The sequence below is a fragment of the Eulemur rufifrons genome, chromosome 24 (genome assembly GCF_041146395.1).
Source record: "Eulemur rufifrons isolate Redbay chromosome 24, OSU_ERuf_1, whole genome shotgun sequence".
Lineage (NCBI taxonomy): Eukaryota > Metazoa > Chordata > Mammalia > Primates > Lemuridae > Eulemur > Eulemur rufifrons.
Window position 1 is genome coordinate 8,402,423 of NC_091006.1, and position 135,819 is coordinate 8,538,241.

The 135,819-nt window shown below is 55.8% G+C and overlaps 8 protein-coding genes and 1 pseudogene across 21 annotated transcripts; 5 read left to right on the top strand and 4 right to left on the bottom strand.

Annotated features, from left to right (window-relative positions):
• The window catches only part of LOC138374182 (carcinoembryonic antigen-related cell adhesion molecule 1-like), a 9,780-nt pseudogene extending 9,373 nt beyond the window's left edge, over nt 1-407 (top strand).
• Nucleotides 408-15,658: 15,251 nt separating this feature from the next.
• Nucleotides 15,659-17,515, bottom strand: LYPD4 (LY6/PLAUR domain containing 4). 2 transcript variants are annotated; one of them, XM_069457981.1, is made up of 4 exons: nt 17,329-17,515; nt 16,991-17,134; nt 16,202-16,528; nt 15,659-15,931 (listed from the first exon to the last, which is right to left on the bottom strand). In XM_069457981.1, the coding sequence occupies exons 1-4, from the start codon at nt 17,393-17,395 to the stop codon at nt 15,729-15,731; spliced, it is 741 nt and encodes a 246-aa protein (XP_069314082.1). In that variant the 5' UTR covers nt 17,396-17,515; the 3' UTR covers nt 15,659-15,728. The 2 variants fall into 2 exon arrangements, with proteins under 2 accessions (XP_069314082.1, XP_069314083.1); XM_069457982.1 differs by lacking the exon at nt 16,991-17,134 and having other exon boundaries at nt 15,729-15,931; nt 17,290-17,395.
• A 5,590-nt stretch (nt 17,516-23,105) lies between these two features.
• On the top strand, nt 23,106-27,596 carry DMRTC2 (DMRT like family C2). The gene is made up of 8 exons (XM_069457887.1): nt 23,106-23,333; nt 23,422-23,579; nt 23,851-23,927; nt 24,187-24,367; nt 24,498-24,624; nt 26,013-26,073; nt 26,224-26,398; nt 26,891-27,596. Exons 1-8 carry the CDS (start codon nt 23,110-23,112, stop codon nt 27,001-27,003), a joined length of 1,116 nt encoding a protein of 371 aa, XP_069313988.1. The 5' UTR covers nt 23,106-23,109; the 3' UTR covers nt 27,004-27,596.
• Nucleotides 27,597-33,935: 6,339 nt separating this feature from the next.
• RPS19 (ribosomal protein S19) lies at nt 33,936-41,360 on the top strand. The gene is made up of 6 exons (XM_069457405.1): nt 33,936-33,998; nt 34,473-34,543; nt 34,773-34,873; nt 39,585-39,768; nt 40,250-40,304; nt 41,295-41,360. Exons 2-6 carry the CDS (start codon nt 34,473-34,475, stop codon nt 41,319-41,321), a joined length of 438 nt encoding a protein of 145 aa, XP_069313506.1. The 5' UTR covers nt 33,936-33,998; the 3' UTR covers nt 41,322-41,360.
• Nucleotides 41,361-43,852: 2,492 nt separating this feature from the next.
• Nucleotides 43,853-47,247, top strand: CD79A (CD79a molecule). Of its 2 annotated transcripts, none has more exons than XM_069458181.1 (5): nt 43,853-43,931; nt 45,470-45,772; nt 46,019-46,137; nt 46,604-46,672; nt 46,782-47,247. In XM_069458181.1, exons 1-5 carry the CDS (start codon nt 43,853-43,855, stop codon nt 46,893-46,895), a joined length of 684 nt encoding a protein of 227 aa, XP_069314282.1. In that variant the 3' UTR covers nt 46,896-47,247. The 2 variants fall into 2 exon arrangements, with proteins under 2 accessions (XP_069314282.1, XP_069314283.1); XM_069458182.1 differs by having other exon boundaries at nt 45,470-45,658.
• A 1,198-nt stretch (nt 47,248-48,445) lies between these two features.
• Nucleotides 48,446-81,754, top strand: ARHGEF1 (Rho guanine nucleotide exchange factor 1). 9 transcript variants are annotated; one of them, XM_069458172.1, is made up of 30 exons: nt 48,446-49,729; nt 52,714-52,756; nt 52,839-52,922; nt 53,418-53,531; nt 55,817-55,915; nt 56,118-56,160; nt 56,382-56,628; nt 57,028-57,057; nt 57,348-57,447; nt 57,611-57,707; nt 57,786-57,821; nt 58,032-58,169; nt 59,112-59,217; nt 60,318-60,485; nt 60,788-60,933; nt 62,362-62,508; nt 62,840-62,922; nt 63,103-63,228; nt 63,363-63,477; nt 63,589-63,689; nt 63,902-63,979; nt 64,190-64,265; nt 64,348-64,515; nt 64,963-65,050; nt 65,185-65,271; nt 65,612-65,679; nt 65,790-65,876; nt 65,978-66,141; nt 66,218-66,318; nt 81,612-81,735. In XM_069458172.1, the coding sequence occupies exons 2-29, from the start codon at nt 52,733-52,735 to the stop codon at nt 66,299-66,301; spliced, it is 2,904 nt and encodes a 967-aa protein (XP_069314273.1). In that variant the 5' UTR covers nt 48,446-49,729; nt 52,714-52,732; the 3' UTR covers nt 66,302-66,318; nt 81,612-81,735. The 9 variants fall into 9 exon arrangements, with proteins under 9 accessions (XP_069314273.1, XP_069314272.1, XP_069314276.1 ...); XM_069458171.1 differs by lacking the exon at nt 81,612-81,735 and adding an exon at nt 66,557-66,910 and having other exon boundaries at nt 48,446-48,552; XM_069458175.1 differs by lacking the exons at nt 60,318-60,485; nt 81,612-81,735 and adding an exon at nt 66,557-66,910 and having other exon boundaries at nt 48,446-48,552.
• ERFL (ETS repressor factor like) lies at nt 67,179-86,503 on the bottom strand. Its single transcript, XM_069458180.1, has 6 exons — nt 86,106-86,503; nt 72,246-72,325; nt 69,264-69,498; nt 68,693-68,888; nt 68,466-68,583; nt 67,179-68,139 (listed from the first exon to the last, which is right to left on the bottom strand). The coding sequence occupies exons 2-6, from the start codon at nt 72,310-72,312 to the stop codon at nt 67,691-67,693; spliced, it is 1,065 nt and encodes a 354-aa protein (XP_069314281.1). The 5' UTR covers nt 72,313-72,325; nt 86,106-86,503; the 3' UTR covers nt 67,179-67,690.
• Nucleotides 86,504-106,755: 20,252 nt separating this feature from the next.
• Nucleotides 106,756-109,336, bottom strand: RABAC1 (Rab acceptor 1). The gene is made up of 5 exons (XM_069457195.1): nt 109,164-109,336; nt 108,665-108,877; nt 108,321-108,418; nt 107,060-107,161; nt 106,756-106,990 (listed from the first exon to the last, which is right to left on the bottom strand). The coding sequence occupies exons 1-5, from the start codon at nt 109,217-109,219 to the stop codon at nt 106,902-106,904; spliced, it is 558 nt and encodes a 185-aa protein (XP_069313296.1). The 5' UTR covers nt 109,220-109,336; the 3' UTR covers nt 106,756-106,901.
• A 3,843-nt stretch (nt 109,337-113,179) lies between these two features.
• ATP1A3 (ATPase Na+/K+ transporting subunit alpha 3) lies at nt 113,180-131,572 on the bottom strand. 4 transcript variants are annotated; one of them, XM_069458440.1, is made up of 23 exons: nt 130,792-130,865; nt 127,139-127,225; nt 126,979-127,038; nt 126,630-126,833; nt 125,651-125,764; nt 125,400-125,538; nt 124,910-125,023; nt 124,522-124,790; nt 122,906-123,104; nt 122,720-122,829; nt 122,508-122,642; nt 120,664-120,856; nt 120,291-120,466; nt 120,074-120,210; nt 119,236-119,386; nt 118,928-119,096; nt 116,396-116,550; nt 116,158-116,281; nt 115,415-115,560; nt 114,813-114,943; nt 114,290-114,391; nt 113,797-113,888; nt 113,180-113,531 (listed from the first exon to the last, which is right to left on the bottom strand). In XM_069458440.1, exons 1-23 carry the CDS (start codon nt 130,792-130,794, stop codon nt 113,503-113,505), a joined length of 3,039 nt encoding a protein of 1,012 aa, XP_069314541.1. In that variant the 5' UTR covers nt 130,795-130,865; the 3' UTR covers nt 113,180-113,502. The 4 variants fall into 4 exon arrangements, with proteins under 4 accessions (XP_069314541.1, XP_069314540.1, XP_069314539.1 ...); XM_069458439.1 differs by lacking the exon at nt 130,792-130,865 and adding an exon at nt 131,431-131,572 and having other exon boundaries at nt 113,186-113,531; XM_069458438.1 differs by lacking the exon at nt 130,792-130,865 and adding an exon at nt 131,431-131,572 and having other exon boundaries at nt 113,186-113,531; nt 127,139-127,264.
• Between the last annotated feature and the right edge of the window lie 4,247 nt (nt 131,573-135,819).

The following is a 135,819-nucleotide window of genomic DNA, read 5'->3' on the forward strand; positions in this document are numbered from 1 at the left end:
AGCAATCAGGGGTTAGCCTGGGGTAATCTGGGGTCTGAGGGTCAGAGGGGAGGTGCTGCCCTCTCCTTACAGATTGTCACCTGAACAAAGACACCCAACTTTCTGCAGAGGGTCAGGACCATCTCCTGGGTGGTCACTCGCTGGGTGCCCAGCTCACTGGGCAAAGCTAACCTGAGGTCTCTGAGGAAAGAGCATGTCCCCAGGCCCCAGGCCATGCTCAGTCGGTCACCTCCTCTGTCTTCAGAGACAGCGGCTCAGCCCTCCAGCTGCTGAGCCAGCAGCACCACAGTCACAGAAGAGAGGAGCCCCTGGTACTGACCTGCCTCAGAGATGACACTGGAACCTCCAACCCATGGACCTTCAATAAGCACAGTCTGCGGGTCACGGAGGAGATGGAGCTGTCCTGAGACTGCAGTGTGCTCGGCATAGACCCCGACAGGAGGGAGGATGCCAGGGAGTGTCACTGTGAGGTCTCCACCCCCGTCAGTTCCAGCAAAAGTGACCCCCTCAGACTGACTGTGAACTGTGAGTCATCTAAGTCCCCTCCTGTCAGTTCGTAAACTCTTTAAGTTGATTTTTTTTCCTGTAAAGCGATCCTTGTGATGCACTTACTTTGGAGCTGCGGTGAATAATCAATGGGATGAAGGTGGAAAGTCCTTAGAAGATTTGCATTCAGTCAATAAACGCTCAAAACTGTGAACTGACACTGTCATTACTGTTGGCTTAAGGTCCCATTCAACACCAGATCTCACCGCTTGTCCATCTCACTGTGTCATCTCCACAGTGAGGGTGACACCGTGTTCTGTAGGGAGAGGGATACCCTGGGCCAAGACCCAACAAGAGACAGACACTGACAAGGACGTGATCTCTCCCCATAGGATTTCACCATCACCCAGGAAAGATGCTCCCAGGCACCTCTGCTCACAGCAGGCACAAGCGCAGGCTGAACCATGCTAGGGATGAACCCCGAAAGCCTGGACACCTCCACCCTCCATGCCTGCACCAGCCCTGCAATACTCATCCTCCTCAACCTGCACCCTCGGTACCCAGGCTAAAGGGAGTGGCCTGTACCCCAAAGGCCACAGGAGATTCTTGGAAAAACTAATGTCCTGCAGAGAGAATCCACAGAGTATCCATGTGGGGCCTGGCCTTGGTCCTCCCCTCAAATTCCCCAAGGCTCAGGGGCTCTCACTCTGGCATCTCCCTCTCCCCACAGGCTCTGGGAGCTGTGCACCCCTGAGCTGCTCTTCTGCTCTCCCTGACCCCGTGGGGAGCAGCTATACACAGCAAGTACCAAGATGCACAACTCCAGAGGACGCCCTCCCTGGAGTACAACAGCAGGTGCTTATAGGGCTGTCCCCCTGTGGTCCTGGCCGGTGGTGCTGCCCCTCTCTAATGCACAGACCATGGCTCCTCTGACCATTCAGCCATCCTGGTGAGCTCCATCCCCCGCTACACCTGTCCCCAGGGAGCCCTCAGTGTCCCTGACCTGAGCATGGGGATAAGGATCATGCCCCATAGAACCAGCCTATGGGGGCTCATCCAGAGAAAGGACAGGACTGGGGACCCCAGGAGAGGAGCCCCTCACACTGCCACCAGGCAGGTGACTGGTAAGTGAGCACCCAGGGCCCCCTGGGCTGAGCTCTCACTGCTTCCCACAGGCTTCCCCAAAGGGGACCCAGGCATCTGCCCACGTCTGTGAGGTGGGCTCTGGGAAGGCCAGGGGAGGCCAGGTGTTTGTGGTGCTGGGAGGTGGGCACGGAATGTGCTGGGTGTAAAGGGCTGGAGAGAAGCCTGGGGACAGGGCAGGCCCTGGGCCTGAGAATGCACAGGAGCCAGGGCAGGGGCAGTGGGGAGGTCAGGAGGCTGCCCCACCACCGTCGGGGAGAGCGATGGGCCCAGCGGGCTCTCAGGAACTCAGCGTCCTTTGTTCCTGGAGACGAGGCTTGGGGCTCTGCCTGGGGCAGGCGCAGCACCTGCCCATCCTTTGGCACACAGGACTGTGGGGCCCTTCGCTCTCTGATGCATAGCAAGGTTCCTGCTATTCAGAAATGAACGTAGATCCTTTCTCTCAACTGACCTCCTCCTCCTCCTCCTAGAGTCTCAACCAAAAAGTGGGCATCTCAAATCTTAACATCCAATATCCCAACCATGTGAGAAAGGCATAAATGGATTGAAAATACCAAACTGGAACAACTGAGCACAGAGACACTGCTGGTGGGAATAGAGGTTTGTTCAACTATTGGGCAGGAGAATCTAAAATGTGTAGATATCTTAGGAGATGTTCCAGTATATACAATGATATTTATACCCAAGGAAATGAGTTAGGCCCACAAAAGTACAGGTATCAGAATGTCCACATCAGAGTTATTCAGAAAAGCCAAAAACTGTAACCATCCAAATGTCCAATGGGACAGTGGTTGAATCCTGGGGTGTATTCCCACTAGAGGACATTCCACAACACGGGACAGGAATGGATTGCTGCCGCACACAACAGGGGTAGTCTCACATGGACAGAGCGGAAAGAGAGGAGCCGGTGCAGAGGGAAAAACGATGAATGATTTTACTTATACACAGGTCCCAAAGAGGCAAAATGAATCTCTGGTGCTAGAGATCAGAGTGGAGGGGACGTCGGGCTTGCAATGGCTGGGAGGGGGATGAGAGTGTACTTGGTGCAGGCAAAATTCTCTCTCTTGATCTGGGCAGTGGTTTCATGGGCACACACAGATGCAGGAATTACTGCTCTATTCATTTTACTTCATAAAACACAGAGTGTGAAATCTCTTCAGGTTAAAGAAAAAAAACAATATCCACAAAACAGTCAACACATCAGCTCACTCCAATCTTATGCAACTTTTGTGGAGAATAGGAAAAATAAAGAATGCACATTAGCTCAGTTTATGTGGCAGTATAACCTTCATGGCAAAAGCAGAACAGGAAAGAATGAGGATGTCAAATTGCAGGCCCTTCTTGTGAACTGAGAGGACAAGCCCCTAAATAAAATATCACAAAAGGAATCAGGATTGCCCACATTGAGTTTGTCCCCCAGGAATGCAAGGTGGGTTTAGACACTCGAAAAGCAACTGCTGCCTTTACCACATCAAGAGATTAACTAGAAAAAAAACTTACAGTCGTCAGAAGAGAAGCAAAATGATCTGTCATGAAATTCCACTCAAATCCACTCATGATGTGGACGACACAGAAGCCAGGGGCAAACTACGAATTGAGGGCTCCTTCACCTGAGGAAGTGTCTGCACACCTACAGCAAGTGCCAAGCTTCCCAGTGAGTCCCTGAAGCCCCCCACAGTAACCAGCAGTGAGGCAAGGCCACCTGCAGTGCCCACATCAAATCCAACCCACAGGTCTCTACCTCCCACAGGGGCTCTCCTGTGGCCACCCCATGGGGACAGCTCAGAACAGGGGCACAGCCATCTGACACCCAGACCCTGCAGGAGCTGAGGTGAGAGCCCCAGGGGCCCTGGGGAGCAGAACTCTGGCTGAGGCCAGAGCTCCCTGAGGAAACATGGCCAGAGGGAGGGAGCTCTCTAGATAAGGAGAACCAAGCCCCCAGCTCTGACCTCAGACCATACACCGGAGGAGCCGATGCTCTGGACCTTTCCTAGAGGTGCCTCTGAGGGGACCTCAGGTGTGTGACACACAACAGGTTCCCTGAATGCACCAGAGATAAAAGGGCCACCAGGGGACACTCTTCTTGTGACAGATCAGGCCAGAGGGAGGACACCCTGCAGTCCTTCAGCCTCTGCAGGTCACATGGCCATGTCCAGGAAGATGGGGGCAGAGAGGGGAACACACTCCCCTTCCAGTTGATGGAACCCCAAGGTCAGTGGCAAAAGGGTGTGAATGTGTAATTCTTATTTTTTTTTAATTCCCCACCCGGGTGTGGATGTGTAATTCTAACACAGGGAGGCCATGAACAGTCAGGAGGAGTGGTCTAATCTACAACACAAACCATTGTTTAGCATAAGTAGGAGGCCTGCTCCATGAATCCTTGCATTTAAATAAATATTTGTTGAAGGACTCAAATTCCCTTCCTGTGAGATCTCGCATGGGTGCAGGTGCCCATCACTCACACACACACACACACACACACACACCCCACTCTGGGAACCTGGAGGATCACGGACAACACCAGGCAGGTGTCAGGAGCTGAGCACACAGGGCGAATGACCGGGGGATGTAACTCAGAGATCGTGTGAGGGCTGAGATGGGGCTGGGGGCTGGGGAGGGGGAGGCTCAAAGAGGGCAGGGCTGCAGGGAGAGGGCAGCAGGGGGCCGGGTGCTGCCTCCCTGGGAGGAAGGAGCTTCATGCCAACAGAGAGCACACCTCTCTGCCCCAGTGAGGGGATTTGCAGTACAGAGCGTAGCCCCCACGACCAGGCTGACAGTGCGCCTCCATGCCTATCCTGCACCAGGTGTGCAATTTGAAGTCTGTGCCCCAAATGGGTGGGAACTGAGGTTGACAGTGACATCCCAGGAGAACCTACAATGGACAGAAACCTTTCAAAAGAAGATAGACAAATAGCCAACAAGCATATGAAAAAATGCTCAACATCACTAATCATCTGGAAAATGCAAATTAAAACCATAACGAGATATCACCTTTCCACTGTCAGAATGGCTATTACTAAAAGGTCTAAAAACAATAGATGCTGGTGTGGATGCAGAGAGAAAGGAATGCTTATACACTGTTGGTGGGACTGCAAATTAGTACCACCTCCGTGGAAAACAGTATGGAAATTCCTCAAAGAAATAAATATAGACTTACTATTCGACCCAGCAATCCCACTACTGGGTATCTACCCTAAGGAAAAGAAGTAATTTTATCAAAAGGACACATGCACACAAATGCTCACTGCAGCACAATTCACGGTCACAAAGATATGGAATCAACCTAAGTGCCCCTCAGTTCACGAGTAGATTAACAAAATGTGGTATATGTATACTATGGAGTACTACTCAGCCATAAAAAGGAATGAATTAATGTCTTTTTCAGCAATTTGGATGGAACTGGAGACTATTATCCTAAGTATCTTCAGAATAGAAAAACAAACACCACATGGACTCTCTAATAATTTGGAACTAATTGATGAGCACACACGGGCACAGAGAGAAGTAAAAGTCATTGGAAATCAAAAAGGGGGAGGGGGAGGAGGGGAGGGGTAAAAACCTACCTAACAGGTACAATGAACACTATTCAGATGATGGGCTCACTAGCAGCCCTGACTTTAAGCATTATAAAAGCTATCCTTGTAACAAAAACATTTGTACCCTCTTAATAGTTTGAAATTTTTAAAAAAAGAAAATATGGTATATATACACAATGGAACACTATTCAGCCATAACAAAAGAATGAAATCATGTCCTTTAAAGCAACATGGATGGAACTGGAAATTATTATGTTAAGTGAAATTAGCCAGAAACAGAAAGACAAATATCACATGTTCTCACTCATATGTGGAAGCTAAAAATTTGATTACATGGAGGTAGAGTGTAGAATGACAGATACCAGAGATTTTGAAGTGTTTGTAGGGAGAGGGGGATGAAGAGAGGTTGGTCAATGGTCAATGGTCAATCTAACATACAGTTAGATATAAGGAATAAGTTCCAACATTTGATAGCAGAGTACGGTGACTATAGCCAACAACAATGTATAGTATTTTTCAAAAAAGCTAAAAGAGAGGACTTTAAATGCACCCAACACATAAAAATGTTAAATACACAGATCATTGATGAATACCCTGACTTCATCATCACACATTCTATGCCTGTAACAAAATTTCCCATGTACCCCATAAATATTTACAAAGGTAATATATCATAAAAATTAAAAATAAAGAGAAAAAATTTTTAATAAAAATAATAAAAGATCTAAAAAACCATGTCCCTAAACAGTGTCCTCTATGCCAATCATCACAGAACTCACTATCCCTCATCATATGTGCAAGAGCTTCAAGTGTCTCTCAAGTCTTTCACTGGGAGATATCTTAGTCTGTTATTGATTGCAATAACAGACTACAAGAGACTGGGTGATTTATAAAGAAAATAAATTTATTTCTTACAGTTTTGAAGGCTGGAAAGTCCAAGATCAGGTGGCCACCTCAGGTTGGCTTCTGGTGAGCGCCTCATGCTATGTCCCACTGTGGCAAAAGGCATGAAGGGTGAGAGAGGCAAAGGCTGAGAACCAGAATGGCTTTATAACAAACACACACTCATAACTAGTCCACTCCCCTGATAACCAATTAATCCATTAACCCATTGACCCAATAATCCAATAGGTTAATCCACTCATGAGGATAGAACCCTGATGATCCAACACATCTTCAAGGGCCCTTAGCAACATGAGTTTCGAAGCAGACATTCAAACCATACCAGGAAGCAACTTAGCAAATAAAATGAGGATATTTTATCTACTTAAATAAAGTTCCTAAAAATATTTCCAGACCATCAGATTCATCTGGGAGGGGGTAAGGAAAGGTCCCCAAATGAGAACCATGGAAATACATTTTTTAAAATATACACAGATTGGCCGGGCGCGGTGGCTCACGCCTGTAATCCTAGCACTCTGGGAGGCCGAGGCGGGTGGATCGCTCAAGGTCAGGAGTTCGAGACCAGCCTGAGCAAGAGTGAGACCCCGTCTCTACTAAAAATAGAAAAAAATTATATGGACAACTAAAAATATATATATAGAAAAATTAGCCGGGCATAGTGGCGCATGCCTGTAGTCCCAGCTACTCGGGAGGCTGAGGCAGGAGGATCGCTTGAGCCCAGGAGTTTGATGTTGCTGTGAGCTAGGCTGACGCCACGGCACTCACTCTAGCCTGGGCAACAAAGTGAGACTCTGTCTCAAAAAAAAAAAAAAAATATATACACAGATCACCCAGAATAGCAAAAACAATCTTAACAAACAAAAAGAAAATGGGAAGACTCACAGTTTCTTACTTGAAAAATTACTACAAAGCTACAGTAATCAAAACAGTGTGGAACTGCAATAAGGATACACATATACCAATGGATTAGAATTGGGAGTCCAGAAATAAACCCTCATATTTACAGTCAATTGGTCTTTGACAAGGTCTTCTGTAGGAAAATAGTGGTGATGGCTGTTTAACATTGTGAATGTAGTTGATTCTACTTCATTGGACAATTAAAAATGGTTAAGTGGCATCTTTTTATATTTTTTTAACCACAATTTTTTAAAAGTTTTTGGTAAAAAAAAAAAAACCCACCATGTAAGACACATTCATCCCAATCAGAGTCCTCATTATACTCAGGTACGGACTACAGACCCCTCATGACCTTCTGTAAGAGAGATCCAAGGATTTAGGAACATGAGACTGACCAGCCAACTGTAGATGCACAAAGTAAATGTATTTGCAAAGAGACTGAGAGTTAAGCTGGACACACAGACCATAGCACTCCCAGGACATGCACCCTTCCAGTGGATTCTCACTTTATCTGACCCTGCCCACTATTCAGATCTTGTTGTGCGGTTCAGAAAGGGGAGATAATGGTCCTGTCCCCTGGACGCTATGCACAAGGACCTGGGAACCTCCATTAGGGCTCCACACACAGCTGTGACCATCTAAACATTATGAGGAGGACTCTAGCATGGGCTCAGGGACAACGCAAGAGAATCAGCTACTGAAAGGAACCCAGAGCTGGAGAAGCTGGTCGACCAGCCTGAGCTGGGTCCCTGCAGTTCATGCGTCCATCCCACCCTGGAGCAGGACCCCCTGTGATCTGGAAACCCCTAAGACACATCTCCTCCTGGGGCCTCCTCCCTGGTGACACATCAGGGTCCCTCATCCTCAAGCTGTCCAGAAGTGCAGCACCTTGGACAGCACCAATCTCAGCTCCACCCTTGCCCCCTCACAGGGATCAGGGCTCAGAACACATGGCAGAGGCCGGGCGCCGTGGCTCACGCCTGTAATCCTAGCACTTGGGAGGCCGAGGCGGACGGATTGTTTGAGTTCAGGGGTTTGAGACCAGCCTGAGCAAGAGCGAGACCCTGTCTCTACTAAAAATAGAAAGAAATTATCTGGACAACTAAAAATATATATAGAAAAAAATTAGCGGGGCATGGTGGCACATGCCTGTAGTCCCAGCTATTCGGGAGGCTGAGGCAGAAGGAATGCTTAAGCCCAGGAGTTTGAGGTTGCTGTGAGCTAGGCTGACGCCACAGCACTCTAGCCAGGGCAAAAAAGTGAGACCCCACCCCCCCGCCCCCCAAAAAAAGAACACATAGCAGAGGCCAGTGAGGCCAGAGATTGAGAGAGGGCCGTGACCACAGGGGCAGCTGCCTGGAACGGGAACAGTTGAGGGTAAGCGTGGGCAGGAGAGGACACAGGCTCTGTGGGGTGCAGCCCAGCATGGGACTGTGAGTGTGACACCATCTCAACACCTGAGGCCAGGTCCAGGTGAACAGGAGAGGAAGCAGCTCACACTTCCTGTTCTGGCCCCTGGGAAAAAGTGAGAAGTGAAGTTACCTTGTCCCTCCTTTCCCTCTGCTCCTCTGACACTGAACTTCCCCTCCTGCCCCTCACTCTTCCACTCTAAGACCCCCACCCAGCGCTCAGCCCAGACACATCACTGCCTCCCAGGGGTACGCACAGTGTAATCTACTGCATACAAACACAGACAAAGACATTCACAGGAATCTGAGTTTGGGGACATCTCATTGAGAAGGAGGGAAGGGCTAGAATATCTGAAGCAATAGAGATTGGGACTGACAAACCTGGAACCTGATGGAGTTCTGATATAATACAAGCAAGACCCCACGGGAAATGTCTACACATGTATGTTGAACAAAACACTCCACTTGGCCTAGGCTGGAGTGCAGTGGTGTGATCATAGCTCACTATAACCTTGAACTCCTGGGCTCAAGTAATCTTCCCACCTCAGCCTCCTGAGTAAGTAGGCCCACAGGCATGTACCACCACACCAGAATTTTTTTTTAGAAACAGGATCTCGATATGTTGTCCAGGCTGGTCTCAAACTCTTAGCTTCAAGAAATCCTCCCACCTCAGCCTTCCACATTGCTGAAATTACAGGCATGAGTCACCATGCCTGGTCTTGTTTTGGTTATTAGATATGTTTTCTTAGAGATTCTTTGTAATTTACCTGTTGAATTTCTATCTTTTTTTTCTTTTTTCCCTTCTAGGTCACTGCCTCTTTTGGGGCACTAGATGGGGCCTTAAGCCCTGGTTTGCCTTGGTTCTAGTAAACAACCAGAGTGCTGTCCACCAGAATTAAGGAGGTCCCAGAGGGGATATCCCAGTAGTGTGGGAAGGTGTTCATCTCCAGGGGATCTGTGGAAGGAACCTCCTGTAGCATGGTGCTGCTGAACAGCCACTCTGGTTTGGCATCTCCTTTGGCTGAGCTACAGAGTTTCCAGGGCTAGGAGTGGTAGACTTCCCTCCCACTTTTGTCTCACCTGACCCCAAGGATATTTCTCCCCTTGGGCACTCTCTATGATTCCTACGGGTTAAGACAGGGACAGGTATCCTGCCAGGAAACCCAAGATGGTGGGGAGGCTGGTTGTTCACCTCAATCTCACTTTTCCCAGTATAGAAACTGTGAATCAGGGGAAATTTTTCCACATGATTTGTGCCTGGCAGATTTGGGGGAGGGGTGTCACAGATATGGACTTTTTTAATAGGAGGGAAGGGAAATGGCATCTTAAGTGTTTATAAACAAAATTATATGATTTCTGATGTTTAACCCAGTGGGTAGGGGAATGGATATTTATAGACACAGCAAAGTCCATCATGAGTTGATATTTCTGAAGCTGTCGATGAATATATGAGGGTTCGCTATTCTATACCAATGGTATACTATACCATTCTCTCTAGTATAATAAACTCGAGTTCATTTGTATATGTTTGTATGCAAACTCTCTTTGTATATATTTGAAAATTTTTATGTGAAAAGTTTTTTTTAATAAACAGAGAAAAAATACCCAGCCCAGAAATTTTGTCAGTGTGTCCTACAGAACCTTCAAGATAGATCATCTCAATCTTACACAAATTCTTCCATAGAATGGAAAAAGAAGGAATATGCCCCAACTCATTCTGTGAGGTAAGTATAAACTTGACATTGAAACCAGAACCAAAAAAAAGGTACAAAAAAAGGACAATATCAGGCCAATCACACTCATGAACAGAGATGCAAAAAATCCTAAACAAGGTATTAGCAAATCAAATAAGTAATACATCAAAAAGATGATGCACCATGACTAAGTTTTGTTTGTTCCAGGAAAGCAAAGGTGTTTTAACATTAGAAATCTATAAGTGGAAGGGAACATGAGGGAGTTTCTAGGGTGCTAGCAATGTTTTATTTCCTGATCTAGCTGACAGTTACATGGGTGTGTTCAATTTTTGAAAACTCATCAAGTCGTACATTTATGACTTATGCACTGTTCTATATGTAAGTAATATATCAATTTTAAAAGTATTTTAAAGTATACATGACTTACCACATTAACAGAATAAAGGGAAAACTCATAATTATCTCAATAGATGCAGAAAAACCACTTAGTAACATTTGCCACCCATTTTTCTTTAAATATTACACTAGGAATAGAAAGGAACTTACTCTGCTAAAGTACATCAACCCTCCCCAAAAAGAAGAAAAACAACAACAACAACAACAAAAAGAATAAACATCATCCTTAATAGGAAAATGGAAGCATTCCATTTAAAATCAAGAACAACCCAGCCGGGCACAGTGGCTCATGCCTGTAATCCCAGCACTTTGGGAGGCTGAGACAGGAGGATTACTTGAGGCCAGAAGTTCAAGACCAGCCTGGGCAACATAAGAAGACCCCGTTTCTACAAAACAAAATGTAAATTAGCTGAGCATGGTGGTGCACATCTGTGGTCCTAGCTACTCGGGAGGCTGAAGTAGGAGGATCGCTTGAGCCCAAGAGTTCAAGTCTGTAGTAAGCTACAGACTGGGCAACAAAGCAAGACCCTATCTCTAAAGAAAAAAAAACAAACAACCCAAAGGTGCCCTGCACTGTCAATATTGTACTGGGATGTGCCAGCCAGCACATATCAGCTGTCATATAGTTATGACAAGTTATTATTATCTACCCAGAGAAGCCCAAAAAGCCTATAAACAAATTATTAGAAATAATAAAAGATTCCAGAAAAATGTCTGGTTTTAAGATCAATATACTACACAAAAACCAATTGCATGTCTATAAATTAGAAACAAATAAAAAATATAATTTTAAAAAGACACCATTTATATTAATAAATACTATAGATTATTTTGGAATAAATATAACAAAAGATGCACAAGATCCTAATGCAGAAAATAAAAAACTTTATTGAAAAATATTAAAGAAGAGCTAAATAAATGGAGAGACAGCACATGTTCATGGATAGCAACGCTCAACTTCATAAATATATAAACTCTCCCCCCATAGCATCTATTTTTCAACAAAATTCCAATCAAAAATGCCAACAGGGTTTTTATGGAATTTGACAAGCTGCTCCTACATGTATATGGATGTGCAAAAGTCCAAAAATAGCCAAGATTCTCTTAATGATGAAAAACAAGTGGGGAGGGTGGTTTGTCTTATAGAAATAAGATTTATTTTAAGATATAAAAATTACAGGGAGTAATAAAAAATAAATATAAAAATAAAAAAGTAAACAATAAAATATTTTTTAAAATATATAAAAATTAAGACTGTGTAGTACTGGCACAAGAGTAGCTAATTTGATCAATGGAAAAAATAGAAGGCCCAAACAGATTCATACAAATTTGAACCTTGAAATACAGCCAAGATTCCATTGCAGATAAACACGGAAAGAAGGAATTAGTCAATAAAGAGGGCTGAGCAATTAGTTACCCATATGAAAAAATAAAATTAGATTTCTACTTCAGAGATGAACCAAAATCAATTCTAAATAGATTAAGAACTTAAATTGTGAAAAGAAAAACAGTTTGGCCCAAACCTAATTTTTTTAGTAAATAAAGGATAGTATCTCAGATTTGGGAGTAGGGAAGGATCTCTTAAAACAAGGCAGAAGAATAATCAACCATAAAACTGGAAGGCTGATAAATTCAACATTAAAATTCTCCACTTCAAAAGATAACCATAAGAAATGAAGACAATCTGACAAAGAGTTAGCGTATAATACATAAAAACACAAAAGAAATCCTACATATCAATAAGACAAAGATTAACAACCCTATAGAAAAATAGGCCCCCCAAAAGGGGCATTTACAAAAGAGGTACAATCAATACACACATGAAAAGAAGCTCAACCTATGTAGTAACCAGGGAAACATGAGTTCAGACCATAATGAGATACTATTTTACACCCACCAGACTGGCAAAAATTTTTAAATCTGAAAACTTGGAGGGCATGTGGATCAACAAAAATTCTTTACTCTCTCACTAGTAATGTATAACTGGTACAACCATTTTGGAAAGGGATTTGGCATTATCTCCCAAGACTGAACAAACCCTACAGCCCAGCAATTCCACTCCTGTGTGTATACACGTACATACAAGACAAGGACACAAGTATAAAAATACTCATAGTAGCCAGGCGCAGCGGCTCATGCCTGTAATCCTAACACTTCGGGAGGCCGAGGTGGAAGGATCACTTGAGGCCAGGAGTTCAAGACCAACCTGAACAAGAGCGAGATCTCATCTCTACAAAAAATAGAAAAATTAGCTGGGCATGGTAGCATGTGCCTATAGTCCCGGCTACTCAGGAGGCTGAGGCAGGAAGATCGCTTGAGCCAGGAGTTTGAGGTGGCAGGGAGCTATGATGAAGCCATTGCACTCTATCCTGGGTGACAGAGTGAGACCCTGTCTCCAAAAAAAAAAAAAAGAATATTCACAGTAGCAATGGTCATGGTAGTAGCCAAAAACTGGGAGAGAAATCCAAACATAATTGAAGAAGAATAGATAGGTCAAACATGATATAATAGCACAATAGGATGCAATACATCAATGAAAATAAAACACTGGAACATGGGTAAATATTAGAAACATAATGATGAGTTTTCTTAAAGCACTTTCCAGAAAACTACATAGAATATGATACCATTTTTACAGAGCTCAAAAGCAAGCAAATCTAAACAATATTTATTGTTTAAACATATAATACAGCCATGTGCAGTGGCTCAACCCTGTAATCCTAGCTACTCAAGAGGCCAAGTCAGGAGGATCACTTGAGCCTCAATTTGAGACCAGCTTGGGCAACATAGCAAGGCCCTGTCTCTAAAATATTTTTTTAAAATTATCTGGGCATGGTGGCATGCGCCTGTAGTTACCAGCTACTTAAGAGATTGAGACAGGAGGATCACTTGAGCCCAGGAGTTCGAGACTACAGTGAGCTATGATCATACCGCTGCACTCCAGCCTGGGCAACAGAGCGAGAATCTGTCACTTAAAAATATATGTGTATATTTATACACACATATATATAATTCATATATAATCAAAGCATATTAAAAATCCAATCCAAGAAAAACTAAATAAAATGTGGAGTGGCGGTTATTCTGTAGGAGGAGGCAAAGAGATGGGATGGGAAAAAACACACAAGAAATATGCAAGTTACTCCTGATGTTCTAGTTCTTGGGTTGGGTGATATGTCCATGGGGTTCATCAAATTACACTCTATACCCAATATTTTTGTTACACATAGTCAAAGGGAATGGTGTCCTACGTGTCCCAAATGGATGGCCCCAATCCTGATACCAGGAATGGGAAATGTTTAGTATATAGTAAACATGTCCCATTCCTGGTATCAGGATTGGGGCCATCCATTTGGGACACGTAGGACACCATTCCCTTTGACTTGTCAATTCCCTTTGAAGGTTGTTGAGGTCCTCACCACCTTGGCTAGTGGGATTAAGAGAATCTGTGGAAGTGTGCATGGCCTACCCAGGCCTTGGCTGAGCCCTATAAAACTACCTAGTAGCCCAATTGATTGGAAGTTAGGAAAGGGTGGGTAAGTTCACTGACAAAACTCATCCCCCAAAAGTTCTTCAGTGACCTAGGGGCCTCCTGACACAGGCTCTCCGCTCTCCATTCAGCCCTATTCCACTTACCGTCACCTCCTTTGGATTCCCCACCACTTCCAGAACCTAGATTGGTAATGGAGGTAATCCAGGTCCATGGTAATCAAGACCTCGTGCCAGTCCCACTTCTGAGGCCAGTTGCAGGCACCTGTACTTCAGATCCCACTTTCTCAAGCTGGTAACAAAGGTGGGCTCTGTGGCCTCAGGTACTTAAGCCTATCTCCTCATCTGTAAAATGGAAATATAGAAATGACAGTATCTATTTAATAAGATTGCAGTAAGGATGAATGAGGTAATACACAGAAAATGCTTAACCCATAGTAAAAGCACCCTAAGTCCCTCCCTCTAAACCTCATAAGATAGTGGAGAAAATTAAACAGAGATCACACACATGAATGGCTTTACACAGAGACTCTCCTTTCCCTATTCCCCACCCCTAACACACACATACACACTTTCTCTCTCTCTCTCTCTCTCAACTTGAAGTCATGAAGTTGCAAGGTAGGTGTATCTGCTGCCCCCTTATGGCCAGAGAAAAGAATCACACTGTCCTCTCCTAGGAGCCCAGAAACTAAACTTTGGGTGAGTACCAGCCATCCCAGCCTTGCTGTCCTCTCTCCTCCTTAACAAGGTAATGACTACTGGGCAGAGGAAAGCAGGTCTCCAAAGCTTTCAATGAAATTCCCTCAGCAGGACAAAGATCTGCCGGAGGCAAAGGAGATGCTACTCTGGGCAGGTAATTTAAGACTCAGCTTCTTCTCTGCAAAATAGGGATAAAAGCTCTATCACTGGGGTCTTGTAAGGATTAAATGAGATCTGGTATGTAAAACACTAGCACAGACACTAGTACTGTGTCTGACACACACAGAGTAGATACTCAGTAAGTGATCACAGTTAAAAAAAAATCACCCTAGGCCGGGTGCGGTGGCTCACACCTGTAATCCTAGCACTCTGGGAGGCCGAGGCGGGAGGATCGCTCGAGGCCAGGAGTTCAAGACCAGCCTGAGCAAGAGCGAGACCCCGTCTCTACTAAAAAATAGAAAGAAATTATCTGGACAACTAAAAATATATAGAAAAATTTAGCCGGGCATGGTGGCGCATGCCTGTAGTCCCAGCTACTCAGGAGGCTGAGGCAGTAGGATTGCTTGAGCCCATGAGTTTGAGGTTGCTGTGAGCTAGGGTGATGCCACGGCACTCTAGCCTGGGCAACAAAGTGAGACCCTGTCTCAAAAAAAAAAATAAAATTAGATTAAAAATAAAATAAAATAAAATATTTTTAAAAATCACCCTAATGAAACTCAGCTCTACCTCATAAGACCCTTCCTTTCAGAGAGAAGGAAACTGAGGCCCAGAAAAGGGGAGAGATTTGGCTGGTATCTCATATGTCTAGGGTGAACCCAGGCTACAGATTAGGCCCCCAAAGGAGGGGGAAGGAGAAAAGGAATATTTGAGTTCCCCCAGTTGCTGGGCATGACATTGTCACTTTGTCTGGCTCCTCTTCCTCTGGGCACCCCTGCCTCCCTGGACATGCCTGGCCCTCCTCACACCTTCCACACCTCCACACTCTCATGGACCACAAGACAAAGCAGAAAGGTAACTCTGCAACTTTATTTGGTTATGCAAAGGGGTCTGAGTGTTTGTCTAGTCCAGCTAGACAGTCAGTCCCTGAAGGCAAGCAGGAGACCTAAGAGGATGCCCCAAGCAGGGCACTGCCTGGAGGGCCCTGCACCAGCAATCTGGGACTTCTCTAAGATGTTGAGGACCTCGGACACTCTGATGCTTCCAATATGCTGAAAATCTGCTAAAAGCTGATGATGTTCACGAGCACAGCCCATGAGGAGAAAGGTGGTATTGAGAAGCCCTACGAGGAAGAGAGGGAGGAATCAGGGACACTTTCAAAACTCAGAGCCCTGCCCTCTTCCCAGGCCCCTCATAAGCCAGGACACCTGCTCTCCCACCAGAGACTTGGGCACCAGGTACCTTACCCCTTGTTCCTTGGAATTCATGTACCTGGTCCCCTGCAACCCCAGTCCCATCTCCAGATCCCACCAGCCTCTCTCAGAGATGTGAAGACACCAGACAGCACCTGGCATAGAGTAGGATTTGATAAGCAAAGTTCCTCTCCTCTCACCTGCCTGAAATTGTAAGGTAGAACTGTAACACGTAGGAGCAGTGTAGGGGCAAGCAGCGGTGGTGACAAAATTTGGGAGGCAACTCTTAGTGTGCTCGCCCACACAGGTTGGACAATTGTAGGAAGAAGATGTTGTAGACTTAGGAGCTTTGGCTTTGAGGTTCACAAAAGGCTCCAAATTGGTAAGGTTGTTGCAGAGGTAAGTCCGGCAGATGCGACTATAGGAGGCAATGGACACTCCAGGTGGTGAAACGAGGTAGGAGATTTGGGGAGGGTAAGATAAGGCTGAGCTGCAGCCTTTAAAACCCACAACTCCTCTTCTGGCCCCTGGGGAGCAGAGGATTAGACAGCTCTGATCAGTGTTGCCTTACCCAGAGCCCCCTGCCCCCTGCTCCTCCTGTACCCTTCCCACCCCATCACCAGCTTTGCTTCTGTCCCTGTGTCCACTCCTGGCAGCTGCACAGGGCACAGAGTGGAGTCTCCATCTAGATCTCTGCATTCTTTGCCCTGCAGTAGCGCTGCTTCTCTCCCTTGCACCCCTCCTTCTTTTCTCCTCCCCCAGACAGCCCCTTCCTCCAGGGATCTGCCCACCTCCATCCTGCCCTCTTATCCAGCCCACACCACAACCAGCTGGGTCCTGCCCCTCTCCTGCCAGTGTCCTGACATTATTCCAAACATCTAATGAGGGAAATATCTGGAACTCCAGTCCAGAGTTCCTGGGTGCTGGGAGTGGAGCTGGGGATCAGCAGAGCAAGCAAAGAGAAATGTGTCAGACCCACCCCACTTCACCTGTCTCGATGAGCACTAGTGTCTCCTCGCAGCCTTCTCTCAGCTTACACACCATACTTCTCATCAGAAGCCACTTCCAGTTATGGAAAGCAACAGCTCTGAAGGCTGAGGCTGTTGCCTCATAGCACAAAAGAGCTTCAATCCCTAAAAGGAGAATGCTCTTCCAGTCATCAGCGCCTCACATCACATTCTCAGCCCCTAGACTGCCAACCAAGAGCTCAGCTTCCACAGGTCCTGTCCCCTGAGGGACCTAGACAGCCAGCCCTCCTTCCCCCAGTGATGTGAATCCGGCCTCCCACCTTTTGGGGTCTTATAACATCCAGCCCCACAGGACATACGAGGCAGAGTGGAGATAGCCCCCAGGAGGCAGAGCAGCTGCACAGGTCTCAAATGCTGGGGTCCCATGGCCCTGTGTCTGGGTCCTGGATGCTAGAAGTCAATCTGGAACCAGTTTCTGTCTGTGTCTCAAGCTCTGTTTCCGTCAGTCCCTGAATTCTTTGTCCACCTGCTTCTGGGTCACTGTTTCTGAAGCAAAAAGTTGATTGGGTCAGTTTCTGGGACATAGGCTCCCTGAGACCTTCAGGGACACAGGTCTTCCCAGCTTCATTGTCTCCCCAGCTCTATTGTCTTCCCTCCAATCTAACCTATACCCACCATATTATTTAATAGCTTTTTTTTTTTTTTTTTTTGAGACAGAGTCTCGCTCTGTTGCCCGAGCTAGAGTGTCATGGCGTCAGCCTAGCTCACAGCAACCTCAAACTCCTGGGCTCAAGCAATTCTCCTGCCTCAGCCTTCGAGTAGCTGGGACTACAGGCATGCGCCACCATGCCCAGCTAATTTTTTCTGTATATATTTTTAGTTGTCCATATAATTTCTTTCTATTTTTAGTAGAGACAGGGTCTCACTCTTGCTCAGGCTGGTCTCAAACTCCTGAGCTCAAACGATCCACCCACCTCAGCCTCCCAGAGTGCTAGGATTACAGGGGTGAGCCACCACGCCTGGCCTAATAACTTTTCAAAGCACAACTTTCACCCTCCCACTTAGGTCCTCCCATCGGACGCGGTGCTGAGCAGAGGATCCTGGCTAATCCAGACAATCATTATTTCACAGGCTGTTCTCCAGTGAGCGGCAATGAGACCAGTACAACAAATGGACAACCAAAACTCCTGTGTGTGTGCGCGTAAGTATCAACACATTATTAAATAACCTTGGTCCAATAAGGAAATTTTAAAAGTACTTAAAAAGGAATAATAATAAACATACTACATATCACACACATTCAGACTTACACACACACAAGTGCATGTAAAATCTGTTGAAAACCAAATAAAGTCTATAGTCTAGTTAAGAGTATTGTACGAATGTCAATTTCCTACAGTTATATTATGGTTATATAAGATGCCTCCATGGAGAAGCTGGAGGAAGGGTTTAAGGGACTCTATGTACCATTTTTGCAACTTCCCATGAGCCAATAATCCTTTTGAATATCAAGTATTTTTTAAAAAAAACTACATGTGAAAATTCGGGACACAACTAAAGTAGCATTTAGAAGTAAATTTATATTTCCAAAACAGTTATCAGAAAACAAAAAGCATTTAAAAATAAATACGTTCATAATTAGCTCAAGTTGTATAAGAAGCAACAAAGCAAATCCTCTCCCACAAAAAAAGGATGAAAATAAGGATGGTGGCAGAAATCAATGAAACAATAACCAATAACAAACATTATTACAAAAAAAATCATTCTTTTGAAAAGATTAATGAGTTCTTTGGTAAATCTGATCAAGATAGAAAATGCAAATAAAACACAGAATGAAAAATGAGAAGTAACAGACATCAGATGTTTCATGAATAATAAAAGTATCATTGGTCGGGCACTGTGGCTCACGCCTATAATCCCACACTTTGGCAGGCCAAGGTGGGAAGATCACTTGAGGCCAGGAGTTTGAGACCAGCCTGAGCAACATAGCAAGACCCTGTCTCTATACAGAAACTTAGAAACAAATCAGCCAGGTGTGGTGACACGCACCTGTAGTCCCAACTACTCAGGAGGCTGAGGCAGGAGAATCACTTGAGCCCAGGAGTTTGAATCTGCTGTGAGCTATGATCACACCAATGAACTCCAGCTAGGTGATACAGCGAGACCCTGTCTCAAAAAATAGATTAATTAATTGAAGTATCATTAACAACTCTACATTTATAAATTTGAAAACCTAGATGAAGTAGATAAATTTCTAAGATAAGATTAAATGCCAAAATTGGCATAAGAAGAATATATGTAATGCCTTAAACCAACAAGAATGGCCAAGTATCTCCTGCAAATTGACAAGAAAATGAGAACAACCCTAGTAGGAAAATGGGCCAAGCATATGAAGAGACAGTCCTCACGGTGGCAAACGAGAAGGGCTAACACACACGTGAAGAGACACTCAAACCCAGCAAAAACCAGGGAAATGCAATCTATAGAACTGTACATCTATCAGACTGGTAAAGATCGGTAAGCTGGAAAAAGACAAGTGTTGGCAGGGGTGTGGGGATGAAGGAATCCTTGTGTCCTGTTGCTCATGGGGTGGTTTGGGAGGAAGAGATAGGACCCTCTTCTAGATCCACAGGAACAGGAGTCGAGAGCTCTGATCAGTGTCTCAGGCCCAAAACAGCAGCAGGGAGGAGTCTGACAATACTTAGTCAAATTAGGTTTATAAATACCCATTTCTGGGATACTGTAGGTATATGAAACAAAAATTTCCGGGCCGCATGTGGTGGCTCGCACCTGTAATCCTAGCACTCTGAGAGTCCGAGGCGGGAGGATCGCCTGGGGTCAGGAGTTCGAGACCAGCCTGAGCAAGAGCAAGACCCTATCTCTACTAAAAATAGAAAAATTAGCCAGGTGCGGTGGCGCGTGCCTGTAGTCCCAGCTACTCAGGAGGCTGAGGCAGCAGAATCACTTGAGCCCAGGAGTTTGAGGTTGCTGTGAGCTAGGCTGACGCCACAGCACTCTAGGCCAGGTGACAGAGCGAGACTCCATCTCAAAAAAAAAAAAAAAAAAAATTCCACCTTCATCTACAAAGGAACATGTACAAGGATGCAGCAGCATTGTTGCGGTGACACTACATATCTTGGAAGAACACACACAAACCAAAAGATACACACTAATCACCTTAGAATGACTGCCTATGAGAAGGTTCAGGAATGAAAGCGGGAACTGGGCCTTAGTGAAAATAACAAAAAGAGTGTGGAAGGGTTCATAGGCGTTGGGCTCTGAGATAGACCAAGGTTGGAATCTTTATCCCTCTACTTACTAGCTGTGTGATATTGTGCAATTTGTTGAACTCTAAACCTGCCTCCTCATTTATAAAATGGGTTAATAATACATTTCATAGGGTCACTGTGAAGATTAATAAAATTATTAATATGTTTCAGGCAAATGGGAAGCTCTCTATAAATGTTGGTTCTCCTGTGTCTGTCTGTCTGTGTCTTTCTCTCTCTCCACTACCTAAAGGATTAAGTTCAACCTCTTTAGCTGGCATTCGAGTCTCCCCTCACCCCAGCCCAGACTGGCCCCAAACCACCTTTCCAGTTTTATCTAGTACGGCTCCCCTGCACAGCAGTCCAGCTAGAGGTCATTTTTGTCACCCTTTTCTGCCCGGAAAGCCACAGACATAAACACTCTATAACCCAAAATTCTGTGGCAAACAAAGGGACTTAGACCCGCAAAAAAGATGGGACATGGGAAGGAGAGATGAAGGCTGACAAAGGATTACACAGAGGGGTTGGGCCAATCAGAGAAGGTGGCACACACCAACCAGCGTGGGATGCAGAACGAGAGGAGTCAACAATCTGAGCACAAGTGGGGACACAACCAGAAAAGACTGAAATGAAATCCTCAAGAGAAAAAGGATGGGGTAGTCACAGGGGATGCCACCCCTACAAAACACAAACCTACAGAGGAGGTGCGAACTGATGGAACGGACCTGGCAAGGACACAGAGGAGCAGCAGAGAGCACACAAGCGGAGGGGTGGAAAACGGGGTGTGGGGCACAAGGACGGGGCTCCCGGGGTGGGGGTGGGGGAAGGAGTCAATCTCAAAGGATGAAAGAGAGAAAAGGAGACAGGGCGGGTTGCACAGAATGAGGCGGGAAAGCGTGAGTTGGCACCACTAGGGATACACAGAGAAGGCAACACTTTTCTGTGGGATGGGAACCCCAAGAGGGAGTGAAATCCGAGAGAGAGGGAGATGCACACAGGGCGCAGGACAGAAAAACCAGAGGCGTCTCAGAAAGCCAAGAAAGCGGGGAAGGGGACCAGGCTATTAGTTAATGAAGCACGGGGAAAAAGTGGGTTCGGAAAGCAGCAGGATGGGCAAGCAGAGAGAGACCGAAAGGGAAAACCGAGGTTAGGAAAATCAGAACTGACAGACAGGGAGACACGGGGCAAGGGGCGCAACCTGAGAAAGTAGAACCCAGGAAGGAACAGGAAAATCACAGGGTGGGGCAGGCGCATGAAAGGAGAGGGGAAGCTCGTGAGTTAGGTCACCGGGTGAGAAGCGAAAGAAATCACGAGCGTCCAGTCAGCGAGGACAAGCCACCACAGCAAGCGCAGCTGAGACGGAGGCAGGCGATACAGGCGAGGATGCGCGTGCGCAGACGGGCCGACTCACGGCCGAGGGGCGGAGCTGTGTGGGCCGTTCCTGGGGGGCAGGGCCAGCCTCAATACCGAAGGCTGTACTCGACGCCCCATTGGCCACCTTCCCAAAAGGGGACGAACAGTCCAGGAAGGCAGGTCACATGGGGGTGGGGGGTGGGCAAGGGGCACGAGACTGAACTCGACGCGCTATTGGCTGGCCTGATAGTCTGGTGAGCGAAGAAGCTGGCAGGAGGGAAGGGGCAGGTCACCGGGTCAGGATCTCGAAGCGCATTGGTTGCCCACTTTGACAGCAGGAGGCAGTGCTTGAAGCTCATTGGTCCTCATGAGAAGGGGCGGGAAAACTGGCGCGAGCGAGGCCGTTCCTCTCTCCACTTTCTGGCCCGGTACCTTTGTCTCCTGTTTGAGTGTGACAGTGCTCGAAGCTGTGGTAACCACTGGCCGGTTGTGCGAACCCGGCGTCTCCCCTACCTGCCCCTTCTCCTCCCTCTTTCTGGCGCTGGACCACTCCACCCCACCCCCAAGCATCCCCTCTCTTCCCCCTGGCGTCCCTCGCGCCCTTCTTTTCCGCTCCCCCACCCCGCGGGCCCCTTGAAGCGTTCCCCATGCCCCGCCCCCTCCCTTGGATCGCAGATGGGGGTGGCCACAAGCCCGTTTTAGGGGGAAGGCTGCTTGAGGGAGCGGGGATGAAGATGCTGAGATAAGTTGTTGGATGCGGGCACGGGAGCACGAAGCGCTGGGTGTAGCGACTTCGTGGGTTTGCATGAAAACCTGGACGCCCTGTGGGTACAAGAGAAAAATTCGTGCCCTGGAAGAGGGCTTTCGGCCTAGATCAGGCCTGGTACATGGCAAGGGCTCAGTAAACATTTGCAAAATTAATGAAGTGAATGAAAATAACTATTGAAAGTGGGGCAGGAAATCCTGAGAATAATGTAATTACTTTGGGTGCAAGAGGATTCTGATTTAAAAGGGTGCAGGAACAAAATCAGTCTAAAGGATTGCAGAGAGGGGATTGAACTGCAGGGCATACATGAGACTAAGAATTGAAGAGGGGCATAAAAATACTTGTAGGAATTGGATAAATGCAGGAGGGTAGGATGATAATTGTTGAAGGGTATGCCAGGAAAAACTGTTGGATGAAACTAGATGTTTGTGGAAAGAGGGTGTAGGAATCGTTGAAGGGAGTATGAGGGGCTTGAGGATGCCTGAAAGTGATTTATGCATGGGAAAGTATGCAGGTGAGCAAAAGGGAATATTGTTTGGATTGAAAGAATGCAGAAGAAAGGAAAGAGGAGAGGGGTTTTTCTTAGGAGGGAGGATACCTGAGAAAGGTCATGGGGTAGAAAGGGCAGAAGACAGGATGAAGGCGGGGTCCAGAGGTGAGCAGGAGGGAGACCCACAGGCGTGGCCTCCCAGGACAGGAGAGTTAGGGGAGAGTCCACATGGCCGTCCTGACCCTCTACTCCTGCCTCTAGATCCATGGAACCCAATGAAATGCCTGCTGACCACCACTGCTCCTCAGACTCCACCCCAGGGGGAGAGACCAGAGCCCCCCAGGACACCGAGCTTATCCCCAGAAGAGCAATCAGTCGCTCTCCAACTTGCGCCCGCTGCCGCAACCACGGTGTCACTGCTCACCTCAAGGGCCACAAGCGCCTCTGCCTCTTTCAGGCTTGCGAGTGTCACAAATGTGTCCTCATCCTGTGAGTATGAGGTCCAGAAGGGGAGGAGGATGGACCTCCTCTAAAGGGTAGCTGACTTTTGACTAACAACACCTCCCTCCACTTGTAGGGAGCGCCGAAGGGTCATGGCCGCCCAGGTGGCCTTGCGTAGGCAGCAGGAGGCGCAGCTAAAGAGGCATCTGGCTCAGGGACTGATGAGGAGAGGGGCGGCCCCTCCCAAAGCTCCCAGCCGTGTCAAGAAGGGAACCAGTCGACCAGGGGTCTCCTGTGAGTGTCTTTGGCCAGGGGTGGAGCAAGGATTTGGGTGTAGGAAGCATAAGTTGGGAAAAGAGTCCCGGTCCTGCCACTGAATTGGTATATGACCAAGAGCAAGGGGTTTCTACTCTCTGGGCCTCAGCCATCCCAGTCAGTGTTGGGAGGATACAGTGAGATCTGCTGGTAGAAAATGGCCAGAGGAAGATAAGAACTCAGTCTGGGGCTGGGGCAGGGTACGGGTCAGGAGAAAGGGCTCACGAGAGCTCTGCCTGGTCCTTCACAGCTGGAAAGGAGAACGTAGCACCCCAGCCTCAGACCCCCCATGGAGTAGTCCCACTGGCACTGACACCCCCTGGGAAGGTAAGGAGAGGCTGGGCCCTGAGAGAGTGGCTCTCACCCTAGCTCCTGCCTCTGTGCCCTCAACACCTGGCTTCTAGCCCCAACACTGACTTGCTATGAAATTGTGGGCAAATCACTTTTCTTCCGTGGGCAAAATGAGAGGGTGGGACTTTAAGGCCCTCCCAGCTCTAAAGTTTAGGGGTTCTCCCCCCATCCCAGAACATGCCCACTCCTTTAGCCTGTACCCAGCTCCAACCTTTGCCCTCTGCCCTTGCAGGAGAACTCTCGGGGGCCTCTGCTACTTAGCCGTCCCCCAGAAGCCTTGCCTTTGCCCTGGACTCCAGTGCCTCCGGGCCCGTGGGCCCCTGGACACTGGCTGCCTCCAGGCCTTTCCATGCCACCCCCCGTGGTGTGCCGCTTGCTGTGCCAAGAACCTGCTGTCCCTCTGCATCCCTTCCCTGGTAAGATGATAATTCAACATTTCTTCAACAGATATTTGCTGATTTGCCTTGTGTCAGAAAGGGAGGAGGAAGAGGACAGAAACCATAACCTTTGACCCCTACACATTCTGCATTCTGTTACCCTCATTAGGCTTTGACCCTGGCACTTCCCTCCGGCTGCCCTCTCATGGGCCCTTCACCCCCTGCCCAGGATCTCGCCCGGTATTGACGGCTCCTCTTTCTGGAGAGCCACAAGGGCCCTCTAGCCTACCCCGCACGTGAGTACAGAGAGAAGGATGTATGTCCTGAGACTAAGCCTGTGCTGGACACCACAGTGGATGATAAAGAAGAAAAGATCTCAGACTAATAGGCAAGGCAGAGCTCTCCTAGTGCCACATTTCCTAGCTGTGAACGTTTGTACAAATACTTTTACCTCTCTTAGACTGTTTTTCTATCAGTAAATTGGGGACACTATTATTGAACTCTTGAGTTATCATATGAATTACCAATAATGTATGGAATGCACCTAGCAAAGGCTCTGGCCTTGAGCAGATAGTGCTATCAAATCTGCTTAAACAGATTTGGTGGGGTAGGATTGCCTACTGAAATGCAGGGCAGTGATGATGAGAGCCTCAGCGGCCCAGGAGAGAGGCTAAAGGCCATTAGGGAAAGCTTCCTAAAGGTGAACCAAGCTCTCCTTCAAGTTCCATGGGAATTGGAGAACTCGGGGGAGAGGAACCAGACTCTGGTAGGGCAGTGACAGTAACCCCAGTCCCTCTAGGTCTTTTGTCAGTTTTTTAAAAACTGATACCAGGCTGGGCATGATGGCTCACACCTATAATCCTAGTGCTTTGGGAGGCCAAGGCAGGAGGATCAGTTGAGGCCAGTTCAAGACCAGCCTGGACAATATAGCAAGACCCCAGTCTCTACCAAAAAAAAAAAATTAGCTGGGCATGGTGGCATGTGTCTGTAGTCCCAGCTACTCGGGAGGCTGAGGCAGGAGGATCCCTTGAACCCCAGAGTTTGAGGTTGTAGTGAACTATAATCTCACCATTGCATTCTAGCCTGGGCAACAGAACAAGACCTTGTCTGTCCTGATACTAGGCCGGGTGCAGTGGCTCACACCTTTAATCCCAGTGCTTTGGGAGGCCAAGGTGGCAGGACTGCTTAAGGCCAGGAGTTTGAGACTAGCCTGGGCAAGATAGCAAGACCCCATCTCTACAAAAAAAAATTTTTTTTTAATTAGTCAGGCATGGGGGTACATGCCTGTAGTCCTAGCTACTCGTGAGGCTGAAGTGTGAGGATCACTTGAACCTGGGAGTTGGAGGTTACGGTAAGCTATGATTGTGCCACTGCACTCCAGCCTGGGTGACAAAGTTAAACCTTGTCTTTTAATTTAAAAAAAAAAAAAAAACAACTGACAACAGTGATTTCCTGTAATCCTCGTAGTACCCCTGGGCAGAAGAAGCTGGCATGGATTTTCACCTTACAGAAAACACACCAGGCCAAGACAGGGGACAGGATTTGTCCAAGCTCACAAAGCCTAATGGCCTAGCAGGCTCCTTGATTCTCAGATCAGAATATAGCAAAATCCTGCCCCTCTTTCAGTGTGTTTATGGCTGTCCATGTGTTTAACCACCATGGTATCTTCTCTCCTTGATTCTAGGTGCTCAACTCTGATACTCCAGTCCTGTGGCACATCAGACCCTCTTCTGCTACAGCCACAGGTCCTGGGAAAGAAGTGGGATCCAGGACCCTGGGAAGAGGTTGAACCTGGGGAAGAGAAGAGCAGGAAACCGTAAAGGACCAGGGTTTGAGGAAATGGGATAGCCAGAAGTAGGGGTTCCCAGTCTGTTTCTCTCCCTTTCCCTTTGCAGGCCCCCGGAGCCTCTCGCCTGGCCTGGACATGTGCCCCCTCAGAGAGGCAGCTGCAGCAGGAGGCAGCTGAGGCCCTCGTGGGCCTGAAAGATTCATCCCAGGCTCCCCGCCTGACCCCTTCTGTCCCCCCTAACCCTGCCTGGATCTCCCTGCTTCACCCCTGTGGCCCACCAGGTAACCTGTTCCCTGAAAGGAAAGGATGGGATAAGGATGGTTGGGAAATGGAGGTCGCTGAAGTAAGCAGGGACTAACCAAGGAAATCAGAGATCAGCAAGTTGAATATCCTCATGGCCAGGCCCCAGGGCTCCTCAGCGTAGCCCCTGGGATTGCAGTTGAGAGTTATTCAGTGAATCCATTTCATCAGTTTTGCACTCAACAGCAAATAGCCAGTGCTCTGATGTCAAGGAAAGCGAGGCCCTGAGAGGGAATGTTGCTGAACCAAATCAGTGACAAATTCAGAGACCCTGAGCTTTAGAAAGACAAGTATAGTGGGTTTGATGGAGGGATTAGAGGTGGCAAGACTGTAGGTGGGAAAATCAGCGAGGAGGTCTGCATAATAAACCAGGTGAGCAAGGATGAGGCCTGAATTGGATGGAGTAAAAAGGGGCGTAGTTGGGAGGGGAAGTGGATGTGACCTCGTTCTGCTCTCTTCCTTCCTGCCTATAGCTCCTGCTGGAGGAAGAGGATTCCAGCCTGTTGGCCCCTCTCTCCGACCCAGCCCAGCCCCTGCTGTCGCTCTGCATATTGGGCGTCTGGGATCCATCTCCCTCCTGAGCTAGAAGCCAGAGGTGGAAGCTGCCTGGCTGGGGCGGGGAGGTGACAACCTGCAGGCACTGTGTATTTAATGTTTTACTTACGGATTTATGCATGGAATTTAATGTAGTACAAGCTTTCAGCTTTTTTTTAAAGCTTTCAGGTGCTTCATTAGCTTTCAGTTCCTTTTGTAATGTGGGCATTTCCTTGGCTGAAGGTGGATATTCTTGTACCCCTTCTTGGGTCCTGGGACCTTAAGTCTCCAACAAAGAGAGTTGTGCAGTTTAAGCTGACCAGTATCTAAATATGTTTTTCCATGAGTTCATGTTCCAGGGCTCCATGATTCTGTACATACCTATGCACTCATGTCTGTCTCTGTGCATGTGAAAACAGGAGAGTATTTCCATCCTGTGTCTAGGTGCGTGTGAGTAAGCAAGAAATAAACCTTTGTTGTTTTAAGCCACTGAGACTTGAGGGTTGTTTGTTACCACAGCCTAACCTAGTCTATCCTGACTGACCGAAAGGATTTGTTCAATTCACTTCTGAAAGTGAAAATCAGTTATTCAATAACTACCACAGATAAACACAAACTTGGATTTTTTATTATGGCCAGATAAGAGTGATAGAGGGAAATAGTGAGGGATTCACTGATTCATTAATTTCAGTGCTCTGTGCCAGGTACAGACAGTTCCAACTGTCTAGAGGGCCACAAACTGAAATGCCTACATGGCCAAGCAGACCACATGAGTAACAAAGGCCAGGCAGACCCGGGCAAACTGAAAGTGTATGCCTTACCTGAGGGAAAGCCTCCTCTAGGCCCTACGGATTGTTGCCAGGCAGGAATGTGGGCTTGCTGTTGCCATATCTTCTGATTTTTCAAGAGAAACTGGATTTCTATGTAAAACATCTTAATTTTCAAATGTTGGCATAGTTTTCTTCTTTAAATTCTATGTGGGCCAAATAAAACATATCTTCCAGCCAGCTTTGGCCAATGAAATGCCAACTTGATGCTAATCTAACATGACATTTTTCAGATGGTGAAACTGAGGACAACCAGAACAGGCAAGAATCAAGTTAGTCTTTATCAAGGGTTTTTCCTCAACTAGGAAGGTGGATGTGTCTAAGTTCTGAAGGATCCATAAAAGGATAGAGACAATCACTAACATTTATTGAGTGCCCACTGTATTTGAATCACAGATATCCTCACAGAAACCCTGTAAGCTATGCATGATTATTCCCATATTACAAATCAAGAAATAAGCTTAAAGAAATAAAGTGACTTGCCTAAGTATTTTAGGGAAAAATTCTACACAAAGATCAGGGGAGGGGCCGGGCGTGGTGGCTCACGCCTGTAATCCTAACACTCTGTGAGGCTGAGGCGGGCGGATCGCTCGAGGTCAGGAGTTCAAGACCAGCCTGAGCAAGAGCAAGACCCCGCCTCTACTAAAAATAGAAAGAAATTATATGGAGAGCTCAAAATATATATAGGAAAAAATTAGCCAGGCATGGTGGCACATGCCTGTAGTCCCAGCTACTCGGGAGGCTGAGGCAGAAGGATCGCTTAAGCCCAGGAGTTTGAGGTTGCTGTGAGCTAGGCTGACGCCACAGCACTCTAGCCCGGGCAACAGAGTGAGGCTCTGTCTCAAAAAAAAAAAAAAAAAAAGATCAGGGGAGGGTTCCTTCTCTTTGCCAGGCCCCAAATTAGTTCATAGATAATTTTATAAAGCATAGAGTGAAAGATTCAGGACTCTGGGAGACAGACATGAGTCAGAAGTGTTTTTTAAAAAAAAGTCTCTTATTTTTCTACTCAAGGTATCACTAAGTAATAATAAGATCTTACTTGCATTTGTGTCTTAGTCCTCCACTGTCAAATCCTTCTCCTTGAACCATTCCTTACCCATAAAGACCTGTTGAGCTATTCCAAAGATTTGAAGACCTGGAGACTCCCAACTGCATTCCCACCTTTAGAAGGGGCTCAGGGGACATGCCTGATCACTGATTCTTTTTCCTGAGGTTACCTACACCCCTCTTTTTACTCAAGATGATTATTGGTGATGGCATCTAAGTACAACTTCTTCTTTCTTATTTGGGGTCTTAAGAAAGAGGGGTTATTTCTACTCCTTCACAGATTACAGAGTAACAAACCTGCAACACTTCTCAGGAGGCATTGCAAGATGTCAAAAAGCTAAAATCAGCTTTATACCTTCCTTCTCTCCCCTAGTATAATTTGGATATACGTTTGTGCTCCTTAATAGACCTGCCTAAGACTTGCTGTGCCATGCTGTCCCAGTGACAGATGACTAAGCCCACACAGTCACAGAAAGGGAAACATGCAACATGGCCACGACCTTGCTACTCAGAGCTGACCAAGGGTCCCCAGAACACCAAGGGAACACCAACATACAGCTGGGAAGGCCAAAAGGGAAAGTACAATTTGGGGTTAGAGGATGGCATGAGATAAGGAAGAAAAGAGAAATAAAGTGACGGAGATTGGGGGAAGGAGCGGAGACAGGCCCCTCTTTACAGGCCCTTTCCAGTTCTCTGCAGCCCACTTCTCCGCCAGCGCCACACCTGGCAAGGCTTTTCACACCACTGGCCAGGCCAACTTTGTCTTTCAAACCATTAGGGCCTTCCCATTGGTCCCTGAGGGAGAGAGGGAGCTTCTGCAGAGGTCAGCCTTGGGCAAAAGGGCAGATTTAAGAATTGCTCTTGTTCCTAAATTGTTGCCTCTTGGGGTGCAGCACTCTTTACCTGCAATTGTGGGGAGCCAATGGGCTCCTGGCCTCTGACCTGCTCTCAGATATTATTACAGCTAATGAACTATGAGCACCACTTCCTATACCACCCCCTTTCCCACTTCCCATTGCAGGGTAGGGAAAAGCATTCATTGCCCTGGTCCAATAGTATTAAGTAAATGATCCTCCTTCTAAGCTTCCTTTGTGTACCTTCCTAGCACTCTGCAGAAATAACCAATGAGGACCCAAATATAAAGCACCACCCCTGCTCCTCTCTATTCTCACAAGACTTCTTCCCACAGCCACCAGGTTTTATTTCAGGAGCTCATTTCACATTCTGCCCTTTGGGAATCCATGCTCCTTTCACTTCAGCCCTATGTTAACTTGGTCCACTCCTGACCACACTTTTAATCCAATGTAGAACCAACATCATACCACTTATTGCCACCATTCTATACTCAGACCCTCATTGCCTGGTCCACATAGGCCTCATTCTGTACCCCCATTCCATTGTGTAGCTGGCTTTGCAGCCCCTGACATGTTTGCATAAACACAGTCCTGTAACACGTGCCCTGTGTAGACCCTCACGAGGTCCTGAACTCTTCTCAAAAGCAAGATTCATCCTTTTCACCTAACTCAAAATAATAGCCCTGTTAAGCCCCTCAGGCAGAGTTCCCCATACTCCTTAGGGTCCCTACTTCATAGGCCTGATCACCCTGAGCTGTGCCTATCTATGTCTCCCCTTCCAAGAACAAGTACTCTCAGAAGACAGGGTCTGCCTTCAGTTCCTCACTGGGGGCTCAGAATAAATGACTGAATAAATACAGTCTGTCTGACTCCTTAGGAATTGTTTTTTTCCTACTGAGTTAATACACTCCAATGCGGCCCCTTTACCCATCAAAACAAGAACTTTCTGACCTCAAACCATTTCTTTAAACATAGTTCATTTTTTAGAGCAGTTTTAGGTTCACAGCAAAATTGAGTGGAAAGTACGGAGAGTTCCCGTATATCCCCTGCCACCCCCGACACATGGACAGCCTCCCTCCCGAACAACATCCCACACCAAAGTGGTACATTTGTTATAATCAATGAACACAGCATTATCACCCAAAGTCCACTGTTTACATTAGGGTTCACTCTTGGTTTTGTAAATGCTACAGATTTTGAAAAATATATAATGACATGTATCCACCATTATAGTTCCACAGGGAATGGTTTTGTTGCCCTAAAAATCCTCCATGCAGCACCTATTCATCCCTCTATCCCCCCAACCCCTGATAACCATTGATCTTTTTCCTATCACCATAATTTTTCCTTTTTCCAGAATGTCATATAGTTGGAATCAGACAGTATGCACCTTTTCAGATGGGCTTCTTTCTCTTAGTAATGTATTTAAGGTTTCTCCATGTCTTTTCACAGCTTAATAGCTTGTTTCTTTTTAGTGCTGAATAATATTTCATTGTCTGTATATACTACAGCCTCAAACCATTTTTAAAATCTCTTTTTAAAGAGTTTATCAAAAAAGCTTGAGCAGTCATCAGTTGTGGGTATAAACCTTAATGGAAGGCTTTAACCTTGCATGACTTTGGACAAGTGACTTGACTCTAAGCCTCAGATGCCTGGTCTATAACCATCTCACAGAGTTGTTGATTATGAACCTGTAAAAACTAAAACCTATAAAAATTAATACCAAGGATACAATGTTTAGAAACTGTGTTCTCTTAAATCATAGACTATCAGAAGTTTGCTCTTTAAAAGCATAGCAATAGTAAGAATGGGATATCTCACTTTTACCTGGAAGATCTACGTCACTTTGACACAGAGAAGCAGTCATGATTTCCAACCAGGGTGAGAGCTTCAGAGGAGAGAGGTTGCTGGAGACAACACTGCACATTTATCTTAAGCTTGTAAAGGAAACAGGATCCTAGGTCTGCTCCTAGCCCAGGCATGATGTAACTCCTTTGCCTTAAGTCCATCAAAACTCTGCTTAATATAAATTTTACCTAGGTTTCATCCTTCCCAAGATCCTATATTTACTCTGTCTCTTCTTTTGATTAAACATTCCACACTTCCTCTGCAGAGCTTTCTTTTTTTAGAAGAAATATTTAGTGAATTGACTCAAATAAATTAAGTATAAATGATTCAGAACTGACATTAGAAATGTACATTAGAAATCTATAAGAAGTGAATATAAATAACCCAAGTACCTGGAGATTTCTAGTTAAGCATGCCTAACAAATATATATTCAAACACATATGTTGATTCTGAAAAAAATAGATGAAATAATAAAATTATTCTCAAGTTTTAGAAACAGTATGAAATAGATTTTGTTAACTTAAATAATAAATGGCAGAAAATGAGAGTCACATTCAACTGAGGTTTATTAAGCCAAGATTTTGAGAACATGCCTGGGAAACACACGAAACCTTAGACAAGCTGTGGCTGTTTTTCAGAAGGGAAAGTTGGAACCTTCAGCATTTTAAAGGCATAGAGAGAGAAGGAAAAAGGTAGGGGGAGCAGGCTGATCAGGCAAAGTGGTTACATGCTTGTGAGGCCCAGAAAAACTACATTTTACATAAAATAAGGGGAATGTCAGAAGGGGTAAAGGGGAGTGAAGGAAGCATCAATTATGTAGGTGTCCCTGGGTAGGAGGAAGAATGTCTGATTCTGTCTTGTCTCCAGTTCTGTTACCTGTAAAGATAAACTTGTGATTCATTATTAGATTGAAATTGGATAGGCTTTAGTTTTCAGTACTAGACACAGGTACAATTGGCATGTCCTTGCTTATGGGAGGTTAGCAAGGAATTTCCTTAACGAATGATCTATGACCCAGTTCTTCACAGGTGCCTGAAGCTTTTACCTTCTCTTTTGCATAAGGAATTGAGAGGGAGGGGGGTGGCCCTGAGACTTTGATTTTCCTTTTACAATTTCCACGACATTCTACATAAATGTAAAACCCTGATTTAAGTACCATTTTATCATGCTAGAAGCATGGTTTTAACTTTTTAACAGATATTACTATCAGAACATATTGGCTTAATCATAATTAAGACATTGTGTATACATGGTATTAGTGTGGAAAAAATTTTAATATTATTTGCTCTGTTTTCAACTCAGTCTTTCCAACATAAGAAAATAGCTACATATGTTTAAGTGTTTCCTTTTTGCAGCAAGTTAACATAATTGTATTGGACCACAGAGGTGTCCCTCATGTTCTTTCGTTGCTGGGCCTTGAAAGGACTAAATGAGATCATGCATGTAATACTACAGAACCAGCCACATGATAAACTTGCAAATAATGTTCACCTGTGCCTGGTACAGAGCAGTCACTAAAAAAAAATATTTATTGCTAGAATGTGTGACACACCATGTACAGGAGCAGTCACTTAAAATGGGAAATAATGCCGATTTCAGAGTCTTCTTTTTTTTAATGGTGACATTGAGCTCTGAAAGAGCAAATGGAGTGCCTAAAGCTACACAGGTCAGCGGGGCAGATAAATCTAGACGGGCAAGGTAAGCCTAAGTGCTGAGCGAACAGATACAGACACACGGCAGAGCTGAACTAACTTCTCCAAATGTCCCGCCTCCGCCTCTTTGTCCCTGCCCTCATCTCCTCCCCGCCTCCAGTGCCTCTGTCCCACTCTGGTGGCCTCAGCCGAGCTGAAGCAATTTCCGCCCTAAGAAGGGTAAGGCTTCCGTCTCCGGCTCTCGCGACTACTAGAGGTGGAAGGAGGGAAGATGGTAGCCACATTGCTTCCTCGCCCTTTCTCTACGTTCCCCATCACAGTTCCGCCCTTACTACTCCCACTTCCGGCCAAGTAAAACTCCACTTCCACCCGGAAGAGGGGTTGTCCCGTTGTGGGAGCCGCCTGTGACCGGGTCTTTCCTGTCCCCCAACTTACCTCGTACTTCCGCCATCATCGTCTCCACCATCGCTGTTCCTTCCAGCCACGAACGAAGCAAACGAAGCCAAGTTCCCCCAGCTCAGGACAGGAGCTCTCGTCTCCTCTCTCTATTACGCTCTGGGAAAAGGAAGGGCGAAGAGGAAACCAGCCTCCACGCCTGTCCCCCCGGGCCTTTTCCTTTGCCTCTCCAGCCCTCACCACACACCCTCCCCCCGCCCAAGCGGAAACGAAGCCGCATTTGCCCTGAGAGAGGCGGAGCCGCCTAATTGTAGTCCCGCTCTCGCGAGTTCTGGAATTCTCGCGAGATCCAACGCCCGACTTGTGCGCCCGGGAAACCCCGTCGCTCCCTTTCCCCTGGCTGGCAGCGCGGAGGCCGCACGGTAAGCGGGCGCTGCGGGTCGAACTGGGCTCGGGGCGTCTATGCCCGGCCCTTTCGGCCCGGGAGCGCGTGTGTGAGGGCCCCTCGGCCCGGCCCGTGGTCGCCCCGCCCCCTGGAGCCGCGGCCACGTGCGAGCGGCAGGCCCGGACATGCCCGGTCAACACCGTCTAGGAACCGAGAGTGGGCCTGGTGGGCAGCAGCGGGGTGCGTGGGGCGCCCAGAATGCCGGGCCTGAGGGGTGGGTCGCGTAGGATCTTAAACTGGGACCAGGCTGTGTTCGGACGACCCATAGAGACCGTGGGCGGCGGTGAACTCTGGCACCCACAGGAGCCGGGGCCCGGAGTTGTAAGGCCTTAGGAGTGTCCGGGGTGCTGCGGTTTAGGATACGTTGGAGCGAAAGCTTTGGGGTTGGGCCCGGCTCTTGTCGGTCGCCTCCACCAGGCCTTGTGTTCACATGCTTGACCTTATCTCACAGATGCCTGGAGTTACTGTAAAAGACGTGAACCAGCAGGAGTTCGTCAGAGCTCTGGCAGCCTTCCTCAAAAAGTGAGTTTGGGGACTGAGGTTTCAAGTGGATGGAGGCTATCGCCTTTACCTGCTCCTGGACCCCAGTGTTTGTGCTTTCTTCATACCGCCTGGGCTGTGTGTCAGTTCAGCCTTTTTGTTTGTATCCTGGGACACATCAGGCTCTTGTTAATCTACAGTTGTGTTGCTGGGGGGGTAGAGTAGTTGTGAAGATTTCTGAACTGTGCTTTTGTCACTGTCTTGGTCCCAGGTCCGGGAAGCTGAAAGTCCCTGAATGGGTGGACACAGTCAAGCTGGCCAAGCATAAGGAGCTGGCTCCCTACGATGAGAACTGGTTCTACACACGAGCTGGTAAGGAAATTGGGCCTTTGGCTGGAGAGTGGGAAGCTGGGTGAGCCCTACCACAGACCTGTCCCCTCTGTGAACTCTTTTCTTGCTCCCAAGGTTGCAAGAGGAGGAAAATCCTTTGACTGTGTCACCACATGCTTTGTGTGACACAACATTCAATAACTTCATGCTCCAAGTTGTTCTTCCCTTCTAAGAGGCTTGTGAGAGGACCCGTGGCTTTGAGTGAGCTTCAGGGGAAACGCAGAGACAGATGTACGTTGATATTTTGCTTAGAGGTGGTTCGTTTTACAGAGGCAACATTCTTTCTATGTCCATGGAGTCAGGCTTCCTGAGTTCAAATCTATCTCTACCATTTAACTAGCTGTGTGATCTGAGGCTAGTTATTTAACTTGCCTGTGCCTCTATTTTCTTATCACTAAAATGGGGCTAATGATTGTGCCAATACAAGATTGTTACGAGGATTAAATGAGTTCAATTAAGTCAAAGTGCTTAGAAACATGACTGTTGCATAGTAGTCGTCCATTTAAGAAAAGTCAGCTGTCTTTATGGTTATTCAGATCATCGTGCTAGCTTTCTCCCTGTCTCTAACAAGTTGTTTTCTAACTAAGTGGCCGGGGATCTGGCCAGGTTACTTCTTGCTGTAAATCTTGATGTGACTTCGAAGTGCTCAAAAGAAAACTTGCTGACCTTATGGGTCACCCTATGACCTCATGCCAGCTCTCTCTCTTGTCTTTTTAATTTCCCACTAATAATTTCAATACAGCTCTGACTACATAGTGCTAGTTCTCACCTGTCCTGACATTTCAAAGTTCAGTGAGCTGTCACACTCTTGAAGGCCTAACAGAGAATGGGAGGGTCAGTGCAAGGGGCTTTGGCCACTCCAGTCTTCCAGCTTTTCTCTGTGAAGTGGGGGCTCCATCAAGGAAGTAGGTGGAAAGCAGTTTGGAAATCGCCAAAACTCCAGAATGACCCTGGGAAGAGTTGGCCTTGGTACAAGATGCTCAGCACTTAAGAACATAAAGCATTTTGCAGATTGGTGGTGCGTGTGTCAAATGGCCGTGAGACCCACTCTGTTCAGGCCTTGAACTGGGCAACATGACTTGGCCCCAGCCTCTGGCCTCTGAGGACTAAAAGATGTGCTCTATGGGGTGGGTAGGGTTGATGGCATACCCACCCACTCACCACTATATTTTTAGAAAGAAAATGGGGCTGGTGAGGGGAAGCTAACTCCTTGGGCACACAATAGTGATGAGGCCTGGATGAAACACACCCTCTACCCCCTGTCTTGGGAAGCAAGGCTGCCTGGTCCTGAACGTTCGTTGGTAGTGCTTCGAGAGTCAGTACACCAAAAGCGGCTTTGGATCTAGCATTAAGAATCTAATGGCCTTTCTCATCTGGTGGGATGAATATACATTCTGCATTATCTGCCCATGTCAGAAACCTCCAAGATAAGACTGGTTGTGTCTGGTGTCAGAGTTGATGTTGGAGAGGTTGAGTAACATTTCCAGGGTTGGTCAGCTAGTGATGCCACAATCACCCACACTTGTCACAACTTGGAGGGGACTCCAGCTCCTTTTTTTTTTTTTTTTTAAGGTTGGGAGGGATTAACAAGGAAGGGGATGAAGATCCTGAATAATAACCTAGGTCATTTTTACAGTTACTGTGGCCTCTTCCGGGACATCTCACTTAGAATATGCACCCCCACCTCCCTGCTGGTCTTCCTCACTTGAGGTTCCCAAAGGTTCCTCTTTGACCTCACTTTTCCCAGCTGCCCTGGTGGCATCAGGTGGTTGGGTTCTAGAGCAGAGGCCTGTTGCCCATGTGTTCATGTGCACAAGGGCAGAGTTGTGGCAGAACCTGCCACCTGCAGACCGTGGAATACTTAACTGTCTGAATCTTTACAGGAGAAGTTTACCAGCCTCTGTTCTAGAATTTAATGTACTACCACCTGGTTTGGTAGTCAGCTTACACTCGTGACGAGTTGTGGTCATAGTAAAAATCCATTTTACCAAAGAGGAAGCTGAGGTATAGACTAGTGAAGTGACTTGTTTAAAGTCACCCTGGGGGTTTCACAGGCTGGCTCTGTCCAAAACTAGGTTCTATGTTGTATTTCCGTTTTTCCTTCTATGGATCCTGGGGGCTAGCCTATTTACCCCCTCAGGGGTTTGAGGCTAAAGTACAGTGGGGCGGTGAACAGGGGCAAATTGTGGAGGCATATGGAAACCAGCATGACATTGCCAGCTCTTGATCTTGGGGTGCGGGGGATAGAGAGGTTCACAGCAGAAGACTAGGCCCTCCTGAGCATGGTCTGGGAATGGGGCAGAGCTATAGGAGCAAGAAGTCCCAATGCAGCAGTGTAAGGGTTGGGGTTGGGGCTGAGGTAGAGATAGAAAGAACCCATGTCAGGAGAATGGAGAGCTGCACAGGGCTGAACACCCACTTAGGCTATGTTGGCGGAAGGCATGAGGCCTGGGGGGCATCACAGGATTGAGTTAAGGGATGAATGGAGGTCAGGGAAGTGGTTTTTTCTTATAAGTTTGGCAGAGCACCTGGGAGGGTTTCTTTCTCTTCTTTTTGACTCAGGATGGGGCCATCAATCTTAATAAATTATTGGGTGCTGAGCTGTGACAATTCTTGAGAAGCCTTGCTTGTTTGGTCTGCCCTTGGCCCAGTAGGAACAAACAGCTGCTCTCCCTTACGCCCCATTGAAGAAGCTAATAGATTTTATTGGAGCTTATTCTCTGCCGGTTCCAGTGCTCAAAGTAAATCGTCTCCTTTGGTACCATGGCAGGATCTACCTGAAGGATGGGTGGATTCTGTGGCATTGCTCATGAGGAACAACGCTGGGATTCAAACCACTGTCTACCTGGCAGCCCAGAGCTTGGCTACCTCTTCCACGCTGACTCCAGGCCGAGACTGGTCTGAGGTCTGAGCACTGTGGTCCCAGCTCAGCAAGACCGAGGTTGAGCGTCCCATTTCTGGTGTACAGCATCTTTGGGTGTCTGGGCTTAGGAGTGTGCATCTTACCCCTTCCTGGGGCTAACCTGCTCTCTCCAGAGCCTGGGCACAGCCAGGTACAGGTGTAGGAGGGACGGCAGTGGCTACTGGGCATTTCAGCCAGTCTTGTAAGATAGAGGTTTCCAGTAATGTCTCTCTCCTGGCAGAAAGTGTGGGAGATGGCTTACAGCAAGTGAGTATCTTGATCCTGGCTGGGGTGGGGGACTTAATGCCTGGCCAAGGGGTAGAGTTGTAGGAATAGGAAGTCCCAAGGCAATGGATAGAAGGTAGGGCCTTGGGTAAGGTGCATGTAATAAAGTGAGCAGAAGCAGTGAGACCATGGTGGGGCTGCACTCTTGGCCCCCAGCACAGCATGGTTGTATAGTCCCTCAGTATCCATAAGGGTATTGGTTCCAAGATGGCTCCTGGTACCAAAATCCACAGAATGCTTGTCCGTAATATAAAATCGCATATAACCTATGCACATCTTCCTGTGTACTTCTCTAGATTACTTTTATTAGTTAATGCAATGTTAATGCTATGTGAATAGTGGTGCTGAATTTTTTTTTTTTTTAATTGTTGTATTTTTTTCCCCTGAATATTTTTGATCTGTGGCTGGTGAAATCTGCAGCTACCTGTGGGAGGGCTGGCTGTATCTGGAGATGATCTCAGGGCAGGAGGCTGGGAGCAAGTGTGCTGGGACTGCTTCTGGGCGGGGGCAGCTGGAGGGGAGGAACAACTCCCCTCACGTCATCAGTCCCACCCAAGTGCGTGCACACACACGACACTGCCTGGCACCTGGCTCTTAGTAATTACTGGAGAAATGAATCCCCGGTTCCCTTACTTCATCTTCAGAACTAATGGAGAGAAGTCACTTGGGCAGGGTTAGGCCACTTCTTGGTCTCTGGGCCCCAGGGATAGACCAGAGTCCCTACCCTGTGCTCCCCAACCAGGCAGGACCGTGTGATGGTTGAAATCTGGGTACTTCCTGCGTCTCAGGCCCCAGTGCCTTCACACACAGTGGCAGAACCAGGGTGGTCCCTCCAGAGCTGTGTGATGGGGAGCCAGTGAGTACCCTCTGGAGTCTCCGTGTCCCTTTCAACAAAGAATAGCACATGACGCATACCTGTTCCGTCCTCACGATGCCTACAGTCTGAAGGACTGTTACTCCTGGTCCTCGGGTGAGATTAGGTGACTTGTGGCCATCTCACTACATCAGGAGAGAATGTGTGAGAAGCATTTGGCACAGGGCCTGCAGACCCTGTGTGAGCATTACTGAGGAGGCTAGCATCTCAACTGGCTTTTGCTGGAGCTTGCGTTGCAGGCAGGGAGGCTGGCCAGGGTGGACCAGGGACTTACCCAGGCCAGTCTAGGGACAGTAACTTCTGTGTCCATTTGGGGGGGAAGCGGGGGAGTGATGCACATTGCAAGCGGTGAGCGTGCACTACCGAGGATGTCTGCCCTGCCCCTGGTGTCATCCTAGGCCCTCCAAACTGTTGTGGCCCATAGAGTACACTCGGGGTCAGGGACAGGGAGAGGGATCTGTCAGGTTCAGGTCTTAGTCAGTTTCTCTCCTTGTAAAATGGTGAGATTTAGCTGTCAACACAGACGTGGAATTGTTTATGTGTGGCCTTGAGCAGGCCCTTGCCTCAGCTGTGGAAAGGAGACTCCTCTGCCTGAGAAGCATCCTCAGGTCTCCCTCTCACTCTGCCCCCAGCTTCCACAGCACGGCACCTGTACCTCCGGGGTGGCGCTGGGGTTGGCTCCATGACCAAGATCTACGGGGGACGTCAGAGAAATGGCGTCATGCCCAGCCACTTTAGCCGAGGCTCCAAGAGTGTGGCCCGCAGGGTCCTCCAAGCCCTGGAAGGACTGAAAATGGTGGAAAAGGATCAAGATGGGTAAGCAGGGTAGGGGTCAGTACCCGCAGGTTACCTATAATGAAGTTGTCGGGCACCACCGCCACAGTCCCCATGAATAGAGGTGCAGGTGCCAGGCCTGTCCTCAGAGGCAGGCAGGGGATTCTGCAGAAAAGCGAACAGCGAAGGGCCTCACCCCGACCTCTCTGGCTGACTACCCCGAGCTCCAGGAAGGTAATTTAGCGACTGTCCACTTTCATTAGCCTGCTCGTTAACTTTTCCCAATTGATTTTTCGGGGCTTTGATCTAATGCTTGTACAAACAACACCCTGTCAGCTCTCAGGGGGGCTCCCACTCCTGCTCCCAGCTCCTTAGATTGCAGCCAACTGGGGCCCTCAGTGGGATTTGGCTGGCATCATGTGGTCCCATAGCTAGGTGCCTTCTTGGGAAGCCTGGCTCATGACCAGGAGGGAAGGGGCTGAGAACCTGAGCTCATGGACTGCATGATCCTTCCCTCCTGCAGGGGCCGCAAACTGACACCTCAGGGACAGAGAGATCTGGACAGAATCGCCGGACAGGTGAGGACTATGGGTGGGCCAGGCCTGGGTACCTTAGTCTCTGGGGACCTGTGCTTTGTCACTAGATCTGGCTTACTTTCTTCCTTGGAAGGCATAGCCCAGGGTGGTGGGATTCAAAGGAGGGCTGCCCAGGGACAGGAGAAAGGACATTTCTGACTGGCTTTCCTACTCAAGCTGCTTGGAAATCTGGATGCTGGGGTGGAGGGAACCCAGGCCTAGGGTGCCACCTGGCTTCTGCAGGCCACATAGCTGCACCCACACATGTGACTCCCTCTTCCCAAGTGAGCCTACTTAACCGACTCTGGCTGCCATGTCTGCTTCGTGCTTACCGAACATTGGACAGGGGCAGCTTGGGAGAGGTGGAGATGGGGAAGCAGACTAGCTTAGGCCCCAGAGTCTACATCTCCATCCACATTCAGGCTGTTGACACCTTGGGGCAGGGTGGTTTCACCTCTGGAGCCACAGGCTCCCTGTCTGTAGGGGTCTACTCTGGCCCACCTCAGGCAGTGGTGAGGAGTCAGAGCTTCATACGATTCCACAGGAGCACCTAGGGCCTGGCATGAGCTTATGCTGGTTTTATTTCTGTCATTGACCCAGGCCTCCTAGCAGCTGTGGAGTATTTAGTCACTTAGTTGAGTGTCACAAAGAATGGAAGATGTCAGCCCTCTGGGAGTTGGGGATGACCTGGAAGGAGAAAGCTCTCCCAGTCAGAGTGGGGCCCGGCGCAGCCATCAGTGCTGATGGTTGGCCTTCCCCTCACATGGGGCGGTGGGCAGAAGTTGGACTCCTGCTCTTGCATTCCCTTCGCTTGAGTCCTAGTTTACACGTCTGTAAAATAGGAACATGCCTGCAATTATGGGAGTTACAGGAGATGAATCCATTTGAAACCATGAGTCGGGGTGCCCAGGGTCTGGTGGGTAGTGCGTGGCTATTACAAAGTGCCCCAGCAGAGACCCATGGTTGATCTTAACTCTTCCATCTTTCCCACAGGTGGCAGCTGCCAACAAGAAGCATTAGAACAAATGATGCTGGGTTAATAAATTGCCTCATTCGTAATCCTGGTCTTGTTCTCTCTTGATCCAGCTGCTCTTTGCAAGCATGAGGAAGAAGCACTTCCTTCCCTTGTGGAAGGGGGCAAGGGGTCCCTGGGTGGCTGTGTGCCCAGCAGCTGGCAGAGCCTTCCCAGTTCCTCCCTGAATGGGCAAGATGTCCCAGCTGGGCTTGGGTGAGGAGGCCCTGGTGCCTCCCCCACATCCTGTCTTTGCAATTCTCAGAAAGTGAGAAAAGAGAATGTGGCCCAGTCACCTTTCCTGTGCCTACACCAGCAGGAAGATGTCAGGGCTGAAAGATTTGTGCTTAGCACTTAAAGCCAGGCACTTTACAACTACATAATATACACATAGCAACCCTGTGAAGTAGGTGCCCAAAAGCACCACATTTTGGAGAAAGGGAAAGTAAGTCATAGGATGGGAGATTTGCCGGTTGCCCAATGGCTAGAGGGTGGCAGAGCCATCATTTGAACCCAAGCAAGCCGGCTCTAGCCCTTGGCCTGGCTGCTACAGGACGCTATGCCTCAAAAGTGAGGGAAATGAGAAAATGGCCCAAAGGGTTACACTCTCTGGCCTAGTCCATGTGGGGCCCAGTGCGGTAAGTGGAGGTGGGGCTTCCTAGATGGGCCACGTGGGCCTGCAATCTGGCAGCCTTGCCCCTGCAGGCACTAGGGGGCAGCCAAGGCCTGGAAACATGCTCAGCTGCAGAACGATGCTGAAGAGGGTGAAGTCCTAGGGCTTCTGGGTCTGGAGCCAGGCTTATTCCTGGGAGGGAGTCAGGAGGACGAACTAAGCAGAGGGATTGAAGACCTGCCACGCAGGTTGGGGCCCAATGGAACACGGGTCCCTGGTCCCCAGCACCAGAGAGAAATGTGTCCTAGGTCCTGTGCTAGGTGCACTTCAGAATATCCTCACATGGTATCACAAAGTGGGAGACTGTGCCCACGTTACACGAGAAGGAACAGGCTCAGACGAACGGTCAGTTGGCAGACCTGAGATGTGAACCCAGGAATCTAGAATCCTTGAGGCTCATGCTCTTCTGTGTGGGTGACAGTTGTACTTTTTTAAAATTAGAAAATATTTCAGGCATGCAAAACGGTATTCACAATAGTGTAAGAAAAACCCATGAACCCAGCACCCAGTTTAAAAAGTAACAAGAAATAAAACCAAAACAGACAAAGCCCTCTGTGTGCCCTTCCCCAGCCCCAGTCCTCCTCGCTGTCCCCAGAGGTAGCCCCACTCGGGAACTGGACATGCGTCACTCCCCATGTATGTCCCTAAGCCACACACGGTGCTGTTTTGTCTTTTGGAAATAAGTCAACTGTATCGTGCCACAGTATTTTTTTGTCACGTTCGTGTTTCTGAGATGCAGACATAAGGACACTTTCCCCTACTCTAGTGTTCTGTTGGCTGACTGCGCCACAATTTATGCATTCATTCTCCCGAAAATGAACTTTCCCTTAGCTTCTCAATTTTTGCTACCAAAAAGCTCCCTGCGATGAACTTTTCTCTATGTGTCTCCGTGTGTGTGTGTGTGTGTGTGTGTGTGTGTGTGTGTAGGTCCCCCAGCTGCTCACAAATATCTCCACAACCCCAGCGTCCCCACTGAGACCTCACTTCCCTCCTACCTGGTCTCAAATGACAGGCTCAAAGAAACCTGAGAGTCACACAAAGGTGACTGAATCAATCCCTGCTCCACCACTCCCAGACTGGGACACTGGACTAGTGACAACCTCCCCTCTCGGGGCCTCAGTTTCCTCTGTAAAATGGCGGCCTCCCCTTGCCCAGCTGTGGGGAGGCCAATATCAAAGAACTCCCAACAAAGAGCTGATCATGGCTCTCACTCCTTGGGCGCCAGGAACACCAGCTCCTGTCACAAAGCCAGGGAGGTATTCTGATTGTCATCTCACAGATTAAAAACGCCAAGGCTGGGAGGAGGCAAGTGACCATCTAGTGGCCTGCCTTATGTATTCCTCATGATCTTTGACAGTGACTAGCATTTCCTGAGCACCTGCTACAGGCCAGGCCCTGTGGTCAGTGCTGTACATGCAACAACCCCTTTAAGTCCTTGTTTCCAACTCCAAGAATCAAAGAAACAGAGGGTCAGAGAGGGAACAAGGTTGCCCAAGTCTAGGGAGGGGCAGAGGTCAAGCTCAGAATCACCACCCTGTCCCCAGCTGACACCCAAAACTCTGGCTCCCTCAGCTTCCTTCCCGAGACTAGACTAACCCATCGTCTTACCCACCAACACCCCCCCAACAAGCAGCCACCCCTCAGGGGAATTGCGGCCACCACAGGTGCAGGGAGCAGTTCCTCTGCACTCACGGCCTAAAGCATATGGCAGGGGCTGCCCCCAGGCCTGACGGCCCAAGGTCCCAGCAGCAGGGGCCAGTGGAGCCCATCTCCGGCAGGGCTGGGCAGGAAGTGGGGCGGGGTCTGGGGTGGGACCTGGTTCGCCAGGACTGCTGCAACTCAGACAAACCAACCCACCGGGAGAAGATGCCTGGGGGTCCGGGAGTCCTCCAAGCTCTGCCTGCCACCATCTTCCTCCTCTTCTTGCTGTCTGCTGCCTGCCCGGGTATGTGGCCAAAGGGCCGGTGCTGGGGGGAGGTGGTGGGGACCTAGAGAGGCTGGAGAGAGGGCACAGGCAGAGGAAGGGCGCTCAGGAGTCGGGGAGAGGAGGCAGAAAGGGGGAATTGCAGAAGGCCCCTGTGGAAATCACATCTGTCCCAAGCTGGGCCAAGGCACGGCTGATTGGCGGGAGCTAGGGAAGGCGAGTGGTGTCCACAGCGCTGGGGAGGGAGGCAGGAGCGAGAGAGACACCTCCCCCACCTTCTCATCCCCATAGGTGAAAATAAGGAACTAAGGCCCCTCTTGACTGAGCACCAGAGCTGGGGGCAGGAAGGGGACGTGGGGGTGGTGTTCCGTGTCAGAGGGGAGAGAGAGCTTTCTCCCCCTCTGTGGTAAATCTCAGTCAGTCCCTCCCCTGTGTAGGGCGCCCCTTCTGAGCATGGGGGAGAGGATGCTCCCTGGACCCGTCCTCACCCTCCCCTGCCCTGCCCAAGGCCAGCTGGCAGGGCCATGACCACATTGAGGAGTTCAGAGAAGGCTGCTCACTCGGGGGACACTAGGAGCAGGGGTTGCAGCTCTCTGCCCTCGGAGTTTTGAGCCTGTGACCCTGAAGTTGCTCGGCCCCTTTCCCTACCTCTTCCTCCTTCTCTCTTCCTCCCACCTCCAGAAGAAGGGGAGGCAGCCACAGGGGCTGGCGGGGGAGGCTGACAGCTGGGACTTCCCAGAGGAGCCAGCGGGGCTGCCTCTCTCTCTCTCAGACATCTCTGTCCTCACCCTGCTGGGCCCCTTCCCAGCCCCCAGCCCAAGGGCTGAACTCCCCTCTAACTCCTAGGCTGACACATAGGAGCTGCAGAGAATGAGGGACAGGCCCAGGTCACAGGCGCAAAGACTGGCTCCTCAGTCCTAGGCAGGGAGAGACTCAGGGAGCTGGGAGTGTGAACCGGTCCCACTCTTGACTGCCTGGGGACGCTGGGCAACCCACCTGCCTGGGCTTCAGCCATCCCTCTTGTAAAATGGGGATAGTGACAGAAACTACTTCTAGGGTTTTGTGATGACTACACAAGATAGAGTGCCAGGTGCAGGACCTAGCTGAGGCTGAGTGTGGGAATATGGACCGGGAAAGCCTTCAATAGGAGGGGATACCAGACCTGATTCTGGAAGGAGCTATCTGGGCAAGGGCACTTCCAGTTCCAGGAAACCAAACCTCAAAAAACCAGAGAGTTCACAGGGACCAAAGCACAAAGTGGGTGTGCAGGAGGGTGTGCAAGAGATGGTGCTGGAGCGATGAGAAGGGCCCCCAGGGTGTCTCACCATCCCCAGGAGTTTTATTCTCCTCCCCCAAGTGTTTCTTCTCTCCTCATTCTCCCCTAGCCCCCCACCAAGGTGTGTCAGCCCCTGCCAAGGGTGTCTTTCCCTCCCGCCCCCGCCAGGAGTGTCCTCACCCTCCTCCCTTCCATACCCAGCACTGCTGGAGCCGCAGGGGCCAGGGCTGGGGGCCTGTGCCACTGTCCCATCCCTAGTCTTGACGCACCCCACCCTCCGCAGGTCCTGGGTGCCAGGCCCTGTGGGTGGACAGGGGCCCGCCATCGGTGACGGTGAGTGTGGGGGATGAGGCCCGCCTTCCTTGTCAGTACAATGACAGCAGAAACAACGTCACGGTCACGTGGTTTCGCGTCATCCAAGGCAACCATTCGTGGCCCCCTGAGCGCATAGGCTATGGCCACAACCTCACTGGTGAGCTGACCATCCCCAACGTGAACAAGAGCCACGGGGGCATGTACAGGTGCCTCGTCCATGAAGAAGGCGAACCACACCAGCACTCCTGTGGCACCTACCTCCGCGTCCGTGGTGAGTGGCCTGGCCCTGGCCCCTGGGTCCCACTCTCCAGCTGGGGACACTCGGTTTACTCATCTGTGAGGTGGGGAGAGAGTTAGTACCTTCACTGTGGGCTTGGAACCAGCAGGACACAGTGACTGATGTTCCCATATGCGGAGTGGGGACTTCAGGGGTCCTAGGCCTTGCTTCGGGGGTGGAGCTGGGAGGCCAGGGAGGGCAGGAAGTGCCAGGGCTCTGAGCAGCACCCCTTCCTCACAGAGCCACCCCCTAGACCCTTCCTGGACATGGGGGAGGGCACCAAGAACCGCATCATCACAGCCGAGGGGATCATCCTTCTGTTCTGTGCCGTAGTGCCTGGGACTCTGCTACTGTTCAGGGTGAGCCACTCGGGACCCCCGAGGCAGCTGGGCGAGGGCCTGGGCTGCGTGACTCCCAGTGCCCAGCTGGCCCTCTCAAGTCTGAGGTCCCCCACCGAAAACTTGGGAGAATGACAGCACCCCCCACTCTCAGAGGCTATGCAGGTTAAATGAATTAATATCATGAAAGCATTTTCATCGCTGCTGGGCCCAGAGGGGTGTCCTCGTTTAGTTTCCCCTTCAGGATTGTCTTCACCATCCAGCCCCCCAAAAGTGTCTCATTCTCCCCCCAGGGGTGTCCTCACTGCCCTCTCTAGGGGTGTCTCACTCTCCTCCTGCCCCCACCCCAGAGTGTGGTTCCCCCCAGATGTAGCCGAGACCTTCACCAGCCTCTCCTCTGGCCACAGGGCAACTATTAATATTACTATTTATTACTATTACTATTCATCTCCCCCTGCTCACCCCACTCACCCCCCTGCCCCCACAGAAACGATGGCAGAATGAGAAGTTTGGGGTCGATGTCCAGGATGAATATGAAGATGAAAATCTCTATGAGGTGAGCAGAGGGCGGGTGGGCAGGGCCAGGTGTGCTGGGGGCCTGTGCAGGTTCCTCCCTCTCCCTGGGAGTGTCGTGTACTGATGTCCACTGCCACGTTCCACCCCAGGGCTTAAACCTGGATGACTGCTCCATGTATGAGGACATCTCCCGGGGCCTCCAGGGCACCTACCAGGATGTGGGCAGCCTCAACATCGGCGACGTCCAGCTGGAGAAGCCATGACACCCCTCGCCCCCACCAGGCTGCCCCTGCCTGCTGTGCCCCAATTCCAGTGTCTGTCCTCACTCCCCTGGAACAAGCTCTCCGCAGTCTTCCCTGGGAGCTTCCTCAGTCATCTTCTGCCTTGGGGTATCCTCTCTCTTCTCCCCCCAGGCCTCCCTGGACTACTCGTGGGTGTCCTACTCTTGTTCCCTCTAGACTGTCCCATCCTCCCCCAGCCCAGTCCTCCCGCTGCTGCCTTTCCCAGGCTCCCTCCCCAGCGGGTAATGAGCCTTAATCGCTGCCTCTAGGGGAGCTGATTGTAGCAGCCTCGTTAGTGTCACCCCCTCCTCCCTGATCTGTCATGGCCACTTAGTGATAATAAATCCTTCCCAACTGCAGACCTTGGCAGGAGTCATGGATCTCATGGGGACCGATTCCCCCCACACACACCTTCCCTAGGACCCAGGAGCCTGGCCCCAGCCTTCTCCCTCAGACCCAGCAATCCTGGCCGAGCCATCCCCTGCCCACTCCCCACACTGGGTCACAGGTAGCCAGTCTTGGCTGCCCCCCAGAGAGAAACAGGAAGTCTCTTGGGGAGGTCCCCATCCCAGTTTAAGGACTGGTTTGGCCTCCCTCCAGGGCCTCACCCCAGAGCAAGGAGGGGGTGTGGCTACCGAATTATTTACGCATACTTAAGCCCGGAAAACGCAGGGGACTATCTTGAGGGACTGGTACAGAAAGCAGACCGAGGCCACCCTTCCTCCATGGCTAGACATATGGAGGGGCATTGCAGGGTTTGTGGCCCTAACTTGGGGATGATGGGGAGACCCAGGGGCAATGACAGAGAAGCACTGACACACAGGGTTCCTGAGAGAGGGAGAGGACAGGCGCTGAGGCACGGGGACAGTTAGGAGACACAGGGAATCAGAGAGACAGAGCTCCAGACAGAGAGGCACAGAGAGAGAGGGCCAAGACAGAAGCGAGGAAGAGAGAGACCAGGAAGAGGGGCCGCTGAAAACGGACACGGAGAGGCTGACTCCGAGGCCTTGAGGGAAAGCGACAGTGGGGGAAACGACAGAGACGGAGGCTCAGAGGGGAGGAGGCTGTGAGGGAGAAAATGAACGACAGGAGGGACAGCGGGGAGAAGCGGAGGCCAAGGCGGGAGAGACCCCGACGGAGACGGGGAGCCAGACAGAAGGACACAGACGGAAACACACCCAGAGGAGCGAAAGAGGAGAGGAAGACCGAGAGAACCACAGGGACAGGGACGGAATGCAGGGAGGCTGCCGCTCAGGCTGGGCGGACGGGGGCGCAGGACTCGCCCCGGCCCCGCGCGGCCGGGAGATAAGAACCCCGAGTCCGCGCAGCGGACGGACCGACGGCCCGGGAGGGAGCGGCCGGGCGGGGGCGGGGCGCGGCCGGAGCCGGAGCCGCGGGGCCGGGTGGGGCGCGGAAGGGAGGGCCCTGCGGGCTGCGAGAAGGGGAAGGAAGCGGAGGTGCCGGGCGGGCGCGGGGCGCGGGCAGGAAGCGAGGAGGGGCGGCGGGGCAGGGGCCTCCGGAAAAACGCCCCAACTTCCTGCCCCGCCAGAGCCAGGAAGCGGGAGCCGGGACTCAGGGCCCGGGATCGCCGAGCTCGACCTCGGGCGCCCCGCCGGTCACCTCCCCGCGCGGACACCAGGTACACTGGCCCCGGCCCCGCCCGGCCTCCTCCCCTTGGCCGCTGGGGGAAGTGGGGCGGAGGAGGGAGGGGCCTGGGCGCTGCCGGCCGTGGAGGGGCCTCCTGGGGCCCACGGAGCCGGCGGCCGCCCCTCCCGGGGTCTCAGTTTTCCCATCTGTCAAAGGGGGCAAAGAGGGGAGAACTAACATTTGCCGAGCGCCCAGCAGAGGGGTCCAGGCCTCCCAACTGCTCGGTGGAGGACAGGTGATCGTTCCCATTGTACGGGTGGGAAAGCCAAGGCCCAGGGAGCGGAACCGACTTGTCCCTGGGAACACACAGCGTGAGACCGTATGGAGTTGAGATTTGAACTATCTGACGCTTTCCGCTAAGAGCCATCCTCCAACCCCGCATGCTTTAGCGCCACCTAAAAACAAAAAGGATAATAATAACAACGCCTATGGGCCGCTGTGAAGCTGAAAGTTGCAGAGCACGTTTGAACGCGTTTTCGGAAAGCTCTTTTCTGAGTCATTAATTATACCCTGGGAGATGAGTGTAGGGGAGAGAGCTGGAGACCTTCCCCCATTGTACAGATGGGGAGACTGAGGCCTGAAAAGAAGTCATTACTTTTTGCAAGTTACACTGCTTGTCAGAGGGAAAGGTATGCCCAAATCCAAGATTTTTGCATTCCAGTTCCTGCGGAAGGGGTAGTGGGGGCGCGGAGGGAATTGATGTACGAGTATTGGAAATTCAGCTGGCCTCCGATTTGGGGAGGCACATAGGGCAGGGGAGCCCCAATCCGAGGTTCGGGTGCTTAGCGCCGGGCGGCTCGGGTCTCTAATTGAGCTCTGGCCAGGTGTTGGAACAACCCGCACTTCTGGGCCGGGGGCGGGGCCCGCAGAGTGACGGGGGCAGTCGAGATACGGAAACGCCGGCCCTCCAAGACAGGCCAGAGCAGCCCTATCTGGCCAGCGTGGCGCAGTGGAGAGCTAGAGCGGCTGGCGGGAGGAGTAGAGTCGCCGGGGCAGGAGCCGGGCAGGAGCCGGGCTAGAGCGGCTGGCAGGAGGAGTGGAGCTGAACGCCAAGGGGCACTCTGGGGCGGCTAGAGCGACTCGGCGGCGGGGGTGGGGGGAGCCTGGAGCCGGCGCGCGGAGGCTTTGGTTCCGGCGGCTGCAGTGGCTTCTCTTCCCACCTGGAGCAGGTGAGGGACACGGCCCCTGGCGGGCGTCAGACCCTAACTGCGCGTCCTCCCCGACATCCCCTGCTGTGCATATTGCCACGTTCCCTGCAGGATTTAGGGCCGTGTAGACCCGCCATGTCCATGTAAGATTTGGGACTCGTGTAGACGCGCCACGTTTCTTATAGATTACGAGATGTCACAGACCCTCCAGGCTCCTGCTAGCCGCCCTCCCATTGGAGACCCAACTTCTTATACACGTGGGGTCGTCACAGATAAATAAGAGCATCCCCCAGAGCTCCGGGCCCTATAGACCCTGGGTCTTGGGACCCACTGCACACCACTGCACCTCTTTTACTTCTCCAGAGGTCCCATGACCGGCTTCTTTCCCTGTAGAATCATGATCCCGTATGATCCCCAGATCCTTTAGATCCACCGCGTGTCACATAGAATCTGGTGCCTTACACATTCCAAGGGCTCCTTTAAGGTTCTCTAATGTTCCCAGTTATTGGAGGCCGTGGGTCATCCGCTCAGTATCTTATAGACCCTGACCCCTGCATGGAACCCAGGTGCCCATGTAGTCCCCTATGTGTGCCAGCTTACAACCCCCACCCCTGCGGACCTTCTGAACCTGCCCTAACCACCCCCGCCAGAGCCCCATTCACACAGTGCTCCCTCTGCTAGACCCCAGGCCTTATTAATTGCCTATAGATCCGTCTACCCTCTGACAGTTTCACTTGTAATTCCTCAGCCTTTGTGGGACCCCCTCACCCCATCATCTCCTAAACAGCCAACACTCCCCGTCCCCATCCTCTCTGAGCCCCAGTCTCTGTAGAGCAGCCGAGTCCAGCCTGCATTCCTGCCCAGGCCATAGTGACCACATACTCCTGACTTTTCCTGGCACTATAAGGAGACTTGATGTGTCTCAGAGCTCTGGGTCAGATTTTAATTTCCAAACGGTGGGGTGAGGGGTGTCCCCATTCCCTGAAGCAATGCAGTCTGTGTTAAATACATAAATTCAGGCAAGATTGCCTAGGTCTGAATCTTGGCTCTGTCCCTTATGAGCTGTACCTCAGTTTCCTTCTCTGTAACATGAGGATAAGAATAATCTTGGGATCACTGAGAGTATTAAATGAGTTAATACCTGAAAAGCAGTAACGCTGTGCCTGGCACATACTAAGTGCACCTTAAGCGTTAACTGTTATTTCATAATATTGTGCTGAGGAATAAGGAGATACTTGTCAAGTGCACAGGTTGGGGCCTGGCATCAAGCATTTGCTCAGATAATGTGCAACCCCCTCCTTTACCCTTTTGGAATCTCCTTGCCTCAGTTGAACCTTTCCAGCCCTGTGTGGGATGAGTATGGACCATCCAGGTCCATGGCCATGTTTTCCAGCTCAGAAATTGCAGCTGGTGGTGTGGTGAAGGTTCCCCATCTCTAATGGGAATAAGAACGGGTTGGGATGCTTGTGGTTGGGAGTGTTTATTGAGTTGATACATGAGAACACTTAGAGCAATGCCTAGCACCCTGTGCGTGCTATGTGAGTTTAGCTCTTGTAATAAATTACTACTATTGTTCTGCCTTGGTTTGCAAATTTATTAATGCAAATGTTTCACAATGCTCAAATCTTGAATTCTAAGCTTGGATGTTAGACAAATACACTTTATGGAAAAGAATACAAATGATGCCTGCTTGGGTGGACCCATAGGATCTGGCATTTGGACACTCCAGAAAGCATCAGTGTTTAATAATCACAGTCAAAATTATAGCGACCATTTACTGGGAAGCTAGGGAGGAGGCCCATGGAAGAGGGAGAAGGGTGGGTCTCAGGCAGCTATGGTTATAAATAGCTTCGGGCTGTGGGGAGTCCCCCCACGGTCCACCACACCCCTGTTTCCACAGCTCCTTCCCGCCTGACACGGGCTCCGTGGCATTAGTCAGACTAATTAAGGACACAGAAGATGTCAGTGGAAAGACTCAGGGAGAATTGAAGACTCGAGGAGAGGCAGCAAGAGATGGGGGAGAGAAGGGGATGGAGAGAGATGAGAGATAGCACATGAGACCAGGAGGAGGTGTGAGGATGGCGGCTGCAAAAGCCAGATGTGGGAAGACAGTGGGGCAGAGATTAGGGGGAGAGAAGCAGGGAGGGAGGCAGAGTCTGAGGGAAAAGTGAGCGGAATCTGGAGGAAGGGAAGGAGAAAAATGAGGAAACAGAGAGAAGAGAGGCAGAGACATGAGGCAGCTTTGAGCAGAGCCAGCCAGGGAGAGCCAGCTGGGGAAAGGAGGGAAGGCAAGACGGACGGAGGGTGGAGGGAGACAGACACACCTGGGCTTGGGCTGCCTGAGGACCCCTCCCTCGTTTGCTAGGACTGGAAGCCGGGAAAGATAGGAGGCCCCTGAGGGAAGGAAGAACTTCTGGGTTTGGGGACTCCTGGTCCCAGAGGGAGGAGGGCTCAGAGCTTTGTTTTCTTAAGGTGGAGAGAATCGGGGATTGGGGGTTTGTCATCGTGACTTCCTGTCACAGGAAGTGGGGCGGGTGGGTTCAGAGGCAGCATCCTGCCCCTGGCCTGTCACAGATCAGAGGAGAGCCCCCCACACCCCGGTTCTCTCCTTCACCTCCCCTTTAGCTTTCCCAAATCCGCTTGCCTCCGGGCCCTGCCCCATCAGGAGCCAGCCCCCAGCCCCAGGTCCCTCTGACCCAGGAGTACGGGCCCCCAGCCCCCTCCTCCATCAGGCACCCCAAATTGCAGGCTCTCAGACAGCCCTCCCAGGGACCCAGGATCCTTAGCCTCCAGCTCCCGCCCTCCAGGCTCCATCCGTGGGCTCCCCGCCCTGGCTGGCTGGACTCTGAAGGGCTCTTTGTCGCCACACAGAGGCCCCATTGAGCTGTGGAGGCCGAGATGGGGGGAGGCTGTTTACTCACCTTCACACCTGGGCCAGGAATCTGTGAGTAACCGCCCCTGCCTGCTCCTCCCACCCCTAACCGCGGCCCCTCCTCTTCCCGCAGCCCTGCGGAGCCCAGGGAGATGGAAGACGTCGCCCGAGGGGTGGTGAGTGGGGAGAGCCAGGGCCGAGAGCGCTGGGGCTATGGGTGGGGGGACCTGTGGACTCAAGCCCCCTTCCCTTCCACAGGCCCCAGGGCCCCCCCGGCCTGGCCTGGTGCCCGTCAGCATCATCGGGGCTGAGGACGAGGATTTTGAGAACGAGCTGGAGACGGTGAGCAGGAGATGGGGTGGAAAAGCTTCTGTCAGCGTCCCATCCCGTGTCCCCTCCCACCGCAGTCCAGTCCTCCATCCTCAGATGCCTCTTCCCACAGCCCATCTCTCTTTCTCTCTCCTTCCTGGCACCTCCTTCCTCATCTCACTGACCCCACCCTCAGGGCCCCCATTGCAGCATTGACTCCCACCCTTAACCCCAATTTTGATCCCTGCTCCCTTCTCCCCCACCTTAGCATGGGCCCTGTTCCTTCTCTCCTAAGTTCTGTCCTCATCAGCCACCAATACAACATTGAATCTCATCCATCCTCCCTGACCTCCTACCCTTGCTGTCACCCTTGTGGTATAGACGCCATCGCCACCCCCCACTTCCCAGCATCTTCCCAGCTTGGATCCATCGGGAAGTGCCAGGGACCGGGTAGGATCGAGCCCAAGGCCCCTCCTCTTCTCCCCATTGTACTCACACACCCCCATCCCTCCCCATCTCCACCCCCAGCACTCAGAGGAGCAAAACAGCCAGTTCCAGAGCCTGGAGCAGGTGAAGCGGCGCCCGGCCCACCTCATGGCCCTCCTGCAGCACGTGGCCCTGCAGTTCGAGCCGGGACCCCTGGTGAGGGCAGGGCTGGGGAGGCACAGGGAGGGGTGAGGCTGGGACGGGTCAGTGAGCCCGTGAAGATGAGCTGGGAGGGTCTGGGACCCAAATCCAGACTGCACAGCACCAGATCCAGAAATAGCACCATAGTTGAGAGCCTGAGGGCATGCCGTGGGATCTAGATAGGGCTGAAGGTGTCCCACATAAGTCTCAGCTCCTGGTGCAGGCCACGAGAGTTCACGTGGCAGGGTCATGCAGAGAGCACCAGAGACTCCAGCAGCCTGGCAGAAACCACATCCTCATCCCACCCCCATTCTGTGACGATGGCAGTGCCCCCCTTCAATGACAGTGCCCTCCCATGGACTCTAGGGGATCACACCCTTCTCTGCAAGGCCTTCTCGGGCGGTGCCACCAGTTAAGTCATTCAGGGTTGGTGCTTGGGAGAGAGCTGTCAGCCATCCCAGTCTAGGCGCCACAGCAGGCCCTGTTCCAGAAACAAGAAAAGTCCCACGAGCAGCCCACGAGGCAGACAGGACATAACTGTCGACCCAGAAACCTCCTGGATGAGGCAGGTGACACCTGGGAGGTGTGGATGCCCAGCTATGCTGTCCAGAAACACCTGCAGAGTCTAGAAAACCCGGCGGGTGATTTAGGAAGGTAGAACAATGGTCTGTAGACATTGGTCTCATCCCAAGAAGACCCCAGTGCGGCCCAGCACAGGACAGGAGTGGGAGACAGCCCAGAGCATTGTGCTATATGGAAATGCACAGCAGATCCCTCCAGAAAACTAGGAGACTTCCTGGGAGTGCAGCACCAAGGGCACATTATCCGTGAGGCAGGAGGCTGGTTATCCTGACACCAAAGCTTCAGAACCTGGTAGAAAATGGGGAAATTAACCAGGTGCGGTGGCTCACGCCTATAATCCTAGCGCTTTGGGAGACTGAAGCAGGAGGATCAGTTGAGGCTGGGAGTTCCCAACCAGCCTGAGCAACACAGTGAGATTCTGCCTCTACAAAAAATTAGCTGGGCATGGTGGCGCATGCCTGTACTCCCAGCTACTCAGGAGGCTGAGGTAGGAGGATCGCTTGAAACTAGGAGTTGGAGGTTGCAGTGAGCTAGGATGATGCCACTGCACTCCCACCTAGGCAACAGAGCAAGAAGCTGTCTCAAAAAAAAAAAGAGAGAGAGAAAATGGGTTATTGCCAGTATCTTCCCTGTCTGCATTCTCTCCCCTGGGGCATGGAGACTCCAGCCCTCTGGGCAAGGGGTCCCCCACTTGAGCCTTGCGGTTTCTAGAACAGGAGAACTCCAGATCCTGGACCTCAGCTCAGGGATCGTGCTGACTGCCATGATCTTTCACAGATGTGTAAACTGAGGCCTAGGGAGGGTCAGGGCTTGCCTGAGGTGACCCCGACAGCCTCCAGCATGTTGAGATTTATTCTCATGCTGTGCTGCTCCCTCACCTCCTCCTCAGCTGAGGGGAGCAGCCCAGAAACAGCTGTGGCCCCGGGCTGCTTCCTGCTGGGCTCGCTATTTTGGGGGCAGGAGAGCAAACGTAGATGTATTGTAACTGCTTAAAGTGGAGAGAGAGTCCCACCCCCACTGGAGTCCCACCCCTAGCACACTAAGACCGTGTCACTTACCAGCTGGGAGCCCCGAGGAGCCAGGACAGGTTGAAGTCCCCACTGCATCACCAGCATCCCCCAGCACAGGGCTGGCGCTTCGGCAGCCTCGGGAAATGCTTGACGAATGAATGAATGAGCCCCACTTGCACACCTGACTATTTGCCACACCCTCACTGTGCACTGGGCCCTGTCTGGATACGGATGAAGCAACCTACCCGACACACAAACCCTCTGGATGCTCCCAGCATTTCTAGGGAGTGGGGTGGAGTGGACACAGGCTGCTTGAGCTCTGTTTTCTCATGAGTGAAATGGAGACAAGGATAGTCCCTGTGGTTGAACAGGTTCATGCAGGTAACGGGTTTAGAACAGCGTCTTTCTCATCAGCTCTCAGTATAGCTGGTAGTGATAGTTACTGTCATCATAAGGAGCAGAATCGCGAAGAACCATATCACAGGATAGAAAAATCAGAAAATGCTCAAGGTGGCCCCGGGGAGGCCGCAGGGGAGGTGAGGGTGGGGGCTGGCATGGAGATCAGGGAGTGCTTCCCGGAGGAGGTGACATTTGAGTCCCACAGCCCTGGGGTGCCCAGGAGGCTGGGAAGCTCTTTAGGCTTTTCAAAGGGAGAGTGTGGCTTGGGAGGGGAGGGAGGCGGGAGAGTCACGCTGGTGTCTCCCCCAGCTCTGCTGCCTGCACGCGGACATGCTGGGCTCCCTGGGCCCCAAGGAGATCAAGAAGGCCTTCGTTGACTTCTACCACAGCTTCCTGGACAAGACCGCAGTGAGAGACCTTTGCGTGGCCCCAGTCCCCCACGCCCTGCCCAGCCCTTTTGGAGCCAGTGTGCAACCCCAGCCTCCGCCCAGCCAAGGGCCGCGTGAAGGGCGGCCAGGGTGATTGCCAGCTGGGCCTTCCGCACTGGGCCTCCTGGGCTGCACCCCACCTCTCCCAGCCCTCCCCTCACTGCAGTCTCTCTCCTGGGCAGATTCTGCGAGTGCCTGTCCCTCCCCACGTGGCCTTTGAGCTTGGTAAGAAGGGGAAGAGGGGCCTAGGGTGAGGGAGAGGTCTCTATAGGGGCCCCTGGGAGGGAGGCCACACTCCAGTGCTCTAGGTAGAGTAGCCCAGACTCATTCATTCCTTCTTGGTGGGGGCAGCCCAAGCAAGCATGGCCTTTGGAGTCCAAGGACAGGCAGGAACCTTGGTCCAAGTGACTAGGGAGCCAGTCCTCAGCCCGAGTGTGTCCCTGCAGACCGCACCCGGCCAGACCTCATCTCCGAGGATGTGCAGCGGCGGTTTGTGCAGGAGGTGGTGCAGAGCCAGCAGGCAGCCGTGGGCCGGCAGCTGGACGACTTCCGCTCCAAGCGGCTCATGGGCATGACGCCCTGGGAGCAGGAGCTGGCCCAGCTGGAGGCCTGGGTTGGGCGGGACCGAGCCAGCTACGAGGCCCGGGAGCGGCACGTGGCCGAGCGGCTGCTGACCCACCTGGAGGAGATGCAGTGAGTGGGCCGGCCCTGGGGCACCCCCGCTGTCTCTGACATGTGGCTTCCCCGTGTGTAGGCTCCCTCTTCAGCCTCAGTGTCCACTTCTCAGCATCTGGGGCGGGTTCTTCACTTAGCCCTGGCATTCCAACTCATCCTTGCAGTTTCCAGGTCTTCCCAGCTTTGGGGTCCCCTTGCAGCTTCCGGGTCTTGTCCGTGGTGTGGCACTTAGTCCCAGCCTCCCAGACCAGAGGTCCTCTTCCCACTGGTCCTGGTCACTTTGGCAGTTCCCCCCTCCCCTGCCCACCCCCACCTCTCCTCTCCCTGCCCATCCCAGGGGAAGGCAACCTGGAGACCGGGTGGATAAGGACCTCAGGCTTAGCGAGTTTGTCACCAATATCTTTCTTCTCTCTACAGACCTACCATCTCTACCGATGAAGAAAAGAGGTGATAGAGCAGGGAGGACGGCGGGGAGAGGCGTGTGGGCTCCTGGGTCTGAGGGAGGAGGCGCTGGGGCCTGGACCCCCGGGTCTGAGCGGGAAGGGGCTGGGGCCCAGACTCCTGGGACCTGGGCATTGAGCAACATGCCTGGCCCCTGTCCTCTTAAACCCTCTTTCCTCAGACACTCACAGGAAATAGTTGTGGGGCTGGGAAGGGAAGGCGGGGTCTCTGCCTCTAAGGGTAGCAGTGTGTTAGAGTCTGTGTGTCTGTTGGGCCCTCACCGTCCCTCCCCACAGTGCCGCTGTGGTCAACGCCATCGGCCTATACATGCGCCACCTTGGGGTACGGACCAAGAGTGGGGACAAGAAGTCGGGGAGGAACTTCTTCCGGAAAAAGGTGCTTCCCTCGGTGCCCAAACCTGGCCCTTTCCTCTGCAGAAACCGCCCCTCCCCCCCCCCCAGGACAGCAGGTGTCATGGCTCTGGACACCTCGGGTCAAGTTTGGCTCTGCTGGTGTTTCAGGGATGCTCAGCCCCCTCTCACCTCTCATCCTCCTGCAGGTGATGGGGAACCGGCGCTCAGACGAGCCTCCCAAGACCAAAAAAGGACTGAGCAGCATCCTGGATGCCGCCCGCTGGAACCGGGGAGAGCCCCAGGGTAAGGTGGCCCTGGCCTCTGCCCTGCCCTGTCGTACCCAGGCTGCACCCGCCTCACTGACCCTACCTCTTGTTTCAGCTCCAGATTTTCGACACCTCAAAGGCGAGGTTGATGGTAAAGGACTTGTAGCCAGAGCTTCCATCCTGGGGGCCTGAGGGAGGAGGAGGGGCTGGGGGCCCAGACCCCTGGGTCCGAGGGAGAAGGAGGGGTATGCTGGTGATGGGGAGGAGGGGGTTGGTGCACAGCATCTTGGGTCTCCCTGGTGGCTGTGGGTTAGAGTCACTGTTCTCTCATTTCCTCCTTTCTCGCTTGCTGTCTCCCCAGGTGAGAAGCCAGCACTTACGGAGCGGAAGGGAGGCCTGGGCATGCCCTCTCGGGACCGGAATCTGGGGGCTCCTGGGCAGGACACCTCTGGAATCTCTCTGCACCCTCTGTCCGGGGACAACCCAGACCGGGAACCAGGTGACAGTATCTGGGTCCGGGCTTTGTGAGGTCCTTAGGACCACAGGGCAGGAGTGGGGCCAGCCTCCCGGTGGTGCCCCCTGGAACAGAACCCTTTCCCTGCAAGGTGTCCCCTTCGGCCGGGTGCAATGGCTCACACCTGTAATCCTAGCACTCTGGGAGGCCAAGGCGGGAGGATCACTTGAGCTCAGGAGTTTGAGGTTGCCGTGAGCTAGGCTGACACCACGGCACTCTAGCCCAGGCAACAGAGTGAGACTCCCGGCTCCTGGTCACTAGTGCTACTAGTAACCTCACCCTTCCTTTGGGGTGCCCTTTCCACCCTGGTCCTGCCTGGCCCCGCCCTCTCCTGGTGCCCTGTCTCCACCTCAACCCCCTCGGCCTCAGGTCCCAGAACCCTCTCTGAGCACAAGGCCAGTCACCCTCCTAGCTGCCTTTCCGTGTCCCCTTAGACAGTGAGCCCGCCGGCCCCTTGGCGCTCAGACAGCGGCTTGGCCAGGCCTGGGTGCAATCCCGCTGCTTCCTTGTGTTGTATCTGAGCCTCAATTTCCTCATCTCTAAATGGGGTAGATCTACTTTTTCCCCCAAGGCCCAGCTGGGGGCCGGGGAGGTGACTGGATGTGGAGGCATCGCAGCGTCTGGCCCGGCCTCAGTCTCCGGGAAGCTGCAGTCTGGTTGGGTGGGCATGCATGGGGGCGGGGGGGGGCACCCCAGTGCTGTGGCATCTTCACCCACCTGGCCCACAGCCGCCCACAGCCGTGTGCTTGGAGGTCTTAACATCTGTCTGTCCCCCAAAGACTTACAGAGCAGCCCCTAGGTGTCTGCCAGGGACAGGGTAGCTACGGACCCCCATTCCAAGGTGGAGGAAACTTAAGCCCCCAGAGTGTGGGTCTCGTCACCATCAGGGCCCCCCAGCCAGCCTCACTCTCTCCTTCCACCCCACAGGTGCTGACAGCCCCCTGGAGCTGGGGGACCCACCCCTACAGGGCCCGACCAGCCTGGAGCCTCCAGCGCCCCCAGAGAGCACTGAGGAGGGGGCCGAGACAGAGAGGTACCCAGGCCAGGGCGGAGGAGGAGGCGTAGGGCCAGGCGGTGGGGGGTCTGCTCCGCTCTCCTCCTGCTCTTCCTGGTCTTCCCGCTCCTGCTGTCCCTCCTTTTCCTTCTTGCCCCTTTCTTTTCTCGTCTCTCTCCTTCCTCCCTTTTTTCTCCCTCCCTCCTTCCCTCCCTCTCCCTCTCCCATCCTTTTTCCTTTCCCTCCCTCCCCCTCTCCTGCTGGGTTTTCTCCCCTCTGCTTCCTCCCCACCCTCCACTTCTCCAGCCTTTCACTCTTCCCCCCTTTCCCTTTCTCTTCCCAGCCCAGCACGCAGCCTTGCTCCTGCCTCCCAGCCCCAGCGCCCTCCCTCAGCCCCCCACCCTCTGTGCTCTGTGCCTGGGGGCCCTGTCCCCCTCACAGTTGGGGGGGCAGGCTCTGCCCCCTGCCCGTCCTCGTGCTGCTGCTTTGGGGACCCTGTGGCGGGTGTGGGGAGGTGGGTTGGGTTCCATCTGGGTCTACCTCTGACCCTGTGCCCCTCTCTCCCCAGAAGGTGGAAGAGGTGGGTGCCTGGGCCCTGGGCGGGGGGAGGGCTAGCCCCTCCCCCATTTCTCCAGCCCCTTCCCATTCCCCATGGCCACCCCCTCCCCTTCACCTCCCGTGAGGGCTGGGTGGGGACGTCACCCTCCCAGGTGAAGAGCTAAGTATGGCAATCCTCCCTCTGTCCCCAGCCCCCTGCTGCAGGGAAGGGAGGGGGTTGGTCCTGTGCTCCACACCGGGTTCCCTTCCCCTTCCCCACCAAGCTTCACGTGTCCCTCCTGACCACCCCTCAGCACCCCTAAAATCACACTACTCTTCTGACTCCCCTCTCTTCTGTTGCACGTTCCATCCCTGTCCTGGTCTCTCCCTGTCTCTGTCTCTGTCTTTGTCTCGCTCGTCCCTGTACTGGTCTCTCCCTGTCTCCCTGTCCTGGTCTCTCCCCGTCTCTGTCCCTGTCCTGGTCTCTCCCTGTCTCTGTCTCTGTCCTGGTCCTGGTCTCTCCTCATCTCTGTCCTTGTCTTGGTCTCTCCTTGTCTCTGTTCCGGCCTCTGCCTGCCTCTGTCCTTGGCCTCGGGGTCCAGGCTATCAGGGCGTCTGGGGCGCTCAGAGAGCCTGCGGGTGAGTGACCGCCGCCGGCCTTCCCGGGGCAGCCTCGGGGCTAAGGGCCGGGGTGGGGGCCGCTCCAGGAGCGACGTGGACATGGACCCCAGCTCCGCCACAGCTGTGCTTGGCCCTGCCCGACGAGCCACGTACGTCACTCCCCCCTCCACCACCATGCACTGAGGAAGCCTGGCGAGTCGGGGAGGGGGGTTGTTGCCAGAGGCGCAGAGAAATGGGCATCGGACGTGGAGGTCACTGAGAACCAACTGCAGTCACAGGCCTCGTGACCTCGGAGTAGGAGGGGGTGGAATGCTTCTTCTAGAGATTTGGGGACTGGTCTGCAGCACAGGCCATCCTGGGGGCATCAAGTGCTGAGGCCATGGAGAGGGGATGGGCACTAAGGAATCGAAGGCTCCCCAGGGTGGGGCCCCAACAAGGCCTCTGTCCACAGCCCTGAGCCCGGAGACGAGGCGGAGCCGGGACGTTCAGGACTAGAGCTGGAACCAGAAGAGCCTCCAGGCTGGCGGGAGCTCGTCCCCCCGGACACCCTGCACAGCCTGCCCAAGAGCCAGGTGAAGCGGCAGGAGGTCATCAGCGGTGAGTGCCACCCCTGCCCACCCCACTGTTGCCAAGGACACAGCCCAGCTCCAGCAGACGCTGACGCAGACAGATGTTCATCTTGGTGTTATTTATCGTGGGGAGGACTTGAAGGCAGTTCCAACCTGCTCCAAGTTCAAATTGTTCCAACAGAGAACAATTTGTTACGTAAATCATAGAACAGCCACTCGACGGGACACGAACGCAGCTGTCAGAGTGACATTTCCAAGAACTCTTAAGTAGTTCAGGACAATGCTGGTGTGAAGAGCCAGAAACAGTGTATAAAGTTGTATTTCTGGTATAACCCTCTGTGACATGGACACAGATAGTTGATACCTGCAGAGATTGTCACAAAGACGACATGATTTGAGTGCAGTGTTGGGCACAGAGGAGCCATTAATGGGATTGTTGTTACCCGCGTGATCTTAGTTAATGAGGGAAAAGAAATTTTTCCTTCCAGGTAGAGAGATGATAGGTGTATCATTTTTGTTTTGTTTTGGTTTTTTTTTTTTTCTGTGCTTTCTAATTGTGTATGAGGGCAGAACAGTGGCAAAAGTAGAGAACTTTTGGAAGCTTGTTTGAATGTTTATTTATAGGTTGCTTAGTAGGAAATAACCCATTTATTCCAAATTTTTAGGGCAGTAGGTGACTACTTTTTTGGGTCACAGATCCCTCTATGGATAGGATAAAAACATGATCGGTGCTATCCCATAGAACTTTCTGGAATGATGGAAATGTGCTTTATCTGCATGGTAACCACCAGCCACAGCACTTGAAATTCAGTGAATACAACTGAGGACTGAATTATAAATTTCATTTTGTTTTAATTACTCAAAACGTAAAGAGCTGTACGTGGCTGGTGGCTACCACATTGGACAGCATAGCAATTTTTCTCCCTCGAAAAAATATGCATGACACGCCAAATTGCGAGTTTAGTCTCAGGGGACTTCTGGGCCCCTGGAACTCACGCACGCACCCTCTCTGGATCTGAGGCTGCCAGCCTGTGCGTAGAGGGAATTGTTGCATCAGAAACGAAGGCTGAGAAAAGGGCTGGACAGTTAGATATTGAACACAGCTGCAAACTTGCTGGCAGGGCGGCCACCTACCCACTCATCCTGGTTTGCACAGGACTTTCCCAGTTTTGTCACTGAAAGTCCCATGATAGGCAGACTGGGACCATTGGTCCCCCCGCTGGCTGGCTGCCACAGCAAAAAGAGAAAGGCAGTGGGTTGAGGAACCCTCAATGGCTGCTTAAGGGGTCAAATGACTCCACCTAGAGAGAGCTCCCCTTACCCCACCAGTGTCCAGGAAGCGTCCCTCACCCGCTCAGGCTCTGTCCCCTCCTCCGAATTCCCCCAACCTGCCCCTGAGGCCGGCCCCATAGTCTGCACGCTCCCCAATATCCTTCCTGCCTTGGTGGCCCCACAGAGCTGCTGGTGACAGAGGCGGCCCACGTGCGCATGCTGCGGGTACTACATGACCTCTTCTACCAGCCCATGGTGGAAGGGGGCTTCTTCCTCCTGGGGGAGCTGCAGAACATCTTCCCCAGCCTGGACGAGCTCATCGAGGTGCATTGTGAGTGCAGGGCTGAGGCCCCTCTGCGCGCCCCACCGCTGTCTCCCGCCTTCGAGGCCTCTGCGGTAGACCCGCAGCCAGCACGCTCTCCCTGAGCTGAGCGCCTGCCTCTTCCAGGACTGGGGACAACCACCCCAAACCCCAGAGCTGACACTCGGCGGGGAGGGGCAGACATGCCATCTAAGCACACTGGGGCAGGGGACAGGCTCACCAGCCCCAGGGATCAGACACAGACACACCTGCAGCCCGACCCCCACCACACCCAACCGGGTACTACATGCCACCTTCCAGGCCGTAATGAAGCACCCCCTTTCCTCACTGCCCCCCACAGCCTTGTTCCTTGATTGCCTGATGAAGCGGAGACAGGAGAGTGGCTACCTCATTGAAGAGATCGGGGACGTGCTGCTGGCCCGGGTGAGGGTGCCCAGCCCGCCCCCTCCTCCCAGCCAGGGGCCAGGTCCTGAGCCCTCTCCACTCGAGTCCAAGGGCCTGGACCCCAAGCCTGTCCTGCTACTGTAGGCTTCCATCCCCGTGCGAGGCCCTGTTCTTGCCCAGCCCACCTGAGACACCTCCCTGGCCTGAATCTCTCTGTAGTTTGATGGTGCTGAGGGCTCCTGGTTCCAGAAAATCTCCTCTCGCTTCTGCAGCCGCCAGTCGTTTGCCTTAGAGCAGCTCAAAGCCAAGCAGCGCAAGGAGCCTCGATTCTGTGCCTTTGTGCAGGTGAGGTGGCCGTCTGGGCTCCGGGGTCCCAGGGGAGGAGGGGGCTGGGGACCTAGACTCCTAGGAGAGAGCTGGTGGCCCTGCCCCGGGGTGAGCCCGAGGCCTGGGCCATCTCAGCACCGTTTTCCCCTCAGGAGGCCGAGAGCCGTCCGCGGTGTCGCCGCCTGCAGCTGAAGGACATGATCCCCACAGAGATGCAGCGCCTGACCAAGTACCCACTGCTCCTGCAGAGCATCGGGCAGAACACAGGTACCACCCGCCCAGCCCCTGCGGCCTCGGCTCTCCTTCCGCTGTGCTTGGGTGTGGCACCGGGAGCCTGCAGGGGTGGGGCTCACCGGAGCGGTCTCTCCCCTGCCGCAGAAGAGCCCGCGGAGCGAGAGAAAGTGGAGCTAGCAGCCGAGTGCTGCCGGGAAATCCTGCACCACGTCAACCAAGCCGTGCGTGACATGGAGGACCTGCTGGTGAGCCTGGGCCTGGCGGAGTGTGTGCAGGGGGCAGGCCCCGCCTCCACTTGGCCCTCAGCAGCTCCCTCTCGGGGTCACTGGAGGTCAGGCCTGGCCCTCGGCTTGTCCCCCTTAGAAATTGGTCTTGGCTCTCAGCTTATCTCACGGGGTCACTGTGGGTCAGTCCCAGCACTGGGCTTGTCCCTGTAACACGGGGGTCTGTGCTCTAGCGGCTCAGGGATTATCAGCGGCGCCTGGATTTGTCCCACCTGCGGCAGAGCAGCGACCCCATGCTGAGCGAGTTCAAGGTGGGCCCTGCCTGCCCTTCCCTCCCTCCCCTCGGCCCACCCTGGCCCTGCTGCTCAGGGGGTCTCTGAAACAGCCCCCAGCCCTCCCTGCCTATCCTGTGCCCCACCTCGTGCCCAGCGTGACTCGACTATGATCCCCACTCCATGGTCACCCTGCCCTCCCCTCCCCTCCTGTCACCTGTGTGGCCCGTTGCTGCCTCCTGCCCCCAGAACCTGGACATCACCAAGAAGAAGTTGGTCTATGAGGGCCCGCTGACGTGGCGAGTGACGAAGGACAAGGCTGTGGGTGAGTGCCAGGGTGGCAGCGGGCGGGGGGCCGGGCCGCGTGGGGGGCGCCGCGTGAGCTCATGCCTCGGCCTGCCCCACAGAGGTCCACGTGCTGCTGCTGGACGACCTGCTGCTGCTGCTCCAGCGCCAGGACGAGCGGCTGCTGCTCAAGTCACACAGCCGGACGCTGACACCCACCCCGGACGGCAAGACCATGCTGCGGCCCGTGCTGCGGCTCACCTCCGCCATGACCCGCGAGGTGGCCACCGGTGAGCACAGCGGTGGTTTGGGCTTGTTCCAGCAGAGCTGCCTGGTGGGGCGGGGAGGGGAGTGCGCGTTCTGAGGTGGGGGAGGCCACTGCAGAGGTTGAGAAGGGGGCAGCCTGGTGGCCGAGTGGGGGTGGGCAGGGCCAGGCTGAGTGGGTTTATTGAGTGGGGCGGGAACCTGCCCCAGGCGTTTGCACAGAGGCCCAGTGAGGAGGGCTTTGCAAACCCGCTGCAGCCGAGAAGTTGCACCAGGGCCACGGACGCCAGGAGTGGCTGTGTGGTGGGGGTGGCTGGGGACTTGGGGCCCTGGATAGTTATTAGCAGGTCAGTGAGGGGTGAACTGAGTCATGGGACCCCTGAGGGTGCCACCTTTGGGGCGGCTTCCCCAGCCTCCAGCCTGTGCTCAAGGAGGGTCCCTGCTCTGAGCCCCAACCCTTCTTCCCCCTGCAGACCACAAAGCCTTCTATGTCATTTTTACGTGGGACCAGGAGGCCCAGATATACGAGCTGGTGGCACAGACTGTGTCGGAGAGGAAGAAGTAAGGGCGGTCTGGGTTCTGAGCGTGGGTGGGAAGGCCCAGGCCTTCGGGCTCCCAGAGACGGTGCGGGGTGGGAGGCCCTGGCGCAGGGCCTGGCGGCTCTGACTGCCCAGGGCCTTGGCCTGTCTCCCTAGCTGGTGTGCCCTCATCACTGAGACCGCTGGATCTCTGAAGGTCCCTGCCCCTGCCTCCCGCCCCAAGCCCCACCCCAGCCCCAGCAGGTGAGGGGGGCCAGGGAGGGAGCTGGATTTCCCGGGTGTTGGAAGGCAGGCCCGGCTGCCCTGTGCATCCCAGAACCTGAGCCCCAGTTCCAGCTGGCTCGTGTGCATGTGTGTGCGTGTGCATGTGAGTGTGTCAGCCGCCCCCATGGCCCTGTCTGTCTCCTATCTCCAGACCTTTCTGTCTTCCATTGTCTGGGCCTCTCTCTCCCTGTCTCCCGGCCTCGACCCCTGTCTCTGTCTCCAGACCTCCCCATCTCCCCACCTCCAGCTGTCTGTCTCCCTGTCCCTGCCGCCCCCTGGGACCAGGGGTGTGGGGTCACCCAGCACTTCCTCCCCCCAGCATCCGAGAACCCCTCCTTAGCAGCTCTGAGAACGGCAACGGTGGCCGAGAGATGCCTCCAGCTGACGGTGAGGCTGGGGGCAATGGGGGAGGGGCCGGATGGGGGTGTCCTGGGCGACAAGAGGTGTCCATAGGAAGCCCAACAGAACCTGAGCACCCTCCCTGTTCCCCTACCCAGCCCGGACTGAGAGAATTCTCAGCGACCTCCTGCCCTTCTGCAGACCAGGCCCCGAGGGCCAGCTTGCTGCCACGGCCCTTCGGAAAGGTAGCCCAGCCCTGCCTGCTCCAGGCGGCCCCCAGCCCAAACCACCTCTGTTCCCCCCTTCAAATTCCTGCACCCCTGACTCCACCCTCTGTCCCTGCCAGTGCTGTCCCTGAAGCAGCTCCTGTTTCCTGCTGGGGAAGACAGCAGGGCGGGGCCTCCCCGAGATGGGAATGGGGTCCCAGGGGGTGGCCCCCTGAGCCCAGCGCAGACCCAGGAGATCCAGGAGAACCTGCTCAGCCTGGAGGAGACCATAAAGCAGCTGGAGGTGGGACGCAGCTTGGGGGACCCTGAACGGGCTGGGGAAGGAAGGGGGCCCCCCTCACGAGTGACCCCCCCCCCAGGAGCTGGAGGAGGAATTCTGCCGCCTGCGACCCCTCCTGTCTCAGCTCGGGGGGAATTCTGTCCCCCATCCTGGCTGTACCTGAGGTCCCTATCCAGGCAGGTGAGTGGGGGACCTGGGGGTGGATGCTACCCTGAGAGGAGGGACCACAGTGGGCGCCTCAGGTGCTCTGGTGCCCCTACAGCCCCAGCCCACCAGTCTCTCCCCCTGCCTTTGTCTTTTCTAAATCTTCCCATTCCACCTCCTGTTTCCTGTCTCTGCGTCTCTGCCCACCTCCCTCTCTCCCCTCTCCCTGTCTCCCTCTCTCCTCTCCCTGCCTCCTGTCTTCTCCGTGCCCCAGGCCTTTCACAAGGAGAGGAGGGGGAGAGGACGTGTGGGGGCCGCCCCCACCCACACGGCTGCCGCAGCATCTCACACCCCAAGGCCTGAGGAGAGGGAGCCGCTGCCGGGCCACACCTGGGAGGGGCCCAGCTGGGGTCACCGTGTCCCCATTGGCCTCGGCCTTCTCCCTCCTGCCTCTGCTTGGGAGACTCAGGGCTTCATTCCAGGGTGGGCACCACAGCGACCCCCAGATCCTGGGCTATCAGTATTGCCTGTGGGGGCCACCCCTCCATCCCCCACCCCGAAGTGCCTTTGCTCTGTTTTTATACCCTGAATTGGAGGTTTATTTTTTAATATATATTATCTAAGGAGAGGTCTGTGTTTGTGAGGGTGGGGTGGGGCCCGGTGTGGTGTCTGGAACCCTCCGTGACTGGCGGCGACATCCCAGGTCTGTCTGCCAGGTTGCCTCTGTGCCTCTCGCCTTCCTCTGGTGGTTCATTCACTCGCCTTCCTCTGGTGGTTCATTCACTCGTTCCTTAAACAATTCTCCCCCAGTGCCCCCACACACGGAGCATGAGGAGCCCCCCACACCCTCCCAGCTCCCACCCCGAGCCCCCATGGTCGACGCTGGGCACCCCACATCTCACTCTGTTCTTTTATTTTTGTAGTAAACTCTGGAGGTGGCTGTGAGGGTCGTGGGGGGCTGGTGGGGAGGGGGCCCCTCCTGGGTGGGGGCTGGGGGCGGGGTTATTGCTCTGAGCTCCCTGTCCCCAGGGGGGCCTGTGTGGGAGGGTGTCAGGACTGGGGCCGGCACAGGGGGTTGGAGACACGGCCACACAAACACGCAGGTCACAGCACAGGGGCGGGCGGGGGAGGCTGGGCGCCGTATTGCACTTTGGGAGTGGGGCCAGGTGGGGACCCCCTCAAACAGGAGCCTAAGGAGGAGGCTGGAGGCCATCACATTCTCTCCCCCTGCTGTGGAGGGGGAGGTGAGACCCCCACTCTGGGGCTGGGGAAGAAGGAGCCCAGGGCAGCGACGTGCCCGGCCCTGGGAGGGTGCCGAGGGTGGTCCTGGGCCTTGGACAGCACATCGAGGGCAGATGGGTGGCTGCCCTGGGCCCCGCCTCTGTGGAATCCGTCAGCCCACGCCTGCTCAGCTGCCGGTCCCCCCTTTGCCCGCCTTGGCCTTGGGGGGCACAGGGAGGCCCTCATCGCCCTCACTGTCAGAGCTGCAGCCGCTGACGTCGGTGATCTCCAGTTCCGAGTCGCTGTCCTCCTTCCCTCCCAGCGCAGCCTCAGAACCCCCAGCCCCAGGCAGCGCCAGGCGGGGGGCTGCTGCCAGGCCTGAGGGTCGCTCAGGGCCCAGGCCCTCCCCCGTCGAAGCAAGCAGGGGTGTGGCTGTGGGGCCTCCCCCTGCCCCTGCAGAGGGCAGGTGGCCCAGGGAGCTGGCCAGGGGGTTGGGGTAGAAGTGCGGGGGGTACAGAGAGGGGGGCAGCTTGGGGAAGGGGCCCGTGAGGTATGGGTTAAAGTTCCAGGGGTACTCAGGGAAGGCGCGGCTGTAAGGACCCAGCAGGCCAGGGGGCTTGGAGTAGCCGGTGGCACCTGGCAGGGCACAGGGGTAGATCAGGCTGGGCCCCTCCGCCACAGCTAAGTAAGGGGGCCGCCTCTTTCCCCACTGTCCCTCCCCCGTCTCCCCATTCCTTTAGCACCCTTGAAAGCCCTTCTCCCAGCTTGTTACCCCGTTCCTTCCTCCCCTGCCTCCCGTTCCTTCCTCCCCTGCCTCCCGTCTTCTGGCTTTTAAATATGCACACACCCCCCAGCCTCGCCAGGGCCTCCTTCCTCCGTCCTGTCTCTCCTCCCTCAAACACATGCAGCATCCCCCCTTCCCCCCGCTTCCCCGCAGCTCCCCAGGACCCCCAGACTCTTACCAGAGCCCAGGAATGGGAAAGGGCTGTCCAGACGCAGTTTGTCTGTCTCAGGGGAGAACAGGGGCGTCCGGGCCCCCGGCTCTCCCAGGCGTGGGGCAGAGAACAGGGTCTGCAGGGTCTGGAGAGGGAGGTGGGAGGTGGCTGCTCAGATTAACTGTCCCCCGCAGGGGGTTCATGGCTGGGGGCGCCCAAATGCCCCAGTTCTGGGATCCCAGAATCAGACTCACCTCAGGGGTGAGGGGAGGAGCATCTGGCCCAGGGGCCCCCCCAAAAGGACTGGGGGTCAGCAAGAGTGGGGAGCCGGTGGCAGCTGCCGCCACGTCCAGCAGTGGGTAATTGACAAGCACGACTTTGCTGAAGTTGAACTTGTAGGTGAACCTCTTCCCTTTGGTCTTGTGGAGAATCCGCTTGTTGTAGTAGTAACTGTGGGGAGAGGCGTGTGGTGCTGGGGGGACACCCAAGGAGGTAAAGGGGGGCCCTGGGGCAGGGTCTCGGGTTTCTTAACACGTGCTCTTTGCCCAGAGCGCAGCAATTTGGGGAAACTGAGGCTCATGGAAGTCCCTTAACCAAGGTCACAGGGCAAGGAAGGGGTGAGGCAGGAGCTGGGATCCTGCCGTGTGACTCCAAAGCCCAGGACTCAGGTCTTTGCCTCCCTTCTGCTCACAAGTGGTTATAATAGCTGCACATGCGGAGCCCTGTGCCTGGGCTCCAACAGGACTATGTCCTGGGATGTGGAGGGAAGCCCCCAGGGGGACAGCAAGGGAGGAGGTGGGAGCCCAGGCCCCCAGCCCTCCTCACCGCAGAGCCCGGCTCAGCTTGTCGTAATTCATGTGGGGCTTGCACTTGCGGATGCCCCAGAGCCGGGCCACCTCGTCGGGGTCCTTGATGACAAATTCCCCGTAGTCCCCCTGCCAGGCGATGACGCCCTGGTACTCCTCCTTCTGCAGCAGCTCCAGGATAAAGTGCCACAGCTGGATCTGCCTCGAGCCAGGGGACGACTCTGGCTTGTAGGCCCAGTCCGGGAAGGCAAACCCTGGGGACAGGAGGCAGGGAGTGGCGCAGGGTCAGGACAGCAAGTCCGGGGCTCTAGGTCCTGCTGGACTTAGGAACTGGGAGGCATCCAGTCCTCCCTGACTCCAGGTCTGAGGAGCAGCTGCCCAGCCTCAGGCATCTTCAGGGACCTGGCCACTCTCCAAACCTCCTTCCGTGGTGTCTAGTCCCCAAATTTGGGAGAGAACCCAGTCCTACGGGGACCCTGGGTTGGTACTTCCATCCTGATCCCCTCCCTTGGCACAGCTCCCCCAGGCACATCGGGGGTGGCAGGTGAGGGGGGCCAGTTTCCTGCACCCATGTGGTGGGGAGGAGAGGGTACCCACCCCACAGCACTGGCCCTTCTCCCTGCTGCCCCAGCCTGCCCTGGGAGCCTCTGGTCTCTCCTGCACCCGGAAGCCCCCGGCTCTTGCCCCCATTCCCAAGGCCCACCACTGACCCCACCCTGGCACATCCCGGCTGGATCTAGGTGCACATCTGTCTCTGCAGCTACCTGTGTACTCGTGCCTTTCACGACCCTGCATCCCCTCCCTGTGTCCATGCCCATGTCCGTCTGAGAGCCATCTAGATGGGTGTGTGTGTGTGTGTGTGTGTGTGTACACACTCACAGATGCCCACAGAAGACAGCATGTCACACAGACATCCGCTCGCCCACCAGAGACTCTCAGGCATGCCATGGGACACACACACCAGAATGCCACACTCCTGCTGGGGGCCACCCAGGCTACACACCAGACACAGGCTGCCCAAGACATGAGGTCACATCATCTCAACACACATTACACACCCATCACAACACACACAATTACACATCTCAGGCCCCTCAGAACCAGGACCCACTGTATAATAAGAGACATACAGGACCCCAAAGGCCTGGATAACACAGTGAGATGGAGACAGCAAATGCAACACCAAGACATTCCTGTCCCCAGATACACAGCCCGACAGACACACACAGGGTGACACCATGACAGCAGAGCAACCTCCCACACCCACACGCAGGCACACACATGTCAACGCTCTGACACATTCATCTGCATCACATTTCACACTCGGGGTGTCCTGTGCCCCACTGTCCACAGACACCCAGAAGCTGGGTGCAGTGGGGGGCGTCTTGCCCAGCCCTGAATTTCACCTCCCATCCAGAGGGCCCCAGGCTCTCGGTCCAGCATCTGGCCCACTCCCATGCATGTCACATCCTCTGTCCCCTTCCCCTCCTCAGAGACCCCAGACCCGGGCATGAAAACAGAAGGCAGAATTAGCCTATAAAAAAAGCTGGGAGCAGTGCAAGAAAGGGGAGGCCATGGGTTGGGCAGGGGACGACACTGAGCTGGGAGACCAGGGTCCTTGTATCCACTTGCTGTGTGGTCACAGGGCAGGTCCTCACCCTCGCTGGCTTAGAATTTCAGAGGTGGGGGGCAAGGAGGAGCAGGTCCTGGTGTATAAAGGTGGGTGCTGATGCCTCCCGACCTGAATGCTCGGCAGTTTCCTCTCTGAGAATTTTCCTCAACTCCTTTTGGGGTCTTCTCAGATACCAGGGCTCAGTGAAGACCAAGCTCTGGCTCATCCTACACCCAGAACAAGTCCTACTGGGGAAGCGACTGTACCACAGACACACCCACACGACCCCAGGAAGACAATGCAAAACCCAACCTGGAAACACCAGCTGTCCTGGAATCACGTCCTCAAATGTGCTGTACCTACTGAGACACAGCCAGACCCAGCCTCAGCAGGCAGACACACATCGTGACAGCCCCCAGTACTCACACACACACACAGACCATGGGCTGAAAACCAGACAGAGCCCAGGGATGCGTCCCCCCACCCCGACCCCGGCATTGCCCCAAACGCCGAGACATCATTTGGAATGCTACACACCACGCGACAGACCTGCAAGAAACAGGCGAAGCCTCTTCACCCGACTGGGGCAGGGGCACACTCGGGGGAGCTGGCGGACTCCCCAGTCCTAAAACGCAGACACGCCCAGCCCAGAGACACTCAGGTGGCCCCCGATGTGCACGTACAAGCAGTCATGCCGCTCACACTAAGACAGGCAGACACACACTCCCAGTGTGACCCCTTCTTCAAGAAACGCAGAAGTGTGACAGGGACACACTGAGAGGAAACCCCAAATAAGCAGGCACAGAGTCGCAGCCTCTGCCGAACACACATACACAGACACGCACACGCTGCACATCAGCAGCGCCTGGGACCTGAGCTGAGTGCATGTCCCGCAGCCTTACTGTCCACACCCCCGGTTCTGAGCCTCTGCTTCTGAGCAAGCCGTGCTCTCTCCGGCTCTCTCTTCCCCAAGCTCGGGCTGGCTGGGTCACGTCTCTGTCCACAGCCCCCTTCCTGGGTCCTGCCAACTGTCCATCTGTCCGTCTGCACCTGGCCTAGTGCCCCTCCAGCCCCAGTCCCTGCTCTCTGTGCCCACGGGTACCGTGGGAGCAGGCTGAGACGGACTCCTCATCCCTCCCTGCCCTCCATGCCGAGCCCACCCTCCGGAAAGCCCGCAGGTCCCAGCAGGAGGTGGCAGGAAGATCTGGCTGTGAAGTTTTGAGCCAAGTTTTTCACGAAGGGTTTGACTGGGGGGACACCGACTGAGGCGGGGGAGATGGACTCCGGGGACAAGTGTGAGCACACGGAGCTACAGAGAAGTGGGTGTGGCTCACTGGGGCGGGGGCGCTGAGGGCTGGAGGGAGGGCTGGGGAGGTCCAGGCCAGTTACCAGGGGTCCAGAGAGCCGGCAAGGCGGGCGGGGCGAAGAGAAGGTCGGAGACACAGCTACAGTCCATGGCGGCGCCGGCTCTGCAGAGGCCGGGACAGACACGGGGACGGGGACAGGGCAGGCAGGAGAGACAGACACAGGTCAGCCAGCAGGGGCGCTCCCAGGGCTTCCCCCTCTCCCAGGTGCCCCCCAGCCTGACAACCGCGCCCTCTCCCCCTGCATCCCTCCCGGCCGCTCCCTCCACAGGCTGCCTCTGCCCGCTGGTCTGCTGGTCCCTGTCAGTCCCCGATCAGCCGATCCCAGCCTGAGCCACCGTTGCTCCCCTCCCAGCCTCTCCTCCCCACAGCCTCCTCCTTCCTCCGGAGCCTCGATCGCTACCCACCCGCCCCCAGCCTCCCTCCTCGCCACTCGCGCGCTCACACTCCCTGGCTCTCGCGCCCGCCCGCCCCGCACCGACTCTGCTGCTGTCTCTCTGTCCCCGTCTCTCCCTGACCTCTCAGGTCGGCGGTCCCTGCGTCTCTGGGTCTCCCTCTGTCTCTCTCTGGCTGCCCCAGATTTATCTCACTCCGAAACTCACCCCCACACCCACCCCGCCCGGCTGACCCCCAGGCTGGCTCTTCCAGCTCCGGCACAGCCCCGCGCTTCTTCCAGGGGCTCAGACCTGGCAGCAGCCCAGGGCGGGCTTGGGGACAGCCCCAGCCCCTACCCCTGCCCCCTGCCACACCCACCCTGAAGGGCAGCCCTAGCGCCTGAGTGGGCACTCCCACAGACCCCCCAAACCTGCTGGCCACCCTGAAGACCTCAGCCACTTGGATGTGCCTCCTACATAGACACCCCTTCCCCTCAGATCTGCCAACCCCTCAGGCACCCCCACAGACACCCCTTCCTCTCAGATCTGCCTCCCCCCTCAGACACCCCCTCCCCTCAGATCTGCCTCCCCCCTCAGACACCCCCACAGACACCCCTTCCCCTCAGATCTGCCAACCCCTCAGACACCCCTTAGATCTGCCTCCTCCCTCAGACACCCCTACAGACACCCCTTCCCCTCAGATCTGCCTCCCCCCTCAGACACCTCCACAGACACCCCTTCCCCTCAGATCTGCCAACCCCTCAGGCACCCCCACAGACACCCCTTCCCCTCAGATCTGCCTCCTCCCTCTGACACCCCCACAGACACCCCTTAGATCTGCCTCCTCCCTCAGACACCCCTACAGATACCCCTTAGATCTGCCTCCCACCTCAGACACCCCTTAGATCTGCCTCCCCCCTCAGACACCCCTACAGACACCCCTTAGATCTGCCTCCCCCCTCAGACCAGCCCTCCCTCTCAGACCCCCTCCCTCAGATCCCCCCTCACTCAGTCACCCCTCTGCTCAGACACCTTGTGTCCCTAAGGTACTCCGGCCCTCCCACCCCTTCCCCCTTGCGACAGCCCCTGCCCCTCCGACACTCACACCCCACCCCACACACAGTGCAGACTCAGACTCGGTGCCCCTCAGACACTCCTCTTTGGGTTGCCCTTAGATACTTCGGCCCCTCACAGGCCACCCCCTCAGACCCCACCTCTCCAGCACTTTCCTCAGACTCCCTCCTTCAGACCCCCAGAGACCACACCCATCAGAGCCCCCACACCTTTCGTCTCAGACCCCCAGCTGCTCCCCACAGGTGCCAACACCCTCAAGCCCCGTAAACCGCACCCCGGGACACTGGACAAGACTTCTCAGGACCCCATGTCCGGAAGACACCCAGCATCCTTCCCCACAGCCCACCCCAGGAGCTCCCCCACGCGCACCCCCAGCCTCATCTGCCTCCTGGGGTCTCCCCTGCCCCAGGTCCCCCTACTTCCACCGGCCCCCATCTCCTCCTTGGCTCTCTGCGTCCTTGGTCTCTCCTCCCTGCTGTGTCGCCTCCCACCATCCCTATTCTCTCTCCTCCACCTGGGGGGTCTCCCCCTCTGTGGCCCCCTGCACCTCTCCCCAGCGCCCTCTCTCTCCCGCTGTCACTCAGTCCCTTCCCAATCTCGGTCGCCCACCCCCACCTCTTTTCCAAGTGTCTCTCCCCGGCCCCTCTCCTGTTTCTCCCTCCCTGTCTCCCTGTCTCTGCTGTCTGTGTCTCTCCCTCTCCCACCTCTGCCCCACGTCCCGTCTCGTCTCTCCCCCTCTTCCCGCCTCCCGCTCTCGCCTCCCAGCCCCTCCTTCCTCCCCCGCCCCCACCCCCCGTTGGCCCCTCTCATTTCCGTGTTGGTTTTGATTTCTCTTCCCGACGCTTTCAACTCCCCGCCGCCTCCTCCGGACACGTTATAACGAGGAGCCGTGGGATCGGCGCTCCGGGCCCTGCTCCCACGCTCCCCCCGCTGTCTCTCACGTGCATCTCTGCCGTCTCCAGGTCTCTGCTGCCACTTCTCCCGTCTCTGTGCCCAGCCGCGTCGTGCTTCAGGGCCCACAGGGACCTCGCCCCCACCCCACCCCTCCCGCTGGGTCCCCGCCCTGCCCCGCTCGCCCTGCCCTTGCCTGCCTGGGTCCTGTGCGTCTCTGTGTCCCCACATCTCTGGGGCTCCACATGGCTCTGTTTTTGTGTCCAGGGTCTCCACACCTCAGCCTCCCTGCCTCTGTTTCCTCGTCCCCACATCCCCTCCTCCCCGGGTTCCCGTCCCCGTGTCTCTCTGTCTCTATCTTCGTCTCCACACCCATCCCCGGTGTCTCTGTGTCTCTGTCTGTGTGTCTCCATCTCCACGTCTCTGTTTCCGTCCCGGTGTTCAGTGTTGGTCTCTTGGGGTCCCTTTGATCTTGCCCTGCCCCTGGCACCCCCCTGGCCCCATTGATCGCTGATCGACCAGCCAGGGAGGGAGTGGGGCCTGCGGCCCGGGGCTGCAGGGCCGGACAGGGGCCTGGTAGGCCGGCTGGACAGACAGACAGACGGCCGGCCCGGTAGCTGCGGAGGGGGAGCAGCCGCAGCCCCCGCCCCTCCCCGCCGGCCGGCGCGGTGCGGATGGGGACTCCGGGCAAGCTTTAATTTTTAATTTTATTTTGCTTCCTCCACCCCCCTCCGCCCCCCATCTCCACCGCCGGCAGCCATGGCACCGAGTGTATGTGCGCATGTGAGTGAGGCAGCGTGGAGGGCACCGGGCAGCGAGAGGCCGCCTCCTGCTCTCCCTGCCGAGCACAACCGCACAGACCCGCCAGCCCCGGCACGCACACCCCCATGTGCCACCCAGCACACTGCACAGACACACACAGCGACACTGGCACACACCACCACTGCCACACAACACACATCTCACAGATGCGTGTGTCAAAGTCACACGCAGTCTCACACACACACATCAGCACAGTCACATTCGCTCAGAAACACAGACGCAGTTTTACAGAGACGCACACAAGACACCAATTGGATCCCTTGCAGAAACAAGGACACACAATCACAAATCCCAGACACACACACTACATAGACACACAGTCACACACTGAGGCTCCCAATCAAACACAGATCTACAGCACACACGCAGAGACATCGCACAGGGACACACTCAGACACACAGGTGCACAGCCACGCCAGTGACACGAAAGTATGCAGAGTCACACAAGCAGCAGAGACCCTCGAGTGCGCACACCTGTACTTAGGTGAGGAGCAGTAGAGGTGCACACACCAGCACCAACCTAGACAGCCAGACCAGACAGCAGGCACACGTGGCCACACACACACACACACACACACACTCTCACAGGACGATCCTAGGACCAGCACAGCCCGCACAGCAGCTCCCGCAGACACACACTCACACACAGACAAGACACACTCGAGGCTCAGTAGGGGTGGGGGTGGGCACTCAGAGCTAACCCCACCCCAGGGTCCCTGCTGTTCCTGCTGCCATCTGTCCATCTGTCTGCCTGTCCCTCAGTCCTTCTGTGCACCTCTCAATCACATCTCCACACGTGTGTGTGCCCATGTGTGCGTGTGTGAAGTGTGCACCTGTCTCAGACCTGCCAATGTCGCTGTCTCTCATGACACAGGTCTCCGGGTCTGGGTGTCAGCGCCTCTGTGTCCCTCTCTGTCTCTCCCACCGAAGGTCTTTGTTGCTCGTCTCTCTGGCTGCCTCTCTCTCTCTAAATATCTCCATCTCTGAGTGTCTCTGTCTCCACCTATCTCTGTCTCTGTCTCCGTCTCTGGGCCTCTCCTCAGTCTCTCTTTGCCTCGTCTCCTCGCCCCCCCATCACCCGGGCCCCGGGCTGGGGTTTAACCAGTTGTTTTGATTTCTCTAAGCTGCGCCAGCCGCCTCGGGAGCCGCCTCGGGCCTCGCACCCCCCCAGCCCCTTCATCCCTCGCCCAGGCCCCCCCATCCCCACCTCCCCTTAACACAATCTGCACAAGTGGAATGAAAATTGATTTTTTTTTTAAATTTCATATCTTCTCCGGGGCTCTGTCTAAAGAGGAGAGAGACTCGGCCCAAGACCCTTCTCCCGCCCGCCGCCCCCACATGCACACACCATGCCCTGGCTGCACCCACCCGCGGCCACACATCCAGACACAATCTGGGGACACACCCCTCCCTACGCCACACGCCCGTGCAGGACACATCTGTGCACACAGTGGAGACCCACAGCAATGCCCACCAGTGGGCACAAGTGCCACGCACACCCTGGCTTGGGCCTGCTGCCACCCCCACCCACTTGTCTCCGCAGGGATTAGAGAGGACCAGCCCCCGTCCCGTCCCAGCTGGGCGCAGCAGCCCGGCTCCCCGTGGTCGCACCCTCCACATGTGTGCTCACACACCTGTCCACCCAGATCAGGACCACGGCCACGTGCACACAGACCCAGGCTCAGGGGCTGTCCCTCCACAGGCACTGAGGAGACCCCGTGGCTGTCCTGGAGAGGAGGGGGCTGGGGGGTGACAAGGGCTTTTCTATATGGACGTGTCCCCCTCGCCCCCAGTGCTACCCTTCTTCCTGCCCTGCCCACATCAACCAAAGTCCCTGGCCCCACCCCTGGTGGGGATGTCTCTGTGCCTGGGGCATACACGCACATCACACCACACACACATCACACCACACACACATCACACCACACACATCACACCACACACACATCACACCACACACATCACACCACACACACACACATCACACCACACACATCACACCACACACATCACACCACACACACATCACACCACACACATCACACCACACACACACACATCACACCACACACATCACACCACACACACATCACACCACACACACATCACACCACACACATCACACCACACACACATCACACCACACACACACACATCACACCACACACACACATCACACCACACACATCACACCACACACACACACATCACACCACACACACATCACACCACACACATCACACCACACACACATCACACCACACACATCACACCACACACATCACACCACACACACACACATCACACCACACACACATATCACACCACACACATCACACACACACATCACACCACATACATCACACACACACATCACACCACACACATATCACACCACATATGCACACACACATCACACCACACAATCACACCACACACATCACACACACATATCACACCACATATGCACACACACATCACACCACACACATCACACCACATACGCACACACACACATCAAACCACACACACATCACACCACACACATCACACACATACCACACACATCACACACACACATCACACCACATATGCATATACACATCACACCACACACACATCATACCACATATGCACACACACACACCACACAACACACACATCATAACACACACACATCATAACACACACACACCACACCACACACATCACATACATATGCATACCACACATACCACACCACATACACACACACCACACCACACACATCACACACCATATTACACATGTCACATCACATGCATCACACTACATACCACACAAACCACACACATCACACCACAAACACACCACATACAGACACCACATACACACATCACATGTACACACCATATCACACATCACACCATCCCATACCCATCACACACATCACACCATATACACACATACCACACCACACACATTACACACCACACCACACACATCACACCATATCACACACACCACATATGTCATCACACACCACATCACACACATACCACACACATCACACACCACACATATATACACATTACACACACCACATACACACATGCATACTACACACATCTCATGCACACACCATGTATATCACATATACACATACCAAACCAAACACACACTACATACACACACTACACCATACCCATCACACACACAGACACCACACACACACACACACACATACCATATGCACACCACACACACACAGATGCAACTTACTGCTCCTCTCAATGCCACACACTGTCATCCCCACACAGGCACACAAAAGGACAAAAACACATAGTCACTCATAACACACAGACCAGGAAAGCACACACAAAAGCACACACAGTCACACCAAACACACATCAGTGTTCACACATCAGCACAGAACACGGCCTCACACACAGACTTGGGCACAATTTCACACAAGTTGTACCCACACGCACCATCCAGCAGCCACACACAAACACACAACCACACACAGTCATACGCTGTACACACCCAGCCACTGGTACTCTTTAGGGCTGGACACACCGTCTCACTCACTCAACTGGTACGAACAACACCCTTCCTGCCTCCCCCCACCCCCCAGAGAACACTGCCCACGTCCAAACCCAGACTCAGAGACAAGCCCACGGGCTCAGAGACAACAGCAGCCCCTTAACGCAAACACACAAACTCACACCGCCAGTCTCTGACACACAGATTTCGGGGGCTCCTCCTTGGCGGCATCCCTCACGCCCACTCACCAGCCCAGCTGCTGGGGTCCTCTCAGGGTCACACCCGCTTGGTCCTTCCACCCTGTTTCTCTGAGACTCAGCCTTCTCATCTCGCCCTGGTCACTCGGGCCCACCCTCCGTGACCACATGATTTGGGGACACCAGACACAGCACAACTCTAGAGCTTTGGATGGTCGCACCAGACACCACTGAACACCACACACAAGTCACATGGACATGCTCACAGACATGACACGTGTGGCTTTACGTGGCCCCATGCTTAGTCACCTGTGTCCAGGAACATGCATATCTACACTTGTCACATTTACATACGCTGTGACACAGTCACACGGTCATGCACACACGTAGTACTAGAAAGCACAGACACACACACACATACACACACGCGTGGGGACCTCTGCCAAGGCTGCACTGCACCGGACAGACAGAGGGCCAGGCTGGCAGACAAACAAGCACTGGCTTCCTGGCCTGGAGCAGGTGCATCTGTGACCCCAGGCTGGGGGGTTGGGAGGCGCCAGGCCAGGGACAGGGAGGCCTATCTGGTGGGGCAGGGCGGTGACCCACTCGCAGCCCCTCTCTGTCTGGGACCCCGTATGTGTATGTCTCTGAGTCTCTGTCTCTCTCCTCAAGTCCCAGTCACTGCACGGATGTCCCTGGGGCTGCAGCCAGCGCTCAGAACAGTGTCAGTGGGGGGGTTGGAGAGGGAGCGTCCCCAGGGAGGTGGGAGCCGCAGTGCCACGCACCCCGCCTACCAAATAGCACTGGGGGAGGGAAGAGGGAGGGTGGGAGGCGCCACCGCCAGGCTCTGGCTCTCACTGCTCCCCCACCACCTGCGCCCCCTCCCCTTGGAGACCCAGAGAGATGGAGGAGGCCCGGGGCTGGTGGGGGGGACACAAAGAGACAGAGACACGCAGAGACGGAGAGAGACAGAGGGGGGAGAGCGAGAGGGAGAACAGAGGGGCCGAGAGAGGAAGGGGAGATGGGGAAACAGGTTGACCCTGATCCCAGAGAGGGAGGAGGGGCAGAGACAGAGAGAGATGGGGGACTATGGGGAGGACAAGTCCCACAAAAACAGGAAGAGGAGGTGAGATGAGAGAGATACAGACAGAGAGAGATAGTCAGAGACAAAGAGACACAGGGGGGATCCGAGCTGGGGAACCAGGGAAGAGGGAGCGGGTGGAGGGAGGCTGAGACAAGGTGAATCAGAGGGCTGAGGTCGCGGGAGAGCACAGGCCACGCCAGAGCCCCGGTGGGGAGGAAGGACAGGAGGGGCAGAGATGCGGAAAATTGAGGGATTAGGGCGAAGGCAGGAGAGTGGATGTGGAGGGCTGGGGCCAGCGGGGAGAAGGCTCCAAGGCAGCCCCAGCCCACCCGTCCTTCTTCAGTCCTGGGGGCAGTGTCCCTGGGGCCTGACCCACCCCAAATCCCAAGCTGCCCCCCACTCCTCACCTCCCTGACAGCCCCACTCCAACCTCACCACATCGTCTTCCGCATCCCCTTCCCAACTCCAAATCCTTCTTTAGTCCCAGCTCCACCCCCCACCGGATGCCCCAGTCCCCAGACCCTGCCCCACTTCCTGGGCTAGACCCCCAGCCCCACCTCCTGCACCAGGGAAACGCCTGGTGTCCAGTGCTGCTGCATGGGTGAAGGACGGAGGGCTGAAGGGGAACTGTCCTGGCACCAGAGCCCCTCCAGACCATAACCACCGAGGGCCAGGGGCTCAGAGTCCCGTTCGTGAGGCCGGCACCAAGTGGGAGCTGAGGAAATACTGTTTAAGTGGAATCCGGATGAAACTGAGCAGGGCAGGGAATCAGGACAGAGGGACAGGGATGGGGAACTAGGGATGGAGCTGAGAGCTACAGAGGCAGGGAGGGACCGGGAGCTAGACTGACAAGGAAATGGGGACAAAATGGGGAGAAATGGGTGACTGAGGGTTAGGGAGAAGGAGGAACAGAGAAATGGGGCCAAAGACCCAAGAGGGTGCACGTGAGGGGCAGAGAGTTGGGGACAAGGAAGCAGGAGGCAGAGGCAGCGCACAAGGCCCCAGGGCCCGGGAGAGATGCAGGGCGGGTGGCTGGAGCTGGGTGCCCCAGCTGCCGGGATCCCGCAAGGGCCAGGGTCCGGCCGGCTGGGGGAGGCTAGGGCTCCAGGGGCATCAGGCGCGGTGCTAATTCAGCGCCATCGATCAGACGGGATGAGAGCAATAAATTATTGTGACAAGATGCAATCCTGGCCCGCGCACTGCCGCCGAGGCGGATCGATCCCTGTCCCCAGCCCCACACCGGGTCCCATGCCCAGGCCTGGGCTGGCTGGGATGCCTCTGCCCACCGCTCCCTGCATTCCCCCTCCACGCACTCTCTCCCACCGACAGCCAGGCGGGTGGCAGCGCTAGGGAAAGGCAGGACCAGAGGGGGACCCACAGAGGGAAGTTCAGCCCCTCTCTGACTGGCCTTTTCCCTTCCTCAGCACCCCATCCTCACCACCATCTGGGAGGTAGGAAATGCCGCAGTGCCCATTTCACAGATGTGCAAACAGAGGCTCAGACAGGTAATGTGACATGTGACGTGGCCAAAGTCCCTAGGGGGTGAGGGTTGGAGCCTGGACTTGAACCCAGGGCAGTACAACTTCAAGCCTTCCAGTACTTGCACTGTTAGGGGAGAGAGCATGGGACAGAGACAGAAAAAGGGGGGAAGAGACAGAGAATGAGACAGAGACAGTGCAGGGTACGGAGAAACAGAGTAGGAGAGATATACAGAGACATGGAGAGAAGCAGAGACATGGAGACAGAGAACCAAGAGAGACAGGAAGAGAGACTGAGACTTCGACAGAAGGATGGAGAGACTGAGAGACAGAGACGCAGAGACAAGGAGACACTCAGAGACAGGCAGAGATGGGCGGATGAGGGGAGGTGCAGATGGGGAAGGAAAGAAGGGTGGGGGTGGGGTGAGCTGCAGGAGGCCAGGGTGTGTGGGGAGGCAGGTGTGTGCTGGGAGGGGCTGCGCTGGCTCCACAGGGTGGGGGCAGGTGGGGTGAGGATGCAATGACAGCCTTGGCCCCAGGAGTCACTCACTGGGAGCAGGTGTGCGAGCAGGATGGAGGGCGAGGAAGTGAGGCCAGGTGCAGGGAGCCCAGGCAGTGATGGCGAAGAAAGTGTTGCCACAGTCACTAGGTAGACGGGTATGTCTGTGGAGGGAGGAGGTCACCTGATAGGCAGGTGTGGGAGGCAGGGACACCTGGATGACAGGAGAGCAGTCTCCGAAATCAGATGGCTGGGGTTAGACCCAAATCTCCACTATCTACCAGTCTCTGGGATGGCAAAGAAGCTCTCTGGGCTCAGTTTCCTTCTCTGTAAAATGGGGATAAGAGTTAAATGCCTGCCTCATAAGGGTCCCGTGAGGACCAATGGGAAGATAGGTGTGGAGAACTTAAACAGTGCCGGTCACAGGTCAGAGGGTCGGGAGATGTCCTCCCCCTCCCCCTCCCCCTCCCCCTCCCCCTCCTCCTCGCCATTGGTATGTATGGGTGAGGGCTGGCGTTCCCTGGTGAAACAGGTGGGGAGCATGTCGGGAATGCAGACTCTCAGTCCCGGGCTGAGTCCCCGGAGTCTGCGCTCTAAAGGAGCCCACCAGGTGTTTCTGATGCAGGCTGAAGCTGGGGAACCTCAGACTTGAGGCATTCTGTCTGGTGCAGGGAGAGGTGTCACATGTGTTTAACACATGCTACAGGTGTTACTATGTGCACAGAGAAAGGCGTTCCCTGACGAGATAGCTGGTCGGAAACACGTGCTATGAACAGGGACAGGTTTCTGGAGAGAAGCAGGCTGGACACAGGTGTGAGGGATCTGAAGGTTTGGTCCCAAGGGTGTGGAGGTGACAGGCTGCAGGGACAGTCAGTGAAAACGAACATAGAGAATGAGGCGGTTGGGGGTGGACAGTGGGTTCGTGATGCTCACAAAAGGGGCAAAAGGACACGGGTCGTGTGGATGTTTGGGGGGAGTAAAAGGAGAACGCTGGTGCCATGTGGGGCGCCAGGTTCCCGTATGTGGAGCAGGGCTGTGTCCAGGAGGAGCTGTCCCCTTTGGGCACAAGTTGCTAAGGACAGGAGTGTGGCAGAGACACAGCTGAAGACATGTAAAGAGAGAGTACGGGGCTGCAGGGATGTGTGGAGGTCTCAGTACCTGTTTGCTGAAGAAACGAATGAATGTGGCACCTGAGCAGAGGAAGCCTGGAGCAAACAGGTGAGCAACGACAGGTGTGTGGAGGTGTTGGTGTGACCTTGGGCAGAAAGGAAAGAGGAAGTGAGAAACACAGGAAAGGAATAAAGAAGAGACATGGACAGATAGTACCTGAGGGACAGATGTGGGGAAACAGGTATACAGGTGAGGCAGATACCTGTGGCCAAGGACGTATTTCCTGTCCAAACGTGTGTATGTGTGAAGTGGTGTTGTGTGTCGTGGGAGAACAGGAGAGGCAGAGACAGAGTGAGGAAGAGTCAGACCCAGGCAAGCATCAGGTGTGCAGGTGGGACTCAGAGGGCAAGGGCTTGTGGGATACAAGGGATATAGGGAAGGAGGGTGTGCACGACACCCCGGGATCAGTGGATGTGTTAGGAAATAGGTGAAGACTGTGCCTCTGTTTTCTGGAATGAGTTACCTGCAAGACAAGTGGGAAGGACAGGTATGGGGGACTGTGATGGAGGTGAATGAAGTTGGCAATTTATGCAGAATGAGACAGGAGTGGGGGAGATAGGTACAGGCAGAGGGTGGTGTGAGCAGCAGGTGTGTGCCAGAAGCTCTGCTGGAAGGATGCGGGTGGGGTGGAGGGGGAGGTGCAGCATTATAAAGAAGAACGGGTGGGAACCAGGAGGGAGGGCAGGGCAGCCTTACCTGAGCAGACAGGTTAAGAGGTTGCCTGTGTGAGCGCTTGAGGGGGTGTGAGTGAGTGTGTGTGTGTGTGTGTGTGTGTGGTGAACAGGTACCGCGTGCTTGAGGGTAGGGCGAGGTGAAGAAATAGGAATGTGTGAGAAACAGGTGTGTTCAGAGCATTAGAGGACAGATGGGATGGTTCAGGTACAGGTAGGAAGGGGACAATGTGGCATGAAAAGAGACAGATGCAGAGATTCAGGTGGGAAGGGGCACATTTGTTACCTGGAGGAGCAGGTAAAAGGGGACATGTGTTACCTGCAAAATCACGGACATCTTTAGGGTAGGTTTGAGGGGGACAAGTGTTACCTGGAGGGGCAGGTGAGAGAAAATAGGTGTTACCTACAGGGGCAGATAAAGGAAACAAGTGTGGAGGACAGGTGTTACCGGCAGGGGACAGGTATAAGGAGACAAATGTTACCTGGAGGTCCAGATGTGGGGAGCTGAGGGGGAAACATGGATGTGACAGGTGTGTTGATAGACAGGTGTGAGTGAAAGGTGTTACCTGAGGCCACAGGTGTGTGCAGCATGACTCTGCCAGGTGGTTTGCTGACTCGGTTTCTCTCGCTTCCCTCTTCTCCCCTCCCTGGGGACCAGTTCCAGCTCTTAGGTCCCTCCCAGGGCTCCTGCGCTCCGCAGGACACGCAGTTAGCTCTGGGCTCAGCCGGGCCCAGCCTGCCCGGCAGCCAAGGCTCCTGAGGCTGCTTGGCGATGCGGAGCGCGTCTGGGCCTCGGCGGGCCGGCCAGGCGGGGGGAGCGGGTGGGGGGGCCGTTTAGCCGTGATAGATCCGCGCGCCGCTTGTCTCTTAATCTCCGGAGCGACCGATCGATTCGCTATTTCCCTTTGTTGCCAGAAAATTCGATCCTGGGCCTGGAATTAGGTCCCTGGCTTAATCTGAGCGGAAACCAGCGAGGGGGAGACAGAGACAGAGATGCTGGGAGAGACGGAGACAGAGAGACAGTGAGAGACAGAGAGAGGCAGAGATTGAGAAGCAGAGAGATGTTGAGAGAGAAAGAGATATGGAGAGAGACAGGCACAGAGACTAGGGGGAGACAGTCTAAGAGTTGAACCCAAAGAGGTGGAGAGAGAGGCTGTGAGAGACTGAGATAAAGAGAGAATCCTGGGAGAGTTAGAAGTGGACACAGAGACACTGTCAGAGACAGAGACAGAGAGATAGTGAGGAGACACCTAGCCAGGAGAGATATGGCAGAGGTGGCCCAGCAGGGCCCTGTGACAGTGGTGGAATGACAGACAGAAAGGGTGTCCCAGGGGAACACAACCCCTCCAAGGTCAGGGCCAGGCCTGTGCTCCCTGCCACAAAGTGTGCAGACCCCAGAAGTGGCCCAGATGTCCTTCCCACAGACCCTGTGACCCCTCATACCAAATAGCCAGACTCCAAATACCCAGATCCAAATTTGCAGACCCTCAGCCTTGAACTCACTCCAAGTCCAGACTTTCTGTCCCCCACTCAGTCCAAACCTCCATGCCTACCCCCAACCCTAAATATCCACACCTCCAGTCCTGATTCCAAACAGTCACGCCCAACCTCAAATGTCTACATCTTCAGCCCCAAATATCCAGTCTTTTGGCTCTGAGCCCCCAGGTCTCAAATAGTCAAACCCTCAGCCCTGACCTTTAAACCGCACCCGGACCCTAGCTCCAAATATCCAGACTCCTCAATGCCAAATATCCAGACACCCTCAGGTCGGCCCGCCAGCCCCCATTCCCGAATATTGAGACCCCAGTCTCTCACCGACCCCATCCTGGTCGTTGTCACACACAGTCCCCTCCCCGCATCGCACCCCTGTCCCGAGACGGCCCCTCCAGCGCTGTCCCCCTCTCGCCTCCCCAGAGTTGGGCGCAGCCCCACCCCGCCCCCCCAGCCGGGGCTGGTGATGCCCTGGCCTCCGCGTCTCCCGCTCCCCGAGCCCAGCTCCAGAGGTCTCCCGAGACCACCTCCCGCGCCCCGGCCCCCGCCTCGGGCAGGAATCCCCGCCCCCCATCCCCGCCCCTGCGCCGGCCCGCGGCGCTCACTCACTTTCTGGGGTTTGCGCATCGGCTCCGGTCCGGCGAGAAGTGTTTAAAGTTCGGATCCCGCAGCCATGGCCCCCGCGGCGTCCTGGGGAGGGGGCACCGGGGCAGGGGGCGGGTGGGGGGAGATGCCCGGCGACCCGGGAAGACGGAGACTAAGAGCACGCGGAGAGGGAGTCCCCGAGACGCCGTGCCAGGGAGAGACCCAGAGAGACAGCCAAGGAGACAGAGACGGGGGCGAGCAGAGACAGGGAGATGCAGAGAGAGAGGGAGAGACACCGAAACAGAGAAGCGCAGAGACGCAGACGCGGAAAGCTGGGAACCGAGCTCCGGGCGGGAGCGCAGTGAGCTCGGCGCGGGCGGGCGCCGGGGCAGCGGGGTCGGCGCGGGGCGCGGGGCGGCCCTGCCTCCTTTGCTTCTTCCTCCTCCTCCTCCTCTTCTTCCTCCTCCTCCCTCTGCTCCTCCTCGGCGCCCGCGCGCCTCCCGCCCTCGCGGCCGCCGGCCCCGCTCCGCGCGCAGATATATGGAGGCGGCGGCGGCGGCGGCGGGCGGTGCGGGGGAGGGGGCGGGAGCGCGATCGATGGAATATAATTTTCCTCAAACTCGGAAAATAAAGTTCAGAGCTGATCAAATTTGAAAACAGATGTCGAATCGCGACTCTAAATAAGGTTCGATCCCGGGACTGAGGGAGTGGGGGTGGGTGGAGGGGTGGAGAGACCCCCTCCGCTCCCCTGGCCTCCCCCCTCCGCCCTGCCCCGCCCTGCCCGAGTATGACTCGCGGACAAACGGACAGGCGCGAGGCGCGGGTAGCAACTACGTGGTCAGGACCCTGCTGGCCGTGCAAAGCTGGACCCGAACTGGAACACAGACCAGCAGACACATACAGGGCCTGGGTGGAGGACACACGGACAGAGGGACGCCTGGATACGGTGACGCACAGTGCAGACACTCGCGGGACACACAGCCACACACAGACACAGACAGCCATCTGTACACACAGCACACACATGGATGCCATAACACAGACAGTGGAAACACACAGCCCATACACCGAGACACACACACAGAGAAACAAACAGATGGACACAGCCTCCACACCATACCTGTCCCAACCCACGACCACTCCCTGATCCATTGGCCCACAAGGGGGACACATGGACACACAGATCCACCCCCTGGCACAGCCTGGACACACAAACCCTCACTGACACACAGACAATCGTGGACAGAACCCAGGGCAAACACACTGACACGCCCAAGAGGTCACAGGAGTGCACACACTCACACACACCTGCAGTGACAGGGAAGGGCCCAGCCCAGCCCAGCCAGATCTGCTCCCATTGAAATACCAAGTAAATATCGACAGGCCTCAGGGCAGGCAGAGCAGCAGCCCCTAGATCCACAGTTCAGTTCCTCAAGGGACCTGCTGGCCCAGCCTGACCCTCACCCTCACTGCCCCTTTCTGCTGCCCTCCCCCACTTTTCTCTCCCATTCCCAGGTCAGACTCCGCCCCACCAAGTCCCAATGACACATTCTCCAGGGAAAGGCTGCTCTCCCCAGGACAGCCCTGGAGCTGCCTGTCACAGGAGAGGAAAGTATGGGCAGGATGACAGACCCAAAGTCCGCGTGCCCCACCCAGGACAGCTTTGTGGGATCTCACCAGCCCCGCTGACCCCCAGGTGCTGAGACCAAGGTGCTGAGGGGCTGGAAGAGAACTTCAGCCCTGCAGAACAGACAGGGCTCATCTCCACTGCTGCTCACTACTCACTTGGGCAAGTCGCTAAACATCCCTGAGCCTCAGTTTTCTGATCTGCAAAATGGGGCAATAATGACGACTACTTCCTAGGGTGGTTGGGAGGGTTAAACAACAGGACATGTGGAGGGCTACTGGTACCATGCCAAGCACCAAGCAAATACACATTTGCTATGAGCATCATTACTTTAGAATAATCATATTGAAAATACTAAAAATTCCATTAGAAAACAAGAATTCCCTTACTTGTTTCTACCTGTTTTTGTTAGACTGTATGGAACATTCTTTCAAGGTGTCACCCTGCACTGGGTGTCTATACAGCTTCATTAGGCTACATTTAAGCTCCCCCACCCCCATCCCAGGAGAGCCATAATCCCCTGGGTGCCTATAACAGCCAGAGACTGTACACAACCTCCTTGAAGACAGCTCACCAACTAGCTGGTCTTTCAGACTCATATCCCTTGGATGTCTATAACACTCCCCCAGTACCTTCCCAGTGTCTGGCTCTGAATACCAGGGAGAAGGTTCTGGAACACCCTTTGTGGGGCAGGAATCCCTTATCTGCACAGGACACCATTTGGGAGAAAGATGACACCTTCTGAGTAGATATAACTCTTTGGCCTGTAGGTTACAGCCTTCAAAAGAGTTAGAACACCATCGAGGCATGGAGAACTCCAACTGGAAGGCGTTCCATGACCACTGAACGCCTGAGGCGAGAGAAGGAGCACCTTCTGAGCAGAAAGAACTCAACTGACTGTAGATAACACCCTTCAGTAAGATAGAACACCCTCTGGGAAGACCCAGTGTATTGCACTGTACACAACACCCTCCCGGAAAATAGAACATCTTTGGAATGTTCATGACACCCAAGCGACAGCAAAATACATCAGTCAGGAGGGCTTTAACACCCTTTAATCTCTAAAACTCCCTCTCTAGGAGAGAGAATAACATCCCAGGGTGTCAGAAACACCCACTAGACTGTATACAAACCTTAGAGGGACTTATAATGGGCAAGTTAGTGTGGGGGACTCCCCTCTGATGCCCTCGGCGGGGCCGGGACCCATTGCACTGCACATTACGCCTGTGGGGTTGTGAACAGCACCATCTGACTGTATAGAACACCTCCAGCCTCCCCCGTCCCAGGGGGCACCTTCCTGATTTCTGTAGCACCTTTTGGGCTGTGCCCTTTTGGCCAACTTACATTCCCTCTCTGAGCCCCAGGGTTCGGGAGGGTTCATGAGAAGTCAGACGTCAGAGTGTGCAGCGCCGTGTAAGGCACTCAGCTGGTGCTCAGTAAGAGTGCGAGCATCCCCGAGGTGGGCAGGGCTGCAGGTTCACCCCTTAGCAGCATCGCCCACGCCTGCTGGACTGGAGGAAGCCGCTCGCAGGAGGGGGATCATTACACTGTAGTTAACATCCCCAGGGAGGCTGCAGTAGCAGAAGACTGTAGTTAATACCCCACTGAGAGAGGACACCCTCAGGGTGTTTAATGCCCCCTAGGAGAAAGAGGAAGAGAGAGAGAGAGATCACCGTCACCAGCCTGTAACACCCAATGGACTGAATTTATTACCCATGAAGGAGAGAGAATACCTCTGGGGTCTGTAATATCCACTAGATTCTTTAAACCCCCAAGGAGCAAGAGGACCCGTCCGTGAGGACTAATGCTTCCCTTAAGATTGCCTTTAACACCTTCAAAGATGCCCCCAGGTGCAGCTGACAGCACTACAGGTGACAGAGGGTGAAACCAGGATGAGTATAAGGTGACCCCCTCACCCCAAGATTCCATCTCCCTAACCCACTCCCCCACTACATCCCCAAACCACGAGAGCAGAAGGGGGCTGCCGGCGTGGGTGGGGGTGGGGGTGGGGGGTGGAGGAGGTTGACTGGGCGCAGTCCGAGCACAATTACAACAGTCATGACAATTAGCACTTTAATGGTACTTGCTTGGTGCAAGCACTTACAACAGTCATGACAATTAGCACTTTAATGGTACTTGCTTGGTGCAAGCACTGGCCTAAACTCTATACGCAGATGGACTCATTCAGTTCTCACAACAGCCCTGCCAGATAGGTGCTATTTTAAGTGTCATCCCCATTTTACCAGTGAGGAAACTGAGGCACGGAAGTCCCTTGCCTGCTATTACACAGTTAGTTAGCTTTGGCAGTGGGCGTGGGTCTGTGTTCTTAACCCCGGGGCTGTGCTACCCTGCTGCATACATCCCCACCCCCTCCCAAAGATTCGACTAGGAGCTCGCCGCGGACTAGCTCCCAGCCCGACTCAGCTCTGCGACACCCAGAGCAGAGCCCACCCTACCCTCTGTGTCCTCTGGCACAATCTGACTCCCCAGGAGATCCTCTAGGGGCTCAAGGCTCCCTGAGGGCAGGGCTTGTGTCTAACTCGTCCCTGGTTCCCGCTGAGGGCAAAGCTAGCCGGGGCGTGGGGAGGAGGCAGGGAGGGAGGGAGAGGGTGTTACAGAGAGCAGGGAGGCGAGGAGAAGAAGGGCAGGGAGCCGTGGGGGCTGAAGGAGGCAGGGAGCTGGGGCTGGAACTGGGCTGAGAAGTACCCTGGCCGTTGGGGAGAGCAGAGGGAATGGGGGAGTCACGTCTGCTGGGGGAAGGGTGCAGACAGAGGGCATCCCCACCCCCTCCCTCGCCCCAGCCCCCACCCGAGAGAAAGGATAGACCCAGAGGGCCCTGGAAGGTAGTGGAAGGATAAAGGCAGGGGACCGAGTTCAGGGAGGACAGCCAGCCAGCCACACGGGAGAGCAGAGGAGGCAGCCAGCCAGGGGGGTGCACATGCCGGTGGGGGTGGGAAGTCAGACAGACGGACAAGGGCGAGGAGGGCACAGTTTCCAGGCAAAGGATGGGTAGAGTGTCAAAAGACTGGTGGACAGATGGGGGCGTCCAGGAAAAGGACAGAAAAGGGCCAGGGTGGACAGACAGACAGCAGGGGACAGTGGCCCCCAGGGAGGGGAGGACAGACAGAGGGCGTCCGCGGAACTGGTGGACAGACGGACGGAGCCACAGCCGTGCAGGCGCGGCCCGCGGGGCCAGGGCCAGGCCGAGGGCGCGCGGTGGCGGCCGGCCGGGGAGGCGGAGGCTGCGCGAGCGGCGGTGTTTGTGGAGCTGTCGGCTGCGGTGGAATTATGAAAAATAGCAGGCATCGGAGCCGGCCTTCAGCTTCGATTAGGGGAGATGGGACATGACAGGTGCGATCAATACGCAGCCGTTCTATAAAGTGTCAAGTAATGAATCAATTTCGACTAAATTTTCCATTTTTCAGAGGCCGTTCTCCGAGAGAAGAATATCCTCTTTTGTAAAGATATTATTATCGATTTCGGCGGCAATTTGACATCAGGGGTAGTTAATTCCACTCAGAATAAAATTGAAAACACTTGAGAGAGAAAAGAGAGAGGCGAAGAGTGAGACAGAGAGGGAGAGAGGGGGAGGGCGGGGGGGGTGGTGGGGGGAGATGGATGGACAGAGAGACAGAGGGAGGGACGGACAGTTCGAGAGGCCCAGAGATGGGGAGATACACAGAGATGCAGAGACATGGAGAGACAAACTCGGAGACTGTAGAGCCTAGAGCCACAGAGAGACAGAGACTGAGAGAGATACTCCGAGAGAGACTCAGAGATAGAGAGACGAGGTGAGATAAAGAGACAGAGAGACCCTAAGAAAGCACAACAGAGAGACAAATCAAGGTGTCTCAGAGGAAAAACCCCAAATGTCACTGACTTGCCACAGAGGTACCCAGAAATGGACAAAGACAAATTCAGAGAGAGGGACACATGGAGAAAGGGGCAGGAGAAGTGACAGACAGACAGACAGACAGACGGCAGAAGACTGAGGACGGATTTAGGGAGTGGGGGAGAGAGACGCTGAGGGCTCAGGGGAGCCTGAGCCACACAGGAGAGAGCCCTGAGAGGAGAGGACTGGAGGAGGGGGCGGGGCAGAGGAAGGGCCCAAAGGAAGCTTCCAGAAAGGCTGCCAGCTTGCGAAGAAGGGGGCAGGCGGGAGGTACCCAGGGCCCAGGAGAGGGTCAGAGGCCAGGGGCCGGGGCTGACGGCAGATGTGGAGATGCAGTCTGGGGAGACCCTCCCTACCCTGTACCCTACCTCTGCTGCCCCCCAAAGTCACTCTGAATGGACGGAAGCTCAATGTGTGTGGGGGTGGGGTGTCCCCACTGTTGGGTTCTGGTGTGCATGCGTGTTTACTGGTGTCCGTGTGTGTCCCTGCATGTTGACTGAATCCCATTACTCTTGTTATTTCTCGAGTGCATCTGTGTGTGTCCCTGCTCCTGTGCCTGCACACGCTGTGGGTCCCTGGTCTGGCAGCCCCATGGGTCTCAGCAGGCAGTGGTGACAACATTTCTGGTTAGAGCCTGTCAGTCCCCCAGCTGAAATCTCCATTTATCCCTGAGCAGGTCACAGGCCACCTAGGAGGAAGAGAGGGAGGAGGGGCTAGAAGACGGGACCCCTGGGTTTTGAGAGAGAAGGTGACTGGGGGTCTGGATCCCAGTCTAAAGGGGTGAGGGGTTGGGGGCCTGGACCCCTGGGTCTGAGGGAGCAGGAGCTGGGGCTGGACCCCTGGGTCTGAGGGAGGAGGGGCTGAGGCTGGACCCCTGGGTCTGAGGGAGGAGGGGCTGGGGCTGGACCCTTGGATCTGAGGGAGGAGGGTCTGGGCCTGGACCCCTGGGTCTCAGGGAGGAGGGACTGGGGCTGGACCCCTGGGTCTGAGGGAGGAGGGGCTGGGGCTGGACCCCTGGGTCTCAGGGAGGAGGGGCTGGGGCTGGACCCCAGGGTCTGAGGGAGGAGGGTCTGGGCCTGGATCCCTGGGTCTGAGGGAGCAGGAGCTGGGGCTGGACCCCTGGGTCTCAGGGAGGAGGGTCTGGGCCTGGACCCCTGGGTCTGAGGGAGGAGGAGCTGGGGCTGGACCCCTGGGTCTGAGGGAGGAGGAGCTGGGGCTGGACCCCTGGGTCTGAGGGAGGAGGGTCTGGGCCTGGACCCCTGGGTCTCAGGGAGGGAAGGGCTGGGTCCAGACACTCCACGAATGGGATGTTCCAGGCAATTGGGCTGGCTGGGAAGCTCCTCAGTGGCGCTCAGCGTCCCCACAGGAAAAGCCTGTACCTGCTGCCCCCTAGTGGACATGGAGATCAGGCCAGACAAGGGACAGGGAGCTGACAGGTCAAGGTACTCCGGCAGAGAAGCCAGAGGCACTGACCCAGATGGGAGTAGAGATGAGGGGTGGAGGAAGAGAAAAGACGGAATGGAGAGAGGAGAGAGGGATGGAGGGAGATGGACAGGGAGACAGAGACCGGCCCGGCCGATGCACACAGGGACAGAGATGAAGAGGGAGCAGAGAACTGGGCAGGGGCCAGGCAGACAGAGGATTGAGAGCTTGTTGAAAAGAGAGAGAGAGAAAGGGGCAGGGGACATGAGGCCAGGGTGGAACTGCAGAGAGACAGGGAAAGACGGGGGAGAGGGGAGAGTGTCTTCCCCAGGCGGTGGGTAGGGAGTGAGGGCCCCAGGGAGGTGTTGTTGGACAGACAGAGGCTGGGCTGTTGCCACACAGGTACAGAGAGTGTGAGACAGGGATGGGAATGTGGACAGAAGGACAGTGTGTGTGACAGAGGGACGCGGGATAAATGCAAAGAAGGGAGAGAGAAAACCCAGGGAACAGGCAGACGTGAACACAGGCGGACACACCCAGAAAGACGAGAAGGAGGTGGACAGAGAGAAAGACAGGTGGACACACATGGACAGACAGGCAGACAGAGGGATACAGAGAAGCCAGGGGACCCCCATGCCAGTGGACACCCCGAGATGGAGCAGAGAGCGGTATGTGGGGTCAGGCTGGATTGGGGAAGACTGGGACCTGGCGGGGGGTCCAGGCTGAGGGGCTTCCTGTGGCAAAGCTTAGGACAGTTGCTGGGGAACGGGCTCCCCTGGCCGGGGTCTCTGCCCGCCACCCCTCCCAACACTCCCCCCCACCCGGCGGGCTGCCCGGCGGAGGCGACAGATTGAGCGATGAGACGCATTACGCACTTAATCCGCCTGATTGAATGTTTTGCTTTCGCCCAAATTGAAACATTAAACAACACGGGACGAGAAGAGGCGGCCGCAAATCACTCATGAAAGATTCATCTTCTCCCCGGCAGCCGCCACCGCCCGCCTCCAACGCTGCCCACCCCAGCCAGGAAGCCTCAGGGTGGGGATGGGGGCTGGGGCAGCACCTCTGCCCACTCTGCGGGCCTCAGCCCTGACTGCCCAGGGAAGTTCTTTCCACTGTCTGGCCTCGATCCTACAGGTGGTTTCAGAGACAGGGACCCCAGATCCTGGGCCATCCTGGACAGCATGACCTTGGCCCTGTCCCCGCCCCTCTCTAGATGGGGAGCCCTTTTTGCCCTCTGTGGGGTCCATCTCTCCAGCTGTCTTCCTGGCCCAGACCTGGACCTTTGGGACATGGAAGGGGCTGCCCAGGGTGGGGGATGAGGTCTGGGAGCCTCCTCCCCATGTGGGCACCTTTCTGGGTTCCGGATCCAGGAGTGGGGGTGGTGTCTTGGGGAGGGTGAGTCAGAGGGAGGTGGCCATTATGTCAGGATGAGTGGAAATGGGGAGATGGGGAGCGTGTGTATGTGTGTTCTCTGCCACGCCAGAGTTCGGTGTGTCTGTGTGTCTGTCTGCCAGCATGGATGACTGTGTACTTTCTGTCTGCCTCGCTCTGCCTGTGTTGCTGTAACTTGCTTTGGGATTGTGCCTCCCTCTCTGTGTCACCACCCCAAGTCTGGGTGACCCTGTGTGTGACTGCAACTCTGAGGGCCTGGGGGTGTCTGTCTGTCTGCCTGTCTGTGTCTGAGTGTCACTTTCTCTGTGTGCATCCTATGCGTAGCATTTTCATGTGGTATGTGTCTGTGTCAACGTGACTTTCAGGATGTGACTGTGTGTGACTTCCTGTTTGTGCATCTGTTGGTGCCTGCCTGCTGTGTCTGTCTGTCTGTCTGTCTGCCTGGGTTTGTGTCTATGCGTTGCCTGCTCTGGGTCTGTCTGCAGGTCTGTGTCTGTTTCTATGCCTCAGTCTGTTTTGTGCATCTGCGTGTCTCTGTGTCTACCTCTCTCAGTCTCTGTCTCTGGCTGAGGGGGCACCTGCTGGGGCCAGGGATGAGTCACCAGAAGGCCAGAGCGGGGAGAGGCCAGGGAGACAGGAGGTGAGAAAGACAGAGAGACAGGACAGCGGTGATGCCTGAGAGCCGGGGAGCAGAGAGCAAGCGCGAGGGAGCTGGGGGGGCATCTGGGCGCCACGGCCGGAGCGGGTGATCAATATTCGATTTAGGTTTTAATTCCGGGGCTTTCGGAGCCTGTCAGCCCTGATGTATGAGCTCACACTGGGGCCGCCCAGCCAGCCACCCCACCAATGCCCATGGCCTGGTGGCCTGTCCCAGCTCCCTTGCCCAGCTGGCTGTGGTCTGCAGAAGAGGGGGAAGGGAGATGGGCCCAGTGAACTTGAGCCTGGTTCCTCACTCGCCCAGTGTGCCCGCAGCCCCTGCTCCTGCCTGCCCTGCCAAGCAGGGCCCCCAGAGGCCCTCACACACTGCCTCAGGGACACCCTGGAGCAGTCCCACAGCCTGCCTGTCAACACCGGTCTCACACACACACACACGTGCCCCTGGGCTCCCACATACCTGTGCACATGCGAACCCTGGCACACAACTCCAACATACATGTATCCACACACACCTCTGGACTCATACACACATGTGCACACACTAACTCTGACACACACCCACGGGTCCGCACACATAACCCCAGTGCACACAGACGCATACAGGCTCCATGGTGATGGGAGGGGGGAACAATGGGGAGACAGCATTCTGGCAAGAGAAGCAAGAGACAGAGACACAAACTCAGAGACACACTGACATAGTGACAGAGATCGAAGAGACAGAGACGGCTGAAGAGCACAAGAGAACACTCAGAGACTGGGGACAGACACAGAGAGAGCAGCCGGAGGGAGGGCTGGAGAGGCTGGGGCAGCAGTGGACAGGGCTCAGCAGTTAGGGGGATGGGGAGCCCCCCCAAACCCTGTCTCTCTCAGGAAGATGGATCCACCGCCCTCCCTGATGACAATGCTGTCTGCGCAAACTTTAATTAACACTTTGAGTTAATTAGTTCGAGATCATTTAGGAGTAAAATGTTTTTATTAGGGAGGCTGCAAGCCTGTTGATGGATGGGGCGCGATTCGCTCTTCCGCCTGCGGGGACAGCCGGTAAACAGAAATCAATCAGGGGCCTCCCAACCCAGCCCCCCCAGTGCCAAGCTCCCAGCCTAGGGCCCAGGAGTCTGGGATCCCAGCATCCTCTTACCCCCAGGACTCAGGAGCCAGCCCAGCCCCTCCTCCCTCAGACCCGGGGGTCCAGCCCCAGCCCCTCCTCCCTCAGACCCGGGGGTCCGGCCCCAGCCCCTCCTCCCTCAGACCCGGGGGTCCGGCCCCAGCCCCTCCTCCCTCAGACCCGGGGGTCCAGGCCCAGCCCCTCCTCCCTCAGACCCGGGGGTCCAGGCCCAGCCCCTCCTCCCTCAGACCCGGGGGTCCAGGCCCAGCCCCTCCTCCCTCAGACCCGGGGGTCCAGGCCCAGCCCCTCCTCCCTCAGACCCGGGGGTCCAGGCCCAGCCCCTCCTCCCTCAGACCCGGGGGTCCAGGCCCAGCCCCTCCTCCCTCAGACCCGGGGGTCCAGGCCCAGCCCCTCCTCCCTCAGACCCGGGGGTCCAGGCCCCCAGCCCCTCCTCCCTCAGACCCGGGGGTCCAGGCCCCCAGCCCCTCCTCCCTCAGACCCGGGGGTCCGGCCCCAGCCCCTCCTCCCTCAGACCCGGGGGTCCAGGCCCAGCCCCTCCTCCCTCAGACCCGGGGGTCCAGGCCCAGCCCCTCCTCCCTCAGACCCGGGGGTCCAGGCCCAGCCCCTCCTCCCTCAGACCCGGGGGTCCAGGCCCCCAGCCCCTCCTCCCTCAGACCCGGGGGTCCAGGCCCCCAGCCCCTCCTCCCTCAGACCCGGGGGTCCAGGCCCCCAGCCCCTCCTCCCTCAGACCCGGGGGTCCAGGCCCAGCCCCTCCTCCCTCAGACCCGGGGGTCCAGGCCCCCAGCCCCTCCTCCCTCAGACCCGGGGGTCCAGGCCCCCAGCCCCTCCTCCCTCAGACCCGGGGGTCCAGGCCCAGCCCCTCCTCCCTCAGACCCAGGGGTCCAGGCCCAGCCCCTCCTCCCTCAGACCCGGGGGTCCAGGCCCCCAGCCCCTCCTCCCTCAGACCCGGGGATCCAGGCCCCCAGCCCCTCCTCCCTCAGACCCGGGGGTCCAGGCCCAGCCCCTCCTCCCTCAGACCCGGGGGTCCAGGCCCCCAGCCCCTCCTCCCTCAGACCCGGGGGTCCAGGCCCAGCCCCTCCTCCCTCAGACCCAGGGGTCCAGGCCCCCAGCCCCTCCTCCCTCAGACCCAGGGGTCCAGCCCCAGCCCCTTCCCCTCAGACCCAGGGGTCCAGGCCCAGACCCTCCTCTCTCAAACCCAGGGGTCCCTGTCCTGTGTCCACTCCTCTCCCAGGCACAGGTTTCCAGACCCCAGCTCTATCCTCCCTCAGACGCCTGAGGACCCTGACTGCACACTCCCTCTTCCACTGGCGTCCCTGCCGTCTGGCACAGAACCGAAGCCGGATTCACGGCTGGGGGGCTCCCTGGGCTGTTGGTCAGACCCTCCCTCAACTCCCCCCAGGGTCTCCGACTCCGCATCTCTGGAACTTTGTCCCCGTCGTCTCTCAGCGTCGCTGTCTGGTCGTCTCCGAGACACGCCCGGGGTCGGCCGCGGCCCCTCCCGCAGGTGACGGCTTCATCAGGTGTCCGCGCGCGCGGGCGGGGTGAGGCCGGGCCGGGCCGGGGAGGCGGGGGCGGAGGGGGCGGGGGTTCCGGGGCCGATAAATCTTCATCAGGCGGCGGCGGGGGGGCCATTAGGCGCTAATGGGAAGATGGAGGGGCCTGTCGGCCGCGCGGGCCGGGCCTCATTTGTCCTGCTTCCCGCTCCATTGGCCGCCGCCCCCGCCCCGCCCCTCCCCCGCCGCCGCCGCGCGCCCCATTTCCGCTTCAAACCTTTGCAAGGGACGTGGGGGGGTCCCCAAGGGGAGGACTGGCGAAGGAGGGAGCTCGAAGGCAAGGGCAGAGTTAGAGAAGGGGGAGGGGGCCCGGGGCGTGGAGGGGGCCGGGGTAGGTGGCCGAGACAGTGTAGAACGCGGGCGACTCAGCTAGAACGCAGGCGGAGGGGAGAAGAGCGCTGTGGGGAGGGGTTAGAAGGTGCAGAAAGTAAATAGAACTCCTTGGAGGAAAAAGGAACGCGGGAGGGGCCATATGGAACGCGACAGGGGACAAGGAATGCGGGAGGCGTGGGGACAGGAAGGAGGCGGCGAGGGGGGGTGCGGGGGTCGCAGAGTTGGAATTAGGGGACAGGGTCGGATCACCGGCCCGGCCTCCAGAGCGGGGGTCTGAGGAGGCGAGCGGGCGGCGTCCCTGGAGGCATTGGCGCGGCCCCCGCCCTTCGCTGCCGCCGCCCGCTCCCAGACTCGCGCCCCCCGCGCGTCCACTCTGATTTCTCGGCCCATTTTTCTTCCTCTCCTGTCACTCCGGCGCTCGCCCTCCCGCCGCCGGCTGCCCCGCCGCGCTCCGCTTCCCGCGGGAACCCCCGCTGCAGCCAGCCCCGGGGCGCAGCCGGCTCCGTGCCGCAGCGCCCCCACCCCTACTCCCGCCGGCCCGGACCCCTGCAGTCCCCGCCAGGACCACGTATGCCAGGCGTGTGAACCCCTAGTCAGTCAGCCCCAAGTGGACCATCCCCCGTGAAGACCCTCAGCCTCAGGGGTGGGCAGTGAGGATGGGTCCCCCCAGACCCGTGGGCCAGGTCCCTAGGACTTCTGGGTCCTAGTCTCATATTTCCCTAAAGGAGGTGTCTAGATACCCACAAACCAGGCTTGTGAGCCCCCACATGGACTGGAGACCGCTGGAATCAGTCCTAGACATGGAGCCAGATCACCCCAGGCTATGTGAATGGCCTCAGAAATGCAGAGAACTGTACCCCAGCCCAGACACCCCCAAACAAGTCCTCCAGCCCAAGACACTTGCAGGACAAGGGAAATGGGCCTTAGCTCAGTCATCCCAAAACATGCATCAGTAACTCCACAAGTCACCCTAAACCAGGCATTTATCCCCCCAGACTCAGTCACCCCCAAATTGGGCATCAGGGACCCCAAAGCTGGCACACCTCCACTCAGCTGTCTCACTGAACCCTCATCAGGACCCCAAGGTAAATCACCCGTGATCTAGACAAATGGTTCCTGGCTGCTATCACCCCACTCAGCCTGTGACCCCCATTTTCAACACACTCAAATTAGAAAATGGGACTGAAACTCAAGTCACCCCTAAACTGAGCTACCTCAAACTTGATATCTGGATCCCCAGACTCAATTAAAAATTGGGATCTGGGCCCCACCTAGCTAAGGATTCCCTCAAACTAGACATCTGGCTCCCCAGACTCAGTTTCCACTAAACCAAGATCAAGAGTCCCCAACAAGTCCCCCTAACACTAGTCATCTAGGTCTCCACCATCACCCCCAAACCTTGCATCTGGACCTAATCTATGCATCTAGACAACCAGCTTTAGTAACCTCCCTATTTGGCATCTGGAACCCCCGAATCAGCTGCCCTTAAATTACACATCAGAGCTCTCACCCTCAGTCACCCCCACTTATAAGAGTTAGGGAGTCCTCAATCAGTTATCCCACAAATTCGGCATCTAGCCTCCCAACCCCAGATACCCCTAAAGTTAGGACTCTGTGGTACTGAATGAAGCTCAGTGATCTCCTACACCTCTTGTCCCCAAACTTCAGTTACCCCTCCATTAACCATTAGAACCCCATAGGCTGTTACCCCCAAAAGTAAGGAAGCCCCACATCTGGTATCTGAAGCTGACCTTCAAGGTCAGTCATCCTAATCCAAACTCCAGGAATCTCATAATCAGAGAGACCCAACTTTGGGAGTAAGGGTGCCTGCCTCATACACCCTCACAGCATGTTGAATGGTGGCCCCCAAAAGATATGTCCACGGCACACCCTAACCCTGGATCCTGCTAGTGACCATGTGGAGAAAGTGTCTATGCAGATGCAATCAAATGAAGAATCTTGAGATGAGATCACCCTGGATTACCCAGGTGGGCCCCAGAGCCACTGTTGAGTGCCCTGGGAAGAGACAGAAGAAGAAAAGACAGGGACACAAAGAAGAGGATGAAGCAAAAGTGATGTGGCCACAAGCCCAGGGACACCAGGAGCTGGGAGAGGCAAGGAAGGGGCCTCTCCTGAGCCTTCGGAGGGGGTGTGGCCCTGCCCGCACCTGGATTGTGGATTTCTGGCCTCCAGAACTGCAAGATAATAAATTTCTGCTGTTTTAAGCCACCAAGATTGTTACAGCAGCCACAGGAACCTAATGCAACTCTCCTCAACCAAGCCTCTGCATTCCTAGATGCAGTGAGCCCCAAAACTAGGCATGTAGACTCCCACAGTCAGGTGCCCCAAACTAGCCTCTGCTCCCCAGACTAGGCTTCAGAGAACAGAGCCCAGACCCAGAAGCGCAGAGGACTAGCCCAACCTCCCCCCCATCGTGGCACCAGGGACCCACAGTCACCCCCAAATTTGTTAACTAAGTCCCGAGGCTCATTCAGCCCCAAGGCATGTATGGGGACTCACAGCCACCATCACCACTAAAATAAGCACTGGGACCTTCCCCAGCAGGAACCTCCAACCTTGTCGTGCCACAGCCTCGACAACCCTGGAAACGAAGCAGCAGACACCTGACATTGAGGCACCTCAGAAGAAGGCAGGGGGAACCCAGTTTCAGCACCCCTAAAGTAAACATTAGGTCCCCCAGTTGGTAAACCCTAAACCCAGCATATGGGCCACAAGGTAAGTCCCCCAGATAAAGCCACCCCTAACCCAGGCATCCAGGCTCCCCAGGATCTGAGGCTCATGGCAGTTACCCCTCTCTAGGCATCTGAGTGATTAGACCTGACACCTCCACCCTAAGCAACAACACTCCAAACTCCATCACCCCTAAACTAGGTACAAGGAACCCCAGCAATAGTCACCTTAAACTTTGGCAACCAGGTCTTGAGACTCAGAAAGCCCCAAGTTGTACGTATTAGGAACATCGTCAGTTACCCTCAGACTAGGCATATGGTCGCCCCTTCTCAAGTGCCTCCCCCAAACTAGACTTCTCTTGCATAAGAGTGACCATCCCCTGGGAGACATCTGATGACACAGTCAACCCCAACTTGGTGCAGGACCCACCAGAGAACTTCTGGGCCCCACCTGGCACCCAAAACTGGCATTTGGACTCCACGTTGGTCATCCCAACCTCAACTTCTGGGCAGAGTGGTTTGCCTCAACTACCCACAAAGTAGAGCTTCTTGGAATCTGAGCCCCAGATTCAATCACCCCCAAACTAGGGCTCTGGGCCCCTAGTCTCAGAACTCCTCCTTTGGACACCATGATAAGTTACCTCTAGTTTAGACTTGGGGCCCCAGCCTTAGTCTGTACTCAAATTAGCATACAGGCTCACTCACCTCTAAAGTAACCTTCAAGTCCCCACAGTTAGGAAAACCACAATGAGTCACTCTCAAAATAGGCATCTGAACTCCATAGCTAGTCACCCACAAATCTGGCATCAAGCCTCCCAGTCTCAGATGCCCCCCAAACCAGGGTCTGGGACACCCAGTGACCCCAAACTAGGCAAGTGGACCCCAAACTTCAGTCAGCCCTAAGTCATCAATAGGACCCCAAAATCAACATGTGGGCTGCCAAATTTGATCACTACTAAACCCCAAAACCAGTCACCCTAAACTTGACGTCTGAGTCTCCAGACTCACTCGCCGCAAACTTGGCAGGTGAAGCGCCACAGGGAGTTACTTCTAGTCTAGACATCTAGGCCCCCAATGGCTGTCACTAATGTGAGCACCAGCCAGTAGCCCTCTGGCCCGGCCCCCGCGGTGAGTCTGCGCTATTGCAGAAGTCCAGAGTCCAGCGTTAGGCATTCCAGGCCACAAACGTGGGCTCACAAACACTCAGAATTGGCAGGAGGGAGTCCAGTCACCCCAAATTCAGTATCTTAAACCCCAGCGTCCATCTCCTCAAAGTAAGGATCTGGGTCCCTAGTTTTAAGTCACCCATGAAACATGCATCTTGACCACCGTAACCATTTGCCCCTGAACTAGGCTTTGGACCCACAGGATCCTCTTGTGGCCAAAAAAGGCAGCTGAGCCTCCAGGGCCAGAAACCCCACGGGTAATTGTGCCCCGGCCTCAGAGACCCCTCAGCTAGGCGTTAGGGCCCCAGCCTCAATCTTCCCCAAATGCAGTATCTCTACCCTAGTCTCCATCACCGCCCCTGTCAGGTTGAGGTGGCACCAGCCTGGAAAGCGTTGGCCTTTCAGGACATCCTCAGCCAGTCAGGCACACTCCAGGGGATCCTGGGCCCTGGGTCCTGGCCGCCTGCCAGCCCAGTTCCAAATGCCCGGAATCCCAGCTTCAGTGACCCCTAAATGAGGCTCCACAGCCCTGGGCACACTTACTGAGGGACCCCACACCTGGGTACAGGAAACCCTTGACTCATTTGCCCTGGGAATACTCAGGCATCAGCGCTTTCAGACTCAGCCATATTAGAAGGCACTAGGACCTGGGGCTCTGCACCCCAAACTAGGACTGGCACGATGATTCCTGCCACTCCAAACTAAAAAAGGCAAACCTCAGCCTCATTACCTCCAAATGCACAGCTACGCCCCTGTCTCTGTCCCCCAAGCTAGGCAGTCTGTGTCCCAGGGAACCAAGAAAGTGTCCCCCACATGTGTTACCCCAAAGCAGGACCCTTGACATCTGGCCTCATCACGCCAAGCTAGACAACTGATCCCTGGCTCTGCATCCCGCAAATGGATAAATAAACCCCAATCACTCAACTGGACAAAAGGACCCCAGTCATTGTCACCCCAAACTAGACAACTAGACCAATAGTTCCTGTCACCCCAAACATGACAATGATGAATAATGTCTGGCACATCAAGATAGACAAACAGACCCTAACTGTCACCACAAATTAGCAAGCTGAGCACCCAGTCCCCAGCCCAGACTAGACAACCAAACCTCTAGTCTTATCCAGTCTGTCACCTCCAAAATGTCCTACAACACCAGTGTCTGTTGAACAACACACACAACTAGGCCCCCACTTCTTTCGTTTTGAGAGACAGGGGTCTCTCTCTGTCGTCCAGGCTGGAGTGTGGTGGTGTCATCATAGCTCACTGCAGCCTCACGAACTCCTGGGCCCAAGCGATCCTCCTGCTTCAGCCTCCCAAGCAGCTGGCACTACAGGCACACACCACCATGCCTGAGGCTCCCATTTCTGTTACCCATAATATACACAGGGACGTCAGGTCTGTCTCCCAAAAGTAGACAACTAGACCCCAGTCTCTATCACCCCAAATATACCCAGGGACCCTAAACTCTGTTCCCTAAATGAAACCTCTCAATCCCAAGGTCATTCTGGGGAGACAGACAGGGACATGGGCCCCTACTTTCCATCACCCCCAATGGAAGCTTCTGGTCTCCGCATCTCAATAACTCAACACCAGAATTAGGGACCTGTAGACGGTCACCCTCAGAATAGGACTCTGGCCTGACTCTCAATCTCCCCGTGGCCCCCAGCCTGCCTCAGTGATCTGAGAACTGGGAGCTTGGGCCCTTGTCCTCAGTCATCTCCAAGCAAGGCAGCCTGACCACCTTCGGTCCAGGCCCTAGGGTGTAAGCTGGGCTTAGCATCCACGTACCCACGTGGGCACAGCCAGTCTCCGCCAGGAACACTGGCGATGTTGTATCAACAAACAAACCCCTCTGCTACCCCAGAATTGGGATTGGGACCCTAGCCTCTGAGTGGACCCAGGTGACCTGACTCCCAGCCTCGGGCACCCCAGGTCCCGGCAGGGACTATTCTGGGCTAAGTCTCTGGCTCTCTCCCTGGAGAGTCTGGAGGAAGCGCTCGCCTGCCCTCTGGTGGTAGCCACTGGAAGTACATACCCAGTGACTGGTACTCGTGTGTACCCAACACCCAGGCCCCCTTGTCCTCCCATCTTGCCAGAAGCCTGGAGATCATCCTGCTCCCTCCCACTCACCTCCCACACAGGTCAGCCACCAAACTCTGTCCACCCTCCTTCTGCATCTGTCTTCCCTGTCCCTCCTCTCCGCCCCATGTCCCTGTTTCATCTTCCTCAGCTTGGATCATCCTCCCTGGTCTCACTCCCTCCAGCTCATCCCTCACGTGACCCCACGGGATATTTTCTAACATTCAACCCGACCCTCTCACTCCCCTGCTCAAAACCTTTGCATGGGGCCGGGCGCGGTGGCTCACGCCTGTAATCCTAGCACTCTGGGAGGCTAGGCGGGCAGATCATTTGAGCTCAGGAGTTCGAGACCAGCCTGAGCAAGAGCAAGACCCCCTCTTTACTAAAAGAAAAAAAATAGAAAGAAATTAGCTAGACAACTAAAAATATATAGAAAAAATTATCTGGGCATGGTGGCACATGCCTATAGTCCCAGCTACTTGGGAGGCTGAGTCAGGAGGATCACTTCAGCCTAGGAGTTTGAGGTTGCTGTGAGCTAGGCTGATGCCACGGCACTCTAGCCAGGGTGACAGAGTGAGACTGTCTAAAAAAAAAAAACCTTTGCATAATTTCACATTTTAAGGTACCATCCAAAGACCTTACCATGGTCTACAGATCTGACCTCAGGGCCTTTGCACTCCCTGCTCCGTCTGGCTGGAGCATTCTTCCCCCAGACCTCCAAAGGGCAAGCTGCCCCTCAGTCCCCAGCAAGGCCCTACCCACCCCCCCACTCCCCAGTCTCTCCCAGTCCTGTTTGATTGGCTTCAGAGTACTCAGCCTTCTCAGAGTTTCCTGTCTGTTGGTTGTTTATCGTGTACACCCTGAATGTGAGCTCGGAGAGGATGCTGCTGTGTGCCCAGTATCTAAGCTAGTGTGTCAGACAGAAGCAGAATACAGGCCAGAGATGTAACTTTCTATTTGCTACTTAATCACATTTTTAAAATTAAGAAAAAAGTGAAATTAATAATAATTTAACCCAGTATGTCCCCAAATTATCCTTCCAACAGACATAATCAATATGAAATATAAAAAAAAAAATTGTTTTTAGAGACAGGGTCTTGCTGTGTTGCCCAGGCTGGAGCACAGTGGCTGTTCACAGGTGCAGTCACAGCTCACTGCAGCCCTGAACTCCTGGCCTCAAGTGACCCTCCCACCCCAGCCTCCCAGGCAGCTGGGACTACAGGTGTGTGGTAGCACGCCTGGCTCAATATAGCAATAAAAAATTATTGAGATATTTTTACCCTCTTTTCATACTAAGTGTTCAAAGTCTGGTGTGGATTTCACACTCACAGCACATCTCAGCTAGGACCACCCATGTTTCCAGTGCTCAGGAGCCACACGTGGCTGATGGCGGCCACACCTGACTGCAGGATTCCAGAACACTGGGTGCTCAGTGGGCTCTGGAAAAACACTTGAATCTTGGTGATAAGACACGAGGTTGGAGACATGGGGGGGGCACATCTCGAGGCCTTGTCACTTGCTGTCCCTCTGTTTAGGGGACTCCACCCGTGGCTCTTCTGCAAGGCTCACAGAAATGGCACCTGCTCAGAGAGCTCCCCGCCTAGACCAGCCCCAGCTAAAGTAGCTCCTCGGGCCCTTCAGCCACCTCCCTTTGTCGTCTTTATCTGCCTGGTGCTTTCCCTACCAAGTTTCTTTCTCTGTTGTCAGTGTTTCCATACGGCCATCTTCACTAACGATATAGAGGCTCTTTCAAAGCCCTCACCGTGGCCCACAGGGCCTCCTCGTACCCCACGCCTTCCCCTCGTTCATCTGCTCTGGCCACATGGGCCTCCTCGCTGCCCTCAAGCCGCCTGGCCTGCTGCCGTCTCTGGGCCTCTGCACAGCAGCTTCCTCTGCCCAGAACATTCTCCTCCGAAGGATCTGAGGCTGCTCCCTCTCTCAGTTTAGGCCTTTGCTCAATGTCACCTCAGGGAAGACTTCTCTGGCCAGCCTCTTTCACCTGCAGTTCATTCCAGAAATTTCTCTGGGCAGGAAAGAGTTAACACAGCAGGCCCCAGACTGCTGTCCTTAGACAGGCCTGTGTACACAGCTGGCCCTTGGCTGGCGGCTGGGGATTTGGATTTGGGAGGAGGTCTTATCATTCCCTGATAAGAGCAGCTCACTGTGTCTACACTATTGTGCCGACAATATCCTGTATGCCGAGCACCTGCTTTCCTCTGGGAGTCTGGCATTTTGGCCTGTGCTAGACAGAGGTGCCTACACAGCCACCCCAATAAAACCCTGGGCACTGGGACCGAGGAGCTTCCCTGCTTGACCTTTTACACGTCACAATCCATTGCTAGAGGAATCAGGCACATCCTGCGGGACTCTGCTGGGTGGGGACTCCGGGAGGCTTCGGGTGGTTCCTCCTGAGTTCACCCCATGTGGCCTTTCCTTTTGCTGACTTTGCTTTGTTTGCATCCTTTCGTCATCATAACTCACAGCTGTGAGTACGACTGTGTCCTGAGTCCTGAGTCCTAGAGAATCATCAAACCTGGGGGTGATCTCAGGGACCCCCAACACACTGTCCCTTCTGAACTCTTTTCTCCTCCTTAGCACTTGTCTCCACTTGACACCCTGTGATGTTCGCTTCTCTACCTCGCTGATGGTCTTTCCCACGCGCCGGACCCATCTTGGTCTCTGCAGTAGTCCCAGCTCCACCCCGAGACCCACAGAAGACACTAGGGAAGACATGCTGAATGACAACTGTGTTTATTTTCAAAGGTGGAATCCCTCCCTGGGCTTGTGATGGGACAGGCACCTTGGGCCCGAGCAGCGGAGCCATGCAGGACAGGGGATGGGGCAGCTGGCCCAGGGGGCTGACAGGTCCTTGGGGACGCCTCACACGGGCTCCATCTGCAGCTCCTCCCCGTCCACGGGCTCCATCTGGTGGAAGGCAGCGTGGGAGCCGATGACCACCAGGGTGGCTCCTGCAGGAAAACGGCCAGTTCAGGGCCATGCACCCTCACCCCCAACCCCCCACCAGACCCTGTACTCACCCAGCACCCAGAAGACAGCCGAGCCTGCACCAGCCAGCCAGAAGAAGGGGAAGGAGATGCCTCCAGCCAGAGCGTACTGATGGGCCGGGCTCACCTCTCGGCCTGGGGACAGATGGCATTGGGGCAGCTGTCCCAACGCTCCATGCCCTATCCCAAAGTAACCTCTGAAGCCCCCCAACAATCTGTGTCACAAGCTCCAGGAGCCTCACAATCTAATCCAAACTCCTCCTACCATGGCCCTCCAAGTCCTGATGTCCCTGGTGCCGCCCAGAACACAGCACACCTTCCTCACCCTCCTCAGCCCCCGCCGTCTGCCCTCTGCCCCAGAAGCTCCCAGGCTCCCACTGCCCCAGACGAGGGTTCTCCTGCGGCAGCACTCTCGTGGACCAGGAGTCTCACACTGGTGGCCCAAGGGCCAAGTCTGACCTGTGGATGTGTTCTGTGAGATGTTTCACAAGAATTTGATTGGAGGCTGACAAACTGAATGATTTCACATAAAAATACAGACTTCCGGCTTCTCACAGAAGGCTGGAAGCTCGGATCTGCTGCTGAGGTGACAGCAGTCAGCTGAAGCCAAGCAGTGGCTGTGCTTAGGCGCTCTCTCCACACCCCTCGGCTCCAGCCCAACTTTGTGCGGACACACCTTGCAGGACCCTGAAGAACGTGCCTGAGGGTCTACCTGAATGTCTGACTCCCAACTCCCTGACCCCACTCCAAACCTTGACTTTCCCCTTGGGGATATTTCCCCTGGCATCCGACTTCCCAGTGGTGTTTGCTACCAGTCTGGAAACGCATGAGCCACCGTCCTCAGCCTCCCTCTCTAAGAAGTCCCCAGACCTTTCTGGTCCCATCCCAGGAAGCAGGAAAAGGGACGGGGCCAGATGTAGACCAGTGGAAGGTCGCCACCTGGTGTCCAATGTGGGTACAGGCAGAGGATGCTTTCCGCAGAGAGGTTCTGGAGCAGCGAGCGGGAGGGGACAGTGGTTAGGAGAGGAGCCGATTTAAGGCACAGCAGTCAGATGGAGGGTGGGTTCGGGGGTATCTCATTGTGGGTTTGGGGAATAGCAATTTGGGGGGCTGGGACTGGATGGGAGCATCAGGGGTTTCTGAGATTTTAAGGGATCCGGTTTGGGGAATCTAGTGTCCATCTAGGCTTGGGCAGAATCGGGTTCAGAAGGACTTGAGTGTGGGGCCTGAGGTTTGCATCCAAAAGACCAGGATTTGAGGGGTCAGGGATCCATCCGGGCAGGAGATTTCTCACCAAAAAGCACAAGCCTGGACTGCAACGTGCGAAGATAGAGAATGTAACAGGCGCCAAAGAAGACGGCCAGAGCCACCAGCAACATGGGGGACGTCACCCTGGAGAAGTGCAGGGAGGCAGTGGTCAGGCAGCTGGGGCTGGGCCAGCCAGGGGGCCCAGGCCTTCTACACGGGGTGGGGTGGGGGCAAGTTATATCCTGGAGGCCAGGAAGGGCAGGGCCAGGTGATATTTGGTCACGCTGCATCCTGGCCAGGCTGATGCAGAAGTAGGGACCTGGCCCTTAGGTGGCAAGGGCTGGCAGAAATCACCCCTGGGGGCGGGGCGGGGCCGGGGGAGGCACTCACACGCAGTACAGGATGAGGCCCAGGAACACGAACACATAGTTGCTCTGGTAGTACTCCACATTGCGTACGAGGCGCTGGCACAGCTCACCCAGGTTGCGGGGCCGCGAGAAGCGCTGCTGGTCCACGAAGGTGCCCCAGGGCCGGATGGTCGCGCGGCGCCGCTCCAGCCACTCACGGCCTGCGCCGGATGGAATCAGCTTCGGCAGCAGGGTCCTGGGGGGTGGGGGCGCGACCAGGTCAGCGGCAGACCGGGATGGAGGCCTAGACCCCCGCGCAAGAAGAGTGCTGAGGGGAGCCGGACTCTGGGGTCCGGGGAGGGGGCCCAAGACTCCTGGATCCCAGGGGAGGAGGGGGATGGGGGCCCTGACTCCAGGGTCCCAGAAGAGGAGACCGGGGGCCTAGATTCCTGTGTTTGGGGCCGGGACTCCTGGGACCGGAGAGACGAGGGGGCCGGGACTCCCGAGCCTCGGGCCCGGGGGGTTAGAGCCGGTTCGCTCACGTGGCACTCAGCCCTTCAGCCTCGGCATCCTTCTGCTGGTCTTTCTGGGCCGCCATGTCTGCGTTGTGAGGGGTAGAACTGCGGTGACGAGCCCCCGGCCCTGCAGACCCGCCGGCCCTGCGGGACCCCGGCCTCACCCAGTGGAGCGGACGTGGCGCCGCCCGGGAGCTGCTGGGGCGGTAGTTCTGCCACCGAGCATTGTGGGAATTGTAGTCCCGACTGTGCCTGGGAGGGTAGGCGCCATGATGGTGGTCTGGCTCGCAAGACACCTTGGGAGATGTAGTCCCAAGAAGCGACGATGTACGTCTCTGGGCATTGTGGGAGTTGTAGTTTCAGCCGCGGACGCGTGGATTTTGGGCAGGTGGGCCGTCTGTAGTGCGGCCGTTATGGGCTGTAATGGCAGAAGCGGGCGTTGTGTACTCTCCCGTGGAGGGCACAATGGGGCCCGTGCAGAGCTGTCCTTCTGACTCTAGAGGGCATAGAAAACACCTGGAGGGCTTGATAAACACTGATTTCTGGGCCCCAGCCCCAGATATTCTGATTCAGCAAGTCTGGGTTGGAGCCCACATTTGCATTTCTAAGTTCCCAGGTGATGCTGCTGCTGCCGCCCACGTACCCCATTTTGAGTAGAGAGATTGTAGAGACTTTGTGGGAACTGATTCCTTCCTGGGAGGCAGAGGCTACGCGGGGGCCATGGTTGCTGGAGGGGGTATCTGGGGTTGGGAGCAAAGCCCCCCTCCCCACCCTGGGACTCCCAGGGATGAATGAGTTAGGACTGGGGACACCCCCTCACACACACACCTTTGGACAGGGAGGGAAGCTGAGAAAGGACAGGGTTGAGAATTTTTAAGAGGAAGTTATTATACCTAAAAGAGCTGAAGTTCTGGATTCAGACTCATGAGAAAATCCAGGCTCTGAGGCTTTGACCTAGTCACCTCCCTGAACGTCAGTGTCTTCATGTGGACTGTGGGGATCCTAATGGGACCAGACTCGGGGTCATGATGATTCAGTTAGATGATCCATGTAAAGTGCTTGAAGGAGTGCTGACATTTTATAACTGCTCAGTAAATGGTGGTCATTGTTATTGCCACTACATTATGAGGAATATTATGATTATAATTTCTAGAGTTCAGCGTCCTCGAAGTTAACAGTAACACGTTATAGGCTGCTGGCCCCTTGGATGTTACAAGGAGTGACTGGTGTCTGAGGCACGTCCCCTTCTTTTCCCTGGTTCCTACACCTATGGTTCTCTCTGTCTTTGAACAAATTCCTCAGTGGCCTGCCCCTGCCCTTGAGCAAACTGTAGGAAAACAGGGCTGGAGTTCTAAAGAACAGGGCCTCAGGAAATGTGTGTGGAAGTATTGGGAAGCCTGGTCTCTCTTCCATGGACTAAGATTCTAATTTTCCAATGCTGGGTGGGGCTGCAGGGAGAATATCCACATGGAATACCCAGGTGATTCTTGTAGCCCCAGCTCCTGTCTTCCAAAATCTACACCCATGTAGGGTTCTTGCTTTGAGGCCTGCTGGAAGGTGCTCCCAGGAGCTGGGGGAAATTGGACCCTGCCAGAGGGGCTGGGGGGAAAATAGGCAGGGAGATCCCTGTGGGAGGGTCCCAAGTTGAAGATGAAAGAGCCAGACTTTGAAAATCAGATTGGCTGGTTACTGTTAATTTCCTCTTTGTTGCTCCTAGGCTTTTGGTGGTTTTCAGGTTTTCCAACTTGGGTCCCGCTTTGCTTCAGGAAATCACAGGAGGACTGTGAATGCGCAGTTAGCCCAGAGTGCTAAGGAGGGAGCAGCACCTGCGTTCAGAGTGACGGAGGAGGTGGCCAGGGCAAGATCCCCCTCGAGGGAGATGCAGCTTGGGAACAGCTGGAGGCGGAGGCCCAGCTGCCTCTCCCACGGCCAGCCTTGGAAAACCTGGGTTTGACTTTTGTCATGAGAGTTGGTGGGTTTCCTTGTGGGAACTGAATGTAAGCGATTTCATTCCACTACACACCAGTCCTTGTTCTGAGCAGAGGCCGGACACGGAAAAAGGCCTGGAGATATTGAACACTGTGGGCCATGGCGAGAGATGGGGCTTCAAAGGAGGGGGACAGTGGGGTCCAAGGCAAGGATATTGTGGGGAGGGGCCCTCTCAGCAGGAAGATGGGAGAACTTTGAATAAGGGAATTTCAGGAGATGGGGCCTGGACATGGGCACTGTGGAAGAGGGGTCCCTACAGCAGAGAATGGGAGGGATGGTGGGAGATGGGGCCCCGAGAGAGGGGGCCTATGGCAGGTGGGCCCCAAATCGGGGTGGGGGTGGGAGATGAGGGGGCACCTCAGAAGATTGTGGGAGGTGGGCCCTGAGGTCCCTCCAGCCTGAGGCCTCGTTCCTGCCTTTTGGGTTCCCCGAGGAAGTGGAGCTGGGAGGGCAGGAAGACCTTAGCGCGGATAACCAGAAACCTGGCTCAAAGTCTTGGCCGCGGTCTGCCCATCTGTCTATGGAGTGTTTCTTTCCCTGCACCAGGTGAATAAAGCCTCGGAGAGGCCCGGGCTCATGCAGCCCCGACCAGGACCAGGCTCTGCCCTGGGAAAGTGAGGGCTGCCTAGTGCACACGGCCCCTGCCCCCTGGCTGCTTCCCCCTCAAATTCGGGCGCTTCTCCTTCACCATTGTCTTGCGTGTCAGCGTGTGCTCACACTCACACGCTCACCACACTCACGTGCACTATCAGCGCCCCGGCCTCCCGGACAGCCACACTGAGGGGCGGACAGGCCCAGCCCCGGCCCCAGCCCCTGCTCTGATGTGCATCTCGGGCTGCCTTAGAGAGGCTGCCTTCGGGGACGTGGTTGAGCTGCCCAACCAGACTGGCTAAAGGACTGACCATACCTAGGGGTGCCAAGGATGTGGAGCAACTGGAACGTTCACACGCTGTTGCATGCAAAAGCACACAGAGCTTTGGAAAGGGTCTGGCAGTTTCTGTGAAAGCTAAATGTAGTCAATCCCATGACCCAGCAATTCTGCTCCTAGGCACGAATGTACCCAGCAGAGTGTGTGTACGTGTCATTAAAAGACATGCCTGGAATGCTCCTATGTCTAGCAGCACCAATTGTAATGGCCCCCAAACTGGAAACAACCCAAACGTCCCTCAACAGGAGAACGAATAAACGAATTGTGTGACAGTCACACAATCAAATACTACACAGCAGTGAAAAGGAACGGGCTACCCATATCTGTGACAGCGTGGATGATGCTCAGACGCAATGCGGAGGACAAGGAGCCAGACACAGAGACAATGTGCTGCACGGTTTGATTTATAGCCAGAACAGGTGCCACTAATGTGTGGTGACAGAATCAGATTGGTGGCTGTCCCTGAGGATGGGGCAACTGGAAGGAGGCTCGAGGAAATTTTCTGGGTGGAGGGAAATGTCCTATACCTTGATCTGAGTGGTGGCTACATGGGTGTAATTTTAAAAATCTTTGCACTGTACCCTTAAGATTTCTACCTTCACTGTGTGAAAGTTTATCTCAATAAAAAGAGAGAGAGACTGGCACAGTGACCTAGAGCTCAGACAGCCTTGGTTCAAATCCCAGTTTTGTTTCCTAGCTGTGTGACTTTAAGCAAGTCACTTCCCCTCTCTGTGCACATTTAATCCATACCTTGTGAGGGTTAAATGGACTAATAGACACCGAGTGCTTAGAAGGGGGCAGAGCGCGTAGTGAGCACTCAGAGGATCACCGTCATCACCTCCGCGGGTCCTACCCCAACAGGACAGGGTCCCCGGTCTGCCATCTGATTCTCTTCCTCCCCCTCGCTGTTCTGACTCCATAATCCCATCACCTGGTGGATGCAGGCTGCTCTACCTTCGTGGAGTCTAGAACTCCGAGATTCGATGATTCAGATTCCATGCCTCCCAAGCTCAGGCCAGGCTGTTCCCGGGGCTGTGCATGGCCAGGGCAGCAGTGAGTGACAGCAGAGGGGACACCGTGCCACCCACAGCCCTCATCTAGACAGCAAGCACAACACACATACAGCTTCTGTCCCGCTGATATATTTGATAATTGTCCAGAACCAGAGACGGCATCAGTCGGGGGTGGGGGGGGGGAGTAAAAAAGAACCCAGGGAGGCGGCTGGAGGGGAGGGGTGAGGGGAGAGGGAGAGAGACAGACAGAAAAGGGGGGGCAGGGGGAGAAGCCAGCCAGAGGGGAGGGGGAGGGACAGGGGAGGGGAGGGGGTGGGGGCCGAGGTGCAGCATGGGGAGAGAGGGCCCCTTTCCCCAGAATACAAAAGGGGGGCACCGGAGGGGACTGTCCCGGGCTTGGGGATGGGGCAGAGCCGGCAATGTGGTGGGGTTGAGGTCAGTAGTAGGTTTCTTTCTCCACCCAACCTGGAGAGACAAAGGAAAGAGGCCGAGTGAGAGATGGGGGGACAGCCCAGAGAGCAGCAGGTGCCAGAGCGGAGCCAGGGAAGGAAACAGCCACGGGAAGGCGGAGAGGAGGCAGGAGAGGCAGGGAGAGAGAGAGCTGGGAAGGGCAAGGAGGGACAGCCAGAAGGGCGGGCTGTCCACGTGCCTCCCCGCTGCCCGCCTGCCTGGGCACCCTGTCCCCTCTGCCCCCTCTGCCCTGTCCCTTCTGCCCGCCGAGCCCCCTCACCCCCGGGGTTCCTGCGCAGGATGAGTTTGCGGATTTCGTCGTAGACGAAGATGAGGAAACTGTAGGGGAAGGCACAGAACCACCAGCTGGGCCTGCAGGGGAGGAGAGGGGAGGGCGTGAGCGTGGGGCCCTGAGGGGGACGCTGGGCTCCGTCCCCAGCATCCTCCGCGCCCACAGGTGGGGGGTGCCCTGGGCCCTGGCTGGGGCCTGGGCCTGCAGAGCAACCCAGCGTGAGGAGCACCCGTGTGGGAGGCTCGGGGGCATCAGAACAGGGACTGCAATGGCTGACACAGAGCAGGGGCTCCAAGAGACCCCGGGAGAGGTGGGCTGGGTCCAGGCTGGGACCAGGGTTGCAGGGCCGCCCAGCCTGTGAGGATGCCCCACAGGGAAGACTCTTTTTTTCGTTTAGTTTAAAATGAGTTTTCAAAGTTTACATTTTAGCTGGAACTGGCTGCAAGACCCCGGGGCGGGCGCCGAGTGGGAGGACACTCACTTGAGAGGGTACATGCGGAGGGCCACGTCCATGCCGGGGCAGTAGGACAGGAAGGCAGCCAGGGCCGTCTCTTCAAACAGCCCGAAGATCAAGATCTTGTTCCTGCAGGCACGGGAGAGGCAGGGCTGGGCCCAGAGAGCCCCCCGCCCCGCAGGGACAGAGACGCAGACACCCAGAGACACACGCGGAGACTCACAGAGACAGAGACAGCATTGTACACACAGAGCGACAGGAACACCAAGATGCGGGACAGGGCAGAGGCAGGGAGAGCAATGGCGAAGCAGAAAGATAAAGACAGAAAGACGGAGGGACAGGGAGGGACACAGAGAGACAATGGAATGAAAAGAGAAAGCAGGTCTGGGGAGGGACCCAGGGGACTCCTCCTCTGAGACAGACTGAGAGGGAACCCAGGCGACATGTGACCCTGGGAGAGAAAGTCAGTGCAGAGGCAAAAACCACAGCAGGAGCTCGGGGAGGGACACAGACAGACACGCGGACGGGACAGGCGGCCGCCGGCCCTCACTTCATGCCCTGCTGGAAGACCGAGTTCCTCCGGGTCTTGCAGATGATCAGATCGGCCCACTGCACGACCACTATGCTCACGAAGAAGGCCGTGTGGCACGTGAACTCCACCACCTTCCTCTGCTCGTACGTCTGCGGGGAGGCGGGCACAGGCGTCGGTCAGCCCCGCAGCGTCGCAGCCCCGCCCGCCATCCCGCCACCGATGCTCTTTGTCCGCCCCCCCACTTCCACGGGGTCCCCAGGGCCCCAGGGGTGTCTCCCTTCTTCAGGCTCAAAGCCCGAGGGAAGAGTACAAGGAAGGAGAAAGATTGACAGGGCCAGGGAGGAGGACGAGGACCCTGTGGGCGCCCCCAGGAGGACAGATGGCTGCTGGGCTTCAAAGGGACAGACAGAGGCGGGGAAGGAGGCCTGGCGGGGCAGAGAGCACCAACAGCACCAGGAGGCCCCGTGTGCCCGGCGAGGGTCTTGCTGCTGCCCCCGGGGCAGAGGTGCCATCTGAGGAGGTGGCCACGATGGCTGGGACAGCTCACCCAGGCCCCTGTGGTGGGCAGGGACACTGACTCGGAGGCCCCCCACGACGCTGTGGAGCCCGCCCCCACTCACCCACTGCTGCCCGTAACTGTCCTCCAGGTCGTTGACGGTGCGGTCGTCCCAGTTCAGCCGGATGCCCACGAGGTTGCTGGGCAAGAAGCCATTTTCTGCCAGGATCACAAAGTAGGAGAAAAAGCCACCGAGAGCCTGGATCATTCCTGGGGGAGGAGGGAAGGGAGCCGAGGAGAGGCTCAGGTGGGAGCCGGCAGCCAGCCCCGCACACTCGGGGGCCCCTTGAGACCCCCACAGAGAGGAGGGGCCACCTCAGCCCTCCTGCCCCAGCCCTGTCGTCTGGATCCCAGAGGCAGCCTGAGGGTCCTCGCTGGCGCTGAGCCCCTGAATGTGCCACCGAGGTTGGGGCCTCAGGGAGGGGCCTTCCCAGATGGGTAACCTAGAGCCCCTCTCCCATGTGACCCAGGCCACCTGAGCACCATGACATCCTGCAGGGCCCCAGGCTTGAGTCTGACAGGGCCTCCAGGGCAGGAGTGACCTCCCAGGCCTCTGACCACTGCCGGGAAGCCCCTGCGTGCTGGGACAGTCCCAAGCACAGCTGCTGTGCACCCCTGGGCTCCGCGCACATTGCTGCAGCGGCAGGAGGGGAGAGGTGGAGAGGGATGGGGCGCAGGCCCCACACCCCACAGGGAGCTCACAGCCTGGTCCTGTCCCCCTCGGTCAGCACCAGGGTCCTACTGTGGGCCAGGCGCTGCCCTGGGCCCAGGCACTCAGACGAAAGCAAGGCGGCCCCAGCCCCTCACCAATCTGCCCGTAGGCCATGCTGATGAGCCTCTCATTGACCAGCTTGTCCGTGCGCGGGTTCCTGGGCTGTCTCTTCATGATGTCGCTCTCGGCAGCCTCGTATGCCAGGGAGATGGCAGGGACCTGGGCGGGAGAGGCCAGGTGAGCTGGGAGGGGAGGGGAGAAGAGGGGAGGGGGGAGGGGGAGGGGAGGGGGGGACCCCGCCCTCCCAGGGCCCCGGGTGGCTGCCGGGCTCACCATGTCGGTGCCCAGGTCGATGCAGAGGATGGTGATGGTGCCCAGGGGCAGCGGGATGTTGGCCATGATGAACAGCAGGAAGGGCGTGATCTCGGGGATGTTGCTGGTCAGGGTGTAGGCGATGGACTTCTTCAGGTTGTCGAAGATCAGGCGGCCTGCAGCGGGGGCAGGCTCAGAGCTCGGGTGCCCAGCCAGGGAGCCCGTCCCCCCGCCCCTCCCCTGCCCAGGCACACGTCCTTTCTAATCCCGCTCACACCTACGCCCACCTCATACATAAACATCTGACTGCGTGGCCTCTGTTCAAACATTCTAGAAATGTAACCACTTTGCAAGACGGTTTGGGAGTTCCTTTTTTTTTTTTTCTTTTTTTATCCTGGCCACTAGACCACCAGGGATGTTTGGGGAGTTTCTATTAAACATCCCCTTGCCCCGTCGACGCAGCAATCCCACCTCTAGGCTTATCGCTAAGAGAGATGAGTGCTTAAGTCCACCGAGAAGCAAGTACAGGAATGTTCACCATGGCATGATCCATGTTATAATAGCCAAAACCCAGAGCCAAGGCCAACGTCCGCAGCAGGTGAGGGACGAGTAAACTGAGGTACCTGCACACGGTGGAATACTACTCGGCAAGGAAAAGGGACAGGCTACGGACACAGAATCGCAGAAGCCGTGTTGAGCCAGATACAAGTGTGTTCATACCACGCACTTCCGCCTAGATGAGGGTCCACACTAATCTCTGGCGCAGAAGCCAGGGTATCGGTTACTTCTGGGAGGGGGAGACAGGCTGGGAGGGGACCAGACAAAACCCGAATGGGGGCTGGGAACATTCTCTAGCTTGACTGGGGTCTGGCGCTTGCGTGGGGGTGCACACCTTTAGAAATTCATCAAGCTGCCCGACTCACTGCGTGTATGTTATAATGTTCTATCTCAATAAAAACTGGGCCAGTGGCCGGGCGTGGTGGCTCACGCCTGTAATCCTAGCACTCTGGGAGGCCGAGGTGGGCGGATCGTTTGAGCTCAGGAGTTCGAGACCAGCCTGAGCAAGAGCGAGACCCCATCTCTACTAAAAATAGAAAGAAATTATATGGACAGCTAAATATATATATAGAAAAAATTAGCTGGGCATGGTGGTGCATGCCTGTAGTCCCAACTACTCGGGAGGCTGAGACAGCAGGATCCCTTGAGCTCAGGAGTTTGAGGTTGCTGTGAGCTAGGCTGACGCCACGGCACTCATTCTAGCCTGGGCAACAAAGTGAGACTCTGTCTCAAAAAAAAAAAAAAAAAAAAACAAAACTGGGCCAGTACAGTGTGTACAGAGTAAACTAGAGATGAACCCCGCCAGCCCCACCTTCTGCCTTGCCCATTTAAATGTGCGGCATGTCCCATGCGGGGGGGCAGGGTGTGGGGAAGAACCAGGGGGCACCAGGAGCCGATCCCTGCTGCCACTGGGGTGCAGGGAGGGGCTCACTGGGGTGCAGTCGCTCTGCTCTTGGATCTACCTCCAATTCCCCTGGTGGACGTTAGACCTTTTTTCTCCCCACTTTGCAGACACCTTCCTTGTCCACCCTCTCTGGGCGGGACTCCTGCTAGTACCTATCACAGCCGGCCAGCTGTTTTCTCCTCTGCACAGATCACGATTTGTGATTGTCTTTGTTTGTTGACGTGCTTAAGGCTGTCTCCTCCCACCCCGAGTGTCTGCTCTGCTCGGCCCACAGCGGCGCCGAGCACCCTGCACGATGCCCGAGCCGGGTTTGGAAGGAGCATGCACACTATGTACGCAGAGATGTCCTATGGGTAAGAAAGTGATAACCATGGTTTCCTCTGGGGTGTAGAAGACCAGGGCCAAGGGCATTGAATTTGTCACTTTGGGCTCAGCTTTACCATTTGACGTGAACTATTTTTCACTCTAGTAACATTTCAAATGGGAGAGAGAAATTACAAGAAAACGAACCAAGGCATGAACAGCAATTATTTATGGATGGTGAGGTTATGGGCAATTCCAACTTTTTCCTTAATGCTTTTCTGTATGGTCTGTAATTATCGTGCATTACTTTGATGATCAGAATAAAATTGAATGGGAACCAGCGCCTCTGCGGCCACATGCAGGGGTGCCTGCCAGGCCTGCAGGGCTCCGGCACACCCCGCCCCAGCACCAGCCCCTCCCAAGCCTCGCCTGTGTGGTTTCCTCTGCCCGCGACACCTGCCCCTGGCACCGGGAAATCCCAGCCAGGCCCACTGACTCGGCTCAGCCTCCCCTGTCTACTCTGGGAAGCCGGGTGAGGGGGCCCTCTGAGGCCTCCCCCAGGATCCACAGCTCGGGGACCTAGAAATGCGTCTGCCTGGCCCTGCCCACAGGGAGCTGTGACCCCGTGGGGGGAGGAAGACAGAAAAGGACAGGCTCAAGCCCCGCCATGGCCTCGGGGCGCTGTGGTCTCCACCACGCGTCCTGCTGCAGCTCTGGCCTGTTCCCCTCACCTTGCTCGGGCCTCCTGCAGTGACCCCAGGCTCCAGGGCCACCCCTGGCCAACTCACCCTCCTCCACACCCGTGACGATGGAGGCAAAGTTGTCATCTAGCAGAATCATGTCCGCGGCCTGCTTGGAGACGTCAGAGCCGGCGATGCCCATGGCCACCCCGATGTCAGCCTTCTTAAGAGCGGGGGAGTCGTTCACACCGTCCCCGGTCACAGCCACAATTGCACCCTGGAGGGACAGAGGGTGAGGATGACACCCAGAGGCCAAGCCCCAGTCCCTCCTCCCTCAGACCCAGGGGCCTCGCTTGCTCAGTGAGACCCAGGAGTGGAGAGTCCGGTCCCCTCCTCTGCGGGACGGCCCAGCGCACCTGTCGCTGGCAGCCCTCCACAATGATGAGCTTCTGCTGGGGGGACGTGCGGGCAAAGACGATCTCAGTGTGGTTCTGCAGGATCTCGTCGATTTGCTCGGAGGTGAAGTCCTTGAGGTCGGTGCCGTGGATCACGCAGGCCTTGGCGTCCCTGGGAAGAGCAGAGAGGTGGGGTGGCCGAGGTCAGGGTGTGTGAGGAGCGGAGCAGCGAATCCTGAGGGACAGAGACAGACGGGCCAGACCCACAGACCCTGGAGCCAGAGGCCCAGGGCCTGGGGATGGGGGTGGGGGAGGGCAAAGGGTCTCTGTGGGGATGGGGGAGGGGCTGCAGCAGCAGGGAGGGAGGACAGACCTCAGGAAGTCCTTGGGACAGTGGGGTTAGAGGAACAAAGGGGAAGGGAGACACGCGGATGGGAACACTGAGGACGTCAGAACAACAAACAGAGAAGGGAGAGACAAAGACGGACAGGAAAAGAGAGACAGACACAGAAATACAGCATTTCACTGAATCCTTTCCAATAGGAATTATTAATAGTAGCCCATTTTAGAGATAGGGAAACTGAGGCTCAGGGATGCTAAATGACTTGCCCAAGGCCACACAGCACGTGCGTCGCAAAGCTGGGATGCAAACCCATACCTGGCTAAGCCCTGTGGCTGTGACCCAGGCTGTCCACCCAGGGCAGGGAGGAGGACGGGGACCCAGGGCCGGAGTGCACAGAGGGGCCCCAGGAAGGACGGGGTTGGGCAGTGCCCGGGGAGGCTGGACGGAGCTGGACCCCTCTGTGAGCCCCCTGGTGGGTGCGTGGATCACAGGGCCCGGGCGGGGCGGGTGGCTCACCGGGGGTTGACCTGGCTGACGGGGATGTTGAGCCGGGCAGCGATGTCCTCCACAGTCTCGTTGCCCTCGGAGATGATGCCCACGCCCTTGGCAATGGCCTTGGCTGTGATGGGGTGATCGCCGGTGACCATGATGACCTGTGGGCATTGTTTATTAGGGACCGTGCATCATCCCCCTGCAGCCCTGGCCCTGCCTCCCCGGCCGCCCCAGGCCACACCTTGATGCCTGCACTGCGGCACTTGCCCACCGCGTCAGGGACGGCCGCCCGGGGCGGGTCGATCATGGACATGAGGCCCACGAAGCAGAGGTTGTCCGTGGTGAAGTTCACGTCATCACAGTCGAAGGCAAAGCCCTTGGGGAACTGCTCCTCGGGCAGGTAGTAATGGCAGAATCCTGCAGGCAGGGACAGGGCGCGGTGTGAGGGCTCCTACATGCGCATCTCCAGCCAGTCAGTCAACATTCCCTTGCTAAAGATGCCTTCCCCTCTCATTCATTCATTCATTCACAGTGCATTCTGGGAGGACCCGTTCTGAGCCTGGCTCTGGGCACCCCTCCTGGCCCTCCGGGGGCCCCACGACCCCACCCCGTACCAAGCACGCGCTCGCCCAGGCCGCCGAGCTCGAGGTACGCGTTCTGGAAGGCCTCCTTCATCTCCTCGTCCAGCGGCTGCTCCTTGCCCTGGAGCAGGATGGTGGAGCAGCGGTCCAGGATGCGTTCGGGGGCGCCCTTCATCACCAGCAGGTATCGGTTGTCGTTGGGGTCCTCGGTCTCGTGGATGGAGAGCTGCGGACAGAGCCATGCAGACCCCTGGAGGTCACCCGCGTGTGCCTGGCTGGGGGAGGGCACTGCCCACGTCTCTCTACCCAAGACATATCTCCATCTGTTTCTCAGACTCCCTCATAGAGATCTCTGCTCACCCCTACCCTTTCTGCCTGTCTCACAGATATTTCTGTCCCTCTGTGTCCTGTGCAAAATCTCAGCTGTCCCTAGGTCACATGCCTCTCTCTCTTGGCCGTGCCCTGCGCTCTCGGACCCATCATCAACCTCTGAAATGCACCCAGAATCTGGCCTCTTCTCCCCGACCCCGCTCCTCGCCACCTGTCCAGCCCCTGCCACCCTCACTCACAATGTCACAGCAGCCCACACGCTGAGGTCCCCGCCCCGCAGCAGCCCCGCTCCTCCCCACGGCAGCCGGAAGGAGCCTTTAAAAAGTGCGAGTCCGTAGAAAAGGGACGGCCACTTTGGCAAACAGTCCAGCAGTTTCCCAAAAGGTTAAACGCAGTCGCCGTACGACCCCACAACTTCCCAGCACGGACCCAAGAGAAACGCGGACAAATGGCCGTGCAAAAGCTCGTCCCCGGGTGTTCGTGGCAGCGTTATTCTGAGCAGCCGAGAGGTGGGAACAGCCCACGCACGTGTCCCCCACGGTGAGGGATGAACGTGTGCAGAGCCACACAGTGGAGTATTATTTGGCCAAAAAAAGGGATGAAACTGATGCTCTATGGCAGGGACGGGCCCTGACGACATTATGCTCAATGAACAGAGCCAGGCACCAAAGGCCACACGTCGTATGATTCCATTTTTACGAAGTGTCCAGAACAGGCGAATCCACAGAGACAGAAAGTAGGTTAGTGGTTGCTCAGGGCTGGGAGTATGGGAGGAAGAGGGGGCGGGTGACAGCTAAGGGATGTGTGGTTTCTTTTTTGAGGTGACAAAAATGCTCTAGAATTGTGTAGATGGTTGCCTGTAGCTGTGAGTACGCTAAAACTACAGAGTTCTACGCTTTAAAGGGATGATCTGGGGTATGTGAATCATATCTTAATAAAGCTATTTAGAAACATGTGCGTTAACTCCTGTCTGTCCTCTGCTCGGAGCCCTCTCGGTGCTTGTGTCCCCTTGAGAGTCGCTGCCAAGTCCCCTCCGTGGCCTGGGGGGCCCAGCGGGCTCTGGGACCCGGCCCAGCAGCCCCCACCGCATTCCCTGGCTCCCTGCTGCCCGCTCTGGCCGTCTATGGTTGTTCAGCCAACTATGTATATCTCCTCCTGCCTCTGTCCTTATCTGTCTCTGGAACCAGAGTATGAGCTCCAGAGAAGAGGGACTCGCTCTTCCGCTCACTGCTGTGTGTATCCCGGCACCTAAAACAGGCCATGCGGTGGCTACTCAAAAAAAACTTTGTTGAGTGAATGAAAGTTGCTGTCGTGGCCCCCGAGATCTCTGGCTGGTTCCCACCCTACGCCGCAGGAATATCTTTGCTCCTCTGCCTCTTGCTCTCCCCCCGGGGTGGGTATCATTATTCCTGTTTTACAGATGGGGAAACTGAGGCTCGGAGATTAGTAACTTGCCCAAAGCTGGAGGGCAGTGGGGGCAGAGGTGACTGTTTTACAGGTGTCCTGGGGAAACTGAGGCCCAGCCCAGCTCTCCCGGCCCAGGGTACCTGGTATTTGTTAGTGGAGTTAAAGGGAATCTCGGCCACTTTCTTGTTGCGTTCGCGCATCAGCTTCACGGAGCCCGAGGACAGCTCGATGCACTTGAGCAGGGCGGACTCGGAGGCGTCCCCGGCCACATCCCTCTGCAGGGAGAGGGGACATCAGGGCAGGTGCAGCAGAGGGGGGGACACAGGCAGGGGAGGCCGGCAGCCAGACCCACCTTGAGCACGGGGATGTTGTCCTGACCACCCTTGAAGACAGCGCGATTGCAGAGTCCCGCGATGTGGGACAGGGCCACCCAGGTGTGCGAGCTCTTGTCGAACGAGGTCCCTGGAGGAGGCACGTGTGAGCACTGGGGGCTCCCTGGGGCCAGGCTCCCACGGTGTCCACCCTGGGCCCCGCTCACCTGACTGGTCCTCAGTGGTGTCGGCCTCGTGGATCTGGTTGTCGAACCACATGTGGGCCACCGTCATGCGGTTCTGGGTGAGGGTCCCCGTCTTGTCCGAGCAGATGGTGGACGTGGAGCCCAGGGTCTCCACAGCTTCCAGGTTCTTCACCAGGCAGTTCTTCCGAGCCATGCGCTTGGCGGTCAGTGTCAGACACACCTGAACGACAAGGGCGGGCGGGTCACCAGGCAGCAGCCTGGCGGCAGGGGGGCTGGGCACCGTGAGTGGCCACAGCCCAAAGGCCCAGGGAGAATCCTGGGGTGCCTGGGAAGAAGCGGGGAGCACCCAGCAATGCCGCCCCCAGGTACACACCAAAGAAACAGGGTCAGAGGCGCCCCCCAAAGACATGCACTAGAATGTTCCTACAGCAGCAACATTTATAATCGCCCAAAACCGAAAGCAGCCCAGATGTGCGCTGACGGCAGGAAGGATAAATTGTGGAATGAAGGATGGACATCGATGACAACACATCACTGCTGCCTGCGTGGATGAAGCTCAAAGACACATTTAGCAAAAAAGAGCTGGGAATGAGAGTTCATACCGAATTATTCCATGAATATGAGTTTGAATCAGGCAAAGTTAATCTAGGCTGTTAGAAGCCAGATTAGGCGTTACCCTGGGGTTAGGGAGTAGGGGCTGAACAAGGTCTTGAGGGACTCCTGGGGGACACAGTCTGGGCGCAGCTGACCGGGGTGAGCTCAGTTGCCCAGAAACAGACTATTGTGTGTGTTACGCGCCAGTGAAAAGCCTCTTGGCACAGGCTGGCTTTGAACGTGGCAAACCGCACTACATTAAGCCCAAGAAGCAAGGAGCACAAGGGACTCTCTAGGACGCTTCCTTGCGCGTGTCTTGAACACAACGTCAATCCATATGCCCACAGTCCTCGGGGCACAGCGCGGAGAATGCACTTCTGGGGCCCGGCTGGTGGCTGGGCAGCAGGAGGGGAACCGTTATTTTATTTTTTAACTTGCCGGTCAGACTTTTGACCATGAGTGTGTACTTCTTTTTTTGGTTTTGTTTTTGTTTTTTTAAGAGACATGGTCTCACTCTGTCACCAAGGCTGGAGTGCAGTGGCCTGATCACCGCTCACTATGACCTCATGTAACCTTGACCTCCTGAGCTCCATCCGATCCTCCCACTTCAGCCTCCCAAGTGGCTGAGACTATAGGAGTGCGCCACCAGCCCAGCTAATTTTTAAATTTTGTGTAGAGATGGGGGGGTCTCACTAGGTTGCCCAGGCTGGTCTCGAACTCCTAGCCTCACGCGATCTTCCGATCTTGGCCTCCCCAAAGTGCTGGGATTACAGGCCTGAGCCAACGTGCTCACCGTGCTCAGCGAGTGTGTGTGTCTTAATTTTGTAAGTTAACTTAAACAGTGATAGGATTGTTAGCTCTTTATGTCTCGAGTTCCTCAAGATTTCTGTTTGTTTGTTTGTTTGCTTAGTTAATGAGGCCCTCTGAGGTCACTCACTCAGGGTGTAGGAAGCTCAGTCCTCAGGGCACAAACTGTCCTGATCAAGGACAGTGCAATGCAGGTCCCAGCCCCTCCTCCCTCAGACCCAGGGTCCGGGCCTTACAGTGACAGTCGCTAGGAGGCCCTCTGGGACGTTGGCCACGATGATGCCGATGAGGAAGATGACAGCCTCGAGCCAGGTATATCCGAGAATGAGGGACAGGATGAAGAAGGAGACACCCAGGAAGACGGCCACGCCGGTGATGAGCTGGATGAAGTGCTCGATCTCGATGGCGATGGGCGTCTTGCCCACCTCCAGCCCCGACGCCAGGGTGGCGATGCGGCCCATGACAGTGCGGTCACCTGTGGCCACCACCACACCCCGAGCCGTGCCTGCGGGCCAGAGGGATTAGGCTGGCGGGGTGGGCTCAGGGAGGTTCCGAGAGACCTGCCCCCCCCGAGGCACAGCCCTCCTCTGGCCCCCTGAGGGTCCCCTCCACGCCCTGCCTCACCTTCCACGCAGTTTGTGGAAAAGAAAGTGATGTTCCGGGTCTCCAGGGGGTTGTCGTGTGTGCAGTCGGGAGAGCGGGTCTGCGGCTCGGACTCACCGGTCAGGGAGGAGTTGTCTACCTGGGGGTGGGTACAGCAGAGACAGGACTCAGCCCAGGGCCTCGGAGCAGAGGGCATCTGTGCAGGGGGCACTGGGGCTGAAGCCTGTGTCCCTGGAGGTCACAGGTGGCTAGAAGCCACCATGCCCAGGGAGGCGAGTGGTGCCTGGGAGGCCAGAGGCTGGGATCTTGAAGGTGGGGCAGACACAGGGCTGCTTGCCAAGGTCTAAGGTACCCGAGGGTCTCAGAGGTGTGGGGGCTGGGGCCCCGGACTCCTGACTCCTGGGGGAGGAAAGGCTGGGGGCCCGGACCCCTGGTTCTGAGGGAGGAGGCGCTGGGGGCCCGGACCCCCGGACTGCCGGAGGGAGGACAGAGCTGGGACCCCGGCCCAGGCCCACCTTGCAGCCGTGGGCCGAGATGATACGCAGGTCAGCTGGGACTCGGTCTCCACCCTTGATCTCCACCAGGTCCCCGACCACTACCTCCTCGGCGTTCACCTGCATCTTCTCCCCTTCCCGGATCACCAGGGCTTGCTGGAGGTGGGATGGAGAAGTGTCACCTCCCAGCCTCCCTCTGCCTGGGCGTCACTTGGCTTGGCTCCCCCCCTGCCCACCCCTATCTGGCCCCTTCCTGGGCACCCCTCACCTGGGGCACCATGTTTTTGAAGGACTCCATGATCTTGGAGCTCTTGGCCTCCTGGTAGTAGGAGAAGCAGCCAGTGATGATCACCACGGCCGCCAGCACGATGCCCAGGTACAGCTGGGGGGACACAGGCAAGAGGGTGGGGTCACGGGCCACCCAGAGCCACGACCTACTAGCCCATCCCTGAGTTTGGTGGCATCTGGGGAGGGAGCTTTGTGTCAAGTTGAGTGTGTACTTGTGTGTCTGACGCCATGGTTGGGAGGGTCTGTGTGTCTGCGTTTGTCTTTGTGTGTGTGTGTGTGTGTGTCTGTCTGTCTGTCTGCTTAGGTTTTAATTTCTGAGAATACTGCCTGTCTGTGCTTGCCTTTCCTGTGTCTATTACCACGTTACACCCGAATCTCTGGTGCGTTTGTCGGTGTGTCAGTCCCTGTGTCTGTCTGTCTACCAGTTTGTCTGTGGGTGTGACGAGGCGGCTGTGTTTGAATCTGCGTCCCAGGGTGACCGTCTGGGTTGACTCTGTGTGTGTGTGTGTGCGTGTGTGTGTGCCCACACGTGCGAGGGTCTCCATGTGGCCAGTGTGTGGGTGTGTGATTATGGGCACGGGATCTGCTGAGACCATGTCCCACATGTGTCCCCTCACTGGGTGGACGGACCCTGACGTATTACCAGGTAGGAGGGCCTGGGTCCCTACATGAGCACGCTTACTCTCTGGGTATCTGTCAGGCCATGGCCACCTGAGAGCGTCTGTTCCGAAGGCCACTGAGGTCACCTAGTCTTGGGTCAGAGCCCCAGCTCACGCATCCTGCTGTGTGACCTTGGACAAGTTACTTGGCCTTTCTGAGCCTCAGTTTTCCTCTTACCTGATCTGATTCTCTCACTGGGTGATTGGGAAAGTTGGGTGAGAAAGGAGAGGGGCTTTGAAAGGTCTAAAAGGACAGGGAGAAGTGGGGCGAGTGTGTTTCTGAATGTGCAGGGCACTCACATTGTCACCAGAGGGGTCGTCTTCGGTGCCCGCCTGGATGCCGTAGGCCAGGAAGCAGAGGATGGCCCCGATCCACAGCAGGATGGAGAAGCCCCCGAAGAGCTGGCGGCAGAACTTGACCCACTCCGGGGTGGTGGGTGGGGGCGTGAGCGCATTGGGCCCGTCTCGGGCCAGGATCTCCTGGGCTTTGCTGTGCGTCAGACCCTGTGGGACAAGGACTCATAAAGGACCCTCCCTGAGAGGCCCTGGCATGCCAACCCTCACTAGCATCCCCGGCACCCGGGAGACCGCAGCCCCTCCCCCCTCAGGCCCAGGGGTCCAGCCCCAGCCCGCACCCCAGGGGCCGCACCTGCACGCAGTCCGTGTTGTACTTCCGGCAGACCTCTTCCACTGACATCTTGTGCTCTGTCTGAGGAGCAGGAATTTAGGGCAATGTGGGTGAGCGCCCAGGCCAGCCGGGGCAGGCGGGCTCTCTGGGAGGGCGCTGGGGCACCGAGGGCGGGGCTTACCATAGCCACCTCCTTCTTGAGGTCATCCAGGTCCCGGCGCTCCTTGCCCTTGTTCTTCTTGGGCGAGCCCTTGTCATCTTTCTTGTCCTGCGAGGTGGCGACACGATAGCTGTCAGAGCGACCAGACTGCGGGCGAGAAGGGGTTCCAGGGGGACACCGGCCCTCCGTGCCCCGGCTCTGCTCCTGGCCTGCGGCTCTGCACTTCCCGTGGGGTCCGGCCGCCTCCCAGGGCCTCCCTGTCTCTGCCCAGTGTCTCTGGGCATCTCTCGGACCCTGTGAGTCTTGTTGCCTCTGACTGGCCTCAGTTTCGGCTCCATGGATCTCTGGGTCTCTGTCCCTGAAGGTCTCTGTCTGGCTTCTGCTGTGTCTCTCTGTTTCTGTGCCCATCTTTGCGGGTCTCTCTCCTTCCCTCTCGATGTGACTTTTTATCTCTGTGTGTCTCTTTCTGTCTCTTTCTCCCGCTCCCTGTCCTACATCTGTCCCTTGATGTCTCTGTCTCTCTCCATCCCTTCCCGCGTCCGTCTGTCTCACCAGGTCTTTCTGCTCTGGTTCGTCTCTGTTTCCTTCGATCTCTCTCCATCTCTGCCTCTCTGTCTTCCCAAGGCCGTTTCTGTCCCTTGCTCTCTCTCCCTCTTATCCCCATGTCGTGTCTCTGTCACTCTCCAGCTCTTTCCTCTGTCCCTGGGTCTCTCTGCGTGTGTCTCTCTGCAGTTTTGTCTCTCTCTGATCTCTGCTTCCTTCTGTTTCTCTGTCTTGCAAATGTCTGTCCCCGTGTTTGTGGCTCTGGGTCCTGAATGCCTGAGTCAGTGTCTGCTGGCTTCTCAGGCTGTCACCAAGGGTCAGTGTTTTCTACCTCTGTGTCTTTCTCCACCTTTTGCTCTCTCTGTCTCTGTCATTGTGTCTCTAGCTTCATTTCTCAAGCTGTCTCCTTCGCTGGGACACTCGGGGTGTCTGTCTCCCCTCCTGTTTCAACCTGCTTGTCTCTGTGTCTCTAACTGTCTGTCTCTGGGATCTTCCCCCCTCTGTCTCTGTCTCTATCTAGGATATCTCTGTCACTATCTTTATCTCTGTCTCTCCCTCTCTGAGGTCTATCTCTGTCTCTCTCTGGTATCTTCTCTCTCTCTCTCACTGTCTCTCCCTGGGATATCTCTGTCTCTCTATCTCTGTCTCTCCCTCTCTCCTCCTCACTGTCTCTCTCTGTCTCTTATTGCCTCTCTCTGATATCTCCTCTCTATCTCTGTCTCCTACTATCTCTCTCTTGGATATCTCTGTCTCTGTCCCTCTGTCTATCTCTGTCTCTCCTTCTCCATCTCACTGTCTGTCTCTGGGATCTCCCGTGTGTGGCCCCTGGGTGGCCCTGAGTGTGGTGTGGGCGAGGTTAGGTCCCTGGGGGCCAGGCAGGAGCTGGGTGGGATTTGGGGAGCAGAGCGCAAAAGGCAGGAGCCCCGGGCCTGGCTTGACCTGGACGTGGTGTGAGGGGAGTGACTGAAGTCCCAGTCTGGGGGCCTGGGCAGATGAGGAGGGCGGCGTCCACGGCCGGCAGGAAGGGTGGAGCGAGGCCGGTGCTCGCAGAGGGCCGCTGACAGATCCTATGGGCCCAGGGCCAAGCTGGGATCCGCGGCTCAGCAGCTCAGCGCTAATCTCCTCGTGACCTTGTAGAGGGCCTGAGCTGCCTGCTGTCTGCCCCCAGACCCGGATGCTGAGTCCGGGGGGCGCAGGGAGGGGCTGCAGCCTGGAGATCTGGGAGCCTCAAGGAGGGGCACAGGGGGTGGGAGGGAGGCTTGGCCCCGGGCCAGCCCTGCAGCAGCACTGCGTCTCAGACACGGAGGCACAGAGGCTAGGGGACAGGGAGGCCACCCTTCCACACAACTCCAGTGCCAGGGGTGGTCTCAGCCTTCATAGATGGGGTAGACTATGGATGGGGAGATATGAAGCAATGAAATCACGGGGTCAAGAAATGTACAGGGAGGCAGGAGAGGGGAGCAATGGGGGTCTGGCAGGAGTTGGGGAGAAAAACCAGCTGCCCACCTTAGGGAAGGCTTGGGGGCTGACACTTGTGTCCCTGTGAAAGCGGGCCGGGGGCCTGGGTGCTTGGATCCTGAGGGAGGACGGGCGGGGGCCCGGACCCCTGAGTCTGAGGGAGGAGGGGCTGGGGGCCTGGACCCCTGGGTCTGAGGGAGGAGGGGCTGGGCCCGGACCCCTGAGTCTGAGGGAGGAGGGGCTGGGCCCGGACCCCTGGGTCTGAGGGAGGAGGGGCTGGGGCTGGACCCCTGGGTCTGAGGGAGGAGGGGCTGGGGGCCTGAACCCCTGGGTCTGAGGGAGGAGGGGCTGGGGCTGGACCCCTGGGTCTGAGGGAGGAGGGGCTGGGCCTGGACCCCCGGGTCTGAGAGAGGAGGGGCTGGGGCCGGACCCCTGGGTCTGAGGGAGGAGGGGCTGGAGCGCCAGGTCCCTGGCAGGCGAGCCATGGCTCCCTCTTGCCCTTGCCGTGACCAGACTCCCTTGGGGGCGGGCTTCCATCTGTTGGAGTGGGCAGCTGAGGCTTTCCCAGTCAAGGCAGGAGGCCCAGATGGGCGCACTGCGGGGCGGGAGCACCTCCGAGGGTGGGGGACACGCCTGTCTCGCTGTAGCCCGCCTCTGCAGCACCTCGCCATTTTTGTGCTGTCCGCCTCTCGCTGAGACGACAGCAGCTCACGCAGCCTCTGCACCTTGGCCCCCCCAGGGGACCTGTGGCCGACGTCTCTGAGCATCTCTCCCCAACCTTCTCTTTTGCCCTCTGCCTCCTCTTGCCGTCATTCGGACTGACTTTGGTTGTGCCTAGATAGGAAATGGCTGTCCTCCTGTCTCTTCATCTTCTCAGCCTCAGTTTCCCATTTTGTTTCTCTCAATGTCTCTCCATGTCTGTCTCATCCGTTTCTCTCTTTAACTCTCCGTGTCTTTCTGCTTGTCTCTGTCTCTTTCTTTGTCTCTATGTCTATGTCTCTTTCTGTCCATCTCTTTCAGAGCATCTCTCCCTCTGTCTCTGCCCATTTCTTTCTGTCTTCCCATGTGTCTCTGTGTTCCTGTCTCTCCCTCCATCTCTAATCGAAGCTTCTCCTCCTGTCCCACTTCTTTTCCTAAGACCCCCTCCCTTTCCTTCTCTAGGGCAGTGAGCCTCTGTCCTCTCCCCCGTCTGTCCCCGGCTTCCCTCCCTCCGTTCCACTTACCTTAAAGCCATCACTGACTACCCCCTCCTCCCTTCTCTCTCCTAGTCCTCCCCCAACCCAATTCTCCTCCCATCCCCCTCAGCCACCCCAGTCCCTGGATCTGCGGCCCCATCCCCCACCCAGTCTCTAGGCCCATCAGCCTTTATCCGCCATCTTTCTCCCCATTCCCTCATGTTCCCTCTCCACCCTGCCTCCTCCTCCCACCTACCCCAACCCACCCACCTCCTCCCTGACCCCCTCCCCACACTCCTGCCCCAGACACACAGGGAGGGATCCAGGGCTGCAGCAGGGGTCAGGTGGTCAGCCAGGGAAGGAGGCGGCATCTGCTGGAGAGACTCACAGACAGACAAGGACACACGGACACAGAGGCAAGGACACAGCAGGCATGCACGCTCCCCTTGCCACACATTTGCACACACACACCCTCAGCCGTGCAGTCTGTCTCCCTGCCATGGCTCTGCTGTTCCTCTCCCTCCTCCCAGGCCCCCATGTCTGCTCCCCCAGATTAGGGGCTGCACACACACGGCACAGCCCCAGGACCAGACGCACTGCAGAGCCACCCCCACCCAGGCCTGGAAGGAGAAAGAGAGGTCATCTGGTGTCCATCCCCTAGCCTGGACCTATGCCCACCCCGCCAGGGAAGCTGGGGGGCTTCACTAACCCCAGGCGCACTAACACAAGCTCTCAGACACACCCAGACACGATTGCAGACTTTCAGACACCACCGGGGTCACACAATCGCTGCCAGGGCCTGACGGGTCAGGAGCTCACACACGCACACATGCAACCGCACACATGCAACTGCACAAGGTCAGGCAGAGATGCTAAGGGCCGGTGCACGCCCCCGCGGACCCCGGCGCACAAAGCCAAGCCAACATGCGCCACCGACCCCCGCCGACCCAGGCGGCCCCGCGCACGCTCACACCAGCCACACAAACACAAGGACCGGCGGGTCAGCCGGCTCCTGGGGTCCAGAAGACCCGGCCCTGGAGCGCAGGAGTCCCGGAGCCCCCGCCCCCTGCGCACACCCAATGTCATTGGACCCACAATGTCACACACATGCAGTGCCCGGCCGGCCCCAGCACCTACCCCCATCTTGGCGGCTCGGCGGGGAGAGGGGCGGGCGAGCGGGCGGGCGCCTCAGGGCGGGCTCGGGCTGGGGCCTCTGCAGCGCCCGCGCCTCGGTCGCGGCGTGAGTCCGTCGGTCTGTCGGTCCCGCGGCACAGAGGCTGCGGCGGCCCGCGCCTCCGCCTCCTCATATGCCCGCGCCCGCGGGGGGGGCGGCGCCGGCCAATCAGGGGCGCCGCCGCGCTGACGGACGGCCCGCGGCCCCGCCCCCAGTACTGCAGCTGTCCTCCCCCTGGTCTCCGCAAAGTGGCGGCGCGGCTGAGAAGGGGGAGTTCTGCGGGGAGGGGGTGCGGGGTGATTCCCGGAGACCCCCTCAATGGAGCCCTGGAGACCCCCTCATTGTGGGGTGGAGCCTCCAAGGAGAGGTTGCTGAGGGAAAGAGCTCTGGAAATCACCTCATTGTGGGGGTGCACCAGGGAGAGGGGTGCTCTGAGGGGAGGGTGACACGGGGTGGGGGGAAAGCCCCGCGAACCGCCGCAGTAATGCAAGGGCCGCAGTGAGCACCCTGCTTTGCAGTGTGGCGGGGGGGGGTCCCCAGAGACTGCGGGGTGCCGTCCAGGCGGAGGGCCCTGCAGGAGGGGAAGTTAGAGGGAGATACAAGAGAGCAAGGAAGACCCCCGAATTGAGGAGGGGTGCTGGGGGAGGAGCCCTGAGAACCCCTCACTGTGTGGGGGGCCCCCCAGCCCGTGCTTGAGCTATCCAATGAGACACAACATAGCCTAGCACTGATCCGGGAGGCCCAGAAAACGCCCGGCATCCCAGTTCCACACGACCATCACCCAGATAGCCAGGGACTGGGGACACACACGCCACCACGGGGTCACACGCACATTCCATCACACACCAGCTTGTACCCAGAGACTCACAAACGGGAATGAAATGCACACAGAGCACACACCTTGCACACCCATCGCACAACAGAATCACAAGCGCAGTCATAAAGTGCCATGTAGACTGACACACACCCTCAGAACACTACATCGCAGACACACATCACACACTCTGCCACACCCGACCGGACTCTATCTTACGCTGTGCAACCCATGAACCAACACACACCTTCTCTCAGCACTGTCACAAGTGCACAGGCCTCACAGCCTCCAGACATGCCACCTGAGCCTTTGTGGACATTGTTGCATGATCACACAATCCACACACATCATCACACACACTGCTCCCCAGTGTGTCTGGACATGAGCAAAGGCCCACAGTGCAAAACCCTTGCTAACCATCAATGACAGACAAAAAGGTGTGCACACTCATACACAGCACAATAATTCACAGACACATGTCACACGACACCATCCCACACACCTCCCACACATATACGCATCACGTATTGCAGCACTGTCACAGACACTTTTGTTGCACCTCCAAGCACACCCCAACGCCCTCACTCACACACCACACCCCCCCATCACAGTATGTGTACGCACACACACAGACGCACGGCCAGCACCCACGCCCCAGGCCTGCCACCTACACACCACACCCCTCAGCCACACCACTGGGGCTTGAGGAGCCAGTGCCTCCCACGGCCACCCCGGCACCACTTTGCTTCATGAGGAACACCCCAGACTCTCCCTGGCGATTGCAGAAGGAGAGGAGAGAGAGAGAGAGAGAGCGCGCGCGCGCGTGCACACACCCGACCTTGCAGCTTTCTCAGAATGTGGGCATCCTCCCCACATATGGGAGTGGAAGTGTGGGGGACACAGGCAAGGAAGAGGGAGTGAGCCTGGTGCATGGGGGTGGGGATGAAGGTTAAGGACCTGGTCAGGGACATGTGTGAAAGGCTGAAGGCCAGAGTGAGAGACACAGAAACAGAGACAGAGACAGAGACAGAGATTCAGAGCTACAGAGAGGTGGGCATGGACAGGGCCCGACACAGAGTAGGAGGCGCAAAGGCTTCTCCCAGCACCCAGAGCCTCATCCCAATCCTGTACTCTGACCCATCCCCATCCCTTCCTCCCTCAGTCCCCTGTTGCCATGGTAACAAGGAGGCTGACTCTGCAGCAAAGGAGGCTGGGCCTGCAGACTAGGCTGTTGCCACGGAGACTGGGAAAGGGGGAGGAGCCACATCTTTTAACCCAGGTGCATCGCCCCCAGATGCCCCCTTCTCGGTTCTGCCCCCTTCCTGGGGGAGGGAGAACTTGTCAACACATCATCCCTTCCCTCTCTTGACACCTTGGCCTGAAGGTATGGGCCTGGACCATGGAGGATAGGAGTGGGAGACAGAGAAGCCTGGGGAGGTGGGGGAGGTCTGGTTTCCAGGAGCTTCTAGGCTGTCTCTCCTCTTGCTCTCCAGCTGGGCTGGGGGAAGCCTCGGGCTGTACACATCCCACCTCACACACAGGCTCGTGTCCCCCCTCATGCACTCCCTCCTCCGACACAAGCCTGGCGAGACTGATGACTGTGCATTGTGCTCCCAGCGAGGCTCTGCAGAGGTGGAGGGTGAGGAGGAAAGACTCGGGAAGGTCACAGGGATGGAGGGGGACAGGAGAGCTCAGCATGAGAGATGCGGGGAGAGGAATAAGAGAAACAGACACACAGTCCAAAACCAGAGACAGGCAGATACAGACAGACAGACTGAAAAAGACAGAGATATTGGCAAAGACAGAGATGAGAAAACAGACAGAGGGAGACAGAGCAACAGAAGTACTCAGTGAAGGTGACAGAGAGACACAAGGACTTAGCCAGGCAGAGACAGGTTTGGCAAACTAGGGAGATGCAGAAAGATTGAGGAGAGAGGCTGGGTGTGGTGGCTCACACCTGTAATCCTAGCACTCTGGGAGGCTGAGGCGGGAGGATCACTTGAGGCCAGGAGTTCGAGACCAGCCTGAGCAAGAGTGAGACCCCTGTTTCTACAAAAAATAGAAAAATTAGCCAGGTATGGTGGCACACACCTGTAGTCCCAGCTACTCAGGAAGCTGACAGGAGGATCGCTTGAGCCCAGGAGTCTGAGGTTGCAGTGAGCTATGATGACACCACTGCACTCTAGCAGGGGCCACAGAGCGAGCCTCTGTCTCAAAAAAAAAAAAAAAAAAGAAGACTGGGGGAGACTGAGCAGAAACTTGGTGGGGAGGGGAGCTGTGAAGTGGGGGAGAGACCCCAGAGGAGATCAGCCTGCTGGTGTTGGGACAGTCATAGTCTAGTCACCTCGACAGGCAGAATCCGGCCCAAGGGCAGAGACATTGATGGAATCTGTGAAAGAGATGCGGAGATGTGGAGACAACAGAGACACTGAGACCAGAGAGAGGCCGGTGCTGGCCCTCACACTTGTCCCTGAAGGGCACACAGGCAGCAAGTGTCCAAGACACAGAGGGGGCTGGGTGGAGACCGGGGGCGCTGTGTGAAACGCCCAGCAGGAGGGGTACTGTGCGCGGAGGGTCTCCCGGGTGTGACCCGCCTGCTGAGGACAGCGGGAGGCAGCCGGGCCCTGCAGGGAGACCTGGGCAGCCGCGCTGACCGGTGCTGAACGGACAGCTCCCCAGATCCGCGGCCAAGGGGCGGGCCAGCCTCTCCCTGTTCTCTCGGGTCTTGTCTGGCTTTGCTCACCGCTCCGGGCCTCTCCAGGCTCCGCGTGCGGCTGGGAGTTGTTTATGGCTTCCTGTCTCTCACCCCAGCTCCCCGTGTCTCTTTCCCTCTCTGCTTTCTCTCTGCCCCGGCCCTCCACTCCTCTCAGATAATCACAGCATCTCCCCCTGTCTCACCCCTCTTTGCCCCTAACTCCCTCTCTCCCCATCCCTGTCTCTCCTCACCCCTCCACCTCTCCCCTTTCTACTCGGCCTCGTTTTGGCTCTCCCTGTGTGACCTTCACCGTCCTTTCTCAGCTGCAGTTTCCACAGAAACCTCCAGCGGGGCGAGGGAGGGCCGGACAGAAGGTAGACCCACCCTTCTGCCTGCTAGCAGCCCTCCAGCCTCTCCTGCCCCTGGCCCCCGGGATCCTCACTTCCTCTCTTGGGGGCTGGGGAGCTACATTTGCAGCAGAAACACAGGGTCACAGTTACAGACAGTTCGAGATGGCCTCACGGATGTACTCAAATAATCACAAAGTCACTGAGTCACCCTGACCCAGGCACACATTCGCCACCATGGGGGTCACCCCAGGCACCCACATTGAACAGCTCACTGGCCCTCCCCGCCCGCAGCCCCATCTGGTTTCTGTCTTTCTGTGTCTCCGTTTCCGGTGTCTCCGCCTCTCCAGATCCCTGCATCTCTCTCCATCTGTCTTGGGCCTCTGTCGCAGCCTTTCTCCGTCCTTAGAGAGGAGGAGTGGAGAGTGGCCAGCTGCTGGGACCTGAGCTGACCTGCTGGCTGTGGACAGGGCCGAGGGTGGACAGTGTGGACGTG

Coding starts and splice junctions, on each gene's coding strand:
- ATP1A3 (XM_069458438.1), bottom strand. Junction 122,643..122,719: donor ACAACATCCCCGTGCTCAAG/GTGGGTCTGGCT, acceptor CTCTCCCTGCAG/AGGGATGTGGCCGGGGACGC. Junction 113,889..114,289: donor CTCCGCATGTACCCTCTCAA/GTGAGTGTCCTC, acceptor CCTCCCCTGCAG/GCCCAGCTGGTGGTTCTGTG.
- DMRTC2 (XM_069457887.1), top strand. CDS start 23,110: ATGGAACCCAATGAAATGCCTGCTGACCACCACTGCTCCTCAGACTCC. Junction 24,368..24,497: donor CCCTCTGCATCCCTTCCCTG/GTAAGATGATAA, acceptor TACCCTCATTAG/GCTTTGACCCTGGCACTTCC. Junction 26,399..26,890: donor TCACCCCTGTGGCCCACCAG/GTAACCTGTTCC, acceptor TCCTGCCTATAG/CTCCTGCTGGAGGAAGAGGA.
- RPS19 (XM_069457405.1), top strand. CDS start 34,473: ATGCCTGGAGTTACTGTAAAAGACGTGAACCAGCAGGAGTTCGTCAGA. Junction 34,544..34,772: donor CTGGCAGCCTTCCTCAAAAA/GTGAGTTTGGGG, acceptor TCTTGGTCCCAG/GTCCGGGAAGCTGAAAGTCC. Junction 34,874..39,584: donor CTGGTTCTACACACGAGCTG/GTAAGGAAATTG, acceptor CTCTGCCCCCAG/CTTCCACAGCACGGCACCTG.
- RABAC1 (XM_069457195.1), bottom strand. CDS start 109,219: ATGGCGGCCCAGAAAGACCAGCAGAAGGATGCCGAGGCTGAAGGGCTG. Junction 108,878..109,163: donor GCTGAAGGGCTGAGTGCCAC/GTGAGCGAACCG, acceptor CCCACCCCCCAG/GACCCTGCTGCCGAAGCTGA. Junction 107,162..108,320: donor GTCCAGGCTTGTGCTTTTTG/GTGAGAAATCTC, acceptor ATCTGTCCCCAG/GCCGAGAGGTGAGCCCGGCC.
- CD79A (XM_069458181.1), top strand. CDS start 43,853: ATGCCTGGGGGTCCGGGAGTCCTCCAAGCTCTGCCTGCCACCATCTTC. Junction 43,932..45,469: donor GCTGTCTGCTGCCTGCCCGG/GTATGTGGCCAA, acceptor CACCCTCCGCAG/GTCCTGGGTGCCAGGCCCTG. Junction 46,138..46,603: donor GGACTCTGCTACTGTTCAGG/GTGAGCCACTCG, acceptor CTGCCCCCACAG/AAACGATGGCAGAATGAGAA.
- LYPD4 (XM_069457981.1), bottom strand. CDS start 17,395: ATGGGACCCCAGCATTTGAGACCTGTGCAGCTGCTCTGCCTCCTGGGG. Junction 17,135..17,328: donor GGCTATCTCCACTCTGCCTC/GTATGTCCTGTG, acceptor TTCTCCTTTTAG/GGATTGAAGCTCTTTTGTGC. Junction 16,529..16,990: donor ACTAGTGCTCATCGAGACAG/GTGAAGTGGGGT, acceptor TCTGCTCCCCAG/GGGCCAGAAGAGGAGTTGTG.
- ARHGEF1 (XM_069458172.1), top strand. CDS start 52,733: ATGGAAGACGTCGCCCGAGGGGTG. Junction 63,980..64,189: donor CCATGCTGAGCGAGTTCAAG/GTGGGCCCTGCC, acceptor TCCTGCCCCCAG/AACCTGGACATCACCAAGAA. Junction 65,877..65,977: donor TGCCACGGCCCTTCGGAAAG/GTAGCCCAGCCC, acceptor TGTCCCTGCCAG/TGCTGTCCCTGAAGCAGCTC.
- ERFL (XM_069458180.1), bottom strand. CDS start 72,312: ATGGACTGTAGCTGTGTCTCCGACCTTCTCTTCGCCCCGCCCGCCTTG. Junction 69,499..72,245: donor GCCGGCTCTCTGGACCCCTG/GTAACTGGCCTG, acceptor TCCTGTCCCCAG/GGTTTGCCTTCCCGGACTGG. Junction 68,889..69,263: donor AAGCTGAGCCGGGCTCTGCG/GTGAGGAGGGCT, acceptor CTCTCCCCACAG/TTACTACTACAACAAGCGGA.